The sequence below is a fragment of the Rana temporaria genome, chromosome 2 (genome assembly GCF_905171775.1).
Source record: "Rana temporaria chromosome 2, aRanTem1.1, whole genome shotgun sequence".
NCBI lineage: Eukaryota > Metazoa > Chordata > Amphibia > Anura > Ranidae > Rana > Rana temporaria.
Window position 1 is genome coordinate 414,785,492 of NC_053490.1, and position 118,474 is coordinate 414,903,965.

The window sequence follows — 118,474 nt, forward strand, 5'->3', positions numbered from 1 at the left end:
ACGCCGGGAAAACCGCTACGGAAACGTCGTAACAACACTGCGTCGGGCCCGCGTACGTTCGTGAATTGGCGTATCTCGCTGATTTACATATTTCTCAATGTAAATCAGCGAGAACGCCCCCCGCGGCCATTTTTAAATTGCAGATAAGATCCGACGGTGTAACACAGTTACACCTGTCGGATCTTAGGCATATCTATGCGTAACTGATTCTATGAATCAGGCACATAGATACGACCAGCCTAAGTCAGAGATACGACGGTGTATCAGGAGATACACCGTCGTATATCTCTGTGAATCTGGCCCACTGTCTTTGAACTTGCCCCAGCCCCTGTTCAAATCCAATCCGGGGACAAAACCGAGGACAGACTTGGTACGGGGACAGTGTCCTCAATCCGGGGACTGTCCCCTGAAACTGGGGATGTCTGGTCACCCTACCCTACAGCCCCTTCTTTACTGAATTCTGATGGTCTATGGTCATGTGATGTTATGAAGATCGAAGCAAGGATCATAGCCCTTCACTGGACGTGAGGACACCAAGGGATAGTGCAGTGCTGGGGTTTCTGGCCAGCCATACATTATACAATTTTCTTGTACGACTTTCCTTTAGATTTCCAAAACCATATAATATGAGGTCGAGCCTAAACGCTTTAAATTTGTCTGCAATCATGCAGGCCCTTGCACTACATAGTAAAGGTAAATCTAAAAAGAAATTTAATAAGAAAATTGTACAGTATAATGTATAGCCAGCTTAAAGCGGTTGTATACCCCTTTTTGTGATTTTTACCTAGAGGTAAGCCTATAATAAGACTTACCTGTAAGTAAAATGAATATGAATGGTGCACATTTAGGAGATATTCACCCTGCATGCAGCCTTGATGTCAGCGGTGCATATGCTCTGAATAGGGTGACCACGTGCCCCGGATTGCCCGGGACAGTCCAGCATTTTGCAGGTCTGTCCCGGGCACCTATCTCTTGTGACGGAAATTCATTTTTGGTGAGATACAGGGCCAGATTCTCGTAGACTGGCGTAAAACAGCGGCGGCGTAACGTATCTCATTTACGTTACGCGGCCGCAAGTTTTACGGGCAAGTGCTTGATTCACAAAGCACTTGCCTGTAAAGTTGCGGCGGCGTAGCGTAAAACCTCCGGCGCAAGCCCGCCTAATTCAAATGATCCAGGTAGGGGGCGTGGATCATTTAAATTAGGCGCGTTCCCGCGCCGATCGTACTGCGCATGCGCCGTTCCTAAAATTTTCCGACGTGCATTGCGCTAAATGACGTCGCATGGACGTCATTGGTTTTGACGTTAACGTAAATGGCGTCCAGCGCCATTCACGGACGACTTACGCAAACGACGTACTTTTTTAAATTTCGACGCGGGAACGACGGCCATACTTAACATTGGTTGGCCCTCATATAGCAGGGGCAACTTTACGCGTCACAAAAGCTACGTAAACGTCGTAAATTCTCTGCGTCGACAGCGCGTACGTTCGGGAATCTCACGTAAATAGCTAATTTGCATAAACGATGGGTAAAACGACATCGGCGACACCTAGCGGCTGGAAAAAAAAATGCATCTAAGATCTGACAGCGTAAGAGCCTTACGCCTGTCAGATCTAATGGATATCTATGCGTAACTGATTCTAAGAATCAGTCGCATAGATACGCCGGGCCAGATTAGGACTTACGACGGCGCAAATGGCGTTGCGCCGTCGTAAGCCCTTTGAGAATCTGGCCCACAGTACTTTGAAGTTCTGCGTTGAGATGGGTGTAGTTTCTAAAACACAAAACTGATCGAGTGGTGATAATGAAGACAGATATTTCCACTTAGCAAACAAATGATGGCAACACTTACAAATGTGAAATAAAGTTTGCTAAAACCCTTACAACCTATACAGTTCATTTGAAAGGAATTATTTGTTTCTCCCCCCAAAAAAGATTTTTACTTTATTCAGTGTGTTTGAAAGTTTTTAAGAATCTTTTCATATTGCACATGTATAACAAGCACACATAGGCCCGGATTCACAAAGCACTTACGCCGACGTATCTCGAGATACGCCGCCTAAGTCTAAATATGCGCTGTCGTATCTGTGCACCGTGCCCACAAACTGTGATACGCCTAAAAATAGGCTTCATCCGACCGACGTAACTTGCCTACGCCGGCGTGTATCGTAGGCGCATATTTACGCTGGGCGCATTTGCCGCTCCCATGGATTTTCTATGCGCATATGTAAATGAGGGAGATACGCCAATTCACGAACGTACATGCGCCCGGCGCATAATATATGCGGTTTGCGTAAGTTGTACGTCCGGCGTAAAGTTAAGCCCCATATATGAGGCGCAACTCATGCTAAGGTATGGACCAGGGAACACAGCCGTCATATTTTACGTTGTTTACGTAGTACGTGAATAGTGCTGGGCGTAGGTTACGTTCACGTCGTAGGCAGGGATCTGTCGTATCTAAGGCCCCATACACACGAGAGAATTTATCCGCGAATACGGTCCAGCGGACCGTTTCCGCGGATAAATCCTCTCGAGGATTTCGGTGGATTTTCATGCGATGGAGTGTACACACCATCGCATTGAAATCCGCGCTGAAATCCTCTGGCGATGACGTGTCGCGCCGTCGCCGCGATTATGACGCGGCGACGTGCGCGACGCTGTCATATAAGGAATTCCACGCATGCGTCGAATCATTACGACGCATGCGGGGGATCCCTTTGGACGGATGGATCCGGTGAGTCTATACAGACCAGCGGATCCATCCGTTGGGATGGATTCCAGCAGATGGATATGCTTGGCATGTCAGCAAATATTCGATCTGCTGGAATCCATCCCAGGGGAGAAATATCCGCGGAAACAGATCTGCTGGAGTGTACACACCATAGGATCTATCCGCTGAAACCCATCTGCTGGGATTTTTCAGCGGATGGATTCTATGGTGTGTACGGGGCCTTAGGGAGTACTTCCGACGTGATTCTGAGCATGCGCACAAGGATACGTCCACGGGACGGCGCATGCGCCGTTCGTTTTAAGTACTTGTATGGCACTCGGCCCATCATTTGTAAGGGGTCACGCCTCGTTAGCATGGCTCACGCCCACTTCCACCTACGCCGGAATACGCGAGGAAACCCAGCGTAGATTTGAGAGCGAGTGGGAGCAAGTGCTTGGTGAATACTGTGCTTGCCTTTCTGCACTTCGTCGGCGTAGCGCATATTCGATACGCTACGCCGGCATAAATATGAGCCAATGTATGTGAATCCGGACCAAAGTCTCTATTACTGATCAAAAAGTTCAGACTATTTTTTTTATTTTTTTTACTTAGAATGTCACTTATGTGTGGTGGTTATGAGTTGTGCTGTAATTAATTTATATATATATAATATACAGTACTGTATATCTAATGAAGATATCAGTACAGTTTGTGCTTTATAAGCAAATTACGTGTAGTACACTATAACAGTAACTTTCTTTTTTGCCCTAGGGTGACATCTAGTGGATACTTGTGATATAATAAAGTAACACTAAAAGCAAAATTTCCTTTTTTATTATTATTATTTAGGGTTGTCCGATACCACTTTTTTAAGACCGAGTACAAGTACCGATACTTTTTTTCAAGTACTCGTCGATACCAATTACCGATACCTGTGTCCAGTATTTTTTATTTTTTTACATTTTTTTTGTGGTGTTGGATCATTTTATCAACTGACAACTCATAGATTCTTTTACATCAAGCTCATATATGGACCAATTTGTTGTTTTGCACATTATCACAGTTTGGTGTGTATTTAATGTGTTCTGGGTATATATTTGTTACCTTCAGCGCTACTGTTTACCTTTATACATTTTATATCTGGTAGATTTTTTTAAACGCTGCCAGGCCACCGAACATTTGGAAAACCGGTCAGCAAAGGCAGCCTACATATTTATCTTGTTTTGGCTGGTTCTTGTGCATGAAGACCCACTCAGCAATACAGAACTGTGCACTTGCAATAACTGTTCTATCAATTCCTGCTGCATTTTTTACACTGCCGTAAACTGGAGGAAAAAAACTCCCTAATAAAGAATTCCAATTCTTTCTCGTACAGAACAGTGGAAGGAACCCCAACAAACATGTAGATACAATGCCTTGAAAAAGTATTCACACCCCTTGACAATTACCACATTTTGTCATGTTACAACCAAAAATAAATGTATTTTATGTGATAGATCAACACAAAGTGGCACATAATTGTGAAGTGGAAGGAAAATGATAAATTGTTTTCAAAATATTTTACAAATAAATATGTAAAAAGTGTGGCATCCCTGAGTCAATACTTTGTAGAATCACTTTTTTCTTTGCAAAAGAGCTCAAGCTCTGTCAGATTGAATGGAGAGTGTCTGTGAACAGCAATTTTCAAGTCTTGCCACAGATTCTCAATTGGATTTAGGTCCGGACTTTGACTGGGCCATTCTAACACATGAATATGCTTTGATCTAAAGTAACCATTTCATTGTAGATCTGGCTGTATGTTTAGGGTCATTTTCCTGCTCGAGGGTGAACCTCCGTCCCAGTCTCAAGTCTTTTGCAGAGTCTAAGGCCCCGTACACACGACCAAACATGTATGCTGAAACTGGTCCGCGGACCAGTTTCAGCATACATGTTCGGTCGTGTGTAGGCGCGAGCGGGCCGAATTCCAGCAAACATTTGCCCGCCGGGCCTTTTCCCAGCAGACAAATATTCCTGGACGTGTTTTAAAACCGTCCGCTGGAATCCTGCCCGCTCGGACATGTACGGTCGTCAGTACAGACCTACCGTACATGTCCGAGCGCCCACCGTCCCTCGCATGCGTCGAATGACTTCGACGCATGCGTGGAAGCCTTTAAATGGCAGGCCCGCCCACGTCGCCGCGTCATCGCCGCGTCATCGTCGCGGCGACAAAGCGGACACGCCCCGCGTATTGTTTACGCACGGACTTCTGTACGATGGTTAGTACAGCCATCGTACAGAAGCCCTCTGGCAGACATGTACGGTGAAAACGGTCCGACGGACCGGTTTCATCGTACATGTTTGCTCGTTAGTACCCGGCCTAACATGTTTTCTTCTAAGTTTGTCCTGTATTTGGTTACATCCATCTTTCCCATTAACTCTGACCAGCTTCCCTGTCCCTGCTAAAGAAAAGCATCCCCACATGCTGCCACCACCATGTTTTACGGTGGTGATGGTGTGTTCAGGGTGATGGGTGGTGTTAGTTTTCAGCCACACATAGCATTTTGGTTTTAGGCCAAAAAGTTCAATTTAGGTCTCATCTGAACAGAGCACCTTCTTCCACATGTTTGCTGTGTCCCCCACATGGATTCTCGCAAACTGAAAACTGGACTTTTTATGGCTTTCTTTCAACAATGGCTTTCTTCTTGTCACTCTTCTAGAAAGGCCAGATTTGTGGAGTTGTCCTGTGGACAGATTCTCACACCTGAGCTTCTCCAGAGTTACCACCTGATTGATTAATGGGACGCTGGGGGTCCTACCAATCAGCCACAAATACTGACAGAGTGGGTAGCAGCCCATTTCACAGACATGGGCGCTGTTGCTGAGGATTGCGGCTGTAGCAGAGATAAACAGACATTTGTAAATGGAATCCTTAACTCTATGCTGTTGGCAGTAGAGGTGGAGTCTGGGAACTGTGACAGCAGGGATTTGGTGAAGCTTGCAATCTGGCGCACCCCCTTCAGCCTGAAAAGACTCCCCCCCGGGGCAAGTGTCCCTCCCGCCCCTGCTCTGTACAGGCCCTGCAGCCATGCCAGAAAGCATGACATGATAAAACATTGACATTGTAATAATGTAGAATCAGTGGGAGCCCTGAGCGTGTCACTTGTCACGTCGCCTGTCACCAGATGCCATCAGGTGTCCCCAGCGGAGCCCCTCCTTACATCTAGTGTCCCCAGCGGAGCCCCTCCTTACATAATGTGTCCCCAGCGGAGCCCCTCCTTACATCTAGAGTCCCCAGCAGAGCCCCTCCTTACATCAGGTGTCCCTGGTGGAGTCCCTCTTTACATCAGGTGTCACCAGCAGAGTCCCTCCTTACATCATATGTCCCCAGCGGAGCCCCTCCTTACATCTGGTGTCTCCAGCGAAGCCCCTTCATACATCTGGTGTCCCCAGCGGAGCCCCTCCTTACATCAGGTGTCCCCAGCGGATCCCCTCCTTATATCTGGTGTCCCCAGTGAAGCCACTCCTTACATCAGGTGTCCTCAGCGGAGCCCCTCCTTACATCTGGTGTCCCCAGAAGAGCACCTCCTTACATCTGGTGTCGCCAGCGGAGCCCCTCCATACATCTGGTGTCCCCAGCGGAGCCCCTCCTTACATCAGGTGTCCCCAGCGGTGCCCCTCCATACATCTGGTGTCCCCAGCGGAGCCCCTCCATACATCTGGAGTCCCTAGCAGAGCCCCTCCATACATCTGGTGTCCCCAGCAGATCCCCTCCATACATCAGGTGTCCCCAGCAGAGTCCCTCCTTACATCAGATGTCCCCAGCAGAGCCCCTCCTTACAGGGCCGGCCTTAGGCCTTTAGGCGCCCTGTGCGAGAAAGATTTACAGCGCCCCCTAGTGACCACGCCCCTCAGTAACCACACCCCTCCATAACCACGCCCTTTCAGTGTCCACACCTTTCTCCAATACCGGCTCCATTTAAAGCCTTCCATTCCCAAAAAACTGATTACAAGCTATGATAAAAATACAACTTTTATTCACATAATAACGCCATCTATACTGTATATCACACGCTATAATAACACTGCCTATACTATAAATCACACGCTATAATAACACTGCCTATACTATAAATCACACGCTATAATAACGCCACATATAAAATAAATCACATGGTATAATAACGCCACATATAAAGTAAATCACATGGTATAATACCACTACCTGTAAATTTACTATCAAATATCAAACATAATTACAATAAAGTATTTTTTAACTTTTGTATTTACTGTTCCTTTAAGAAACACCCTATTTAAATAAGAAAATACAACAACAGACAATAAGCAGTACACTGCATTTATAAAAAAAGAATTTACTTACAGAAAAAAGTTTTTACATCCGCCGCCTGCTTCTGTGGATTATTGCGCTCTTGTCTTCTCAGTGCGCATGGCATATGAGCTCCTCATTCCTGCTCCTCATAGCAAGGACAGCCGCCCACGCCGTCTTTCCGGCAGAATACGCCTGTGGCCTGCCAGTACTTTGTCCAGTTTTAAAGATGGCCGCTGCACTGTTGCAGAGCGGTGGCAATCTTAATGAGTAACCCACAGACTGCCAGTGACAGTGATCTCCGACTCCTAACAAGGCAGGGACAGCCGCCACGCTGTCATTCCTGCAGAATCCGCCTGTGGCCTGGCTGTACCTAGAGCATTTGGCACCCGGGACGGATCCTATATCTGCCCCCTCCCCCGGTAAAATTTAAAATCCCACTGTGCCCCCTGCATCCTTCAATATCTCTGTCACTACTGTGTACCCCTCTCCACAACTGCACCTCTGGACCCCTTTACATTATACAACACCCTGCATCACTTTACAATTCACAGCCCCCCACAGCTCTAGACACCTATATGTTACAATGACACCCCCCTAACCGTTCTGGACCCCCTGCATGTCACACAGACCTCCCTACAGTCTCCCCCTACAGTGCAGGCCCATACCCCTACAGTGCAAACCCCCCTTACAATACAGACCCCCCCCCCCACACACAATACAGATCCCCCCACACACACAATACAGATCCCCCCACACACACACAATACAGACCCCCCCCCCACAATACAGACCCCCCCACAATGCAGAACCACACACAATACAGACCCCCCCACAATGCAGAACCCCCCCACACACACACACACACAATACAGACCCCCCCACAATGCAGAACCACACACAATACAGAACCCCCCCCCACACACAATACAGACCCCCCACAGTACAGAACCCCCCCACAATGCAGAACCCCCCCCCCCACACACACACACAATACAGACCCCCCCACAATGCAGAACCCCCCCCACACACACACACACAATACAGACCCCCCCACAATGCAGAACCCCCCCCCCCCACACACACACAATACAGACCCCCCCACAATGCAGAACCACACACAATACAGAACCCCCCCACACACACACAATACAGACCCCCCCACAGTACAGAACCCCCCACAATACAGAACCCCCTTCCCCCTACAATACATAACCCCCCCCCCCACACACAATACAGACCCCCCCACAATGCAGAACCACACACAATACAGACCCCCCCCCCCACAATGCAGAACCCCCCCCCACACACACAATACAGACCCCCCCACAATGCAGAACCACACACAATACAGACCCCCCCACAATGCAGAACCCCCCCGCCCCACACACACACACACACACACAATACAGACCCCCCCCACAATTCAGAACCACACACAATACAGAACCCCCCCCCACACACACAATACAGACCCCCCCACAGTACAGAACCCCCCACAATACAGAACCCCCTTCCCCCTACAATACATAACCCCCCCCCACACACAATACAGACCCCCCCACAATGCAGAACCACACACAATACAGACCCCCCCCCCACAATGCAGAACCCCCCCCCACACACACAATACAGACCCCCCCACAATGCAGAACCACACACAATACAGACCCCCCCACAATGCAGAACCCCCCCACACAATACAGACCCCCCACAATGCAGAACCCCCCCCCCCACACAATACAGACCCCCCCACAATGCAGAACCACACACAATACAGACCCCCCCCACAATGCAGAACCCCCCCAATGCAGAACCACACACAATGCAGAACCCCCCCCCCACACAATACAGACCCCCCCACAATGCAGAACCCCCCCCCCCCCCCACACACACACACAATCAATATAGATCACCTGAGCCACGTGCTGCACACACACAGCACATGAAAAGGGGGAGGCGGCTGCACTCAGTGCACTGTGCTGGGCTGCCTGTGACTGAGACAGACAGTCACAGGCAGCTGAGACTCATCAGACCCGCGGCGCTGCAAAGGGAAGGGGGATTATTGCTGCCGGGTCCCGGGTGTCGACGGCTCGCTCGGGTGCGACTTGCACCCTCCATGCCTGCAGTGTATCTGGGGGGGGGGGGGCGCTGCGCCGCCGAATCTGACTGTGACCATCGGAATCTGTGCAGGTCGTCAGGCGCCCATGTTGCTATGGCGCCCTGAGCGACCGCACAACCCGCACACCGCAAAGGCCGGCCCTGCCTCCTTACATCTGGTGTCCCCAGCGGAACCCCTCCTTACATCTGGTGTCCCTAGCGGAGCCCCTCCATACATCTGGTGTCCCCAGAGGAGCCCCTCCATTCATCTGGTGTCCCCAGCGGAACCCCTCCATTCATCTGGTGTCCCCAGCGGAGCCCCTCCATTCATCTGGTGTCCCCAGCGGAGCCCCTCCATTCATCTGGTGTCCCCAGCGGAGCCCCTCCTTACATCTGGTGTCCCCAGCGGAGCCCCTTGATACATCTGGTGTCCCCAGCGGAGCCCCTCCTTGCATCAGGTGTCCCCAGCGGAGCCCCTCTATACATCTAGTGTCCCCAGAGGAGCCCCTCCTTACATCAGGTGTCCCCAGCGGAGAACTTCCATACATCTGGTGTCCCCAGCGGAGCACCTCCTTACATCAGGTGTCCCCAGCGGAGCCCCTCCATACATTTGGTGTCCCCAGAGGAGCCCCTCCTTACATCTGGTGTCCCCAGCGGAGCCCCTCCTTACATCAGGAGTCCCCAGGTATCCTAGTGGTGTCTATGCCGCCATTACAGAAGAGAAGCCGAGGGGAAACAAAATAGAGGCAGAGCCGGCCACGTGGTTACAATAGAAATTCAGCTGAGGCACCGCCCATTCCCCGCCCCTTTCCATAACAGGTCACAGAGACTGGCAGCGGGCGGAGCGCAGCAGGGGTGGGTGAGTATAGTCTTCTTATACTGACACTACATAAATGGCGCCTCTCCCCCCCAGTCCGTTCCTCACCTTCTTGTCGGTCCGAACTCCAGAGGAGGAGGAGAAGACAGTGGCCCTGCGCAGGTCACACTTTCCAGTGCTCGTCTCCCCTGAGCTCTGGCCGCCATGTTCAGTGTTTCCCGGCGCACTGTGATTGGGCGTATGGGGGTCATGTGCGGAGCCGGGACTTCAGGAGTAACCGCGATCATGGACAGGCCAGCCCCACACCACACATGACCCCCATACGCCCAATCACAGGGCGCCGGACACTGAACATGGTGGCCGGAGCTCGGGAGACACAGGAAATTAAAATTAGGAGGAGGCAGCCAGTAGTGACACTACTGGCATGAAATTTCGCTCCCCTAAATGTCGCGCCCAGGGCCACGGCACCCCCATGCTACGGCACTGCCCCAATGGCAAATTTGCCCTCTATTCCTGTTCTGATGAGAACCCAAAATGTGTGCATTTCTTTCACTTTTGGTGATAACAGTATATAAAACAGGAATGGGCAAACTAAGGCCTGGCGGACCTTTTAATCCGGACAGCAGAGCAGGGCGGAAAACTGACTGAGTTTTTTTTTTTCACCGCCGCCCCTGTGTGTCTGTGTCAGGAGCGGTTCGTCCATAGAGGGCGCCGGAGCGCCGCCCCCTCTGGCTCTCGCACAGCCACTAAAATATATAGATTCATGTATTGTATGAATCTATATATTTTCGCCGCTGCCGCCCACTATTCAGCTGGCTGGATGTTGAGCGCCAGCCAGCTGAATAACGGCAGCTGGTTGGTTGTGTGGAAGTGCCTATCAGAGTTTTGTGCTTTAACCCTCAAAATTTCAACCCACTTGGTGCGGCCCCATTCACGTGCCATGTGTACAGCCCAAACTTAGGGAGCTTGGGGGGTAAAACTTCAGCTTAAATGTCTGCTTTTACAGCCCATGTGAACAATTGGATACTTCATCCCTCTCAAGAATCTACGAAGTCTCTGGGCTTTCATTTTGTGACAAGTGTAGCCCTGTCACAAGGCGTACAAACATACAGCATATTGGTTATTAGGACAAAGGCAGCTATCGCTACCTAGCGTCCTTTTTTGCTAGGATGCAGATGGTTCTTGTACTCCACTACAGAACATTTGACTTGTACGCATGTAAATATTAACACAAATGTTGCATATGTACAGCTTAAAAATACAGTCCGTATGCAGGACCTCAGATACAGATTGTTATGTATACTGGGCTGGGTGACGGTCCAGGCATGTGGGCGGATCCCACATATATGGTCACGATCTTGCCATAGCCTGGACTGGCTCTGTGACGTCAGCTGACAGATGGCTTCAGCCCGCTGTCTGCTGAAAATGGGGGACAGGAGGGCAAAACGATCTGCACTCTTGTAATCCATAGAAGTACGGCCAAACAAGCTTTAGCTGTACTTCTGGATCTAAATGCAGTGAAAGTTCAATAAGCTTTACACAGTTTTTTTCCCCATATTCATAGCCAAAGGTCCAGTTCACACATTTCAGGACCTTTGCATTGCTTCAGGTTTTCTCCTTTTTTTGCAGCTTTTGGCAGCCAATACAACTTTCAAAGTTTGCCAAGTGGAAGCCTTCTCTGCACTTTCAGGGTCTCTCAAGTGATAAAACATGACAATGACAAATGGGCATGCACTGCAGAAATGTGCTGCATAAATATATTTTTTTCTTTACTTTAATTTTAAATGTTAGCAATTACACAGCCTGCTGAGCTATGAGCAGACTCAGACTACAAGAAAATGGCCGACGATGTCACATGACTGTACTGAGCATGCTCATTATTAAGCAAGTCGTCTGGTGGCCATATTAGGGTTTGGCAGTTCTGGCACTCGAGGATTTCGCTGAGATATCTATGCGGGAAGTATACGAGCTACATAATAAGCTCTATTATAGGTCACCATCTTCTGAATGTAGTAACGTAATTATGGCTTTAATACATATCTTGGAAAAGATCGGAGTCTCAATCTGCCATCGTCAGCTGCTCTCAGCCAATCAGAGAACAGGGGTCTGACTTGGTTAGGTCACATGTCATGTTGCTGCTGCTTCCCTGTCCAGGTGTATGAAGAGCTGGAGAGTCAGTAAGTCTTGCATGGAATGTATTCCTATGTAATTAATGAGGGGCTTTACTAAAACGTGAGCACACATAATCTGGTGCAGCTGTGCATGGTAGCCAATCAGCTTCTAACTTCAGCTTGTTCAATTAAGCTTTGACAATAAAACCTGGAAGCTGATTGGTTTCTGTGCAGAGTTGCACCAGATTTTGCACTCTCCAATTTTAGTAAATCCCCCTTAATGTGTTTTGTTGGTGGTACAGTTATGTAATAGATGGCATAACCTCAGAAGTACTAGATAAGTATGTGAGAGGAGTTTATATGACTTTCAGGGATGAGAGCTAGGAAGAAGTAAAGTCCAGCTCTGTATGGACGCGGTTGCCTTTAAAGGATTTGTTTACAATTTCAGTGCATTCAAGGGTCCCCAGTAGTTTACAAATCATGGTCCAAAAAAAAAAAAGTAGCATCCTGGGTGAGAGCTGTCCTGAGTATAATCTAGAATAGATGGTGTGTGAGGAAGAGAGTGGGTCTGCAGTACTGATTATCCACAAATCTGCATATGAACAGCATGCATGCCCTCTTTTTTGAGGGAAGGTGCACTGCGGGTATGTGGATTGGTGGATGAGGGAGAGCGCGCTGCGTGTATGTGGGCGAGGGAGAGCGTACTGCATGTATGTTGATTGTTGGACGAGGGAGAGCGCGCTGCGTGTATGTGGGCGAGGGAGAGCGCAATGCGTGTATGTGGGCGAGGGAGAGCGCACTGCATGTATGTTGATTGTTTGACGAGGGAGAGCGCGCTGCGTGTATGTAGGCGAGGGAGAGCGCGCTGCGTGTATGTAGGCGAGGGAGAGCGCGATGCGTATATGTGGGCGAGGGAGGGCGCACTGCGTGTATGTGGGCGAGGGAGGGCGCGCTGCGTGTATGTAGGCGAGGGAGAGCGCGCTGCGTGTATGTAGGCGAGGGAGAGAGCGCTGCGTGTATGTGGGCGAGGGGAGAGAGCGCTGCGTGTATGTGGGCGAGGGGAGAGCGCTGCGTGTATGTGGGCGAGGGGAGAGAGCGCTGCGTGTATGTGGGCGAGGGGAGAGAGCGCTGCGTGTATGTGGGCGAGGGGAGAGCGCTGCGTGTATGTGGGCGAGGGGAGAGCGCGCTGCGTGTATGTGGGCGAGGGGAGAGCGCACTGCGTGTATGTGGGCGAGGGGAGAGCGCACTGCGTGTATGTGGGCGAGGGGAGAGCGCACTGCGTGTATGTGGGCGAGGGGAGAGCGCACTGCGTGTATGTGGATTGGTGGACGAGGGAGAGCGCGCTGCGTGTATGTTGATTCGGGAGGGCGCTGCGTGTATGTTGATTCGGGAGGGCACTGCGTGTATGTTGATTGGTGGATGCGGGAGGGCACTGCATGTATGTGGGTGAGGGAGAGTGCCGCGTATGTGTATTGGTGGATGCGGGAGGGCACTGCGCGTATGTGTATTGGTGGATGCGGGAGGGCACTGCACGTATGTGTATTGGTGGATGCGGGAGGGCACTGCGCGTATGTGGATTGGTGGATGCGGGAGGGCACTGCACGTATGTGGATTGGTGGATGCGGGAGGGCACTGCACGTATGTGGATTGGTGGATGCGGGAGGGCACTGCGTGTATGGGGGTGAGGGAGAGTGCACTGCACGTATGTGGATTGGTGGATGCGGGAGGGCACTGCGCGTATGTGGATTGGTGGATGCGGGAGGGCACTGCACGTATGTGGATTGGTGGATGCGGGAGGGCACTGCACGTATGTGGATTGGTGGATGCGGGAGGGCACTGCGTGTATGGGGGTGAGGGAGAGTGCACTGCGCGTATGTGGATTGGTGGATGCGGGAGGGCACTGCGCGTATGTGGATTGGTGGATGCGGGAGGGCACTGCGCGTATGTGGATTGGTGGATGCGGGAGGGCACTGCGCGTATGTGGATTGGTGGATGCGGGAGGGCACTGCGCGTATGTGGATTGGTGGACAAAGACAAGCGCACTGCATGTATGTGGATTGGTGGATGCGGGAGGGCACTGCGCGTATGTGGATTGGTGGATGCGGGAGGGCACTGCGCGTATGTGGATTGGTGGATGCGGGAGGGCACTGCGCGTATGTGGATTGGTGGATGCGGGAGGGCACTGTGTGTATGTGGATTGGTGGATGCGGGAGGGCACTGCGTGTATGTGGATTGGTGGATGCGAGAGGGCACTGCGTGTATGTTGATTGGTGGATGCGGGAGGGCACTGCGTGTATGGGGGTGAGGGAGAGTGCACTGCGTGTATGTGGATTGGTGGATGTGGGAGGGCACTGCGCGTATGTGGATTGGTGGATGCGGGAGGGCACTGCGCGTATGTGGATTGGTGGATGCGGGAGGGCACTGCGCGTATGTGGATTGGTGGATGCGGGAGGGCACTGCGCGTATGTGGATTGGTGGGCAAAGGCAAGCGCACTGCATGTATGTGGATTGGTGGATGAGGGAGAACGCACCACGTGTACTATATGTGAATTGGCAGATGGGGGAGCGTGCATGTGTGTGCGCGCAATGGTGGTCAAGGGAGTACGCTGGTGCAGATTGGTGAATGTGGAAGAGCGCACTGCACGTATGTGGATTTTGCAATAGAGCAGAGAAGGGTTAGACCCTCCATCAAGTTTGTATTGCTGTTTGTGTCCCCATTCGGAGAAATTTCACTGTATTTGTAATAGTGACCATTGTAACTAATAATGAAAGTGAGGGAACATTTTCAAACCTTTAGAGCTGTATTCAGAACAAGAGGTAACCGGAAATCTTCCAGTGGTAGCTCTTGTTCTGGGGAATCCCCCTTAATTTGGCCAACTTCCTGTTGTCTTTGGGACAGGAAGTGCAGTTTCCTCAGTTGTACACAGGCAGCAAGCACTAAATAATCTGGCAGGAATTTTAACCCTTCCCTACCCAATACAAAAAAAAAACGTTTTGGCTACACATACACTTCAAACAGGTGTGAAATAATAAAATGTCACAATTACAAAAATGAATCAGACGAAAGCCTATCAAATGTTAATGTCCTATGGTTTTTTAATTTCAAAGAAGCCCATACGCATCACTCTATCATTGCTCAACCAGTAGCTGACCAGCCGCCGTCGTTATACTGCGGCAGATTGGCTCTCCTGGGCCAATCGTTGTAGCTGTATGTTGGCTCGTTAAACAGCTATAGCAAGTGTGTGCCCGCCGGCCACATGCAGCGCGTGCACGCCTGCTATAGCTGTTTAATGGGTTACGTGTGATCGTGGGTACGAGAGCCAGAATGGGTGTGTGTGTGTGTGATATATATATATATTTCACACCAATCCCCATTCTGTTAGAAGAGAAGAGACGAGACATATCGTCTGTTCCTACTAGCTAGGAACAGCGATCTGGCGCCTCCTCTAGTCAGTCACATTCCCCACAGTTAGAGACACTCGCGAGGGAACACATTTAACCCCTTGATTACCCCCTAGTGTTAACCCCTTGCCTACCAGTGACATTTACACAGTAATCGGTGCATTTTTATAGCACTGATTGCTGTATAAATGCCAATGGTCCCAAAAATGTGTCAAAAGTGTCTGATTTGTCCCCCATAATGTCGCAGTCCCGCTAAAAATCGCAGATCGCTGCCATTTCTAGTAAAAAAATAATAATAAAAATGCCATAAATCTATTCCCTTTTTTGTAGACGCTATACATTTTGTGCAAACCAATCAATATACGCTTATTGTGTTTTTTTTGTGTGTGTGTGTGTGTGTGTGTGTATATATATATATATATATATATATATATATATATATATATATATATATATATATATATATATATATATATATATACGTGTATAAATATTATTCAGAATTACTCAACCACTTCAGCCCTGGAAGATTTTACCCCCTTCATGATCTGCCCTTTTTTTTTATATGTGGCACTGCACTACTTTAACTGAAAATTGCGCAGTCATGCAGAGCTGTACCCAAACATTATTTATATAATCTTTTTTTACACAAATAGAGCTTTCTTTTGATGGTATTTTATCACCTTTGTTTTTTTTTTCATGATATAAAGGAAAAAAACGGACAATTAAACATTTTTTTTTTTTTTTTTTTTACTCTCTGCTATAAAACATATCCTATTAAAAACAATTATATCTCATCCCAATAAGTTTTATATTGTTTGTTTGGTTTGGGTGAAAGTTATAACGATATACAGTATACTGGAATTTGTATTAAAGTGGAGTTCCACCAAAAAATGGAACTTCCACTTTTTGGATTCCTCCCCCCCTCTGGTGCCCTTTGCTCCCACTTCCTGGCATGGATCACCGCGGTGACTTGCGTCATGTCCAGTGCCTGCACTGTCCTCCCTCGCTGTCTTCTGGGAAACACACAGGTCCCAGAAGACAGCAGGGATCAGTGAGAACGCGCATGCGCAGTAGGGAACCAGGAAGTGAAGCCGCAACGCTTCCCTTCCTGATTCCCTCACCGAGGATGACGGCGAGGGCAGCCAAGAGCCCAGCAATTGATCGGCTTTGGCTGCCAACATCGCGGGCACCCTGGACAGGTAAGTGTCTATTTATTAAAAGTCAGCAGCTGTAGTATTTGTAGCTGCTGGCTTTTAATTTTATTTTTTATACTAGTAATGGCAGTGATCAGCAACCTATGGTGGGACGGCAGACTAAGGCCCCTTTCAGACTGGGGCGGGAGCTGCGGTGGCGGTATAACGCCGCTAAAAATAGCGGCGCTATACCGCCGGAATTGCCGCGGGTATCAGCCGCTAGCGGTGCGGTATTAACCCCCGCTAGCGGGCGATAAAGAGTTAATACCGCCCGCAATGCGCCTCTATAGAGGCGCATTGCGGGCGGTATTGCCGCGGTTCCCATTGTTTTCAATGGGAAGGAGCGGTGAAGGAGCGGTATACATGCCGCTCCTCTCACCGCTCCAAAGATGCTGCTGACAGGAGATTTTTTTGTCTCCCGCCAGCGCATCGCCTCAGTGTGAAAGCCCTCGGGCTTTCACATTGAGTCTGCAGTGCAGGAGTTTTTCAGGCGGGATAGCAGCGCTATTTTTAGCGCTTTACCGCCTGAAAAACTCCTCAATGTGAAAGGGGCCTAACTGACACCAACTAACACCCTATGGGAACTAACTGCCACTGACATCATGATATTATTATAGTGCCTTGAAAAAGTATTCATACCCCTTGAAATTTTTCACATTCTGTCATGTTGCAACCAAAAAAAATAAATCAATGTTTTTATTGCGATATTATGTGATAGACCAACACAAAGTGGCACATAATTGTGAAGTGAAAAGAAAATGATAAATGGTTTTCAATTTTTTTTTTAAATAGATATCACAGTGCACCCCACTTGGCTTGTGCTGCTGACTGGTAGAAGCTGGGAGTGGAGCTGGAAAGCAGAAAATGCAGAGTCTGGAGGAGGACCAGAAGAGGGCTGGAATCGGCGGCAGGAATCTGCCAAATGCCGAGACCAGGGGAGGCAGAGGAGAGCACCTCCCTCTGCGACTGCACAGGGAGGTGCATAAATCTGTAGGAGGAGTTCTGTTGTCCTCTCTGCTGCTGACTGCTGAGACGGGGTGGGGGGTATCAGAGATGAGCCTCTCCGAAAATTGCACAGAGAAGCAAAAGAGGTCTGTCCTTATCCCTGCAGTGACTGCTAAGGCAGGGTGGAAGCAGCGATAAGGGGGGTGCTGCAGCTGCAGGAGAGGTGCAAGGGCCAGATGAAATGGCCAAAAACCTTTATTCTAATTGCAGACAGAATGAAGGAATGGGTTAAAACCTCTGCCTGTTTTTTAGCTGCCTGTGTGCCTGCTGATGGTTCACTTTCACCTTCTTTCCTGATGGTCATTGTCACCAGAACATGATTAAAGGGGATAATCTCCCATTGCAGACACCCATTCTGATGATGGGCAGCTGTTGAAGGAGTTTTTTCTCGCTTCCTTGTATTCCTTTTGGACAGTATACAGTAAAACGTTGGTTTGCGAGCATAATTCGTCCCAGAAACATGCTTGTAATCCAAAGCACTTGTATATCAAAGCATTTTTTTTACTGGGTATAAAAGAGAAGAGAGGCACCTCTAAGTGTAGCAATAAGTTGCTGAATGTTTTACCTTCATTAACCGGTTAACGCCCTCCACATGTATATGTACGTCCACAGAATGGCACGTACAGGCATATGGGCGCACATGTACGTCCCCACCTTTCTGTGGGTCAGGGGTCCGATCGGGACCCTCCCCCCGGTACATGCGGCAGTCGGAAACCCGCGGGGAGCGATCCGGGACGAGGGCGCGGCTATTCGAATAGCCGCCCCCTCGCGATCGCTCCCCGGGGCTGAAGAACGGGGAGAGCCGTATGTAAACACGGCTTCCCCGTGCTTCACTGTGGCGGCTGCATCGATCGAGTGATCTCTTTTATAGGGAGACTCGATCGATGACGTCAGTCCTACAGCCACACCCCCCTACAGTTGTAAACACACACTAGGTGAACCCTAACTCCTACAGCGCCCCCTGTGGTTAACTCCCAAACTGCAACTGTCATTTTCACAATAAACAATGCAATTTAAATGCATTTTTTGCTGTGAAAATGACAATGGTCCCAAAAATGTGTCAAAATTTTCTGAAGTGTCCACCAAAATGTCGCCGCCACGAAAAAGATCGCTGATCGCCGCCATTAGTAGTAAAAAAATAAAAATAAAACTATCCCCTATTTTGTAAGCGCTATACATTTTGCGCAAACCAACCGATAAACGCTTATTGCGATTTTTTTTTACCAAAAATAGGTGGAAGAATACGTATCGGCCTAAACTGAGGGGAAAAAAAAATGTTTATATATGTTTTTGGGGGATATTTATTATAGCAAAAAGTAAAAAATATTGAATTTTTTTTAAAATTGTCGCTCTATTTTTGTTTATAGCGCAAAAAATAAAAACTGCAGAGGTGATCAAATACCACCAAAAGAAAGCTCTATTTGTGGGGAAAAAAGGACGCCAATTTTGTTTGAAAGCCACGTCGCACGACCGCGCAATTGTCTGTTAAAGCGACGCAGTGCCGAATCGCAAAACCTGGCCTGGGCATTTAGCTGCCTTAAGGTCCGGGGCTTAAGTGGTTAAATGTAACCATATTGCTACACTTAGAGGCTCCTCTCTTCTTTTTTTATACTCCGTTGTGACATGACGCTACTGTTATATCAAGACATCGCTTGTATATCAAGGCAAAATGTATTAAAACATTTTGCTTGTCTTGCAAAACGCTCTCAAACCAAGTTACTCTCAAACCAAGGTTTTCCTGTATTGGAAGAAGTTGGGGGACATCAATATAAACCTTAACCCACCATCCAAAACAGGAAAAAAGTTTTGGCTAAAGTTCCACTTTGATGTTGTAACCAACGGGCAGTGAGTTGGAGTTCAGAGAATTTGGGGTAAGATCCAGTAAATCTGTTTTTGAGTGAATTGGTGTTCATCATTCTGCAGTTTTCTGTTTGACAAGAACCTTGAAATCCGTGTTTCACAGATTATACAGTGGTGTCCACATAATCAATAGTTAATATGTAATGTTTGAATTGTAGCTAGATAATGCTTGACAGGTTAAACATCCATTTTGGCCATAAATCTGAAAAGTGCTGACCAAAGTCTGAACTCGATTAGCAAACTGTAGAACAGTTTCACCCTCAGTCACCGGTTGACCCCCATCGCCAATATATCGAAGAACTTGGCATCCAGTATTTTGCAATGTCGTGTGAAAGCGTTACAGTTCTCATTCTTGTGAAAGAAGGGAAAAAAAATCTCCAGTGATAGTTGAAAATTAAAAGTCAGCAGCTAAAAAAAAACCTAGCTGCTGACTTTTATTAAACAGACACTCCTCTATCTCTGAATCCAGCGCTGTGCGCCCCCAAGCCATTTTGTCCATCCCTCTGCAGTCCCCGGTGGCAACATCTTAAAGGGGTTGTAACGCTTATTAAATTACAAACATGTTATTCTTACCTCCTCTGTGCAAGGGTTTTGCACAGAGGGACCCAATCCTCCTCTTCTAGGGTCCCCCCTGCAGCTCTCTTGGCTCCTCCTCTTCTTGAGTGCCCCCACGGAGAGCTGCTTTACATAGGGGCACTCATGAAGGAGTGTTCCCAAGTCCTGCTGCTGCGTCCAATGACACAGACCTCAGGACTCAGCCCCGCTCCTGTGTCACTGGATTTGATTGACAGCAGCAGGAGCCAATGGTTCCTGTTGCTATCAATCTATCCAATGAGGACCCGAGACAGCGGCTGGAGCTGCTGTGCTCTTCCTCATCACTGAAATGATCGGGTTCAGGTACCGTATAAGCCAAGTTTTTTCAGCACATTTTTTTGTGCTGAAAATGCCCCCCTCGGCTTATACTCGAGTCACCTTTTTGCACCTGATCTCTTGGACTTTGGGGACCCTGTACCGGCCGGCCGGCCATAGGTCCCCTGGACCCCAAACTTGGCACACATATAACCCCACTCTTCTACAAGTGTGCAAAGTTTCTTGTCCAGGGGACCTACGGCCGGACACCCCTTCTATATACTCCCATGTTAAACGTAAGTCTAGTCATGGGCACAGTGAAGCATGGACACAGTGAGGCATGCACATAGACACAGTGAGGAAAAATGAGGCACAGTGAGGCATGCAGATGGACACCCTAGGCTTATACTCAAGTCTGTTTTCACAGTTTTATGTGTTCAAATTAGGTGCCTCGGCTTATATTCGTGTTGGCTTATACGCGAGTATATATGGTAAGTAAAAGAGGGCTCTGGGGGAGCTGCACTAGAAGGTTTTTCACCTTAATGCATTAAGGTGAAAAAACCTTGTGGGTTTACAACCCCTTTAACCTCCTCTCCCCTAGACAAAAATGAGCAGCTGACCCCTGCAGTGTGGGCACATCCCCACTGCATGGGAAAACTTGCTACTTTACTCTAAAGCCAATGTGCTTGCAGTTGATTTTTATCTAATTTTATGTTTTATACTCCTTTTTTTTTTTTTTTTTTTTTTTTTTACCAACTTAGGAGGCTAAAGTACTATTTACAGAAGAGAAATGTTGCTGAATCCAGTCATTTCAAAGCTGGCAGGGAAGAGGGTAGTACTGGCCAGTGCATCCCCACGGAGACAAGATATACTTTCCAACGTGGTATGTAAATTGTGATTGATATTTAACTACACAGTAAAATGCACCATACCAAATCTGACACCTTTTCAGTAATTTTTCTCTGAAATGTGATTTAAATAAATATTACATTGACCTGATATCAGTGTTTTATTTTGGCCTCAAATTTCAATTTAGTTTTAGTCATAGTCTTTTGACTAAAAAGCCATTTTAGTCATCTGAATCGTTTTAGTCATATTTAGTCGACTAAAATGTGCAGTACATTTTTAGACGACTAAAATCGAATGGGTTTAGTTAAAGTTAGTTAAATGCTGCACAGTGCTCTGGGCGGTTAGGAGGCCTGTAATGCATACAATACTCTGGATGGTCGGGAGGCCTGTAAATGCTGCACAGTCCTCTGGACAATTGCCTGAAGAGGCCTGTAAATGCTGCACAGTCGCCTGAAGAGGCCTGTAAATGCTGCACAGTCCTCTGGACAATGGCTTGAAGAGGCCTGTAATGCACACAGTGCTCTGGACAGTGGTCTGAAGAGGCCTGTAAATGCTGCACAGTCCTCTGGACAGTGGTCTGAAGAGGCATGTAATGCACACAGTGCTCTGGATAGTGGTCTGAAGAGGCATGTAATGCACACAGTGCTCTGGACAGTGGTCTGAAGAGGCATGTAATGCACACAGTGCTCTGGACAGTGGTCTAAAGAGGCATGTAATACACACAGTGCTCTGGACAGTGGTCTGAAGAGGCATGTAATGCACACAGTGCTCTGGACAGTGGTCTGAAGAGGCATGTAATGCACACAGTGCTCTGGACAGTGGTCTAAAGAGGCATGTAATGCACACAGTGCTCTGGACAGTGGTCTGAAGAGGCATGTAATGCACACAGTGCTCTGGACAGTGGTCTGAAGAGGCCTGTAATGCACACAGTGCTCTGGACAGTGGTCTGAAGAGGCCTGTAATGCACACAGTGCTCTGGACAGTGGTCTGAAGAGGCCTGTAATGCACATAGTGCTCTGGACAGTGGTCTGAAGAGGCCTGTAATGCACACAGTGCTCTGGATGGTCATCCAAGGAGAATGTAATGCTACACAGTGCTAACCAGGCTGTTTCCTAGCTTGCTTGCTGAGAGGGGAAACATTTACAGGCGGAACTCTGAGGAAACCAGAAGTTCACATGGTTGAACATCCCTCCCTCACATTTTCGTTTTGTTTTCGTATGTTGACCATGCTATTTTAGTATTAGTTGTTTTTTGTTCATCTGAATTGTTTGTTGTATTTAGTCGACTAAAATTTGCAGTACACTTTAGTCAAATAAAATCGAATGGGTTTAGTTAAATTGTAATGCATTATTTAAGCATTTCTTTAGAATTTCCAAACTTGTAAATGCCTGGAGTAAAAAAAAAAAAAAAAAATCGAATATGGTATTATTTATGGTATTAAGGTTTGAACAAACTACACGCTTTTGACAGGTGCCTGTACTGTTGCACAGTACTCAGGACAGTGGTCTGAGGAGGCCTGTAATACACAGTGCTCTGGACAGTGGTCTGAGGAGGCCTGTAATGCATTGAACAGTGCTCTGGACAGTGGTCTGAGGAGGCCTGTAATGCATTGAACAGTGCTCTGGTGGTCTGAGGAGGCCTGTAATGCGTTGAACAGTGCTCTGGTGGTCTGAGGAGGCCTGTAAATGCTGCACAGTACTCAGGACAGTGGTCTGAGGAGGCCTGTAATACACCGTGCTCTGGACAGTGGTCTGAGGAGGCCTGTAATACACCGTGCTCTGGACAGTGGTCTGAGGAGGCCTGTAATACACCGTGCTCTGGACAGTGGTCTGAGGAGGCCTGTAATGCATTGAACAGTGCTCTGGTGGTCTGAGGAGGCCTGTAAATGCTGCACAGTGCTTTGGATGGTCTGATGAGGCCTGTAAGGCACACAGTGCTCTGGACGGTCGGGAGGCCTGTAAATGCTGCACGGTGCTAAGCACGCCACACTACTAATGGTCACTACCTTACTTGCTGGCAAGGGAAACACTCGCAGGCTTTACAGGTGGAGCTCCAATGAAACCGGAAGTTCACGTGGGTAAACATCCCTCCCTCGCATCTTTCTGTTTTTGTTCGTTGGCGAAAATCAGAATTGATTTTTGTAATATTCTTCGACAATTTACAAAGATGTGGGGTAATTTTTGTTTACCCGATGTGGCATGGGAATCCTCATGTACTCCAGATCATGGAAGGGAAACGATCACGAAGCGGACATGGCGTAACACATTTATTAAAAACAATCTTGGAATGTCACATATTATTGTGCCGTGACCTGGCGTTAGGAAAGATCTGCCAGCTGTATAGTGTGTAAGCGCTGCTGCTCCGTGAGTCCTGGAGCCAGCGTGCATTACAATTGGCGGAAGTGACGTGTTTCATTGTCATCAGAAATTTAAAGAGCCCATAGTGTAAAATTGACCTGTATTGCTTTTTTCTCTCTGCTGTAACCCCATTGATGACAACATAACGAGCCTTTGAAGATTAACTGTATTTCATTTACACCTATGGGGTGGCTACACTGTCTTGCAGGTTCTCCCTGGAGACCCAGGCTCTGATAAGACCACTTTATGCTATGCTCAGGGTGCACATGTGCTTTATAGACAATACACAGGAAATCTTGGGACATGTAGTTTGAAGCATCCGATTTAATCCACTTGTGTATGGTGCACTCCCTGATCGGAAGTTCAGGGAAGTACAATGAAGAGGGATACAATTTGGAGATTTTCTAAAAGATACAGCTAGTTATGTGGAGCAAGAGGGAAAACACTGAGAGCTTAACCGCTTGCCGACCACCGCACAAGTTTTTACGTAGACGGAATGGCATGGCTGCAAAAATGGCCGTGATCGTGCCCGCGGGACCCGCGGACTTGATGTCCGCCGGTGTCCTGCGATCGGGTCACAGAGCTGAAGAACGGGGAGATGTTGTGTTCTTCCTAGTGACATGTCACTGATCGTCTGTTTCCTGTTATCGGAAACAGCGATCAGTGACGTGTCACGGCAAGCCATGCCCCTTAACAGTTAGTTAGAATCACTCCCTCGGTCACACTTAACACCTTCAGCGCCCCTACAGGTTAACCCCTTCACTGCGAGTGTCATTTTTACACTAATCATTGCATTTTTATAGCACTGATCGCTGTAAAAATGACAGACAATGGTCCCAAAATGGTGTCTAAAGTGTCCGATGTGTCTGCCATAATGTCGCAGTCACGATAAAAATCGCTGATCACCGCCATTACTAGTAAAAAAAATAAAAATTATTACTAAAAATGCCATAAAAATAGCCCCTATTTTGTAGAAGCTATAACTTTTGTGCAAACCAATTAACTGCTTGCCGACCAGCCGCCGCAGTTTTACGGCGGCAGGTCGGCTCTGCTGGGCGAGATCACATATATCTACGTCATCTCGCTGAGCAGCCAATAGGGGCGCTCGCCCCCTGACACCGACGCGCGCCCACGCTCACTAGTTACAGAGCGAGAACCGGGAGCTGTGTGTGTAAACACACAGCTTCCGGTCCTGTCAGGGGGAGAAATGCCTGATTGTCTGTTCATACAATGTATGAACAGCGATCAGTCATTTCCCCTAATCAGTCCACCCCCCCCCTTCAGTTAGAACACACCCAGGGAACATACTTAACCCTTTTCTCGCCCCCTAGTGTTAACCCCTTCCCTGCAATTGTCATTTTCACAGTAATCAATGCATTTCTATAGCACTGATCGCTATAAAAATGCCAATGGTCCCAAAAACGTGTCAGAAGTGTCCACCATAATGTCGCAGTACCGCTAAAAATCGCTGATCGCTGCAATTACTAGTAAAAAAAAATATTAATAAAAATGCCATAAAACTATCCCCTATTTTGTAAACGCTATAACTTTTGCGCAAACAAATCAATAAACGCTTATTGCGATTTTTTTTTTTTTTTTTTTTTTACGAAAAATATGTAGAAGAATACGTATCGGCCTAAACTGAGGAAAACATTTTTTTTTTATATATTTTTGGGGGAGATTTATTACAGCAAAAAGTAAAAAATATTTTTTTTTTTCAAAATTGTCGCTCTATTTTTGTTTATAGCGCAAAAACTAAAAACCGCAGAGGTGATCAAATACCACCAAAAGAAAGCTCTATTTGTGGGGAAAAAAGGACGCCAATTTTGTTTGGGAGGAACGTCGCTCGACCGACAGTCAGTTAAGGCGACTCATTGCTGAATCGCAAAAAGTGGCCTGGTCTTTGGCCAGCCAAATGGTCTGGGGCTGAAGTTGTTAAGGAAGAATTCCAGGTCACCCTATAGGCACGGTGATGTCATTCTCTCTCTCCAACCCCTTTGCATTCATTAAGACTAGGGTTGTCCAGATACCGATACCAGTATCGGTATCGGGACCGATACCGAGTATTTGCGGGAGTACTCGTACTCGCGCAAATACCCCCGATACCTAAATAGAATACTCCCCCCCCCCCCCCCCCCGCCGCATCGCGCCGCCGCATCGAGGGACATGGCTAGAGGGACATTGCTGCATATGTGAGGGACGTGGCTAGAGGGACATTGCTGCATATGTGAGGGACATGGCTGCATATGTGAGGGACATGGCTAGAGGGACATGGCTGCATATGTGAGGGACATGGCTAGAGGGACGTGGCTGCATATGTGAGGGACATGGCTAGAGGGACATTGCTGCATATGTGAGGGACATGGCTAGAGGGACATTGCTGCATATGTGAGGGACATAGCTAGAGGGACATGGCTGCATATGTGAGGGACATGGCTAGAGGGACATGGCTGCATATGTGAGGGACATGGCTGCATATGTGAGGGACATGGCTAGAGGGACATGGCTGCATATGGGGGGGACATGGCTGCATTTGGGGACACATTTAAAAAATGTATCGGTATTCGGTATCGGCGACTACTTGAAAAAAAGTATCGGTACTTGTACTCGGTCCTAAAAAAGTGGTATCGGGACAACCCTAATTAAGACAATGCAAAGCGTTCTCGGAATGGCACCTGCATCAAGCAGGCAACTTCCTGTATTTACAATGCAGCAGGGCAGCCACTTGACAGGGAACTCCGAAGATATTTTAGGTCACTATAGTATCATGTTATAGTCATTTACAGAGGGAATATACAGATTATAGTATATGCTTAGTTACATTGGTCCTAGGTGGACTATGTAAAAACATTCATACCTGGTATTCTTTTTTAATAATGCTTTAACCATTTCAGCCCCGGAAAGATTTGCCCCCTTAGTGACCAGGCCATTTTTTGCGATACAGCACTGCATCTCTTTAACTGGCAATTGCGTGGCCGTGCGATGCTGTACTCAAACAAAATTGATGTCCTTTTTTTACCCACAAATAGAGCTTTCCTTTGGTGGTATTTGATCACAAAAAACAGCAATTAAAAAAAATAATAATAATAATTTTGTTTGTTTTCTACTATAATATATATCCAAACGAAAAATGTATTCGTCAGTTTAGGCCGATTATTTATTTATTTATTTATTTATTTATTTATTTATATATATATATATATATACACCGTATTTATCGCGGTATAACGCGCTCCCGTGTATACCGCGCACCCCTAAAGTGACCCCAATCCTGTGGAAAAAAAGTTATTTTTGTACTTACAGTTTTGGTGTCTTGCGCGGCGTCCATCGGCGGCCTCGTCGGGTCCGGCGTCCTTCTGCGGCTTCGGGTGTCCTTCTGCGGCGGGTCCGGTGTCCTTCTGCGGCGGGTCCGGTGTCCTCTTCGGCGGGTCCGGTGTCCTCTTCGGCGGGTCCGGCGTCCTTCTGCGGCGTCCTCGCGTCCTCCCCGCTCGTTTCCCGCGCCGAGTTTTGAATACTGCGCCAGCATATACCGAGCGCAGTACACTCGGGCAGGCTCGGCAACTGTCGCGCTCACGTCCTGTACGTCCAGGACGTGACCGCGGAAGAAGCCGAGACTGGCCGACTATACCCGAGTGTACTGCGCTCGGTATATGTCGGCGCGGGTATCGGCGTATATCGCGCACCCACGATTTTGCCCGAAAAGTGCGCGATATACGCCGATAAATACGGTATATAAAATATATATTCAAAATGTTTTGTAAAAAAAAATTGCAATAGGCGTATATTGATTGGTTTGCACAAAAGTTATGGCGTCTACAAACGACAGGATAGATTCAGGGACTTTTATTTTTATTGTTTTTTCTGGCAGTGGTGGCGATTTGCGATTTTTAGCGGGACTGCGACATTGCAGTGGACAAATCTGACCCCAAAATTACACTTTTTGGGGACCAGTGACCATTATTGCATTGATCAGTGCTATAAAAAATGCACTGTTCAATATAAAAATTACACTGGCAGGGAAGGGGTTAAGACTAGCGGGCGATCAAGAGTTTAAATGTGTTCCCTGGGTGTTTTCTAACTGTAGGGGGGGTGGGCTCACTGGAATATGACATAGATAGCTGTTCCCGATCACTGGCAAGTCGATCTGTCATGTCATTTGGCAGAATGGGGAATTGCCTTATTTACATAGGCAGTTCCCGGTTATGCCTCTCCTCACCGTGATCGCAGGTCGCGGGCGGACATTGAGTCTGCGGGACCCACCGCGGGCATGCAAACCCGCTATCCTCCTTGAACGGACTGACGTACAGGTACGTTGGTTCACGCAGGAGAGCCAACCTGCCGTGTATATCTGCGTGAGCTGGTAGGCAAGTGGTTAGTATTTTTCATAGGAATTGTTTACTTTAATGATTTTGTGGTTTAAATAACATGTTTTGTCATGTAACGGAATTATATATGTTGGTTTTAAAATGCACATTGTTTTTCCCTTCCCATTTCTGCTATACACAGGGTCTTCGCTTTGAAGTGGTTCCATCATGGTTCAAAGAAACTCTTGATAAGTCTTTGTTTGCTGCGCCACAAGAATATGCTGTTGAAACCGCCAAGCAAAAGGCATTGGAAGTTGCAAGGAGAATGCACATGGTTAGTTTGGTGCTTTTTATTATTTTGTTCTCAGGTAGAATGTAATAGTTTAAATGAAGCACTACAGCATGGCTGTTACTTGACACAGCCAAGGCTGCATTACCAACTCTTGGAAACGGTTAGCATTAGTCCGCAGTGGGTTCAGAAAGTATGGACATCTTTTTATTTCACAGAGTAGTTAGAATATCCTTGGAATGGGGGTGGGAACAGGTTTAAGTATAGTTAGGATTTGACTGGAATAGTACTTTAAAGCGGAGCTCCATCCAAAAGGGGAAGTTTCTGCTTTAAGCCTACCCCCACCTGTTTTTGAAATTAGACTTTTGGGGAGGGTGTGGGAGTGGGTACCTGATTTTGACAGGTACCTGCTCCAGCCCTGACTGCCTCGGAATCGGCAATTCTCCTCCTCTTTAGGAAATGATACTTTTTTTTTGCAGGGGGGGGGGGGGGTTAGAGCGGGTACCTGGCTTTGACCATTCTCCTCCCTCCCTGCAGTCTTTTGGGACATGTGACAGGTCCCAGAACACTGCAGCACCATTCACAATGCACAGCGGGCAGTCTGCTGTGACGCCGCAAGCTGTCACAGCCGGGTGACCATAGTTAAGATTCCAGGGACAGAAGACAAGAGGTAAATAAAGGGCCTAGGGTGAGCCCTTTGCTGGATCGTGTTGAAATTATTTCTATTTTATATGTTTCCTGTTCTTTGCTATTAACTGGAATAACTTAAAATGCTTTTTCCTCCTTTAACCACTTCCCGCCCGGCCTATAGCAGAATGACGGATGGGCGGTGGTTCTGTTATCCTGACTGGACGTCATATGATGTCTTTCAGGATAACATGCCGGTGGGCGCCTGCAAGGGCGTGCAGCGCGACGATTGGAGGTGCTGTGTGCCTCTGACGGAGGCTCCTTACCACATGATCAGCTGTGGGAGTCTCTCCCCAGAAGTGGATGTAAATACCTGTATGTGACACCGGAGGGGGGGGGGTTCCGAAAAGCGGAAGTTCCATTTTTGGGTGGAACTCCGCTTTAAGATTAGATGGCTCTCACTTATTGTTGGCACTAAGCATACCGTAAATATTCATATTTTACTGTCATTACATTTTATGTTTTTTTTATTTTTAGAAGCATCTAAAAACCCCAGATATTGTCATCGGAGCAGATACTATTGTGGTGAGTTATCCATTAAATTTAAAAATCTACTTTTTATTTTTTAAGTTGTTGTAGTCAATAAGTGGTCTGTTTTGCTGAGCAGAAAGGTTATTGGTATACATTATATTTACTCCAAAAATCTAACTTCAGTGGGGAAATGTGAGTGCCAGACATCTTTATTGTTAAGTTAGAAAAAGTTTTTATTGCAGTCTGTATATTCATTGGGATATTTTTCTTCACTTTTATTCCTGGTGACCACACAGGATGTAAGGTGAATCCAACTAAAGGCTGCCATACACATCCCTAATTTCATCCATTTCCTGCTGATTTAGTTGAAATTTAAGACATACGTGGCCATATTGACACCACCAAACTCAACAAAAGTTTATAGTTCAGTTGATGTTTGGTGTAGAAGCTGGGTGGAAAAGTGTTGGCTAAACAGTTGCTGTATCCAATCAAATGCAGTTGAAGTTTATACATTAAGATAAACCTATTGGCCCGGATTCAAAAACGAGTTACGAATGGGTATCTCCGGATACGCCGTTGTAACTTTAAGTGGCGGGGTCGTATCTATGCGCCTGATTCGTAGAGTCAGTTACGCATAGATTTCCCTAAGATCCGACCGGCGTAAGTGTCTTACACCGTCGTATCTTAGGCTGCATATTTAGGTGGCGCTTTCGTAGATTTACGCGAGTAATATGCAAGTTAGGTAGATACGCCGATTCAGAAACGTACGTCCGCCCGGCACATTTTTCTACGTCGTTTACTTTAGGCTTTTTCCAGCGTAAAGTTACCCCTGCTATATGAGGCGTATCCTATGTTAAGTATGGACATCGGGCCAGCGTTGAATTTTCTGTCGATTACATTGTTTGCGTAAGTCGTTCGCGAATAGGGCTGGGCGTAACTTGCATTCACGTCGAAAGCATTGGCTTTTTGCTGGTTAATTTGGAGAATGCGCACTTGGATACGTTCACGGACGCCACATGCGCCTTTGGCCAAAAACGTCATTTACGTGGGGTCAGCCATCATAACCATACAACACGCCCACGGCATGGAGAATTTGAATTCCGCGGGCTTACGCCGGACCACATACGCTACGCCGCCTTAACTTAGGGCGCAAGTTCTTTCTTGCGCCCTAAGTTACGGCGGCGTAACGTATCTGAGATACGTTACGCCCGCCGATAGATACACAATTGTATCTGAATCTGAACCACTTTAAATGATAGCTGTACCTTTTTTAAATTAAATTGACTCTGCCTAAATGCATCTTTTCACCATCCCTAGCTAAAATGCTCTTAGTACAGAGGGTTAAAGGAGTATAGCTTAGGGAAAGTGGATTTAGGCAAAAATAATACTTTAGGCAGGTCCATTGGAATAAATTGTAAATACACAAAACTGTTGATATGAGTTTAAAAATGCAAAAACTGCATCAGCACCACAGAAAATGTATATTCTGGTTATTTTTTTTTTTTTTTTTTTCAGATTGCGTAGCAAGTTAAAAAAAAAAAAAACATATTTAAAGGGTAACCCCACTTTCGCAGAAAAAAATTAAGAATAAAAAAAAAATAACATAGCGTATACAATTGCAACTCAAATCATATTGTAACTGAATGTTATTAAAACAAATTCAATCTGCAGCTCTGTAACTTTCTGTAAAAAGCAAAATGTCTTACTGGAGGCGTTCTGTACACAGTATGTGTACAGAACGCCCCCCAGAAACATAATTTCCTGCATATGTGATTGGCTCACTGATTTTCCCAGAAGTCTGCACTAAGATACAAATCAGATTTTTGGCATCCCCTGCAACAAAAATTTCAATTTTGGTGAGATGCTCCCAATAGGAAATCACAACTAAAGGAATGCAGACCCTGCGATTCTCCTTAATTAGAGCCCTGCAGGTGCAGCAGCTGATTGATAATTATGGAACAACTCCCATACAGATTCTCTTACCACATGGATACAGACAAATACACAGGGATTTCCTCAGAATAACAAAAGGTAGGACTCCGCAACAAAGTTTGCCAAAATCCTTGTAATGTACATAGATCACCCAGAGCGGAATGTTTTTTTTTTCTCAATAAAAGTGGAGTTACTCTTTAAAATCAACACAAACGCACACAAATACCATAAAACACACTATTGTATGTACATAGATATAAAATGAGAAGAAGAATTTTTTTCCCTAATAATCTTCCAGGGCAGTATCTGCGACAAGGCTCCTCCCACATTAATACAAGAAACACATCATCCACAATATTAAAGTGACACATATCCCTGTACCTCAGTTGTTTGTGTTTCTTCAAAATCAACAGGAGTGTCACCGTTTGTTATTTTTACTTAAAGCGGAGGTCCACCATAAAAAAATAAAAAAAAATGTCAAAAAGGCTCCAAAATATTTTTTTTTATACTTACCAGAAATGGCTGTTGCTAGGCAGATCGTCCTAATCTGCCACTTACTCGTGTGTGGTGATCTTCTTTCTTATTCTCCTCGCGTTGCCTCCTGGGAAATGGGGCGCGCTGTCTTCTGGGAACTGTGTCTCCCAGAGGACAGCCGGCCATTCACAAAGCGCCGCGCGACTCGCGCATGCACAGTAGCCTTGCGGCTTTACTGCTTATTTCCCTTAGTGAGGATGGCGGTGCCGGCACACGATCCGGAGGATGGATCGGCCCACATCGCGGGCACGCTGGACAGGTAAGTGTGCTTATTTAAAGTCAGCAGCTGCAGTGTTTGTAGCTGCTGACTTTTAATTATTTTTTTCCCAGCTGGACCTCTGCTTTAAACCTTGTTGCAGGAACCTTCCTTCCTTGCTGCCTACCCACAGCACCAGAGAATGCTAGGCAGGGTTTTCCTGGGGTTACAAGTGGACAATGCCATGTGCCTTCCCCCAGCGCACCCCACTTCTCTATACCCAGCAGATGGTGGCACAGCATGGAGTTGTGTGCACTAACCTGGAGCGCTCCGGTGCTCGGTACAGGCTGCCCCCTACACCAGGTGCAGCAGAATGGCGCCAGGTGGCCAGCAGAAGCTATAAATGATACCACACGATCCACAGCCCTCATAAACTCATCCAGAAGGGCATTATGGCTCAAATTTTGGCCAGTAGATGTTGCATTCAAAGCCAAGCTATGTGGAATCCTTTTTTCAGGAAACTTACATTTTGGGCCAGAACTAGTCAGTACTAGACAGATTAGTGGACCGAAAAAAAAAAAGTGTTCTCCTTTGCCCAAGAAGAAATAAAACACTCCCTTAGGAGACATTTCATTACTCGTCTCATGACAAAGGTTCAGGTTATAGCCAGACCATTGTTCCTAATCTTTGCGGACCGCATACTGACAGGAATTGTACCAGCTGATTTGGAGAAAAGGCAATGTGGTAACAATATTCAAAAAAGGACAGAGGCAAATCCCTGGAAACTACAGGCCAGTCAGCCTAACCTCAGTAGTAGGTAAATGATTGGAGGGGATGATAAGGAACTATATCCAAAAATTGACTGAAGGAAAAAAAATAGTAGTAGTTATCAGCATGGGTTTACGAAAGGTTGTTCTTGCCAGACCAATCTGTTAACCTTCTATGAGGAAGTCAGCTGCCATCTAGACAGGGGAAGGCCTGTGAGTTTAGTGTACCTGTAGCATTCAATACAGTTCCCCATAAACGCTAATTTACAAGCTGAGGGCTGCAGGCTTGGACCATAAGGTTTGTTCTTTGGTAAAAAACTGGTTACAGTGTCCAAAGGGTGGTGATAAAGTGTACTCAGACTAGTCTAAAGTGGTAAGTAGGGTACCCCAAGGTTCTGTCTTGGGACCAATTCTATTCAATTTATTCATAAACGATATAGAGAATGGGATAATTGGCTCAAGCTCAGTTTTTGCGTACAACAAAAAATTAAGCAGGGCAATAACTTCACATCAGGATATAGAAATTTTACAGAAAAACCTGAACAAAATAATGGAGTGGGCAACTACATGACAAATGAGGTTTAATGTGGAGAAATGTAAAGTAGTGCACTTGGAGAGAAAAAAACACGTAAATGCAAACTACTCACTAGGGGAGAACCGCTGGGGGATGGAGAAAGATCTGGGGGTCCTAATAGATGACAGATTGAGCAATAGCATGCAATGTCAAGCAGCACCTACCAAAGCCGGCAGAATATTACCATGCATAACGTACTCCGGAGATAAGACGATAATCCTACCACTTTATAAAACTCTGGTTAGACCACATCTGGAGTACTCTGTCCAGTTCTGGTCACCAGTTCTCAAAAGGGATGTGCTGGAACTGGAGAGAGCCCAAAAAGGGCAACAAAACAAATAAGGGGACTGAAAGTCCTCAATTAGGAGGAACGACTGCAAACACTAAATTTATTCTCGCTGGAGAACTGACGCTTGAGAGGAGATATGATAGCGAATCACAAATACTTCAATGACGATCCCAGCATAGGGAAAAATACTATTCGTTCTCAAGGAGTGTAAGAGGACACGGGACCACACAATGAAATTGGAGGAGAAGTGGTTTAACGCAACATACAGGGATATGGTAAATAATTATAGACCCTGACACACGTACACCTACACAGGTTGAACTGGGTGGACTATTGTCTTCATTCAACCTTCCCTACTATGTAACATCATTAAAGTGCAGGTCTCTAGACATCAAATTGGCAGACGAGCCACTGGCAAAGAGGTTTCTTTTGTTCCATAGCCAGAACAAGACCTCCCCCCTCAAGGTACTTCCCACCCTGAGACCTATCCAAAGTATTTACAAGGTTAGCTCCATTTGAATCTATCAAAGACTGTTCCAGAAAATGCTCACCCTCAAAACCGTTTTCTAATATCCTTGGTATCAGCACAAAGGGTAAGCAAAAACCAGGTACATTCCATTCTTAGAGCCTTATTTTACAATCTTTTTGGACATGATGGTCCTTGTTCAAAGTGTTTATTAATAAGCAAAAGGCAAATGACGAAAAACACTTCCGAATGGAAACCATATCACATAAGACATGCGTCTACATAAGAGAGTGCGCAAGGATGAACGTGGAAATTGTACACAAAGGAGAGTGACAATTAAGAACAATGACAACCGGTACAAAACAAGAGTGAACCGTCCGGCTCAGGATAATGGCAAAGATAGTCCTACATTTGGACCCAGCTTTCTTATCCTAATGTACCCTCAACATTCCATGGGTCTCAAGATGTAATCATATCTTCATTCTGTCGAAAGTGGCAAAAAAAAAATACTATAATCTGGGATATTATGAGATGTATCATAGTCTACTTGGAGAAAACAAGAGACTGGAAAAAGCCTTCAGTGATGTTTGTCGTCTTTTCCTGACCCAACAAAGGTCTCCAACAGTACTATTGCTAGATGGATCAAAAAAGTCATAACCCATGCTTATCAATCTTAAAACCTGGTACCTCCCAAGGGTGTCACAATTGATTCCTTTTATGGAAAAAAAATAAATCTATTCCACCAGAGCTTGGGCATCTTCATATGCAGAAAATACAGGAGTAACGCCTTACCAGATCTGCAGGGCAGCAACATGGTCAAGTTTTACAAATTTTGTGAGGCATTGCAGGTTAGATCCCATATCCAGCCACGACCAGTTTGTTGGTAGAAAGGTCCTTTAGTTTATGCCCTCTACCCAGCCCCCAATTCTTTCAGATGCTGTCCTTGAGGATTATTTGAGAAAAAAAAAAGTTAAAGTGGAGGTTCACCCAAAAAGTTAATTTTTAACATTAGATTGAGGCTCGTTTTGTCAAGGGGAATCGGGTGTTTTTTTTAAATCGAAGCAGTACTTACCGTTTTAGAGATAGATCTTCTCCGCCGCTTCCGGGTATGGGCTGCGGGACTGGGCGTTCCTATTTGATTGACAGGCTTCCGACGGTCGCATACATCGCGTCACGATTTTCCGAAAGTAGTGAATGCGATGTATGTGACCGTCGGAAGCCTGTCAATCAAATAGGAACGCCCAGTCCCGAAGACCCATACCCGGAAGCAGCGGAGAAGATCTCTCTCTAAAACGGTAAGTACTGCTTTGATTTAAAAAAAAAAAACACCCGATTCCCCTTGACAAAATGAGCCTCAATCTAATGTTAAAATTTTTTTTTCGGGAGAATTCCCGCTTTAAGTACCTGGTAACTTTTTTCGGGGAATCTTTCAGGGCAGCCCTAAGTCATCCATGTGGTTGGTATTTGGTCATTTCTAAGTTATATGCTTTCATGTGACAGATTTTTACCTGCTGTTCCATCTGTACTTTTGTAATACTGAGGCACAAGTATGTGTCACTTTTTTTTTTTTTTTATAATGGTGCTGTCAGATCCTGCCCTGGAAAATTCCCAGAAAATGAGTTATCAGGTACCAAACTATTTTTTGTAATGTTTTTTTTTTATATATATTACAATTTTACACACATATCCTAGAATTTTTTTGATATTATGCACAAAATGCATGACTAGTATATTTCACACACATTTTATGTATTTCCAGTTTATCATAGATTTGTTATGCGAAAATATGTCAAAACTGCTGTTTGCGTGACGACAAAATCATATAGAATAAATATAATGGCACATAGCTCATCCTACATATTATGCGCCATTATATTTAACCATGCATTTAACCGCACCAGACATACAAAAGCGTGAACCAACCCTGACATGTGCATTTTATAAACGTATTTGCAATACATTATAATGACATGCTGCTTTTTCTACAGACACTAGAAGATGTGATCCTTGAAAAGCCTCTTGACAAACAAGACGCGTATAATATGTTATCAAGGTTGGCAACTCTTCTAGTAAATGGCTGAGTTCAAATGTGATTTTTCTGATTTAGAATATATTGTAAATTCTTGTGTGTCAGGTTGATGACATTTATGCAAATATTTAAACTGAAAATGAGTTCCTAAAACTCTTTTGTCTGGTTTGAATGATAATGATAAAAGGAACACTGACAGTTGTTTTTCCAATTTCTTGTAGGTTGAGTGGCAAAGAACACAGCGTCTTCACAGGTGTAGCCATTGTTCACTGCAAAACTGAAGAAAGTAATTATTATTTATTTTTCTTTTTTCTTTTAAACTGTCGGGTAAAGTGAGCTATAGCAAAAAAAATCTTCTCCATCCTAAGCATTCTGTGTCATATTTTCATAAGCGACAAAGAAGAGGCTGCGCCAAGTGCTCACAATGGCTGATTAGGTGATGGGAGTTGGGCCTCTTTCACACATGAGCTGTCTATTTGGTTTTAGCAGGGGATTGTAGAGGGATTCCCAGCTGAGTCAGATTAGAATGGTACATTTGTACCATCCTGATTTTTTTTCCTTTAACCACTTAAGCCCCGGACCTTTAGGCAGCTAAATGCCCAGGCCAGGTTTTGCGATTCGGCACTGCGTCACTTTAACAGACAATTGCGCGTGCGACGTGGCTCCCAAACAAAATTGGTGTCCTTTTTTCCCCACTAATAGAGCTTTCTTTTGGTGGTATTTGATCACCTCTGCGGTTTTTATTTTTTGCGCTATGAAAAAAAATAGAGCGACAATTTTGAAAAAAATTTAATATTTTTTTAATTTTTGCTATAATAAATATCCCCCAGAAACATATATAAAAAAAATTGTTCCCTCAGTTTAGGCAGATAAGTATTCTACCTATTTTTGGTAAAAAAAATCGCAATAAGCGTTTATCGGCTGGTTTGCGCAAAATTTATAGCGCTTACTAAATAGGGTATAGTTTTATTGCATTTTTATTTTTTTTTTATTTTTTTTTACTACTAATGGCGGCGATCAGCGATTTTTTTTTTTCCTGACTGCAACATTATGGCGGACACTTCGGACAATTAAATTGCGTTGTTTATTGTGAACATGACAGTTGCAGTTTGGGAGTTAACCACAGGGGGCACTGAAGGACTTATGTTTTACCTAGTGTGTGTTTACAACTGTAGGGGGGTGTGGCTGTAGGACTGACATCATCGATCGAGTCTCCCTATAAAAGTGAAGCACGGGGAAGCCGTGTTTACATACGGCTCTCCCCGTTCTTCAGCTTCCTTTACCTTAGTGCAGTCCTCCTTCACTTACCTCATCCTTCCATTTTGTTTTTAAATGTCCTTATTTCCTCTGGGAAATCCTCACTTCCTGTTCTTCTGTCTGTAACTACACACAGTAATGCAGGGCTTTCTCCCTGGTGTGGAGTGTCGTGCTCATCCCCTCCCTTGGACTAAAGCAGAGTCAGAACGCCCACTAACACACAGCTCCTTTCTCTATCTGCAACATAGAGAGCGTCCTGACGGTAAAGGAGATATTTGCAGAAAGGACTGCACTGATGTCTACGGCGCAGGCGCACTGAGTGTGCCGGTTTTATCAATGGGATAATGCCGGAACCGCGCGCATTCGCGGGAGTGGCGTCCTCGCCGCTCCGGCCAGTCACAGCGACGGAGCGGCGATACACGGAAGGGACTCGTAGGCAACATGGCGGCGGAGGGGAACGAGGAGCGCTTTGGGGGCTTCAATCTCAGGCAAGTCATTCATAATGAGCTAGTATGCTATGCCTTTCTCTTGCAGGGTTTTTTTCAGAAAAAAAAAGAGGGTTTACTTCCTCCTTAAAGGGGGGATTAGAAATTGGATAAGCCACTGACTGGCCAGCTCTGTCCGAACACCACTCCCCTATACCACTGCAGCTGAGATCAAGTAAACATTAGAATAGAAAGTATGTGGCTTGTGTTAAAGTGATCCTAAACACACTGTTTAATTTAAATTGTCCCTTCTCTTGCTGTATGTGGAACATGGCACTGTAATTATTTTAATAAAAAATATATTTTTCCAATCGATATACCCACACATGACCCAGATCTTCCCCAGTCTAACGGAAAACATGAGGAGGAGGAGGAGCTTCTAGTCCTCTGCTGCTGGTCACATGTACAAAAAAAAACAGCATTTGCAATACAGAGTAAAAACATTATGTAATATCAATAAACTGTTTAAAATTGTTATATATATATATATATATATATATATATATATATATATATATATATATATATATATATATATATATATATAATTTTAAATCAAATCTTTATTATTTTTTGGCAGTAACATGGTGTGGGTCGCACCCCTCCAGCCTGTGTCTTAGAATAAGATGGCCCCCACCCGGCTCTATAACATAAGATTGGCGGAAGCAACGTCACTTTCGCCCAATGGTTTTAATGGGGAATTTTTTATTTATTTAAAAAAAAAATGTATTCATTTTTTTTATTGCATTTAAGTGTAAATGTGAGATTTGAGGTCTTTTTGACCCTAGATCGTACATTTAAAAGGTCCTGTCATGCTTTTTTTTCCTATTACAAGGGATGTTTACATTTCTTGTAATAGCAATAAAAGTGACCTCAATGTATTTCTTTTTTTAAAAGGACAGTGTAAAAATACACTTTTTAAATAAAATCGTAAAGTTAGCCCAATTTTTTTCTATATTGTGAAAGATAATGTAACGCCGAGTACATCGATACCCGAAATTGATGAAAATTCAAAATTGCGCCCGCTCGTGGATTGGCGACAAACTTTGGCACTTAAAAATCTCCATTGGCGATGTTTTAAAAATGTCTACAGGTTACCAGTTTTCAGTTACAGAGAAGGTCTAGTGCTAGAATTATTGCTCTCACTAACCAATGCAGTGATGCCTCACATATGTGTTTTGAACACCGTTTTCATATGCGGGCGCGACTTACGTATGCGTTCGCTTCTGCGCGCCAGTTCAGCGGAACGGGTGCTTTACCTTTTTTTTTTTTTAAAAGTCATTGCACTTGTAAGACCGCTGCACAAATACGGTGTGACGTAAAATATTGCAATGACCGCCATTTTATTCTCTAGGGTGTCTGGGGAAAAAAAATATATAATGTTTGGGTTCTAAATAATTCTCTAGCAAAAAAAATAAAATGATTTTAACTTGTAAACAAGAAGTCTCAAAAAGAGGCTCGGTCCTTAATGCCTTCGACCGTGCAAAAGTCTGTTGTGAGTCCGTTGGAAGTCAGACGGAAAGAAAGAGACCAAGGCCCAGATTCACAAAAGAGATACGACAGGGTCGCCGTTCGAAAAAATGACGTCACTTCGCGCAAAGCATGGCGGGAAATGCAAAAGGGAGCATGCGCAGTAGGTCCGGCGCGGGAGCGCGCCTAATTTAAATGGCACACTCCCCTTTGAATTACGCGGGCTTACGCCGGAGGCCGCCGGCGGAAGTTTTCTCGCAAGTGCTTTGTGAATCAGGCACTTGCGATGAAAACTTGCGGCGGTGTAACGTATCTACGATACGTTACGCCGCTGCAATTCTACGTGAATCTGGCCCCAAGTTCTCTATCTAAGGTCGTCGGACTTCCGACAAAAAAAGTCCAATGGAGGCTACACACGGCTGGACTTTCCGAGGGGGGGGGGGGGGGAGCCTGTCTGACTTTTTTTCTTGGAAAGTCCGGCCGTGTGTACGAGGCATTAGTGGTTAATCTACTCACTTGTTTATTTCAGATAACCAGCTGGACACCGATATTATTGATTTTTATGAAGAAACCAAAGTCAAATTTGCTGACTTGTCAGAAGATCTTCTGTGGGAGTACATTGACAGTGGAGAGCCAATGTAAGTTCTTGCTTATGTCTAGTGCATTTGAATACAGCGGTGAAGAGTTTCTCACGCCCATTTTTGCCCTGGTGACCATTGTCACCGAAACTCAAAGTGAAGAAAATTATAAATGCTTAGTTTGTCAGCTCATATAATCAGAACAATTTGTTAGGAATGGGATGGCACAACCAAAGACAGGCCAGAGCTTTGGGTACAAGATAACCTTGGACACAATCCATTGCCTGCCCACAGAACGGTCCTTGACATAAAATATTTACACATTCTTCCAGTATCAAGAGTACCAGTTTCCTGACACTGAAAGAATAACGACTAGCATTACTTTTTAGGCTTCATTTCCACTGGCGTTTTACAGCCACTTGTGTTAGCCTTTTTTACAGCTTAAAAACGCCTGTCCATGTTTAATTTAAAAAAAAACAACATTTGTGAGCTGGAGCTCAAAAACGCTGCGGTAGCGTTTTTGAGCGTTTTCGCGCGTTTTTTTAACGTCTGGCGTTTTTACAGCTCTACTCTGGAGCTTCAGAACGCCCTGGTCCTGCGTTTTTTTTTACAGCTCAAAAACGCCTATGCCATTTGCAGCTCAAAAACGCCTATGTGGGCATGATGCCATAGAATAACATGGACAGGCGTTTTAAAGCTGTAAAAAACGCTCAGAAAAGTGGCTGTAAAAACGTCAGTGGAAATGAAGCCTTAGGCCTCATGCACAGCAGCTGTTTTTGGCTTCAGACGTTTTTTTCCTACAGTCGATAAACTCCCCATCATGTTATCCTATGTGTCCATGCACAAATAGGCCATTATCAGCAGTCTTTGTCTGGGTCATTTTTTGACTTAAAAAAAAACACTAGTGAGTTCTGAGAAGAGTTTTTTTTTAGCTGTTTTCAGCTGCAAAAATGCTCTAATGTCAAACGCCGATAAACGCGACTCACCAGCGTTTTTGGATATTTTTGATCCATTGAAAAAGACATAAAAAAAAAAAACCTCTAAAAAACACTATTGCAAAAACGTTGAAAAATTCACTGCAAAGCTACTGGCGTTTTTTAACGTCCAGTGTGCATGAGGACTTAGGCCTTACAGAGCCTAAATATGTGCCCTTTATTAAAATCAAGCTGTTATTTATAAGTATGCCCTTCACTTTCGTGCCCACTTTTAAAAAAAAGTGTACCATGGGAATGGTATCTTTTTTAATTTCATTCATTAAGGCATTGATGACCTCAGATCTAAAGATAAACCTAGTTATCATATACATTATTCAGTTGCTTAAAAAGACATGAGTAAATCTACAAAATACATAAACAACACACACAAGTTCAGAGACTTGTCATTGTGTCTTTGCAAATATGTTTTCAGTACTTGTATTGCTGGGATGTGATGTAGAGCTTCCTCACAGCCAGCAGGTGGAACTGTGTGTCCTAATATATATTTATTTGTACCTCCGTATGTATGTGTCATATATATATATATATATATATATATATATATATATATATATATATATATATATATATATATATATATATATATATATATATATATATATATATATATAATATCAGTTTTATTAAGTTTTTACAAATATGCATACATTAACGGTATTTACATACCAGCAAAACATCTTACTACATCATCTGCAGATAAAATATACAAGCTATCATGGCTAAAACTTCAAACAAACAAAAAAACAGCAATAAAAAAAGGGGGGGGGGGGATAACGACAGAAACAAAAAAAAAAGGGGGGGGGGGGAGAAAAGATGGAACGATGGCAGGGGGGAAGAGATATCATGGGGTTACGGCATATGGACATCCCCCACTGAAACTCTATCAAGTCCTATTTTTAAATTCCTTTCTAGTTTCATTTTTCCCTCACACATTGCTTGTCATTGACAACTAAGGCCTCGTACACACGATAGGATAGCCAGAGGACAACGGTCTGAAGGACCGTTGTCTTAGGTTAACCTATGAAGCTGACTGATGGTCCGTCGTGCGTACACACCATCAGTTAAACCGATTGTGTCAGAACGCGGTGACGTAAAACACAACGACGTGCTAAAAAAAAAACGAAGTTCAATGCTTCCAAGCATGCGTCAACCTGATTCTGAGCATGCACGGGTTTTTAATCGATGCTTTTGCATACCAACGATCGATTTGACCAATCGGTTACCAGTCCATAGGTTAAATTTTAAAGCAAGTTCTCATTTTTTTAACCCAAGGTTAAATAACCTATGGGGGCCTACACACGATCGGTTTGGACTGATGAAAACGGTCCTTCAGACCGTTGTCCTCTGGCTATCCTATCGTGTGTACGAGGCCTTAAGTTCAAGAGACAAGCTATAAGCTTGTGTGCCGTTGGTACCGATGCCCAACAACCATGCAACGAATATATTCTGACACATCAGACAAATGTTGGCGTTGTCATTCTGCCAAGGGCTCGTCGATACATATATGGTGGGAATGCCCTCAAATTTGTCCATCAGTGAATGAATGGATAGTGGAAATTGACTTAACAGAAAATTGGAGACCCTTCTGTCACATGAATAAGACACACATGAAAAATGCTGTCAGATATGGGCACCCTAGAGGACAATCAACAGGAAATTAAACTATATATCTATATATATATATATATATATACATGCATACATACATACATACACACGATGCATCAAGATTAATACCCAAGTGCCCATAGTTTTCAACTTTTCATCAAAAAATGTATTCAAGCAGTCAGAAATTGAAGAAATCATTTTAGTAATTGGCTTAGGGTGAAAGTAAGAAACCCCTACTTTTTTTTAAACTGAAGATGGACAATCTTCAAAAAATAAAAATCTCAGTGGCAGAGACAGTGCTATAAACAAAATATATAAAATTAAAAACACTGGTGTGTGTGGCGTGGCAGGGGTAGTGACTTTGGCACACGAACGTAAAGTAAGGAGTGTACACAAAGCGTAATCCAGTAAAGATTTAATGATTTAAAAAATCCCCCTTACAAATGTGTACTTACAAATCATATAAAAATATCAAGCATATAGCAATCAATCTCGTCTCACTCGTATGTCTATCTCTCACCACTCTGAATGAATGAATGAATGAAAAACTTATATAGCGCGGCACATGCGAACTGAATCGCCTCTGGGCGCTGGTTGTTTGTGTCTCATGCCATCAGAAAAGCAGGGTTTTGATCTGCTTTCTGAAGGACAGGTGGTTTTGCTCCAACCGAATGCTGGTTGGTAAAGCATTCCAAAGCCTGGGGCCCTGGAACGCAAACCTTCTTTCTCCTTTGGACTTGTATTTGGTTTTTGGAACCTTGACCAAATTTTGGTTGGTGGATCGCAGAATGCGGTTGCAATTGTGAGGTTTGATCTTGTCGCATAGATATCTTGGAGCCTTCCCATGGATGCACTTATGTGTCAGGCAGAGTGCTTTGAATGCAATTCTGTCTTTCACTGGCAACCAGTGAAGGGATCTCAGTGAAGGTGAGATTGATTCCCAAGATTTTTTCCCAGTCACCAGTCTGGCGGCCGTATTCTGTACGACTTGTAGACGAGCGATTTGGTACTTGGGGAGCCCGAGGTAAAGGGCATTTGCATAGTCCAGTCTGGAATTCACGATTGTTCCCACCACGACTGCTACGTCTTCTTTGGGGATAAATGGAATAAGTCTGCGTAGTAGGCGCATCAAATGGTGCGACCCGCTGACTACTGACCCTATTTGTGCGTCCATTGTCATGAAGGTGTCAAACGTGACTCCTAGACTTTTGACTTTGGAGCTAGGGGAGATGATTTGTCCCAGAATGGGCGATGGTGTCCAGTTTGTCGCCAGTTGACTCTTCCGACTGGCATCAAACATAAAGAGTTCTGTTTTAGCGCTATTGAGTTTAAGATAACTCTTAGTCATCCAGTTTTCTATTGCAGAGAGACATTTCTCTAATCTGAGATGATGATCCTTTTTGTGGCAGATGCGAAAATACAGTTGCGTGTCGTCTGCATAAGAGTGATAGAGTAGTTCTTGGCTACTGATAATATCAAAGAGAGGACGAAGATAGATATTAAACAGCACCGGTGATAGGGGGGATCCTTGGGGGACCCCACATGGCACCGTGCGTTTTTCTGACGTGAAAGATCCCAGTTTCACTGTTTGTGATCGGTTTCCGAGAAAAGAGGAGAACCATGGTAAAGCATCTTCTGTGACTCCGGCGACTTCTGCTAGTCGTCTCAGTAACAATTTATGGTCTACTGTGTCGAAGGCTGCGCTTAGGTCCAGCAGAACCAGGAGACAAGATTCTCCTTCGTCTGCGGCCTCGAGCGCATCGTCCCATATTTTCAGTAAGGCCGTTTCTGTCCCGTGTCCGGGACGGAAACCGGATTGAAATGGATCAAGTAGGTTGTGGGTATCCAGATGCTGTTGCAGCTGTTTTACCACCACTTTCTCCATTATCTTGGACAGAGCATTTAGACCTGTTATGGGACGGCGGTGAGTTGGGTCCATAGGATCCAAATTAGTTTTTTTCAAGATCGGCAGGATTGTGCCCTCTTTCAGCAGGGAAGGCACTATGCCTTCTTTAAATGACTGATTTATAAGCTGTGTGATTGGAGGCGCCAGGATGTCGGCACATTCCTTCAGTAGCTTGGTGGGAATGATGTCATTGGGTGCTGTGCTGTTCCGCAACGCACCAATGATATTTTTGGTGGTATTGACGGAGATTGGTTCCAGAATGAACTTAGTTGATTGTAGAGGATTTCTGTCGGTGTTTTGTAGTTGATTGAAGAGGGGGCTGAGTGGAGTATTGTTTTGCAGAATACTTACCCGAATTTTTTCAATTTTGTTGATGAAGAAATCCGATAGTTCATTACAGAACTCTTGGGTGTCTGAAGTGGGGACTTCAAGACATCCCGGATTCATGGTCTGGGTGACCATCCTGAAGAGTTCTCGTGGGCGATTCATTGCGCTGTTAATCACCATGGAAAAGTGATGTTTTTTGGCTTTGAAAATTTCTTTGTGATATCGTGTTGTTACTGCTTTGTAGAAGTTGAGGCGGTCTTCTGAAGGACTTCTTTTCCAGGCGGCTTCCGCCCTTCTGCGCTCTTGCTTCAGTAGCGACAGCTGGTTATTGAACCAGCTGGACTTTTTTTCCCGGCTGCGGACTTTGCGCTTTGGTGCTGCTAAGTCGGCTGACTGTAGCAGAGCTGCATTTATGGCATCCAGTGTATCTGAGGCTGCTAGCCGAGGAGGAATAGCCCCAATTCGGTTTCCCAGGGTAGATTTGAAGAGTTCCGAGTGGAGCTTCTTCTGAGATCTAGCCCAGTGTATTGTCACCGGCTTGGGTGCTTTTATAACTAGTGGAAATCTGGGAATTATGAAGCTCATTGCATGGTGGTCTGTCCATGGCAAAGGTTCATTACCCAAAATGTTTATTTTCAGATTTTGTCTGAAAATTAGGTCGAGTGTGTGACCTGAAGTATGCGTGGGTCCGCATATAAGTTGCTGTAGTCCTAACCCTTCCAGGTGGTCGATGCAGGCCTCCGCGATGGGATCCTGTGTGGAGTTGGCCCACAGATTGAAATCCCCGAGCAGCAAAAGATGATTGCTGTTGAGGGAGTAAGTGGATATGAACTCCGTTAATGCTGGTAGCAACTGCGATTTGGGCCCAGGTGGCCTATAGCAGAGGAGAATGTGAACGGTCTCCTGGGAGTGAGATTGAAGTTGAAGGGTAAGGGTTTCCATAAAGGGTAGAGGATTTTGAAGGACCGGTTTAGTGATTGCAATATGAGACTTATGAATCACCGCCAGGCCTCCTCCTCTTTGCCCTATTCTATTTTCCGTTAAGATGCGATAATTTGCTGGTACCAGTTCTCCGAGAATGGTGTTGCAGTCGTCTGAAAGCCAACTTTCTGTAATAAAGAGGCAGTCTAGATCGTTTTGTAGTAAGAAATCATGGATTTCTGATCGGTGTTTTACTGCCGATCTAGTGTTAAGCAACGCACATGATATGTGCTTGAGCTGTGTTGAATGGTTGAAATTTTTGATGATCGATCGACGATCGAATCTCAAAAGTTGATCTGTTTTTAAGGCTTTTGTGGTGACGGCAGGTAATATTGTTGCGAATTGTCTCAGACCCCAAATGGTTTCTGCAGAGTATCGCAATTTAACCATTGTTGCCAGTCACCGTGGGCGGGGGTGCGGGTGTTGGGTGAGAGAGGATTCGCAGAATTCTCGCTCTCGGCAATTTTTGGTCCAGAGGAAGGCAAAAAAACCCTGGGCAAGCTTGCCAATGTGCTGCGGCAGGGAAAAAAATTCCTTCCTGATCCCTAAAGGCGATCGGAACAAACCCTGGATCAAAGACTGTTGGCTTATGGAGGGGAGAAGGGGGGGATGCTGGGTGTCACTGCTGCTGGGGTGTACCAAGATGGCCGCCAGGCAAAACACAGGACCCAGGCTGGGGGGGCAGTCAGCTTGGTAAAAAAAATAATTTTACCGATCTGGTTGCTGAACAGGGGGTGGAGGGGACCTCTAGGGGTGCGGGGGCGATAATCCAGAAAGATCTGCACTATTGGTAGCAAGTGCAGGAAGAACGGTCGGCGCGCCGGTAGGCCGCGGCTGAAGCCGCGGACTTTCCTGAGGCGCGGCGGCCGCGAAAAGGAGCCGGCAGGCGCGGGCGTGTAGAAACGCCGAAAAGCGACGAAAATACACCCAGGGGGGGTGTCTGGGGGCCACCACAATCGTGGGTGGCCGTGCGGGCGGCGATGCCGGGCGAAAGACGGGGCAGAGAGCCGCAGTGTGGGGTCTGTGTAACGGCTGCCCTGAGAAGGACGGCCGTCAGTGGTTCCCCAGGATGGCAGGCCCTGAGAGACAGGGTCTTACCTGCGGAGAAAAGATGGAGTCCACGAGGAGAGAAAGGAGCTGGTTCCTGGTTCCTAGGAGCTGTTCCTTGTGCAGCACAGGTAGGAAAGTCTGCCTAGCTTCTGACTGCCAGGTCTGGGTGGGAGCAGGCTCGTAAGCGGAAGGTCCGAAGCACCCTACTCCACCGCTGACACTGACTGACTGACTGACTGACTGACTCTGCTGTTCTTTCAAGGAGCAGTGTTCTTGGGTTGAGATGACAGGTGAATGGACAGAGTAGGTAGCTGCGTGGTCACACACTGACGCGTTTCGTCATCACTTCGTCAGAGGGCGTGGCCACACAGAGCAGCTCCTGTCTTTATATACACTACGAGCACCGGGAATGGTGAACACAAGTGCCTCGGCTGTCCATGACTCTCCTTCTGTTTGGCTGAGACGCAGCAATGGCGCCATTGGCTCCCACTGCTGTCAATCAAAGTCAATTAGCTATTCAGGAGAGGAGGGGGTCGGGCCGAACCGGGGCTCTGTGTCTGAATGGACACAGGGAGCTGTGACTCGGCTCTGGTGCCTCCATAGCAAGCTGCATGCTGTTGGGGCACTCAACAGGTGGGAGGGGACAGGAGCAGCGAAGAGGGACCCGAGAAGAGGAGGCTTAGGGCTGCTCTGTGCAAATCCACTGCATAGGGCAGGTAAGTATAACATGTTTGTAAAGTCATCTTTTTTTTTTTCTCTAAAAATAACAATCACTTTAATCGTTGCTTATCAATTTACAGAACTCTTGTAATAATTTCTGCTACAAATCGTACTATTCCATGTTACTTTATAAAATTGTTTAGCAAATTTTTTTTTTTTTTTTTTTTCAGGGATAAAGCAGGTGGCTATGGAATTCAGTCTCTTGGGGGAATGTTAGTAGAAAGTGTACATGGAGACTTTTTGAATGTGGTTGGTTTTCCCCTGAACCACTTCTGCAAAAAGCTTGCAGAGATTTACTATCAACCCTCCAAACAATCCATACATAGAGTAAAGCATGACTCCATTCCATATGTAGAGAGCTTTGAGAACCTCAGTGACGTGGAGAAAGACTGCTCTTCTACCAGTAAGAACACTGACATAAAGAATGCAAGGAAGGATTGCAGCAGTAACACTTGTAGTTCTGGGCCCTCTTTACAACGTACATCAGCTATTCTAAATGGAGTTGAAGAAAAGCCCAAAACTGCTGTTCAGCTCCCCTCAAAAATTATTGAACTTCTGGATGGCTTTAAAGCATCAAAGGTACGTGATTTCTCAATTTTTATATAGATATATATATATATATATATATATATATATATATATATATATATATATATATATATATATATATTGTCTGCATACAAAAAAACGTCAGCGTTTACAACCACTTTAAGGGTGAAGGGACTCCCCCTTGTGCCCAATGTGCAAAGTACATCAGGGGGACTTTATACACCTAATTTGGAGATGCCCAAAGCTCCATCGGTACTGGGAGGAGGTTCCTCAGTGCATCACTAGATTAGCCCAGGTACCTGTTCCCTTGGACCACCTGGTGTACTTGCTTGGGGCCATTGATGCCGAAAGGTTTTTGAAAGGAATGTACTATGATAACTAGATTGATGTACTTATCTAGAAAGCTTATCACACGATATTTGATGGCATCTGCTGTCCGCATGGGGAAGCAATGAATTACCTATGTTAACTCCTTACTTTTTAGTCTCGGCTGCCCTGCCGCCATCCTTGGTGAGGGAATCGGGAAGTGAAGCCTTGCGGCTTCACTGCCTGATTCCCTACTGCACGAGCCGGGCGGCATGGCGTGAATGGAGGATGTCTTCTGGGACACACAAGGTCCCAGAAGACACCACTCAACAGGAGGCAGTCGAAGAACAGAAGGAAGAATGCGGATCAGGAAGTGGCAGATTAGGACGATCTGCCTAGCAACAGGCACTTCAGGTATGTATAAAAAAAAAAAAAAGCATTTAAAAAAAAAATAAGATTTTTTTTTTTGGTGGAGCTCTGCTTTAATGCTGCCCTGGGCTTCTTGCAGCGCTATTAACCTGCCCAAAAGTCTTAACTTTTATTCACATAATATCTGCTGAAGAGGAGGATCAGCAATTTCTCCCTGGGTTCACTAAACCTGAAGCAGAGTTTTCTCTACAAAACTCCTTTTTTAACAATTACATAAATACCAGTAACATTACTTTTTGTTAACATTTGAGTTAAGTCTACTTTGAAGGACTCACTTCACAATAAGAACTACCAAGCACTCCAAATGAACTTCTTTTCAAAACAGGTGCCTACTTATAATCTCATTCAGATGGCGACGGCCTCCTGCAGCGTTTAAACTTTAAAGTAGACTTCTGACAAAGTTGAAAGCAAAGCCTTGAAATACATACGCGGAAGGGAGCCTACTAGCCCAGTGCGTTAGCTTTTCATCCACCAGGCGATTGATCTTGGAGTGCACTAGCTTGTGTTGCTGAAACACACACTGCAAGCTTCTTGCTGTGTCTCTCATACAGCATGATAAAAAATGCTAATATGAAGGGCTTATAGGCACCATTCTGATTTCATCCTGCTTTGAAAGATTGGATGTGACTGGTAATGCAGTAAGTAGAAAGAGAAGTTACAGTACAGACTTCAGTAAGTATATTTTTACCACCCTTCTACCATCACTGTATAGAGGTGTGTGTTTCTGAAGGGCGTTACACATAATGATTGTTAAATTGATTGACTTAAAGTGTAAGTAAACCCACCTATCATTTTCAGGCAAGGAAGCTGCCATCTTGGCCTATGTTTAATCTTCAACTGCCATGATGCTGCACATGTGATCAGTTATGGCACCAGCCATTGGATGGTTTGACAGTTTGGTTGAGAGCACAACCAATGTGACAGTTAGCAATCCCGGCATGCCGGAAATGTAACTGCTTTTTGAAACCGTTACATCGATGGGTTTACTTCTGCTTTAAGTACGGTTTCTGTGTTTACTGCGTAGCACTAGTAAAATAAAACTTTGGTAGCCAGTAGGGGTGCAACAGATCGTGCCCGATCCGCGATCCGAACGGGTCGACCTGTTCGGATCGGCACAGTATGCGATCCGCGGAACGCACCGCCGCCTTAGGAAAGACCGCGGCTTCGGCCTAGCTCCGGAGTGGTTGGCCATCTTGGTACACTCGCCGGCGGTGCGCGCTGACGTCATCACCCCTCCCTCTGCTCGTGGATTGTTTCTATTCTGCAAGAGCGCGCTGACTCTGCATGCAACCTGAGTACAGTGAGACGGACCATCAGTACAGTGAGTTGGCTAATGACTAATACAGGGGAAAAATGGCTATACACACAGTGTTACTGTTTACTAGTGTGGGGACAATGTTGGTTATGACTATTATTACAGTGACTATTATTACAGTGGCAAAAATGGCAATTGCAGTGTTACTGTTTTACTAGTGTGGGGGCAATGTTGGCTATGGCTATTAATAATAGCCATAGCCAACATTGCCCCCACACTAGTAAAACAGTAACACTGTAATTGCCATTTTTCCCACTGTAATGGTCCCAAAAATGTGTCAAAATTGTCCGATGTGTCCGCCATAATGTCGCGGTCACAAAAAAAATCGCTGATCGCCGCCATTGGTAGTAAAAAAATAAAAATATTAATGAAAATGTCAAAAGACAAAACTTTTGTTTGTCTTGTGTTTTTTTTTTTTTTTACTGATCCGAAAATGATCCGATCCGTGACTCCTGATCCGAGGATCGATCCGATCCGTGAGTTTTTTGATCCGTTGCACCCCTAGTAGCCAGGCATAAAAAGTTATAAGCCAGCTATTTTGCATCATACTATACACTCCCCCTTTCCCCCAAGAACATCTAATCCCTCATACATGAACCAAAGGCCCCATACACACGATAGAATCCATCCGCAGATAAATCCCAGCAAATGGGTTTCTGCGGATAGATCCTATGGTGTGTACACGCCAGCGGATCTGTTTCCGCGGAGAAATCTCCTCTGGGATGGATTTCAGCAGATCGAATATATGCTGTGCTGCACAACATATCCATCTGCTGAAATCCATTCCAACGGATGGATCCGCTCGTCTGTACAGACTTACCGGATCCATCCGTCCAAAGGGATTCCCCGCACGCGTCGTAATGATTTGACGCATGCGTGGAATTCCTTTTATGACAGCGTCGCGCCCGTCGCCGCGTCATAATAGCGGCGACGGCGCGACACGTCATCGCCAGAGGATTTCAGCGCGGATTTCAATGCGATGGTGTGTACACGCCATCGCAGAGAAATCCTCTGAAATCCTCGAGAGGATTTATCCGCGGATACGGTCCGCTGGACCGTATCTGCGGATAAATCCTCTCGTGTGTATGGGGCCTTAGTCTATCCCATCTTCAGTCTGTCATGAATGCCATTGCTAGACTCATCCAACCATTAAGTGTCCACCACCCCTCTCTGCCAATTCCTCTTCTGGCTTCCCATTGCCCATCGAAAAAAAATTCAAAACGCTAACGATAACATACAAAGCCATTCACAATTCTGCACCAAGCTACATCACCAATCTTATCTCCAAATATCACCCGTCCTCTCCGCTCCTCCCAAGACCTTCTGCTCTCTAGCTCCCTTGTCTCCTCCTCCCATGTCTCCAGGACTTCTCCAAAGCCTCTTCCATCCTCTAGAACTCACTACCCCAATCTGTCCGGTTATCTCTTACTCTGTTCTTTTTAGGCGATCCCTGAAAACTCATCTCTTCAGGGAGGCCTATCCTGTCTTCAGCTAAAAACCGAATCTTCTACTTCCCTCATCAGTTCCTCACTCGGTCACTACCTTTTTGTTTCACCAGCCCCTTCCTCTAAGATTGTAGGCTCACAGGAGCAGGGCACTTCTAACCCTCTTGTATTGAATTGTACTGTTGGTGTTTTGTCTCCCTTTATGTTTTAAAGCACTGCGCAAACTGTTTGGCGCTATATAAATCCTGTATAATATTACTAATAATAGCCATGCAATAGCAGGTTCCAAAACTGGCAACAGCATAATTAAAGCGGAACTTACCTAGTTTTGATAGGACCGCTTAGGCGAACTGGGAGGAACCTCTCCCCGCAGCTTCTTGGGACACGTTGCAGGTCCCAGAAGGCTGGGGGATCATTCCTAAAGCGCAGTGGGGATCGCACATATGCAGTGGGAGGCCGACTGCAAGGGGTCACAGCTGGCTTCACAAACTAAAAATGCCGACACCGGGGACCTGTGGGGGGCTGCTGTCAGTGCCGCTATGCCGGCCGCCCGGAGGGGGGGTGCGCTTGTTTGTTGCCCCCCCCCCAAAAAAATCACCAGCCGCTGCTGTATATTGGCTTGAATTATATATTGGCTTATAGTTTCTACAGCATCTGGGATTATTTACACCCTGTGGTGGAAGCCACCTTCTAATGGCCATGCCTGCGCAGTCCAGCCTATACAGACTTCTATGGTAATCGTCCCCATAGGTTTAGCCTGGAGACAGAGGAAAGATGGGTTAACACAGATTCATACTTGCCCTAGACCTTAGTTTTATAGTCTTCCTCTTCATTGGTTTTGGTTGTGAAGAATGCAACCCTTTGAGCCTCTGGCTCACATTCCCTTGGTCCTCTTGACCAGGAAGGTGGTGTTCGTGGTAGCCATATCCTCTGCTAGGAGGGTATCGCAGTTGGCGGCCCTTTCATTTAAGGAGCCATACCTAATTCTTCACAAGGACAGAGTGGTCCTGCGGCCTCATCCAGCCTTCCTTCCCAAGGTTGTTTCAAACTTTCATCTGAACCAGGATCTGGTTCTCCCTTCTTTTTTTCCAGAATCTAGTTCTGCAACAGAAAGGTCATTGCATACTCTGAATGTACTGAGAGCAGTTAAAATCTATCTTAAAGCTAGTGGTCCGATTTGGAAATCCGACATTTTATTCGTTCTGCCGGAAGGTCCCAGAAGCGGACAGGCAGCATCGAAGTCCACTATTTCTAACTTTATTTCCAAAGCCTAACCACTTCGATACAGGGCACTTTCACCTCCTTCCTGCCCAGGCCAATTCTCAGCTTTCAGCACTGTCACATTTTGAATGACAATTGTACGGTCATGCAACGCTGTACCCAAACAAAATTTTTATATTTAGTCATTAGAACGGGAGAGCCACCATCCCGGCCGTCATTTTGCTATAGGCCAGGCGGGATGTGGTTAATTGAACAGGCTGAGGTGAGAAGCTGATTGTCTACCATGCACAAGATTCTGTGTGCACCAGTTTTAGTAGATCTACCCCACAGGGGGTTCGATCAGGTCTGCCTGCCAGTTTTTCAGGTGGACCTGATCAGACTTTCCATTCACCCCTATGGACCGCCGGTGTAAATGGACTTGTGTCCATTTACACCCACCTACCTCCAATCCGATCCGCTAAAAAGAAACTGAAGGGGAATCCGTCCCTCTTCTCATCTAGGCACTTTGGATCGGAGGACAGTTGTACGTAAACGTCCATTTACACCCGGCCGACATAGAGCAGAGCGGGCTTGGTCCGCGTCCGCTCTACATAAACTGCTCTGATCAGCAAGGGAATACATCCCCTGATCTAAACAAAGCTCATCCAATGTGAAGGGGGCCTTAAAGAAGTAGTAAAGCCTCCTGGAAAAAAAAGCCTAGCATACTAGCTCATTATGAGGTACTTACCTGAGATCAGAGCCGCTGCAGCGGCCCTCGTTCGTCTCCTCCATCGCCACCGTTACTCCCAGAATGACTTCTGGGTATCGCGGCTCCAGCTGTGATTGGCCGGAGTCGCTATGAGGGCACTCTCGGGAATGCGCGCGGGAGCCATCAGTGACGATCACCTTCACTAACGGCACGCTCAGTGAGCCTGCGCTGTTGTCTATGGCGCGCATGCGCCGTAGACATCAGTGCAGTCTTTTCTGCAAATATCTCCTAAACTGTGTAGGTTTAGGATATATTTCTTGTACCTACAGGTAAGCCCTTAATCTTAGGCTTACCTGTAGGTAAAAGTGGTCTGTAAGGGTTTTCAACCACTTTAAGGTTTTTCCACCACCACAGAAGCTGTCACTTTTGAAATTGACACATCTGTTCAGGACTCTGAATGGCTGTGTCATTCATTCACAGAGATCTGTGAACGAATTTCAGTCCTGTCTGCCACCGTGGCAATGGATCTGAAACAGCAGCCTGTCGAAAAGGTCCTAAAGGGCCCCCAAAATGTTGCACTGTGGTGTGATGTTTGTCATAGAAATCTGGACTTTATCATAAAGATCAGTGGTGTATAAATATTTCCACTATTCAAGGTGACATCTAGGCAGGGTTACTGGAAGGATTAACAGATCTATTTTATATTCATAGCACATACAAATCATTGAGAATACTCTGTGTGAGTATTTTATTACATATGTCATTTTTTTTATTGTTGACTATACATACATTTTTTTTGTTTACTGACGTGTCATAAGATTTTTTTTTTTTTAGTAACAATTTGTGTTGCATAATTCACAAATATGTGTATTTCTTTCGAAATGAAATTGCCTCGATTTCTAACCAGCTTTTAGAGTAAGGTGCACATAGAGGGACTTTACACAGAAGAAAGCAAACACAATTTTCTAACAAAAAGTATTTCTTCAATGTATAATCTGTATAGCCCAGACTAGTCCTTGTCCATGTGCACAATGTAGATAAATGTCCAGCACTGCGATTTCCTCTGTTTGTCTTTCTGTTTACAGACATTGTTTGCAGCATCTAAACTGAAGGTCTTTGATAAGTTGAAAGATAAAGGTGCGCTGAAGGCCATGGATATTGCGGATAAGATTAATGCTTCTGTACATGGAACTGAAAGGCTTCTTGATGCTTGTGTCGCCCTTGGCCTGCTAGAGAAAACTCATCAAGGTGAATCTTAGTGGTAATTTATTTCTGTGTAATGTTTTAGTCTTGAAAACTTTAAAATGAGAGCAAAAAAAATCTCTGGGGATGTGGTAGCTTTTCTTTGTACAGATGATTTCCACAAGTGAAATAGCCATTGCTAAGTTTCAGGGAATAAAAAAAAATATTAGATGGCAGCCTGCCACTTTGAAGATTACGGACACCAGGAAAATCAAGTACTTACTGATTAAAGCGACCACGTAACTAGTATAAAAAAAATCTTTAATAGCTACCCCCTGTAAAAGAATAGGTTGTATACTTATGCTGGCCATATGCACTGATTAAAATTCCGCCGGACTAGCAGGGATCGGACACATTTAGGTGTGTGTGTGTGTGTGTGTGTGTGTGTGTGTGTATGCTTCCCCTCTAGACAGAAGTTGATTGTATAACTGACTTCTGTCGAAGGAATATTTTCAATTGAAAGGTGGCTGCCAGGGTGGGGGTGGGTGTATTCCATCCATTCATCCATCCTCCTCTCTTGTGCCAGCATGCAGAAAAAAAACGAACTGCCAACCTTAAGCTGGGTGCACACTAACAGATTTTAGCCAGGTTGCACCAAAAAAAAAACCTGACTGCTCCGGTCGGAACCACTGTACTAACCATGCAATGTTAGTTCAGCTATCTCCCCCCGCTGAGCTGTTGTGTTCTGACAGGGGGACGGCTCTCTGCCATTGGCTGTGAGTGCTGATCTGGAGTCGGCTGACTGCTGGTTTTCCACCCTGCTGTCCAACAGAAGCGTCGGACAGACCAGTGTTCGCAGGAACCCCAACCACGTCACTTTGGTTTATTTAATACCATAATAATCTGAGATTTCTACGAATTGGTGGTTGGACACAACACCGATGACCGGATAGAGTCCAGTACAGGAAGACTGAGCTGTTTTGACAACACAGCGGCTAACGAGGACAAAGTTGTCGCCGCCTCGGAGGCGTCCATTTTGTTGGCTAGTATCGGAGCGGAGTAAGAATCTCCACTCATTATATCCTGCACCGGACTCTATTCGGTTGCCAGTGTTGTGTCCAACCACCAATTTGTCAAAAACTCCAATTACTGCTGGATTTAAATAAACCAAAAGTTAAGCGGTTGGAGTTTCTGACGGGTTGGAGAATTTGACAGGACACTGGCATACACAAGGGCCGTATTTTTTTTTGAACCAGTCGTTGTGTCCCGACATTCAGTCCGTTTGTACGGGGCTTTAGGCTCCATTCACAGTTGGTGTTTTTTTGGTTTTGGGCAGGATCGCTGCAATGCTGCCCACGAGCTCAAATCCCACTGCAATCGCAAAACGCACGTAAGGTGTTTATTTAGTGGTTTGCACAAAGGAATCCTTCACAAATGTCTTGCATATTTGGGTGCTATTCCTTTTAAGTGGCACCTAAAACATAGTGTGGTTTGCCGCAATAAATTGCACCAAACCGTTGTGATTTGCTGCGATTGTTGTGATTTGAGATTTATAGCCTAGGCCATCTTTATGTAGAACAATTCTTTTTTTCAGATCCTCAGAGAGTTCTTTGCCATGAGGTGCCATGTTGAAGTTCCAGTGACCAGTATGAGAGAGAGATAACAACACCAAATTTAACACACCTGCTCCCCATTCACACCTGAGACTTTGTAACACCAACAGGTCACATGACACCGGGGAGGGAAAATGGCTTATTGGGCCAAATTTGGACATTTTGACTTATGGGATGTACTCGATTTTGTTGCCAGCGGTTTAGACATTAATGGCTGTGTGTTGTTATTTTGAGGGGACAGTAAATTTACACTATGTGACAGGAAGTCAGGTAAATCTGTGGGTGTTGTCACAGTCGGGACATACATTTCTGCCTTGTTAGACAATACACCAATCATTATTAGGCGTCGGCTGCCAGAAATAGCCAGGAAGGCTAAGGGCCGTTGGAAGACTCCAGCTGTTCAGAGTGAGGCAATTAAAGGCCTCTATAAAGTAGCCCAGAGGATAACCACTAATTGGCTGCGTCACTCCTAAGGCTGTGTGAACAGGAGAGCAGTGCCAGAAATTCTCCTGATGAGGTGAGGAGACCATTGACTTTGTCCTGTGTTATAAATGTCAAAAGACTATTGTTTTGTGCTGTATGACCAGCACTGTCTACCCTGCAGTAGGCTGAGTTAGACTTCATAGGTTCCTGTGTGGAAGGTAGAAGCCCAGAGTGGCTAGGATTTATTTTATGTTTTGATTTTGTTTATGCTGTTTGGATGCTTGAAATTGTTTTCCAGCAAGATGGAAAAATAAACCAGAAACTTTGTTTTCAACTGTCTTCGACTGCCAGTCTGTATAAATTCAGTGTGTGGTGAACCCAACCAAGGGGTCACACACCCCGCTACCGAGCTAACTCCTCACAACTGTTATACAAGCTATACACTCACTATTTTACATTGTAGCAAAGTGTAATTTCTTCAGTCTTGTCACATGAAAAGATGGAATAAAATATTTACAAAAATGTAAGGGGTGTACTCACTTTTGTGGGACACTGTAAAATCCTACTTTTTATATTTGTATATTATATGACATGTCCTTTCTGCTGCTGTCAAACAACAAAAAGTTTTTCTAAAACCAGGACTTTGATGGTGCTGTACAGGTATAACCTTATTCATTTTTTTTTCTTCTTCTTCTTCTTCTTCTTCTTTTTGATATTAGCATATAGTAATACAGAGTTGGCCAATACCTTCCTGGTATCTGATGCGGAATTTTCAGTTCATAGTTATATCATTTACTCTAATGATAATTTGTGGCCCCATTATAACCACCTGGAGTCTGCAGTAGTAAAGGGAATAAACTATCACCATAAAGACCATGGACACACAGCTGAACATGTGCATGTAAGTATATAGCTGTAGTTGCCTATTTTATAATCTTTCGCAGTGTGTGGGCTTTTTCATAATCCTCTTTTGTATTCCATATCTATTTTTCACTGTCAGTGACACCAAAAAAGACCTAGCTTACTGGGGTTCCGTTATGTAGTCCTTGTGAATGATTCAGGTTTTGCACACACAACAAAGAAAAACAATTATTTTACAACTATTGCCCTAACATTTTGAAATAGGTCTTTCATTCTGTATGTTTTTCTTTCGCCTACGCATTGTGATAAATGAGAGGATTAGTGTATTGCAGTATGTCTTGTAACACTAGAGTGCAGCAGAGGATGATCTTGAGAATCATATTGGTTACGTTTAGGTTCACAAGAATTAAAAGAAAAGTTGGGTGTTTCACCCGGTATAATGATTATACTTTTCGTAGCTTAACTTTAGGAATTATAAATTACGTGGCTTCATGTAAGTATGCATATCTGTTATCTGGAGGGCCCCTGGGCATGCTGTAAATCACTGTAGTTATCCATGCTACAAACAAAGAGAACCGCAATGTTCCCAGGCCTGTGCGAGCAGCTTTTGCTCTGCCCATTGACCACAGGGGGTTGCTCAATTAGCGTCTTTGCCATGCATAGAGTGCCTTGTATTTTTCAATAGATGGCGTTCTATGAATGGTGGACATGCCAAGCGAGCATCCCCCTGTGGTCAGTAGGCAGAGGGGCAGTGGCTCACACAGAGCCCAGAAGATTGCAGCACTACTTTTTAAAAAGTGGTTAACTGGAGCCATGGCATTAAGGCCCCTTGCACACTGGGGCGTTTTTCATGCGGTACAGCGCTAAAAATAGCGCTGCTATACCGCATGAAAAATCATGCCCTGTAGTGTTCAATGTGAAAGCCCGAAGGCTTTCACATTGAAGCGGTGCACTAGCAGGAGCGCTCCAAAAGTCCTGCTAGCCGCATCTTTACCACGGTATAGGAGCGGTGTGTTCACCGCTCCTATACCGCGCCTTCCCATTGAAATCAATGGGAAAGCGCGGTAATACTGCCCGCAATGCGGGGCGGTATTAACCCTTTTTCAGCCGCTAGCGGGGGTTAAAACCTCACCGCTAGCGCCCGAATATCGCATTAAATACGACGGTATAGCCGCGCTACAAATAGCGTGGCTATACCGTCACCGCGGCTGCACGCCTCAGTGTGAAAGCAGCCTTAAAGTTGGTAGCAACTTGTTACCGAGCAAGAAAGAGATCTAACTGCTCCCAGAACCCATAGTATGTTTTTACAGATAGAACATCACCTGCCACAAAGAACACAAAAGAATTTCTCCAATGTAAAAAAGCTGGGATGTGATCGATTTTGTCATATTGTTAGGTAATAGCAAACCTTTATAGTGTGCAAAGTTGAAACAAATTAGTTTTTTTTTGATCGGCTAGTACAGGACACAAGCATAGTTGAAGACAACTGGGTTGCATGCTTCTGCCTCCAGGTAATTGTACATTGGCGAACAAAAAGGCCATGAACCCCCATCCTTTCACCACAATCTATGTTTTTTTTTTCTAGTGTGTGTAGGTGTTGGTTGTCTTTCTATATTGAGGGGGATTACTGGTTCTTCTGGAAGTTTCTCCTTTCTAGATTCCTGCACAAACTCAGCCTTTCTGGCTAATTTCAAAATCCAGATCGGTACTCTAGCCCAGTGTTTCTCAACTCCCAGTCCTCAAGGCACCCCAACAGGTCATGTTTTCAGGATTTCCCTCAGATAAAACAGCTGTGGTAATTACTAAGGCAGCGAAACTGATAAAATCACCTGTGCAAAATAATGGAAAGCCTGAAAACATGACCTGTTGGGGCGCCTTGAGGACTGGAGTTGAGAAACACTGGGCTAGCCACACAATTGTGATTATACTTGGACAAAAAGATGGAAGATGAATCCATGGAAATGTGTGAGATCCTTGCGGTCTGGTCAAAAAATATGGCCCGTGACCCTAGAGTTATTCTCATGGACCTTTCTGTCCTCCAGAGTTTGGAATGTTTTCTGACTGCCTTGAGGTAGTGTGTTGAGGGTCTTGGGGGTTCTCTCCAGCAGATGTCCAAGTTAGGCCTTCTGTCTAATGAGATGTTTCAAAATCTCTGATGTAAATAATGGTCTGCTGAACTGGCATGGTGTAAAATCACCTGGAATGTATGTTGTTTGCCAGTTGACCTCTCTTTGGCAAACACCTGTACTAAATTATTAAGGAAGTCACCTATGATAAAGGCATGCTTTAACCTAGCAAAAAGATGAATACTGTTCTTGCAAGTACAGTAAATACTGATCTTCTGGGTTTAGAAGGAGTTTCTTTTGTCCCTCCCAGGCCTTTTCCTTCAAATCTAAGCCCGGGACTCTAATTGGTTGCAAGCTCTGGACTCCCCAGCCAGCTAGGTCTAGCCCGAAGTTCCCTAGCGGTAATGTGGTGCCCCACTTCAAGTTAAGGGACATCTGAAGGCAGCCTTGGCCATTTAGGTTTGCAACATTCTTGACCTCTGGGTGTGGAATGTCCTTTCTAGGGGGTTCAGGCTGGAGTTTTGCTCTTGGCCTTCTTCACAAAGGTTGGAGAATCTGCATGCTGCTCACCTTGTGAGTGTGTTCTTACAGGGGACATGTTTTTATTAGTGTTTATTCCAACCTGTTTATGATCCCAAGGGTGGCATTTATCTTATCCTGATTTGTGTCTAAATATATTCCTTGAAATTCAAAACTTTTGAATGTAATCAGCCAGGGGGATTATCTGGCTTTGGAACATGTTCAGCATGCCTACCTACACATTATCATTTTCCCTCCCCACCAGCACATTTTTCATGTTGTTGTGGGTGACTGTCACTTAAATTTTTTTGGGCTCAGCCATTTGTCCTATCCACTATTCCTTGGGTCTTCATAAAATTGCAAAATATTGGCCCTTTTTCTGGCTGTTCTTAGTTCTCAAGTGGGTCCATATTGTGGGCTTCCTTGGACAATTTGCTGTTGAAAGATCGCTCCATCTAGGCTTTAAATGCCATCATACTGTGCAGATGCTGAACTTTGGGAGGATCAATCCTTATAAGTGGCCATTTGACCCTACTCACCATCTGGAATACTCGGAGTGGGGCCTGGACACAAACCAGGCAGTCCATCTTTCCTCTGAACAGATCAGGTCTCTTCGCTCCCAAGCATGGATCCTGCTATCCAGACATCGTTCCTTGGTGCACTTTTGCATGAGAGTACGGATGCTTATAGTAGCCTCATTTGAGCCAGTACCTTATGCCCAGTTCCACCTCAGACTGCTGTAACTCAGCATGTAATCTGCACAGGACAAGCAGACTTTGTCCCTGCACTTTCCCTTGCTTATATTTCCCACAGTCAGCCTCCGGCTTAATGAGTGTATTTTCAATAGAACTTTGGAATGTTTTTCCATTACCGTTTGAAATTCTTACACTGGATGCCAGTCTGTTGGACTGGGGGGCGTCCATGGGAAAATTAAATGTTCAGATAATCTAGTCAAAGGAGGAATCCAAACGTTCCATAAATATTCTGGAACTCAGGGCTATTCGACTCTTCCTTTAGAACTGGGCATCTCCACTTCAGGGGCTCTTAAAGAAGGTTCACTCAGACTTCCACAGCCACAAAGCCATGGCTTACACCAACCATTGTGTAGGCACAAGAAGTTGCGCAGCCCAGAAGGAGGCAGAATTGATTCTGCTTTGGGTGGAGTGTTGCATTCTGGTCGTGACTGCTGTATACCGTTCGGGCATTGAGAATTGGCAGGTCTACATTCTCCCCCCATCAGCATGTGAATTAAGGATAGTGGTGATTCTTATGGCACCAAACTGGCCCGATTGAGCTTGGCAAATAACATAGACCCTTCTCTCAAAGCCCAATCTTCCAGCCTGCTTCTCTGTATCTGGATTTGACGACTTGGCTGTTGAATTAACTCTGCACTCAGATGTTGGTGACTCCCTTACTAGAAGCAAGGAAAGTCAACTAGGCTTGTAGGTAAATATAAGAGGATTAATTGGGATTTTTAAGGTGCAGAATGAGGCAAAATAATATCAACTATGATGCATAAGAACTTTTTTTTATTTAAAGAGCAACTAAAAAATTATTAAAAGGTAATAATTGACGAGTACACATCAATAACGTTTTATGGATACAGCACTGTGGAATGGAGTTCCCAACATGTTTCGCCCATATGTTGGGCTTCTTCAGGGGATGCTGTCCAATCTATTTAGGATCACATACCATATACATAATTCTTTATTTATTCCAAAATAAATATATTTGAGTACGTAGCAGTTGTATATATACGTTTGCAAGTTTAGTCAGGCGGCAATGCTACTTACCCAGGTCTTTTTTAATCAAATCACTAGGAAAGGTCACAGGTGTCTATCTGCATCAAGAGAACTGTGTGCTATGGGTGACCATAGGGGGCATTCAAGGACCAGATAGGGTAATGATAGAATATAACAAATTTAGCTTGAATACCAAAGAATGGGATTAAATCTCCAAAGGTAAAAATATATGCATATAGTAAGAAAGTCAACTGCAAAACTTTGTTTTTGTAAGTCTTATAGATCATAGTTGATATTATTTCATCCCATTCTTCACCTTAAAAATCCAAATGTATCCCCTTGTATTTATCTAACCAAGGGATATGAAATTAATAATAAGTTGGTTTGGCCGTGGTTATAAAATCTTTTTCCTAGACTTGTAGGTCTTTTTTGGGGGACCTATCCCACTGTCCCTGATGTTCTCTGGTGACTCTCACAGGACAGACTCCTTCCTCCTGGAAGCTGGATATTCATGTAATATGCACTGCTACTACAGTGATCTTCACTAGCTTCCAGTTCCTATGCCCTGCTGCTTACCGAACACTGAGGTCAACCGGTTGGCATGAGCACCGGATAACTCTTTGCATTTTCTAAATTAAAGCAAAGCAATCTGTGATGTCACCACCTCGTCTAGTCAGATAATGATTTGGCATTCATTGAGAGAATGCAAAGTGCTCTCTGAATGGTGCCCTTACTGAGCAGGTGACCTCCTGTATTCAGTAAGCAGCAGGGCAGCTGCTTGGCATGCAATCTGGAAGCTAGTGGAGATTACTGTAATAACTGTGCCTACCACAGTGATTTCCAGCTTTCAAGGAGATCAGCCAGGAATCGTTTGTGCATAGATACACTGGTCCAAGCTGCACCAGTGTAACTATGTGAAAATTGGCCTGGGCAGAAAGGTGAAAGTGCCCTGTAGGCAAGTGGTTAATCTATAGTCCTATTTTTTAACTTTTAAAAGTAATGTAATTGTTGGCCAACCCTAAAACTGTACTCTACTAAACATTTTTCCTTTTAGTTTGAATGGTGTACATGTCCTGTATACACAGTAGGGGTGTGCATCTTCACTGGGCTCACGATTCAATTACTATTATCTGGTCAACGATTCTATTCCACGATGCATCACGATTGCTGATGCGCTTCCACTTGGGCCGCCTAGGCGGCCCTTCCTCCAACCAATCTTCCCTTTAAAAAGTGCACTAATCCGGTGCACTACAGGGTACAGGAATTCACACACACGGCTGCTGGGAGGTCAGGAGGGATTAGAATCTACAACTGACCAACAGCCCTGTGAGTTTCACTGTACTGTCAGTGTGCTGACATTTCTCTGGGCTTTGCACATTCCAGCACACTAGGAGTTAACACAGTGGAATGTGCAAAGAGCCAGAGAAATGCCGGCACAGAGTGCGAGTCACATACTGCTGATAAAATACCTGTGTGGTAATAAATGCCGTTATAATCCATCAATCCAAGTGGCCACTGCTGTATGTGCTTTTTAACCACTTGCCGTCGCTGCACCGCCGAAATACGTCCACAAGGTGGCTCTCCTAGGCGAGACCACGTAAATGGACGTCCTGCCTATTAGCCGCCACTAGGGGCGCACGCGCGCGCGCCCCCCGCTCGCCCCCGACTCCCGTGCGTGTGCCCGGCGGGCGCGATCGCCGCCGGGCACACGCGATCGCTCGGTACAGAGCGGGGACCGGGAGCTGTGTGTGTAAACACACAGCTCCCGGTCCTGTCAGCAGGGGAAATGCTGATCTTCGGTTCATACAATGTATGAACAGAAAATCAGTGTTTCCCCTAGTGAGGCCACCCCCCCCCCCCCCAGTAAGAACACACCCAGGCATACTTAACCCCTTCCCCGCCCCCTAGTGTTAACCCCTTCACTGCCAGTGGCATTTTTATAGTAATCTAATGCATTTTTATAGCACTGATCGCTATAAAAATGCCAATGGTCCCAAAAATGTGTCAAAAATGTCCGAAGTGTCCGCCATAATGTCGCAATACCGAAAAAAAAATCGCTGATCGCCGCCATTACTAGTAAAAAAAATATTAATAAAAATGCCATAAAAATACCCCCTATTTTGTAAACGCTATAACTTTTGCGCAAACCAATCAATAAACGCTTATTGCGATTTTTTTTTACGAAAAATATGTAGAAGAATACGTATCGGCCTAAACTGAGGAAAAAAAATGTTTTTCTATATATTTTTGGGGGATATTTATTACAGCAAAAAGTAAAAAATATTCATTTTTTTCAAAATTGTCGTTCTATTTTTGTTTATAGCGCAAAAAATAAAAAACGCAGAGGTGATCAAATACCACCAAAAGAAAGCTCTATTTGTGGGAAAAAAAGGACGCCAATTTTGTTTGGGAGCCACGTCGCACGACCGCGCAATTGTCTGTTAAAGCGACGCAGTCCCGAATCGCAAAAAGTACTCTGGTCTTTGGGCAGCAATATGGTCCGGGGGGTAAGTGGTTAAAATATATGCAGATTCATATCTCATGTCTCCGTGTGTATATAACTGTATATGCCTGCCCATGTGACTACGTGGTCCGGTGTATTGTCACATTCTGCTCCCCATCACAGATTGCTCCGGAAGTGACGTTCTGTCGCCACCATCTTGCTACACCCCACACCATTGCACAGTAATGATGAAATCTAAAACTCTGGTGGGTGTAACAAGATGTCCACTTGCCCTCTCAACACTCTATCATTACTGTGCATGAGTGTGGGGTGTAGCAAGATGGCGGCGACAAAACGTCACTTCCGGAGCATTCTGTGATAGGGAGCAGAATGTGACACTACACCGGCCTGCCTCTCTCCTCTCAAGTCTCACATCTCTCCTGACGTCCGTTCTCAACCCCGCCCCATCGTCTGTAGCTAAAGTATCAGATCACAAGAGAGGCGGGCGGGGCTGACGTCAGGAGAGACTTGAGACGAGGGATGCGAGAGGAGAGAGGTGGGCCGGACTAGGCAGTCACATGATCAGTCAGCATATACAGTTATATACACACGGAGACATGAGGTATGAATCTACATATATTTTAAAAAGCACATACAACGCTGACCACTTAATGGATTCTAACGCGGCGTTTATTACAAAGCGGCTATTTTAAAAGACACGCTCGGAGCGATCTCCCGGGAGGGGCGGGGCATGTCGGATGACGTCACGGAAATCGATTATTGGGGTCGCATGCATCGATGCCGCATCGGGGATCCCCGAATCGCGATGCAGCGATTAAATTCAGCACCCCTAATACACAGGTTTGCAATGTTGTCAGTGTCCATATAAATTAGATTTCCCTGACATTTTGGGGTTGACTGATGACTGGAGAGTGCAAAATATGGTGCAGCTTTGCACGGTGGCCAATCGGCTTCTAACTTCAGCTTGTTCAATTAAGCGTTGACAAAAAAAACCTGGAAGCTGATTGGTTTCTATGCAGAGCTGCAGCAGAGTGTGCACGCTAGAGGTTTAGTAAATCCAAACCTTTAGCTCCTGGATTTCCCCTCACTTTCTTTTTGGTAGCAGTGGCTTCCAGGACAAAAACGTGAAAGTGGTCATCTCCAGCACAGTTAAAACCTAGTAGAGCCTCTAAACTTTCTCTGCTCCATTTAAGAGGTTTTGGGAATTCTGCATCAATTCCAATCTGCTAAATACTTGTGTGTTGACTTCTAATGAACTTGTGCAAGGGTTAACATTATATAGTGATCAAATGTTATGATAAAAATTCCAGCCGTCTGTTGGCATGCTTATATAATGCCATATATTTATTTTTTGGTTTACTACCAGGGACCTGAATTCCAGGAACATTTTATGAGGGCCATGCACTGCATGCTTAAAATAACAGCAAGAGATATAGCAACAGCTTTTGACCTTTCCAAGTACAGTACTGCATGTGATTTAGGAGGTATGTTTTATGTTCTGTCTGTACCATTTGGGTTTTTCATGTAGCAGGCTGTATATATATTATACATGCTTTTATTAAACCTGTTGATGCTAAAAAATATAAAGGTTATCTGGAAAGAATGCAAAGTATTGGATCACTTTTTCTTATCTGCTTGAGAATTGGCTGTTTTATTTCTTTCTTTGTTTTTTAGTTATAAATTTAGGAGATTAACTTGCTTTTTGCGATTCGGCACTGCGTTGATTTAACTGACAATTGCGCGGTCGTGCAGCATGGCTCCCAAACAAAATTGACGCCCTTTTTTCCCCACAAATAGAGCTTTCATTTGGTGGTATTTGAAAACCTCTGTGGTTTTTATTTTTTGCGTTTATAAACAAAAATAGAGCGACAATTTTGGAAAAAAAAAGCAATATTATTTACTTTGCTATAATAAATATCCCCAAACAATAATATATATATACAGTACAGACCAAAAGTTTGGACACACCTTCTCAAAGAGTTTTCTTTATTTTCATGATTATGAAAATTGTAGATTCACACTGAAGGCATCAAAACTATGAAGTAACACATGTGGAATTATACATAACAAAAAAGTGTGAAACAACTGAAAATATATTTCATATTCTAGGTTCTTCAAAGTAGCCACCTTTTGCAGCAGACACATCTCTAGAACTGTTAGGAGGAGACTGTGTGAATCAGGCCTTCATGGTAGAATATCTGCTAGGAAACCACTGCTAAAGAAAGGCAACAAGCAGAAGAGACTTGTTTGGGCTAAAGAACACAAGGAATGGACATTAGACCAGTGGAAATCTGTGCTTTGGTCTGATGAGTCCAAACTTGAGATCTTTGGTTCCAACCCCCGTGTCTTTGTGCGACGCAGAAAAGGTGAACGGATGGATTCTACATGCCTGGTTCCCACCGTGAAGCATGGAGGAGGAGGTGTGATGGTGTGGGGTTCTTTGCTGGTTACACTGTTGGGGATTTAATCAAAATTGAAGGCATACTGAACCAGCATGGCTACCACAGCATCTTGCAGCGGCATGCTATTCCATCCGGTTTGCGTTTAGTTGGACCATGATTTATTTTTCAACAAGACAATGACCCCAAACACACCTCCAGGATGTGTAAGGGCTATTTGACCAAGAAGGAGAGTGATGGGGTGCTGCGCCAGGTGACTACCTCTTGAAGCTCATCAAGAGAATGCCAAGAGTGTGCCAAGCAGTAATCAAAGCAAAAGGTGGCTACTTTGAAGAACCTAGAATATGAAATATATTTATTTTTATATTTAGTTTTGATGCCTTCAGTGTGAATCTACAATTTTCATAGTCATGAAAATAAAGAAAACTCTTTGAATGAGAAGGTGTGTCCAAACTTTTGGTCTGTGCTGTGCTGTGTGTGTATGTATGTGTGTATATATATATATATATATATATATATATATATATATATATATATATATATATATATATATATATATATATATATATATATATATATATATATAAATATATATATATAAAAAATGCTTCCTCAGTTTAGGCCGATACGTATTCTTCTACATATTTTTGTAAAAAAAAAAATCGCAATAAGCGTTTATTGATTGGTTTGCATAGAAGTTATAGCGTCTACAAAATAGGGGATAGTTTTATGGCATTTTTATTAATATTTATGGTGGACACATCGGACACTTTTGATGCACTGATTACTGTATAAATGTGACTGGCAGGGTAGGGGTTAACCACTAGGGGGCTATGAAGTGGTTAAAGCGGGGTTCACCCAAAAAAAAAAAAAATTAACATGACATTCAGCCGGGTTGTCAGAATGACAATCGGCTGTTTTTTTATTTTATTTTTTCAGTGCAGCACATACCGTATTTTCACTGTCGCTTTCGGGTATGTAATCTGCAGGACTGGGCGTTCCTAAGTCATTCGGCTAAATGTCATGTTAAAACATATTTTTTTGGGGGTGAACCCCCGCTTTAAGTGTGTCCTAGGGAGTTATTGGTTGTCATTATCCCCTTCATGCGTTCGGCCAGAATCTTGGCATACAATTTTGTATCTGCATTTAATAATGAAATGGGCCGAAAGCCTGAGCAGAGTGTATTATCTTTTCCCTCTTTTTTTATTACAGTAATTGTTGCTTCCAGTGCCTCCCGACTCATCTCGTAATCGGCCCCAGCCCGTTAAAATAGCGGCAGAGTCTAGGTATGAGAGTAGAACTAAACTTTTGCAAATATACGGTCGTAAAGCCGTCCGGCCCTGGGCTTTTCCCCTTAACTGAGTTTTTTGGGGCGTAACCTTTTACCTCCTCCGTTATAGGCTCCTCCATTTTTACGGTTACTTGATCATCTATCTTAGGCAAGTTTGCTTTCTGTAACACTGCCCTTATTTTGGCCTCTTTCTCACCGGGGTTCTAATTCTTTTGTTGTACGGCGTATAGGCCTTCGTAATCGTTTCTAAAGACTTCGGCTATATCACTAGTTGAATTGGCTAGTTCCCCATTCTTGTTTTTGATCTTTTCAATGAAGTTTCTAGTTTTCTTTTTTTGTACCATTCTAGCTAAGTTCTTACTAGATTTTTTCCCCCAAATGTATCTTTCTCTGACCCTTCTATTTAGTAGTCTCCTTGTTTCTTGCTCTGAAAGTGCTCTATAATCATCTCTTTTTAGAGTCAATTTGTGGAGTGTTTCTCTCTTTTGGCCCTGTGTTTTGTGGTCTTGTTATTTATTCTATTAAAGTTTTTAATTTCCTGGTGCTTTCTTTCTTTTTCCTTGCTCCCTCAGCAATAAAGATCCCTCTTATATACGCTTTGTGAGCATCCCATAGGGATGCCCCCGAGATCCCCTCCGTGTCGTTCTCCCGGAAATAGAATTCCAGTTCCTTTTGGACTCTCCCTACCACCTCTTCGTCTTCAAGTAAACTTTCGTCCAGTCTCCACGCCGGTGGATTTGTTTTCTGTAGTGATGAACTAATTTTTATAGTTATAGGGGCATGGTCTGAGATTGTCGTAATCTCAATTCCCGTATCCATTACCCTCTCTAGTAATCTATGGTCTATGAGGATATAATCTATCCTTGAGTACGTCCCGTGCACAGGGGAGTAGTAAGTGCAATCACAGGTTTTGGGATGAAGGGTTCGCCATACATCTATCATTTGGTTATGTAACATTCGTTGTTTCAATTCTTTTAACTGCTCACTACTAGTCCCCTGTGCCCGGGACGGACTGTCAAGAGCGGGATTCATACAAAAATTGAAGTCCCCCATTAACACCACGTGTCCTACCTCGAAATCTTTTAATTTTCTTAGGATTTTGCTTACGTATTTGACCGGATTCACATTGGGGGCATAAACGTTTGCCAGGGTGTAATCCACCCCTCCTAATTGTCCTTTCAGAAATAAGAATCTACCTTCGGGGTCAGTCAGTCTATCCCCCAATGTGAACCGGACACCTCTAGCAAAACCTATAGCGACCCCGCGGGACCTCTTTGATATTGTGTCTCCATAGAACCATGTAGGGTAATTAGGGGAATACATCTTAATGTTGGACTCTGATGTTAAGTGGGTCTCTTGTAAGAAGACAACCTCTGCCTTATAGTGCTTCAGTTCACTAAGAACTTTGAGTCTCTTAACATGAGAGTTCAAACCTCTCACATTATATGAGAGAAAACTAATTTCTGTCATCTATAGGTAGTTTGAGTGTAGTTATAACTATCTTGTGGAGTCTCCGAGATGGTCCCCCCCAATGCCCTCCCTACAACCCCCCCACCCCAACCCTTCCCTTGGCCCATTCTTGGCCTAGGTGCCGCTATTGGTAACCTCCACTCCTTCCCCATCGGCTCCTCAACTGGTGGTGATGCTCGAAGATGCTCCTCAGCTGCCCCCCCCTCCCCCAAGTCCCCATCCCCCGACCGACCCAACTCAGCCAATTTAATCTACCCAGTCCGGCAATTCCGGTATTATCAGATCCATTTTATGGCAGAAATCCGTCGGCTCTTCTGGATGTCTTAGTCTTGCAGTTCCCCCCCCCCCCCCTTTAAACCGATAAGACATGCAGGGAAGCCCCATTGATATTTTACGTTTTCCGTGCGCATCAACTCTAATAGGGGTTTTAAGTGTCTTCTCCTTGCTAATGTTTCTTTCGATAGGTCAGAGAAAATTTGTAGCTCAGTCTCTCTGTATCTAATGGGAGATTTCCCCCTCAACCTTCCCCAAATTTCCGCTTTGTCCTCATAGTTCCTAAACCGAACTATGACATCTCTTGGACCATTTCTTTCTGTCTGTTTGGGGTTTCCCCTCTCTGTACCCTTTCAATTTTCAAGGGTTTTGCTCCTGCAGTCTTATCTAACAGGGGGTTAAATAGTGTATTCATGATTGCTCTTAGATCTTCTCCTTTTTCTTCCACTATCTCACAAATTCTTAGATTTTGTCGCCTGTTGCGATTCTCCTGGTCTTCTAAACGGTATGCTAACATTCTTTGGTTGGCGGTCATGGCCCTGACCTGTGTTTTTAATTTATTTAGCTTGTGATCTTGTTCTTCTATTATTTTTTCTGTCTCTTCCACTCTGTCCAAAAGCCCTCCTAGGTCCGTTCTTTAGCCTGTTGATTTCTGTTTTTATCACATTTTCCATCCTCAGTAACATAGCGTTCATCTCTGCTTTAGTTTGCGGTTGTGATTCCTGACCCAGCTCTTCTAATCTACTATGCTCGGGGTCACTTTCAATTGTCGTTTCTCCTTTCGAGCGGTCTGAGCTGCCTTCCCCCATTTTAGTCTCTTCTTTTTTTCAATTTTTTTTTACGAGACCTGGACTTTTGGGGTTTCCCTCTTGGGTCAAATACTGCTGTATCGAACTGGTCCCCACGTTACTTTTGGGCGCCTTTTGAGGCGACGCCTCTCGTGGATCTATTCATCTTGTTTTTATTGGTGGCTCTAATTCTCTTCCCCAGTTTGAGGGTAGTAAGATTATTTGTCACGACCCCACTCTGCAAGCTACTCAGAAGCCCAACGGACCGTGTGTGTTTTTTCTCTCTGGACGTCAGACCGTGGGAGCTATCTTAGACTCGGTACTGAGGGGTGCTCCGGGTATGCCGGATATACCAATCTACGCCACTTACTCTGTGGGCCAAGCCCAAACAGTCCCGGACAATTTGCAACAGTTCTACTCTCTAATATCAAAAGGGCCTGACTCCCCCAGTAAGCCGTATCACAGAAAGAAAGAGTATAAGATCCTATGGATCGCTTTACAAATCCTTGTATCACAGGCCCCGCTAGTTTCATGTTTTTGTTTTTTTTCATACGTCACAGATCATGAATCAGAAAGGAACCTGATAGAAAGACAGAAATACACACTTCCTATTCTTCAATATAGCACACCAAAGTAGATTTTTACCGCTAGACCTTGTGATGTATTTACATGGGAGTTCCTCTTAGGACTTAAATCACAGTAGACAGAAAACAACTTTCATACATGAGAAGTGTAAGTGTGGAGTAGTCCTGGACAATCCTGGTCAATTTAAACCAGTTCTATCTCATGCGGCCAGAGGTCCTGTCTTCCCCAATAAAGATTCAAAACAAAGTGAGAGCATGAGGTCCAATAGTCTACTATAGTCTACTATTGCTATTACTTTTAGCACTAGTCCCGGTTGTTTCACAAGTTGTTTTTAAACGTCCCAATCCTAAATCGTAGAAAAGCAATCGGGAAAATAAAGATCCCCCCTTCCTCCTCTTTCACACATCAAATCAGGGTAACTCAGCAGCCAAACCCCACTGTGTACTATACATCAAGTCAGCCCAGAGTTGGAAGAAATAATTAGTATCAGAGCTCATTCACAAATAAGTGTTGGGAGGGGGGGGGGGCAGGGAGCCCGATTCGGCTCAACTGAGCGCCTCACCAACCCCTTAGCTCATCTCGCCGGCCGTCGCTGGGCTGTGTATCTCCATGGAGGGAGCCATGATGTAGCCCCCGCTGACACTGTCGCTGTACGCATCCACTAAGCCCCGCTCGGTCGTCAGCTGAGATGCAGGTAGTCCACCTGGGGATCGTAGGGAGCTCTGAAGGCGATCTGTTCGCTTGCCGCGTACTGCCTGGGGACCCGCTCGTATACTGCGTCCCCTTACAGGCGTCAGATCTTTGGGCAGGGATGAGTCTCCCGCGCGGTCCTCCGGTCAGTCAGCCTCTCGCGCTGCTACTGTCCATCGGTCCGCCGATGGAATCGTCGGAGTCTCAGCGCTGCAGACGCCACTGGCAGCCATGGAGCTCTCGGCACCTCCCACCCTCACCCGTGTCACGTCCTCATCACGTCCCACGGGCCCTTATACATATTTTTCTACCTATTTTTGGTAAAAAAAATCGCTTATCGATTGGTTTGTGCAAAATTTATAGCGTTTACAAAATAAGGGATAGTTTTATGGTATTTTTATAAAAAAAAAATTTTACTACTAATGGCGGCGATCAGTGATTTTTTTTTTTTCGTGACTGCAACATTTTTGGCGGACACATCGAACACTTTTGACAGCGAAAAGTGCTATAAAAATACTGATACTGTGAAAATTACAATGTTAGTGAAGGGGTTAACCACTAGGGGGTGCTGTAGGGGTTAAGTGGGACCTCATGTGTGTTTCTACCTGTAGGGGGGAGGGGCTGGACTTGTGACGTCAGTGATCTTCGTTTCCTATATCAGGGAACAGACGATCACTGACATTGCCACACAGAAGAACAGGGAAGATGTGTTTACACACACCTCTCCCCGTTCTTCAGCTCCTGTGACCCGATCGCGGGACACCCGCGGCGATTAGGTCCCACGGGCGCGGTCACGGAGCTTCGGACCGGGTCGGCGTGCTCGCGACCCACGACTGGGCTCTTAAAGGGGACGTATATATACGCCCCTGTGCCCAGCCGTGCCATTCTGCCGACGTATATCGTCGTGCGGCGGTCCTTAAGTGGTTAAACAAGCACCCCCCTTTCTGCAGCTTCATGACATGATCGTGGGACATCGGCGGTCATCGAGTCCGCAGGCACGGTCACGGAGCTTGCACCAGGGGTGGACTGACCATTTAGGCACTCGGGCACTGCCCGAGGGCCCCATGCCACTAGGGGGCCCCATCAGGGTTGCCAGACTCAGTAGAACCAGGGACAGTATGTAAAAATCGGTGCTTTTTTAAAAATCCCAAGATCATAGCTGCCCCGCCTCTCCAGTACCTTTTCAGTGTGTGTATGTGTATGTATACTGTGTGTGTATATTGTGTGTGTATATATTGTGTGTGTGTTGTGGCAGAGCGAGGCTCTGTCCCAATGAAAATTTATATTGAAGTGGACACAGAGAATGCATATCGGCTGAGTGCAGAGCTTATATTTTAAAACGGGGAACTGCTCTGGCAGTTTACTCAGATTTATTTATCTCTACAAGGGGCTCTGTGGCTTGGAGATTCCTCAGAGATATGGGTGGGATGGGATCTCCAACCCTGTGTCCGGGTTTTAGAGACAGCCTGCAAGCTGTGTGCCCAGGTGCCCTCTAGTGGTTAACTCCCAAACTGCAATTGTCATTTTCACAGTCCCAAAAATGTGTCAAAATTGTCCGATGTGTCCGCCATAATGTCGCAGTTACGAAAAAAAAAAAAAAAACGCTGATCGCCGCCATAAGTAGTAAAAAAAAATTATAAAAATGCAATAAAACTATTCCCTATTTTGTAAAAGCTATAAATTTTGCGCAAAACCAATCGATAAACGCTTATTGCGATTTTTTTTTTTTTTTTTTTTACCAAAAATAGGTAGAAGAATACGTATCAGCCTAAACTGAGGGAAAACATTTTTTTTTTTATATTTTTGGGGGATATTTATTATAGCAAAAAGAAAAAAATATTGAATTTTCTTTTCAAAATTGTCGCTCTATTTTTGTTCACAGCGCAAAAAATAAAAACCGCAGAGGTGATCAAATACCACCAAAAGAAAGCTCTATTTGTGGGGAAAAATGGACGCCAATTTTGTTTGGGAGCCACGTCGCATGACCGCGCAATTGTTAGTTAAAGCGACGCAGTGCCGAATCGCAAAAACTGGCCAGGTCCTTTACCTGCCTAAAGGTCTGGGTCTTAAGTGGTTAAACCCCTGCGTGGGATTCCTGAATGGACTTTTGTTTTGTTTTCCTCCTTTAATAAACGTGGGCTACCATGCCCTTAACGTTATATGCCTGTTTGGTGTTGACTGCAGGAAAATGCATCTACCACAAGAGCTAACAACCCCCAATACCACAGTGTATATTGTGTGTGTGTCTGTGTATACTGTGTAATGTATACTGTATTTGTGTGTGTATACTGTGTGGCCCCATAATCTATTACCTGGGAGCCCCATATTCTCCTATTGCCTGGGGGCCCAATAATCTCCTATTTCCCGGGGGCCCCATGAGTTGTCAGTCCGCCCATGGCTCGCACCCACACATCGGCAAATTTAAATGGACATACCTGTACGCCCATTTGCCTGTCCGTGCCATTCTGCTGACGTAAATGTTTGTGCGGCGGTTGGCAAGCCGTTAAAGAGATTAACTGCTTTATAAATATGTCCTAATAGGTTGAACAGCTAAAAATTGTAAAATATAAAGATTCCTCTAGTGGCTAATCTATATATCTCTAATAAATGTCATTACAAAAAATGTGGAAGACCAGACATGTAGAAATGCAAAATTAACATTAAAAATGCCTTTGAATTGTTGTTTCACATTTTGCAAATGAAATTTTAGAAAACCACACTATGTTGTATGTTTCCATTCACACAGCATACCTAAAAATAAAAAACACATAACAATTTTTTTTTTCACTTTTCTGGATTTTTGTGCAGGCCTCGGGCAGACTGCAGGCTACTCTGCACAACTTAAAATTAGAGGAGATGCAATCTGTCCTCATGGACAAAAGCAGCCCATAGATTATTTGATTATTTTTTTTTCTCCCATCATGTGTGGAAGGAAAGAAAAGTTGCTTTATTCCCCCATCAACACAGCCAGTGTTGATGAATGCCTCACACAGCACTATTTTGTTTTGCCGTGTGGGGAGCTTTCCCAGCCAACAGAACACAATGATTACTACTAGCGACTATAGACACCGGCACTAATCGCATGTAAATAATTCAACAGGCTGGTCCTACCCATGTTGATCAATGGATCAACTTATATACAATCAGCCTGCCCATAAATGGATTGAATGTTGGCCAGTCCCTTGCCAACTTTCGTTGTAGGGCCGAATAAAGAGTGACACATTGAGTTTCCCCTAATTAACACGCAATGAAGAAACCCAGATACAGGCTAGGTTCACACTGCTGCGAATTCAAAATCGCGGTAAAATCGCGATTTCGCGGCTGCGGTTTTGCCGCGATTTAAGAGACATCTGTGCAGGGTTCAATGTAAATCGCGGCCCGAAATCGCAAAAAGTAGTACAACTACTTTTTGAAATCGGTGCAGCGCCGCAGATGCGGCGTCGCACCAATTAGGACGGTGCCATTGCCAGCAAATGCCGCCGATTTGAGATGCGATTTGACATGTGAAATCGCATCTCAAATCTTATCCAGTGTGAACCTGGGCTCAAAGTCCTTTATCCACTTGTTAGAACAGGTGGTTTTTAAATCTAGTTTGCAAATGATAATTAGATCTGCCCACTTCAGTTTTAGAGTTTTCTGAAAAAGTGGAAGTAAGCCTGTATTTTAATCAAATGACTGACTGGCAGGGTATGGACCCTACTGGTCCCTTCTGCCATCGCTGCATCCTTCTGCCTGTCAGCTGTCATGTTCACTGAGCTGCGCATGCAGCTGGGAGGGAGTCCCGATCGGTCGCCGATCCGTGCCTCGGTGATGTGACTCCCGTGGGCACATGTGCCCATCGTCATGGTGGGAGCGACGTCATTGCAGCCTGGCCTATCAAGTGGCTGAAGGCATGGTACCCAGAAGGAAGATCGGGCGAAGATGGAATCGCCACTGGCCCATCGAATCGGTCCCAGTGCTGCGCTGGAGGACACCATATGCCAGGTAAGTCTGCCATAATGTACTAATATGCTGTGCATACTAGTAAATTATGGCATAACCCACCTGGGGACTTAAAAAAAAAAATAACACAAATAATAGCAGACTTTACATCTGAAGAATAATGAGACAAAAATAATTTGACAACATTTGGCTGCTTGGGGCCAATGAACGTCAGTATTTAGGTCAAGGGAAGGGGGGAGGGATTTTGGAAGGGACTTTTCGCGGCACTGATAAAGACAATCTGATAAAAGATATCAATATTTATTTAACAAAAAAGAAAACAGGTATAATACAAAGGACAATTTAATTGTCCTTTGTATTATACCTGTTTTCTTTTTTGTTAAATAAATATTGATATCTTGATATCTTTTATCAGATTGTCTTTATCAGTGCCGCGAAAAGTCCCTTCCAAAATCCCTCCCCCCTTCCCTTGACCTAAATACTGACGTTCATTGGCCCCAAGCAGCCAAATGTTGTCAAATTATTTTTGTCTCATTATTCTTCATATTAAATGGGATGTAGGCACCTTTTTACTTCTTGTACCCTTATTCTAAAAGAGGCGACACTCTCCCTTTCTCTTCAATAGACTTTACATCTGCTTTAAAATCTAAGCAGCATATTTTGTTTTTTAAAGCATATTGATGGCCAAAATGTAAAATCATCTATTTATTTCCACATTGCTTTTCAATTATGTCTAGCCTACTCCCATAAATCTGAACAATCTTTATGTTTGTAAAGATCCCCACACATTTACTTCCTTGAACTCTGTAGTCACTATGCCTTGTGACACTATGCTGTGTCACACATTTTTCACAGAGTCTGCCTTCTGCCTCCTCTCAGCACCTACTGAGGTGCTGAGAGGAGTTTCAGGAGGCAAAGTCAGTACAGGAATTTTTTGCTTGCAGCCAGCAAGGTACCATGGCATATGTAGTCTTTAGAAATGGAAAAGTGTAGAAAATGTAAAGAGCAGAGGTAAAGCTGCAAAGCATGGAAAGAATCCTGAAAGTTGGGGGAAAAGTGTTGGCCAACAGACAGACCGCACTCACAACATGATAGATTTTTCAAGTAAGCTTATATTGGATTGTCAACCGTAACCATTTTTTGTATTTTTAATGTTTTAAAATGAAAGTGTATGCTGTGACTATAGAACTGCTTTAAAATTGAACTAAACCCCCCTATTTTAAGCCAGGGAATCTGCCATCTTGGCCTCTGTTTAATGAGCAACTGCACATGTGATCAGTTATGACCCCAGCCATTTGATGGTTTGACAGTTTGGTTGAGAGCGCAACCAATGTGACAGTTAGCATTCCTGGCATGTCAAAAGTGTAGTTGTTTTTTAAAACTGTTCGATCTATGGGATTAGTTCCGCTTTAAGTTATGGTATGTAAATGGGATAATATCAACTTGTTACATATTCTCAGTTTTCTTGCAAAATTGTATAAGGTAAACCCTGCAGTAGTACATAGTTTTTTTTTTATTATTGAAATGTTGAAATGTTTTAGACTGTGGCCACTGTATGAGCTAAGCAGGTCAGTCGAAATGTTAAAACCTTAGTTAAAATAAATAAATTGTCAGCACAAGGGACTGTACTTGCCGTCAGTGTGATGTGTCCCTTGTGCTGTTGTCTCCTGGTTTGGGTGAAGTCTTCCTCTTGTCAACACCTACCAAAAGATTATGGCAATTCTGTCACTTTAATAAATGTAATAATGCTGCTTACAGGTATAACGTGCACCCTGAGTTGTACACACCTACAGCATTTCTTACTGATTTTTGCATGCTAAATGTTGGGGTATTCTGAGCAGGTAGTGTCAGAGCTTTTTCCATTATATTTCTTTTGGTGCATTGCTATAATTAGCTGGCTCACTGGCCAACGGGAATGTGTGGGAGGGGCAGGCATGCTCCATAAAACAAATTGTGTGCTGGAGGTTTCATGGTTCAGAATGGCCAAGACTTCTGAGAGTGACACGCTTTATACTTATTTATTTTTGTGGCTCTTTAAGCACTGCTATTTTTGTGTGTGACATTTGTAATAAGGCTTGCTTTTGTTGTTGCCACTTACTATGATCTACTGAAGCGCTGAATAAACGTTGATTTGTGCATGCCTAAGAGCATCTGGGGGGGGGAAGTGGAGTGGGAGTCCTTCCTGGAAGTGGGTGCAAATACCTGTATTATACAGGTACCTGCACCCCCCTCCCCGCGAAAGGTGCCAAATGTGGCGGAGGGGGGGGGGGGTTCCGAAAAGCGGAAGTTCCATTTTTGGGTGGAACTCCGCTTTAACTGGTTTTCTTTATTTTGCCTTTATTTTATTTTGGGTTCTTCAATAGACTTTCTTCACTGCTTTCTTTAACAACAATAGAAGCAGTGTATCTGGATTGGTGTAACCTCTGTAATACCTTCGGGAACTTCGTTGCTTCGGGAACTGGATCCTATTTGGGTGCTCACCTTGCACCGGGGCAACAGTTGTAGTTAGCTGCAGGATGCTATACAGGTCCAGGGCTGCGTTTTCCAGATATGCAGCATTGGGATGTGAATCCTATTCAACTTTCTTGTGTATGTTATGGAAATAATTGGACTTTGCAACCCAAGTTTTGTTGTTAATTACGATTTATGGTTTATTAGGAAAATGATAGTGTGGCAATAATACTGTATGTGCTTAATTGCGGTTGTGTATTGTTCTTTTATAAAGGTTGCACTGGTGCCCTTGCTCATGAACTGACTTGGACGTACCCAGAGATGAAAGTCAAAGTTTTCGACCTTCCTGATGTTATTAAAAATGTTACTCAATTCCAGCCTGAAAAATCGGACTCCAGTTGTATAACATTTATCTCAGGTAATTTTTTTGAAGATATCACTACAGGTAGTAAATATGTCCAACTTTTATTTTTTTGTCTTCATCCACAGTGATTGTGTTGAGGACTGAAAGCAAGGGCTTTTGATATTGCTGGCTTACAGTGTTTCATCAGCATACTGTTCATGGTGACACAGCCAAAACCGAAAAATAACATATTTAGCGGAATAGGGATGGATCAGATCTTATGGCAGTGTTTTATATTGATGCCTCTGTCATCTTGTTCCAGTGAAAAACAATCCTCTGTTTTATCAGGGTGTCGGTACAGGAATTGAGGTTAACTTTTTAAAGTAGGCTCAAAGGCTGAAATCAAAACTTGCCAAAATGTTAAAACTTTCGAAATAAAAAATAAAATAAAAATAGTTTGACATTAGGTTTTTATGATTAGCGGCCTGGCTTATTTTCGGGGCAACACGGTATTAACATATGTGGCCAGAGGTCTGTGGGCACTGGAGAACTCGGACACTCCCAGCTGGGTGGGGTGGGCGTAACATGCATCGGAGAGCCCGAAAGTGTCATTAAGCCCCCCCCGCACTTCTAGCCGCATTCAGTTCTGCATATACCAGGAGTGGAACCAGTTATCTTAGTTTCTATTATTTCTTATGGGAAAACTCGCTTTGATATATAAGTGCTTTAGATTACAAGCTTGCTTCTGGAACGAATTATGCTCGTAATCCAAGGTATTACTATAAATACCGACCAAGTGATTTTGGATGGCCATTCTTCTAATCAGAAAGGTAAATCTTCTACTTCCTGTTTTGAAGCTGCTTTCTGGGTCAGTTCCTTGTACCCTGGACACAGGTGATCATTTCCTGTGCTGGCAGGAAGCAGAGATGTGAGCTAGTAAACTGTGTTTCACCTGTCTGGATGTTCAATGTTAAAATTGTGTGTAACAAGACTGGCTGACCAGAATCTCAAATCCTTTGGTGGGTAAAACTGTACATCAATTTCAACTGTATATTTGGCTGCTAGCCTAGAGTTTTGTTTTAAATATTTTATAACTGAAAACTAGGGTTGTCCCGATACCACTTTTTTAGGACTGAGTACAAGTACCGATACTTTTTTTCAAGTAGTCGCCGATACCGAATACCGATACTTTTTTTTAATGTGTCCCCAAATGCAGCCATGTCCCCCCACAGATGCAGCCATGTCCCCCCCATATCCAGCCATGTCCCCCCCCATATATGCAGCCATGTCCCCCCATATCCAGCCATGTCCCCCCCCATATGCAGCCATGTCCCCCCATTATCCAGCCATCTGTCTCCCCCCCATCCAGCCATCTGTCTCCCCCCCATCCAGCCATCTGTCTCCCCCCCATCCAGCCATGTGTCTCCCCCCCCATCCAGCATGTGTCTCCCCCCCATCCAGCCTTGTGTCTCCCCCCCCATCCAGCCTTGTGTCCCCCCCCCCATCCAGCCTTGTGTCTCCCCCCCATCCAGCCTTGTGTCTCCCCCCCATCCAGCCATCTGTCTCCCCCCCATCCAGCCATCTGTCTCCCCCCCATCCAGCCATGTGTCTCCCCCCATCCAGACATGTGTCTCCCCCCATCCAGCCATGTGTCTCCCCCCCATCCAGCCTTGTGTCTCCCCCCCCATCCAGCCTTGTGTCTCCCCCCCATCCAGCCTTGTGTCTCCCCCCCATCCAGCCTTGTGTCTCCCCCCCCATTCCAGCCTTGTGTCTCCCCCCCATCCAGCCTTGTGTCTCCCCCCCATCCAGCCTTGTGTCTCCCCCCCCCCATCCAGCCTTGTGTCTCCCCCCCATCCAGCCATCTGTCTCCCCCCCCATCCAGCCATCTGTCTCCCCCCCATCCAGCCATCTGTCTCCCCCCCATCCAGCCATCTGTCTCCCCCCCATCCAGCCATGTGTCTCCCCCCCCATCCAGCCACGTGTCTCCCCCCCCATCCAGCCACGTGTCTCCCCCCCATCCAGCCTTGTGTCTCCCCCCCCCCCATCCAGCCTTGTGTCTCCCCCCCATCCAGCCATGTGTCTCCCCCCCCCATCCAGCCATGTGTCTCCCCCCCATCCAGCCATTGTGTCTCCCCCCCATCCAGCCATCTGTCTCCCCCCCCCTCCAGCCATCTGTCTCCCCCCCCATCCAGCCATCTGTCTCCCCCCCTCCAGCCTTGTGTCTCCCCCCCTCCAGCCTTGTGTCTCCCCCCCCTCCAGCCTTGTGTCTCCCCCCCCATCCAGCCATGTGTCTCCCCCCCATCCAGCCATGTGTCTCCCCCCCATCCAGCCTTGTGTCTCCCCCCCCATCCAGCCATGTGTCCCCCCCCCCATCCAGCCATGTGTCTCCCCCCCCATCCAGCCATGTGTCTCCCCCCCCCCCCCCCATCCAGCCTTGTGTCTCCCCCCCCCCCCCATCCAGCCATGTGTCCCCCCCCCCCCCCCATCCAGCCATGTGTCCCCCCCCCCCCCCATCCAGCCATGTGTCTCCCCCCCCCATCCAGCCATGTGTCTCCCCCCATCCAGCCTTGTGTCTCCCCCCCCCATCCAGCCATGTGTCTCCCCCCCCCATCCAGCCATCTGTCTCCCCCCCCCATCCAGCCTTGTGTCTCCCCCCATCCAGCCTTGTGTCTCCCCCCCATCCAGCCTTGTGTCTCCCCCCCCATCCAGCCATGTGTCTCCCCCCCCATCCAGCCATGTGTCTCCCCCCCATCCAGCCATGTGTCTCCCCCCCATCCAGCCATCTGTCTCCCCCCCATCCAGCCATGTGTCTCCCCCCCATCCAGCCTTGTGTCTCCCCCCCCATCCAGCCATGTTTCCCCCCCATATGCAGCCATGGCCGCTTACCTGCTACCGCCGACTGTGTACAGTACTACGGCCAGGAACATTACAGCTTTGAATAGCTTTAATGATTGGAGCCGCGCTGCGTGTATAGACACTCCCCCTCGCTCGGGATTGGACAGTTCACCCGAGCAAGGGGGAGTGTCTATGCACGGCGCCAATCATTACAGCTATTCAAAGCTGTAATGTTCCCGCCCGTATTACACAGTCGGCGGTAGCGGGGATGCGGCGGTGGTTTGCGGCTCCGGTGGCGGCGGCGACGACGGCGGCGGGGGGGTTAAGTATTCTATTTGTGTATCGGGGCAGGGTATCGGCGTCTGAGTACCGCCGAAAAAACTCGGAATCGGTCCCGATACCGATACTAGTATCGGTATTGGGACAACCCTACTGAAAACACAAGGGCATTTCCTACTTTTCCTACCTATTTTTGTAGCAATCGTTGTGTTCAGCATTGCTGATGTACTTTAAGGACTTACAAAATATGTCAAGGAGTTTAAAAGATTGGCCAAACACCATATTGCACGTGTGTTGTGTATTCCAAATAATAATGAGAGGAACTGTCTGTTACTTTAGAAAAGGGAAGTTGAGTAACTTCTATACTTTGCAAACATTCTGATAAAAAAAGACATTCTTAAGACTTGTGATGTCTTTCTAAGCGAATGACTATATATAACGTAATATCTGCTGATCAGTCACTTTATATTTTGTATCTCTGCTGTATGAAGTGTTTTCTACCAGAGCTGGTTAATCCGTGTCTTCAGAATGACTTCTGTTTCTGGGATCTACTTTAAATATACCCTATGTCTGTTCAAGTATAGTGTACTAATTATAACCATCCTTTAATCTGCATTGTATTTTTCACAGAAGTACTGTGTGTAAGAGTTGGAGAGTGGAGTTATTGAATATAAATTTTATTGAAATTGCTTAAAGGAAAGTTGTCGAGTGGTACTCAAGGTGCAAGAAGACTCAAATGGAAGTTTCCATTCTGTGACTTCCTGTGCATATGCTATGAAAGTGAACTGATGCAGCTTTACTGCAAGTCGTATCACTTGTCAGTGAAAGTTTGTGAAATACAGCTTCCATCTAAGGCTTCTCTGGCCTTTTCTTTCTGACAAATTCATTTTAAGTCCGATATTATAGGGAACTAAAATTAATATAGTCTAAAGCTAAAATGTAAGTAAAAACAGCTTCCCAGTACTTGGCAAAATTAGGTACAAAAATAAATTTTGGCTGGAGGTATACTTTTTAATCCTGCATTGTAGCTTAGAACCCAGCACTACAGGTGTTTCATGCTGCATGAGTTGGGATCAGAGTAACTCCAAAATGTACATGCAATTCTGCTTTGTGTGCGGACATTAAAGTGAACCTATGTCTGACTGTGCAGACTAAAGTTTTTACAGATTCAACCAGTAAAAGCACTTTTTTTCACCTCTGTAGCTATATGCGTTGTGGAGAAATTTATTTTCAAAAGGTCACAATAGAGGCAAATGAATGTAAGTCCCCATTCATGCTATGTAGTGGGTTGTCATGCCCACTACCTGGGCTGCCCTACACATCACAAATGTGTTAAAGACGTTAAAGTATCTTTTTGAGCTTTGCATGTTTGCTTGCTATGTTTGGGTTCCAATAAAGGAGAAGTTTAGGTAATGCTTTTTTGGATCACAGGAGTGCAGTTTGTTCTGCACTCCTGTAACCCATTTTCAGCTGACAGCAGGCTGTTGGCTGATGTCACAGAGCCAGCACAGGCTCTGAAAAATCCCTATGGTCTGGATCCACCCAGAACCCTGGACCAGCACCTGGCTCAACCACTCAGCAATCCACCAAGAGCCTGAGCCAGCCCCTCTCGCTCCACCATAGCCCAGCGCTCCAGAGAGAGCAGATTTTTGTCTTCAGAGTTACCAAAACCATGTAGTGCAAGGGACTGCCTGATTGCATACAAATTGAAACTCTTAGGCCCCATACACACGGGAGGATTTATCCGCGGATACGGTCCATCGGACCGTTTCCGCGGATAAATCCTCTCGAGGATTTCAGCAGATTTTAATGCGATGGAGTGTACTCACCATCGCATTGAAATCCGCGCCGAAATCCTCTGGCGATGACGTGTCGCGCCGTCGCCGCGATTATGACGCGGCGACGTGCGCGGCGCTGTCATATAAGGAATTCCACGCATGCGTCGAATCATTACGACGCATGCGGGGGATCCCTTCGGACGGATGGATCCGGTGAGTCTATACAGACCAGCGGATCCATCCGTTGGGATGGATTCCAGCAGATGGATTTGTTTGGCATGTCAGCAAATATTCGATCTGCTGGAATCCATCCCAGGGGAGAAATATCCGCGGAAACAGATCCGCTGGAGTGTACACACCATAGGATCTATCCGCTGAAACCCATTTGCTGGGATTTTTCAGCGGATGGATTCTATCGTGTGTACGGGGCCTTAACGTTTGACCTCATATTATATGGTTTTGGTAAATCTGAAGACAAAAATCTGCAGAAAATCTAATGGTGTGTATAGGGCTTTAGGGCCCTTTTGCTGACAGAAAGGGTCTGCCTGTCGGCTTTTCAGGTGGGTCATATGCACCACTTTTGTCTCTATGCAGCGGCGGGTCGGTTGACACCCGTTGACATTTAATCCAATCCTGTCTGCTAAAAACAGACAGCTGGGGATCCATTCACCATCCGTTTGGTGGATTGGATTTTTTATCGCAGTCGTGTGTAAACAGCCTGCCTTCTGTTTACATCTAACCACCCATAGAGGACAAAAAGCGCAGTCTGTGTCCGCTGCGCATAAGCGGAGAAAGCATGGATCAGCCGTCCACCTGCTCAGTGAACAGTGAACAGATTTCCTGCTGAGCAGGCGGACTCCAATGGAGCCTGCCCTATGTGGAATTGGTCTAAGAGCGGATTTTGTCAGGCTGCCAACCCTCTAATGTAAACAACCAGCAGGTGTGTTCTAAGCTGTAAAAAACTGACTAAAACCCACCTTCAGAGTCTTTGCTGTGATATTTGAGGATTTAAAGCGGAGGTTCACCGGTAAAATCCTGTTTTTACCCTTAGTCTGATGCTCATTTAGTCTAGGGGAATCGGCTAGTTGTTTTAAAATCCGAGCAGTACTTACCGTTGTAGAGGGCGATCTTCTCCGCCACTTCCGGGTATGGGTCTTCGGGACTGGGCGTTCCTTCTTGATTGACAGGCTTCCGACGGTCGCATCCATCGCGTCACGGTTTTCCGAAAGTAGCCGAACGTCGGTGCGCAGGCGCAGTATAGAGCCGCACCGACGTTCGGCTTCTTTCGGCTACTCGTGACGCGATGGATGCGACTGTCGGAAGCCTTTCGGAAGACTGTCAATCAAGAAGGAACGCCCACTCCCGAAGACCCATACCCGGAGAAGATCGCCCTCTACAACGGTAAGTAATGCTCGGATTTTAAAACAACTAGCCGATTCCCCTAGACTAAATGAGCATCAGACTAAGGGTAAAAGAGTAAAAAACAGCATTTATCGGTGAACTCCCGCTTTAACAATTTTCACCATTTCACAAATAAAGAAATTAGCTGGCTCACACCCTCCTACCCCTCCAGTAGTCAGTGCACGCACCTTATGTGATCCCCATCTTCTGACACCCTTTCCAGCTGGTATAATGATGCAGCACTTTAAAACATGACTACACCATGCCAGACTCTTAACCAATGATGAGTGCTCATTGATCAGCATTGTTCACATGACTACAATGACCAGTGAGAATCCCTTTGAGTCTTCTTTCTCCCAGGATGACGTCCCAGAACAAAGAAGACATTCTTGTTGATCAACCCGATCCTGTGGTCAGTGTTGACTACTGAGCAATCGGGATCCTGAGCAATATGCTGTTGTACAGCCTCCAAAACTTTTTTATTGCAGTTTTAAAGTTCCACACCATTTTACTGGCTGGAGAGGATATCCAAAAATGGGGTTCACTTAAGGTACCGGTATCATGGGGAGGGTGTTGTCAATTAGTTCAACTTTTCATTTTTTTCAAGAAAGGTCAGTTCTCCTTTTAAGAAATAATTATTTCACATTATAAGCAGTTAGAGCAAGGTGTGTAAAGCCTTGTTTTAAAGCTATTTTACTGCTTTCCAAAAATGTGTAGCTAGTTAAATTTTCATACTCTGGGTGCAGGTACACCACTGGGTGACCCTCCCCAACTCTCCATAACACCTGGCTAAATTTTCTTGTTGGCTTTAAGTATTCGTGTTTAAGTTATGTCTATGTCTTTTGCTCATAGGTAACTTTCTAGATGATGCTCTTCCAAAGGCCGATCTGTACATCTTTTCAAGGATTTTACATCATCTACCTGAAGACAAATTACACCATCTTTTAAGGAAGGTGTCAGAAGCTTGTAGCCCAGGTAAAATATATAAATTCCTAGGAATTTTTTATTTTTATTTTTTTAAACCATTTTGTTGTATATTCATTTTTTCTCTTTTTATTTTTTTTTATCTTTAGGAAACAGTGCTCTGCTTATTGCTGAAATTGTTCTGGATGAAGAAAAGAGGGAGCCCAGAGCTCTATTGCAGTCTTTGAATATGAGTGAAGGAGAGCAGAGAAGTGGCACAGAATACAAGAAACTTCTAGAAAGTCATGGATTTAATAGTGTACAAGTTAAGAACACTGGGAACTTCTTAGATGCAATTCTGGCTGTAAAAAGATAGGTTTTAAGAAGGTTATACTAAAGATGACTAAACTTATGTTACTTGAGCCCAGCTGCCTCCCATTTTCTCAGTAGAGGATGGAAGCTATGGTCGACCCTTGGATGAGGTCATCTGCTGATCTGATGCTGGCTTTGGGGGGCAGTTGGGCTCAAAGTTTACATAATGATCCTTTTAAAGAGACCCTGTTACCTTTCTGTTTAGGGCAGAGTGCCAGTACCTCCTTATAGCCCAATCCCTCCCACAGCAAGGTAAGCTTACCAATCCACATTCCCTTGCCACATCTCCGGTGCAGGAGTTCACCATCTATAAGCTCTTGTGTCAGTGCTTTCCCAGATGGATGACATAACTGCCCGACTCACGTGACAGTATTTGTGCCTGGCCAAAGCACAGCCAAACAGGAGATCACATGCTTCCCCTATACCGGAAAGCACCACTAAACCAACAGAGCTGGTAGGCAGCAAAGGAGTGTAGGGAAGGGAAGTGGTGGGTCACTGGGATGTTACTTTGCTCTGAACTGGTGAACTATCAGTGTCTCTTTAATTAACAAAACTTTTTTTTTTTATATAAATAAAAAAAAAAATGTTGGATGCAAATATCTTCAGAAAGCATACAGTATAATAGTTTTATTATAATTTTTTTGTCAACTCATGTTAAGAGTTAAGGTAATTATTAAAAGTGTTGGTAGAAAGTATACCCGTCTGTTTACTCTTCTGTTGATTTACGAACTGTAAAACGTCTAGATAAGTGGTACCAGAATCCCACTAGCAATCTGAGGGGTTCTGCAGAAAGGTGTCTAAATGTTGCAGTTCTACCTTATCCCTTTCAGGTGGAATTACACTAGGATTTACAATTTACACCATTCTAGCTTGAAAAAGTGCTTTAGGAACTACTTTACCCTAAATAAATGAAATATCCAGAGAGAAAGATGGATGTCTTGAACTCGCCGATTCTTTATTGAATCTACTAAATACTCCAGATATACAAAATACACTTCACAATTGGTCAGTTTCACACACTTGTCATACATTTTTAAAGCAGTGGAATGCCTGTCCATTGGGAAAATATGACTTTGAAAACTATTTATGCCCAAGAACAAAAATGTTATATTTTAGTTTTCCAGTCTTTATGGGGGGTTTCTTTATGGGGGGTTCTCAGCACAGAAAAGTGTTTACATAGGGCCGCATATAGATGACCTCTCAGCGTTACAGCCCACCCACTGAGAGGCCTCATATATGCGTACCATCGGTGAGGGGATCAGGCAACATTGCAAAGTTTCACTGTGAGAGGCTAATAGCTTCAGAGTAGTGTTAATAGTCCAATTTTTTTTTTATTCCCAAAAAACTACTTTGCTGGACCTAGACTGACTTCATAGAAGTTATTTGGCCATTTTATTTGTAATTGCACACATTGGTGTTGACTTTCTAAAGGCAAATGCACTTTGCACTGCAAGTGCACTTGAAAGTGCGGTCACTGTAGGTCTGAGGGGAAGATCTGAAATCGGGAAGCTCTGTTGATTTCTGTCATCCAATAATGTACAAGCAAAAATGCTGTTTTTTTCCTTGCATGTCCTCCTTAGATCTACAGCGACTGCACTTCCAAGTGCACTTTCAGCACACTTGGAAGTGCACAGTGGATTTGACTTTAGTAAATAACCACCACTGTATTGTAACCCTTATACAGTGTTTGCATCTAGTGTATGTAACAGTTAAAGCGGGGGTTCACCCCCAAATTTTTTTTTAACATTACATTTAGCCGAGTTGTCAGAATGACATTGGGCTGTTTTTTTTTTAATTTCATTGCTGCACATACCGTATTTTCACCGCCGCTTCCGGGTATGTAATCTGCGGGACTGGGCGTTCCTAATTGATTGACATCCTTCCGACCGGTGCATACAGCGCGTAACGAGTTGCCAAAAGAAGCCGGACTGCGAGTCGGCTCTATACGGCGCCTGCGCACCGACGTTCGGCTTCTTTCGGCAACTCGTGACGCGCTGTATGCGCCGGTCGGAAGGATGTCAATCAATTAGGAACCCCCAGTCCCGCAGATTACATACCCGGAAGCGGCGGTGAAAATACGGTATGTACGGCAATGAAATAAAAAAAAACAGCCCAATGTCATTCTGACAACTCGGCTGAATGTAATGTTAATTTTTTTTTTTTTGTGTGAACCCCCGCTTTAAGTGTTTGAGACTTTAGATTCAATTTTTACTTGTTCTGACATTATGGTATGTTTATACAAGCCTCACATGTTGGTTGTTTCTTCGATAAACATACTAAAATAGATTTGAATGAATGAAAACTTATATAGCGCAGCACATGCGAACTTAATCGCCTCTGGGCGCTTGTTGTTCCTGTCTCATTTGGTATCAAAAGAGATGAGTCTTGATCTTTCTCCTGAACGTCAAGTGGTTCTCCTCCAACCGAATGCTGGTTGGTAAAGCGTTCCATAGTCTAGGCCCTTGGACCGCGAATCTCCTTTCTCCTTTGGACTTGTATCTGGCTTTGGGTATCTGGAGGAAATTTTGATTGGTGGATCGCAGAACGCGATTGGGATTATGAGCTTTTATTTTTTCGCATACATAATGGGGAGCATTCCCATAGATACATCTATGCGTTAGACAGAGTGCTTTAAAAGTGATTCTGTCTTTTACTGGTAACCAGTGAAGGGTTCTCAGTGAAGGTGAGATTGATTCCCAAGGTTTTTTCCCAGTCACAAGTCTAGCGGCCGTATTTTGAACGACTTGTAGACGAGCGATTTGGTACTTGGGGAGTCCGAGGTAAAGGGCATTTGCATAGTCCAATCTTGAGTTTACAATAGCTCCCACCACGACCGCTATGTCTTCCTTGGGAATAAAAGGAGTAAGTCTGCGTAGTAGATTTCTGGGCATTTAGTACCAATTGCTGCTTTCTTTAGTCCTTGGCAGATGGCAAATATGTTTTTTAATCTATTTCAAAAACTCTGTAATATAAAGCTCAACTCAAAGCAAAAGCCTCCATTCACAGATGTAATACATATGAGGTCTGCCAAAGGATTTGTATTTCTGTCCATTCCTAAAATTTGCACAGCACAGTTCACGTTTGACGGGGCAGGGAACATGCAGTTCATTAACGGTTAAAGGTCTTCTCCCACCTTCCACCCTGTCACTGGAAAGTGAAAGGAGAAGCCGCAGACAGATGAGCTTCTCAATATTTTTTACTTTCTGCTAGAAAACACATCCAGTAAAAAATCAAATGTTTTCATAAAGTTAGACCAATATGTATTCTGCTACATGTTTTTGGTAAAAGAAAAATCTCAATACCAGGTATATTGTTTGGTTTATGCAAACATTATAACATCTACAAACTATGGGATATATTTATGGATTTTTATATATATATATATATATATATATATATATATATATATATATATATATAGACACTGACTGGGAAGGGTTAAACATCTAGGGCGATCAAAGGGTTAACTGTGTGCCTAGCCAGTGTTTTTGTGTACACAGTGTGCTGCTTTTACTAAGGAAAGAGATCTATTCTAGTCCCTGCTTTTCAGCAACACAGGAACAATCCCCCCTCCTGTCAACTGAGATATGCCTTGTTTACATAGGCATACAGTTGTGCTCATATGTTTACATACCCTTGCAGAATATATGATTTCTTGGCTGTTTTTCAGAGAATATGAATAACGCAAAACATCTCTTCCACTCATGGTTAGTGTTTGGCTGAAGCCATTTATTATCAATCAACTGTGTTTTACTCTTTTTAAATCATAATGACAACAGAAACTACCCAAATGACCCTGTAATTAGTGTGTGTGTACAAAGGGTCAATGAGTTTCTGGACTCCTGACAGACCCTTGCATCTTTCAACCAGTGCTGCACTGATGTTTCTGGATTTTGAGTCATGGGGAAAGCAAAATAATTCTCAAAGGATCTGCAGGAAAAGGTAGTTGAACTGTATAAAACAGGAAAGAGATATAAAAAAGATATCGAAGCAATTGAGAATGGCAGTATTCAAACTCTAATCAAGAAGTGGAAAATGAGGGGTTCTGTTGAAACCAAACCACAGTCAGGTAGACCAACTAAAATTTCAATTAAAACTGTCAGAAAAATTGTTCAGGATGCAAAGAAAAACCCACAAATAACTTCAGATAAAATACAGGACTCTCTGAAAACGTGGTGTGGCTGTTTCAAGATGCACAATGACAAGGCACTTGAAGAAAGATGGGCTGCATGGTCGAGTCTCCAGAAGAAAGCCATTACTACGCAAGTGCCACAAAGTATTTTGCTTACAATATGCCAAACAGCACAAAGACGAGCCTCAAACCTTCTGGCACAAAGTCATTTGGAGTGATGAGACCAAAATTTAGCTTTTTGGCCACAACCATAAACGCTACATTTGGAGAGGAGTCAACAAGGCCTATGATGAAAGGTACATCATTCCTACTGTGAACCACAGAGGTAGATCGCTGATGTTTTGGGGATGTGCGAGCTACAAAGGCACAGAAAATTTGGTCATAATTGATGAAAAGATGAATGCATTTTGTTAGCAAAAAATACTGGAGGAGCATTTGCATTCATCAGCTAGGAAGCTGTGTATTGGACGTATTTGGACATTCCAACATGACAATGATCCAAAATACAGGGCCAAGTCGACCTGTCTTTGGCTACAGCAGAATAAAGTGAAGGTTCTGGAGTTGCCATCTCAGTCTCCTGACCTCAATATCATTGAGCCACTCTGGGGAGATGTCGAACATGCAGTTCATGCAAGACAACCCAAGAATTTAAAGGAACTGGAGGCTTTTTGTCCAAAGGAATGGGCAGCTTTACCATCTGAGAAGATAAAAAACCTCATCCACAAATACTACAAATGAATTAAAGCTGTCATTGATGCTGTCATTGGTGTTAAAGGGGGCAATACAGGGGGGCAGATTCAGATAGATCAGCGGATTCTTAGATCCGCGTAATCTATCTTATTTACGATCCACCAGCGCAAGTTTTTGAGGCAAGTGCTGTATTCAGAAAGCACTTGCCTCGAAAGTTGCGCCGGCGTATCATAAATCACCCGGCGGAATTCAAATTCCGCGGCTAGGGGGAGTTTACTATTTAAATCAGGCGCGTCCCCGCGCCGATCGTACTGCACATGCGCCGCCGGCTAAATTTCCCAGCGTGCATTGCTCCAAATGACGTCGCTTGGTTTCGTCGGGAACATAAATTACGTCCATCCGTATTCGCGACCGACTTACGCAAACGACGTAAAAAATTCAAAACTCGGCGCGGGAATGACGGCCATACTTAACATAGGATATGCCGCATATAGCAGGGGTAACTATCCGCCGGAAAAAGCCGAACGCAAACGACGTAAAAAAAAAGCGACGGGCGGGCGTTCGTATCTGAATCGGCGGATCTCCTCATTTGCATATTTGTCGCATATACAAACGGTCACTTACACCTGTCGGATCTTAGGGAGATCTATGCGGAACCTGAATCAGGCGCATGGATCCGACCGTCAGATCTCAGAGATGCGACGGCGTATCAGGAGATACGCCGTCGTATCTCTATCTGAATCTGCCCCAGGGTATGTAAACTTTTGATCAAGGTCATGTTGGCTAGCTTCTGTTGTCATTATGATTTAAAAAGAGTAAATACAGTTGATTGATAATAAATGGCTTCAGCCAAACACTAACCATGAGTGAAAGAAATGTTTTGTGTTATCATTCATATTCTCTGAAAAATGTCAGAGAAATCATAAATTCTGTCGGGGTATGTAAACTTATGAGCACAACTGTATTTCACTTCTCTGTGTATTGCCAACGATCAGCGGGTGCCAGAGGTCATGGCATGCCCGACACCCGCAGATTGGCTTCTGCCGTGCATTATCACAGCAGAAGCTACCCACCAGGGGTGCTCACCCGCACCCTGCAGGCAAAAGTCCAGAATTGTGTGTGCGTGTGTGTGTATATGTATGTGTGTGTGTGTGTGTATGTATGTGTGTGTGTGTATGTGTATGTGTGGATGTATAAATAATATATATATTATGTGAGCTGGCGCACAGCTGTCGCCCTGTAGCAGTTAAAGTGCTATAGGGAGGTCAGCAAGCAGTTAAATAAAACCTGAGCCTACTCGCCACACATATTCCACGATTCTTTAACCCACAAAATATGCTTCAACTGCTTCACTTCCAAATACGAATATATACAATCTCGGATTGAAGCGATGATACCAGGATCATGGCTGCATCTATGGCCATTGTCCTTTATATCAGAATTTGAAGCTGACGATGGTCTTTCCTCTAAAAATTATCTGAGTGCCTCTACAGCCGCCCAAGCACTATAACAGAGCGCAGAAGAGGCCCCCCTGCCACCATTCATAGGTTTTCTAGTACCGCTGCTAAATCAAGATAGGAAGGTGCACACCCAACATATTGCTGAAACATGGCTTTCATTAGCACAGCCGGTAAGATTGCAGCAAGAAAAGCTTATATGTTTCGTCAAACAGCCCTAGTCATAGCATGGTTTAAAACAAAGTGATCCAACCTTATTATGTTCTGAAAACCCACATCAGGTGTATCTAACGAGTAAAAATAAAAACAGACAGGGAGGCCAGAAACATCGGTGGACATGGTATAACCCACTATAGTGCAGCGTTTTATAAGAAAAGGACGCACAATATTTATATATTAATAGAAACCCGCACCTTATTGCTAACGGTTCATCCACACAACAAAATATATTTTGAACTCTCATAAATGCATGTTCATTCCTATGCATTCATATGCAGTATTGTGTAATATAAAATTGCCAAGAGCTAATTATATTAATGCCACATTTATATGTGTTACTTAGTGCTCACATGCTTTAGCATGCATTGCATTACATAGATTTCACAAATATATGTGTGTGCGCTTACATGCATTAAAGTGGGAGTTCACCCATTTATTAAAAAAAAAAAATTTTCCCCTTAGATTCCTGCTCGTTTGGTCTAGGGGAATCGGCTATTTGTTTTAAAATATGAGCAGTACTTACCGTTTTCGAGATGCATCTTCTTCCGTCGCTTCCGGGTATGGGTCTTCGGGAGCGGGCGTTCCTTCTTGATTGACAGTCTTCCGAGAGGCTTCCGACGGTCGCATCCATCGCGTCACTCGTAGCCGAAAGAAGCCGAACGTCGCTGCGGCTCTATACTGTGCCTGCGCACCGACGTTAGGCTTCTTTCGGAAAATCGTGACGCGATGGATGCGACCGTCGGAAGCCTCTCGGAAGACTGTCAATCAAGAAGGAACGCCCATTCCAGCAGCCCATACCCGGAAGCGACGGAGAGGATGCATCTCGTAAACGGGTAAGTACTGCTCATATTTTAAAACAAATAGCCGATTCCCCTAGACAAAACGAGCAGGAATCTAAGGCTAAAAAGTGCTCTCTAAGGGTGAACCACCGCTTTAATAGGCACGCATTACGTTACGTGGATTGCACAATATATGTGTGCTAACATGCATTAATGGACACAACGTCCACGTATTTAGTGTGAATAGACCCAAAATGTTAAAAAATATATATTTAACAAAAAAAACACCATTACAGAATTACAGAATGACAACATAGAACTCAAATAGTTGAATTAGTCAAGTATAGCCTCACATAGGTCCTAATTGCAATGTCCACTGACATATTTTTTTCCTACTCATCTTTTCTAACAGTTTTTCACTAGTTTTGCATTTGGTTACTGTCAGTATCACTACTGGTAGCATAAGGCGATACCTGGACCCTATAGAGCAGTGATGGCGAACCTTGGCACCCCAGATGTTTTGGAACTATGTTTGCCATGATGCTCAGCTATACTGCAGTGTGCGTGAGAATCATGGGATATGTAGTTCCAAAACATCAGGGGTGCCAAGGTTCGCCATCACTGCTATAGAGGTTCCACAAGCAGTCCAACTCCTCCAGGATGACGCATCAATACCTGCTATTGCCAGAAGGTTTGCTGTGTTTCCCAGCACAGTTTTAAGAGCATAGAGAAGATTCCAGCAGACAAGCAGTTACATTTAAGAGAGCTGGACAGAGCCATAGAAGGTCCTTAACCCATCAGCAGGACTGGTATCTGCTCATTTGTGCAGGGATGAACAGGATGAGCCCTTCAGCAGGCCACTGGTGTGAATGTCTCTGACCAAGCAGTCAGAAACCGACTTCATGAGGGTGGCCTGAGAGCCTGACATCCTAGTGGGTCCTGTGCTCACTGCCCGACACTGTGGAGCTGGATTGGCAATTGCCATTGAACACCAGAATTGGCAGCTACATCACTGGCGCCCTGTGCTTTTCACAGATGAGAGCAGGTTCTGGGGAAGCCATGGAAAACGTTTATGCTGCTTTTGGCATCGTTCAGCATGACTGATTTGGTGGTGGGTCATATCCATGGAGGGATGCACAGACCTCTACAGGCTAGACAAAGGCACCCTGACTTCCATTAGGTATCGGGATAAAATTATTGGATCCATTGTCAGACCCTACGCTGGTGCAGTGGGTCCTGGGTTCCTCCTGGTGCATGACAATGCCCGGCCTCATGTGGCGAGAGTATTCAGCCAGTTCCTGGAGGATTAAGGCATTTATACCATTATGGCCCCCACGCTCATGTCCTAAATCCAATAGAGAGAAGATAGTCACCGCTCCAATAGGGTATGTGGATGAATCCGTTTCCTCTCAGAGAAACCCAGCTATGAGTAAGCACTGATTGTAGTGCGAAACGTCAGCTGTATGCCCCTGTCTTTGCTGTGATGTGTGGTGTTTGAAAACTTTTATCAATAAAAGTCATCCAAGAAGGTTTTTCCAGAGTGCGGCTGTCCAAACATTTCTTTCTACTATTCATAAATCCAATAGAACACCTCCAGGACATTATGTTTGGGTCCATCAGATGCCGCCAGGTTGCACCTCAGTCTGTTCAGGAGCTCAGTAATGCCCTGGTCCAGATCTGGGAGAAAACGACTTGGTACACCATCCATCGTCTCATTAGGAGCATGCCCCAACATTGTCAGGCATGTATACAAGCACGTGGGGGGCATACTGAGTACCATTTTGAGTTGCTTCAATGAAATTTCAGCAAATTTGAATAGCCTGCTGCATAATTTTTTCACTTTGATTTTTGAGGTGTCTTTGAATTCAGCCCTCAGGTTGATCGTTTTCATTTCCATCAAACGATGTGGCATCTTTTCGTGATGGTGTCTGCGGATGAACATCCGCTGACACCCAGATCGGGTGTCAGCGGATGTTCATCCGCTGACACCCGCAATCTCATAGGGACCAATGTATGTCCCTTTTTCATCCGTAAATGGATGGATGAAAAAGCGGACATACGTTCTGCATGTGTGAAAGGGGCCTAAGACCTAATTCACACAGTCATAAAAAAGTTACTAATGTTATTATACATGTGTTTTTGAAGAGAAAAGTTCCTGCATAGTAATCAGTTTAATACTTGCGTATAGATATGTTTTTTGATAATGTATTTTTTCCCTTTGTTTAGACTTCATGTACGCACTTACAAATGCATATGCATGTGTTTATATGTACAGTGGGGATCGAAAGTTTGGGCACCCCAGGTAAAAATTTGTATTAATGTGCACAACGAAGCCAAGGAAAGATGGAAAAATCTCCAAAAGGCATCAAACTACAGATTAGACATTCTTATAATATGTCAAAAAAAGTTAGATTTTATTTCCATCATTTACACTTTCAAAATTACAGAAAACAAAAAATGGTGTCTGCAAAAGTTTGGGCACCCTGCAGAGTTAATATCTTGTACTGCCCCCTTTGGCAAGTATCACAGCTTGTAAACGCTTTTTGTAGCCAGCCAAGAGTCTTTCAATTTTTGTTTGAGGTATCTTTGCCCATTCTTCCTTCCAAAAGTCTTCCAGTTCTTTGAGATTTCTGGGCTGTCTGTCACACACTGCTCTTTTAAGGTCTATCCATAGATTTTCAATTATGTTGAGGTCAGGAGATTGTGAAGGCCATGGCAAAACCTTCAGTTTACGCCTCTTGATGTAATCCCCCGTGGATTTTGAGGTGTGTTTAGGATCATTATCCATTTGTAGAAGCCATCCTCTCTTTAACTTCAGCTTTTTCACAGATGGCATTAAGTTACCATCCAAAATTTGCTGAAATTTTATTGAATCCATTTTTCCTTCTACTCGTGAAATGTTCCCTGTGCCACTGGCTGCAATACAACCCCAAAGCATGATTGATTCACCCCCATGCTTAACAGTTGGACAGAGGTTCTTTTCATTAAATTCTGTGCCCTTTCTTCTCCAAACGTACCTTTGCTCATTCCGGCCAAAAAGTTCTATTTTAACCTCATCGGTCCACAGAACTTGTTTCCAAAATGCATCAGGCTTGTCTATATGTTCATTTGCAAAGTTCAAATGCTGATTTTTGTGGTGAGGACGTAGAAGAGGTTTTCTTCTGATGACTCTTCCATGAAGACCATATTTGTACAAGTATCTCTTTATAGTGGAATAGTGTACCACAACTCCAGTGTCTGCCAGATCTTTCTGGAGGGATCGTGCAGTCAAACGTGGGTTTTGAATTGCTTTTCTCACAATCCTGCAGGCTGTTCTGTCTGATATTTTTCTTGGTCTTCCAGATCTCGCTTTAACTTCCACTGTTCCTGATGACTGCCATTTCTTAATTACATTCTGAACAGAGGATATTGACACCTGAAAACACGTTGCTATCTTCTTGTAGCCTTCTCCAGCTTTGTGAGCGTCAACTATTTTCAGTTTCAGTTTTCTAGACAACTGCTTAGAAGAACCCATGGTGCTGATTGTTGGGGCAAGGTCAGATGAGTCTGGGCATTTAAAACCTTTGAGATTGACATCACCTGATCTTCCCAGATGATGATTGAGAACAATCCATGACACTGGCAAGTCTCCGCTTTGCAAAGGGGGCAGTGCATGCTATAATTTTTGCAGGGTGCCCAATCTTTTGCAGACGCCATTTTTTTGTTTTCTGTAAGTGTAAATGATGGAAATAAAATCTAACTTTTTTTTACATATTATAAGAATGTCTAATCTGATGCCTTTTTGAGATTTTTCCATCTTTCCTTGGCTTCGTTATGCACATTAATACAAATTTTTACCTGGGGTGCCCAAACTTTCGATCCCCACTCTATACGCGTGTAAGGCCCCTTTCAGACATGCGGACCGTATGTCTGCTTTTTCATCCATCCGTGTATGGTTGAAAAAGGGGACATACATGTATCCCTATGGGATAGTGGGTGTCAGCGGATGAACATCCACTGACACCCGATATCATCCGTCCCCGCTATGGTCCGGTTTTGCAGAACGAGGAAAATACTTTTTTTCCATCCGTATGCAGAGCGGATCGAGTGAACACGGACAGACGGTCCGTGTACATCTGATCCCCCCATAGGGGAGAGCGGCGATCTGTCATCTGTTGGCTTAGCGGGGATCAAGGGAGCGATCCCCGCTTAGCAAGCAGATTTTCACAGGGCGGATCATCTGTCGGCTCAGCGGGGATCAACGGAGCGATCCCCGCTGAGCAAGCGGATTTTCACAGGGCGGATTATCATGGGATCCGCCCATGTGAAAGGACCCTAAAGCTCATCTTCTTAGATGCAAATTGTGGGATTCTGTGATACAGATCTGAAAGCAGCTCATGTTTACGCACTTTTGTGAATGGCTACATTGAAAACAATGCAGCTGTATTTGAATCTGTAACTAAAAACACTTGTATTTGCATTTTTTTATAGCCATGCAAATGCAGCCTAAGGAGTTCAGAAATGCCAGCCTCTGTATTTATTCCCACACAAGTGTCTTTTAGGCTGCTTTCAGTCATGTGGTGGGGTTTGACAGGACTGTGGGAACGGTGCAGTGTACCCACTGGTTTTAGTGCAGGGTAGCTGTGCTTTGCCATAGAGTTCTATTAGGTCCTTCAGGTTTGGCACACTTTCTGAAAGCGCACCAAAGATGCAACATGCAGGAGTTTTGGTGCACTTTCAGAAAGTGCACCAAAACCACAGGACCTAATAGAAATCTATGGGAATGCGCAGCTAATGCATTAAACTAGCGGGTACACTGCGCTGCAAACCACACCGCATCTATCTGAAACCAGCCTTTAAATATGACTCTCTTCGTTATCATGACTTGAAGATCAGATTATGTTTAATAAGCTATTCAGGCAGAAATTAGATTCGATAATAAATATTCACAAATGTTTTCTCATCTGTCTTTATTCTTTTTAGCTTTCAGTTGTTCAGGTATTAATATGAATAAGAATGGATCATTATTATTCATTTATAGCAGGTAGAAAGTATTTCAAGGACACCTACTATTAAAAATATTGACATAGGTTAGTTTTAAAATGGTTGGTGCCTGCATAGTTCTTCCACAACAACATTGAATGGTATAATCTAAAGTACAGCACGCTTTACTCATTTCTAAGAATTCCAATACTAGTACTGTACACTGTCTAGGTGTCCTTCTACATCTCTGTACCTATTTTCTAGAAGAATAGTAAAAGGTATAATAAGGAAAGCTAGAGACATCACTACAATGTAAGACAAGTTTAATCTTTAGCAAAATCATTCAGAGAAATGTAATTGTACAAAGAGACTTCAAATTTGTTGTAGTGAGTAGACACAAATGTGATCTGAATGGTGTTATAAATACATTTGCCCAGTTTGTCAAGTCTCTGCGGAAACCACTACACACATACGCAGACCTTACACCAGTGGAAAGCACACTTGCCTACACGCAACCTCTGCAGAAAATCAACTCTACTTTACAAAGCCTTAATATCACTGAAGCCTGAATCCTGGGCTAACTTTTTAACAAGCTGGAAAAAGGATCTTCCTTTAATGGATAATCAACGCTCCAATGTTCTAGCTCACACTTCTTCCATTTCCTCTAAAGTTGCAAAGACCAGTTATAAACTTCTGACCAGGTAGCTCTATACACCATCCTATCTTCATAAAGCCTTTCCAGATAACTCAGATCTATGTTGATCTATGGGTGCGGAGAGGTAGCTACACATGCTCATATTTGGTGCCAGTGTCTGCTTATTCGCCCCTATTGGTCATCTGTTTTATATTGTATTAAAGGGATACAAGGCTCATCTGTGGCCAATGATCCATGGGTTGTGTTATTCAATAGGCGATATAAAGAGTCTATTAACCCACATCTCCTAAATGCGGCAAAATCACTTATACCTAGATATTGGAAACAGTCCACCATCCCTACATTGGCTACAAGTTGTGTGTCATATTTATCATATGGAAGATCTTACTTATGAATTTAGACATAAGGCTTCTGTCTCACAAGATTTGGGCCTGCTGGTTCACCTTCACATTTGCCTCTGCATATGCTGATATTATGTCCCAATCTCAGTAACCATATTTATTTGTAACACAGTATATCTATTTTTGGTTATTTCTGTTTGAGTCAGGTTCCCCTTCCCCCCTCCTATACCCTCTGTCTTTTTCATCTTCTCTTTCTCCCCATTCCTCTTATTTGCTACCTAAAATGTTTCCTTTTTGAAATAGGCCTAGGCCTTCTTTTAAATGCATTCTTTTTTGTCTAATGATTGGTCTGAGGATATATACCAGAATTTACTTGGTTTGGTTATGAATACGTACTTGATACACCTAAAGCTTCTGAACTTTGTATTCTACACAGTGTAGTTTGTATTTTATTTATTTAAAAACGTATTGAATAAAAAATACATTTGCCCAAAGATTCAACCTGACAATATTCAGATGAGTCTTAGGCCCCGTACACACGACCAGTTTCCTCGGCAGAATTCAGCTTCCGACCGAGTTTCTGGCTGAATTCTGCCGAGAAACCCGGCCGTGTGTACACTTTCGGCCGAGGAAGCCGACGAGGAGCTCGGCGAGGAAATAGAGAACATGTTCTCTATTTCCTCGTTGTTCTATGGGAGCTCTCGCCCCGCCGAGCTCCTCGGCGGCTTCAGTGCTGAACTGGCCGAGGAACTCGATGTGTTTGGCACGTCGAGTTCCTCAGCCGTGTGTACGAGGCCTAAAGGCTGATGTATTGCTTACCAGACACCACCGATATGTACAAAAAGTACAGAAGTATCATTGGAATAAAGGGTTTATGTGATCACTGTAATCCTGTGTGGTCTGAGTAGGTTAAATTGAAGGTTTGTGGTCAACATTAAAAAGAATCACTGCAAATCAATACCCTTTTCTTAAACCTACATATAATGAATATGTCCCAAAAGAGAGATAATGGCAAGTGTGAAAATTATTGCATATATAGGTAAAACAGAACATATATGTATTGATCTAATGCACACTGCTATTACAAAGTTATAGTCCGACATTGGGTGAGATCTTTTTTATCTTTTGGCTCCCCTGGCCTTGAATGAGGTTGCACTTATCTGCTTTATCATTTATAATACATCTTTAAACAAAGCAAGTAAGTTCCTTTAATTATTATACTATACTTAAGTTGAATTCTTGCACTACATCCACACATCTGAAGGGTTATGCATAGGAACCAGTTAACAAAGAATAATTAATAAAGATTAATCCTACATCAGTCGAAGAATCTGCACCAGAGGGAAGGCATATATTAACCTGACTTGAGTCCTTGGGATTGCCAGAACAATGGATGCCTGTACTAGAGGATATATGATCCTGGTCACAAATAGGGACAACTTGTTGAACATAAAGACCAGGGTGTCCACATTAGGAATCCCTTATGTCTGACAGGAGATTGAAGATGTGTGGATGGAGTGACCATTCCCCTTGGTCCATGCAATGGTGTTTGAGAAAATCTGCCTTCTAATTATCAACTTCCAGGATGTAAACAGCCGGGGTCTGCTGGACAGTGATTTTCTGTCCAAGAGATGATCTGACTTAATTTCGTAAAAGCTGTCTGCTTCCTGGATATAGGCCACTGTTGTGGCATTGTCTGATTCCACCCTAGTTGGGAGTCCCTGGAGTAGCTCCAGGATGTTTATGCAGGGCTTTTTTTTCCTTGGTATACAGGTTTCCTGAACTGTGAGAGCTTGAAACGCTCTTAACATGCAAGGCTAGCATCTATTGTTATCACCTTCAATGAAAGTGGGATAAAAGACTTTCCTATTTCCAATGCTGGATTGGTAATCCACCAACCTGGGGAAACAGAGAAGGTTTGTTCCAGGCCAACAATGTTGTGTTGGAGGGGCCTTGAGTGAAACTAAGGCTGCTTTCACACTAAGGCGTTGGCGGTCAAGTGACACTGTTTTTAGCAGCGCTTTATCTTTTTTTTTTTTTGAGGCACTATCTAGCCGCTAGCGGGCCACTTTTAACCAAAATAGGGTTAAAACCACCCACAAAGCGCTGCTACAGCGGTGCTTTGCCGGCGGTGAAAGCCCTCGGCTTTCACACTGGAGTGAAAAGAGATGCTCTTTCAGGGCGATTTGCAGGTGCTATTTTTTGCGCTATAGCGCCTGCAAAGCGCCTCAGTGTGAAAGTAGCCTTAATGAAGGGAACATCTTCAAATGAGGCAACCATGAGACCCAGGACATAGAGAATCTCACAGCGGAATGCCTTTGACCTTGAGGTCCGGGTTTGAGAGAGAAGCTTGTTTAGAGGAAGGAAAGTCTTTGCTTGGACCAAGTCAAGATATTCCAGATGCAGGGAGGGCTGGAGATTTTTGGAAGTTGATTGCCCAGAAAGTGCTGATAAGCTGGGTAAACAGGAATATGGAGGTAGGCATCTTTAATGTATAGGATAGAGACAGAGATTGCCGCTCCAGGCAGGTCTTGTTGGGTGCAATCTTCTCAGGAACTGAGGGTGCTAGCAATGCACATGGCAAATAAGAACAAAAGATGATCAGGACAGCCGCACTCCAATCCAACGTAACTTTTAATGTAAAAAACTGGAAACAGGCACTACAAGTGCTGTGACTTGTAGTGCCTTTGCCTGTAGTGCCTGCAGAGGTCCGTAGTAAGTAGGTCAGTACCCAGAGGTCAGTAGTAGGAAGGGCAGTGTGCAGAGGTCAGTAGTAGGTATGGCAGCGTACATAGGTCAGTAGTAGGTATGTAGGGCAGTTCCCAGAGGTCAGTATGAGGTAGGGCAGTGTGCAGAGGTCAGTAGTATGTAGATAAGCATACAGAGGTCAGTAGTCTGTAGGGCAGTGTCCAGAGGTCAGTAATAGGTAGGGCAGTGTCTAGAGGCCAGCAGTATGTAGATCAGTGTACAGAGGTCAGTAGTAGGTAGGGAAGTGTACAGGGGTCCGTAGTAGGTAGGGCAGTGTACAAAGGTCAGCAGTAGGTAGGGCAGTGTGCAGAGGTCAGCAGTATGTAGAGCAGTGTACAGAGGTCAGTAGGATTTAGGGCACTGTGCAAAGGTCAGTAGTCTGTAGGGCAGTGTCCAGAGGTCAGTAGGATGAAGAAAAGTATACAGAGATCAGCAGTATGAAAAGCAGCGTATAGGGATCAACAGGGCAGAGGACAGGGGATTTGGAGGACATGGTACTAGGGAGGACAGTAGGTCATGAGGCAGGGTGGTGGGGGGGTCAGAAGAGTACTGGGGGTTTTGGAGGTCAGAGTACAGGGGAGTCAGGTATTGGGCCGGGGGGGGGGGGTTCAGAAGGGCATAGCACAGGGAAGGGTCAGGAGAGTATGGCATTGGGGGGGCTATGAGGGCACGCTACTGGTAGGGGTCAGGAGATCACTGTACTGGGAGGTCAGGAGGGCATGGAATTGGGAGGGGGTCAGAAGAGTATGGTATTGGGGACCAGGGGGGAATATTACTGTGGGGACAGGAGGGTGCAGAAGTTGTTACCAGATGCAGTATAGCTCAGGGAAGCAGCATGTTCTGGCACTGATCCCCATCAGCCCTCCACTCTAATCCATTCCACAAGCACCTGTGATGGATCGGAGAGGATGCGGTGTGTTGGGGATTAGCTTGCTATACGCAGGGCTCAGACAAATAACTCAGGCGTGTTTGTACAAGGGCCCGAACCCGTCAGAGCTATTTCTGACCTTCCAGAGGCTTTTCTCGCCCCCCCAGCCAATCGCATGCAGGGGGCGTGGGCTGCCCCACAGACTAGGATTGGCTGAGCATGCGCCTGCATTGCTCTTTAGAAAGCGCTGGAGTGGTGAGCCAAAGAATGTCTTTGCGAGCTACCGGTCACCTGCCAGTGGTCGACAGGTAGCTTGCGATCAACAGGTTGCTGACCCAGCTCTAAAATGTTGGTCATGTGGAAATATGATAAACACAACTCAACCTTAAAGTAATTTGTTTAGCAGTGCTGCTTAGATAAATTTTTTGCCTGTAAAGTCTATGTTTATATTATCCCCAGACTTGTAGATACAACACTTTCACTCAGTTTTTATTTGAAGTCAATGTTTTTACAGACTAATAGGTACAACCCATTTATTTATTACCACAGTGGGAACAATACATGTCCCAGATTCCTTACTGTGGTGAATGGACTTGAAATATGTTACGCAACAGATCATGTCAGACATATCTGGGAAACCACCATGAAACCGTTGAAACCAACTGTGGTATTTGTAAAATGATTTGGGGAATATTCCATCTGTTGTTGATGACTGAACAGTTTCATTTCTGCAATGGGAAAAGACAGACGTGCAAATTCTCTATTTTGTTATTGAGGTTGGATTTACCTTTTTGGTACATTATTCTTAAAATATATATATTTTTTTATTGTAAAAGTCTTATGCCTCGTACACACGACCGCGATTCCCGAAGAGAAAAGTGCGTTGTGAACTTTTTGTTGCAAATTCCGATCGTGTGTATGCTTCATGGCACTTTTTCTGTGAGAATTCCTGTCAAGAAAAGATTGAGAGCAGGATCTCAATTTTCGTGACAGGAAAAATTCCTATCGGGAATCGCGATCGTCTGTATGCAATTACGACACGAAAAAACCTGTGCATGTTTAGAATCAAGCAGAAGAGCCGAACTGCCTCTTGAACTTCATTGATCTCGGCTCGTCGTACGTGTTGTACGTCACCACGTTCTTGACGGTCGGAATTTCATCCAAGATTAGTGCGATCGTCTGTATGCAAGACAAATTTCAGCAGTTTTCCTGCTGAAAAAAACGTGCTTTTCGTGTCAGAAATCGCGATCGTGTGTACAAGGCATTAGCCTTTATCTTGTGTGTTTTTTGTTGTTTTTTTAAATCAGAAGAAAGCTTTATTTGAGCAAATTCAAGCATACATGTTCCAAAAACACTCACAAAAGAAAGCAAAGTTGTAATGTACAATAACAAAAAAACAGAAAGGCAATTACAGCTTCCAACTGCATAGAGCTAGTAAAGTAGTACCCACATGGTCTAGCCATTCCTTGAGAGTGCTTTTCCATTGGAGGAGAATAATTTTACATGCCTAAAACAAGGCTCTGGAAATAGCTTTTTTTAGTAAAGGCATTTAGAATAATATCATCAAAAACTCCCAGCAGATAGTGCCTGGGGTCAGAAGGGATAGTGGTTTGGAGTAATCTATTGACCATTGCAAGAATAGATGTCCAGTATCTATGTAACTTGGAATATCTCCACAGCATGTGGATGAGATCCCCATGATCTCTGCTACATTTTGGACAAACTGGTTCTGACAAAAGCCCCAATTTAAAACAATTCCGATAAATGCTGAGAAGTATTAAGAGAAAGAGCTTGCACTGCTTCCAGCACTTTTTCCCACTGTTCACCAGACAAGTCACCCACATCAGACTCCCACAGATCCATGGCCTTACAGGGGTAAGCCTTCAAATAGATATTTAGTAGGAATGCATAACAATTAGAAATAAGGCCCTTCTGTATTTCAGTACTATGGGAGCATTATGGAGAAAGTATAGAGATTAAAATCATCTTTACCAAGTTAGCCCTTCCTACCATAGATAGCCAGAGTTTTTTCCAAAGTTTAACTTTGTCCGGGAAATTGGTAAGTAGCGGCAGTATACTGAGACCAGAGCAGTTAGTCACACTGGGGTGTTTTTTAAACGCTTTTGGGCTAAAAATAGCACACGTAATGCACCTGAAAAACACCTTCCCTGCCATCCCAGTGTGAAAGCCACACCTAAATACTTAAATTACTCAAGTACCAGGACAGGGCAGAATGTGTGCAGACAGGGATCAACTATGCCCCCGAAGGGTAACAATGCAGACTTGGACCAATTGATGATTAAGCCAAAATAGGTATCAAAGCCGGTGATCACTGCCATAGCAGTTCTCAATGAGGCATCTGTGTCCCCAGCAGCATGAGCATGTCATCTGTGTATAGCATAAGTTTCTTATGCGGTGTGCCATACCGGAAGCCCACTATGTCCCCTTAGGCATGAATCCAAACCACCAGTGGTTCAATAGCTAGGGCAAGGGGTGAAAGAAGGCACCCCTGTTGCGTGTCCTGCCCAGACAAAAGAAGGGGGATACTTCACTGTCTAACCGGATAGCATCCTGCAGGGTGTGATAGAGAAGCCCCAGTCAGGAGATTAGTCTTTTTCCAAATCCAAAGCGCTCCAGTACTACCCACAAATAATGCCATTCAATGCTATTGAACGATTTATTCACGTTGAGTGACAGTAGGGCCCAAGCTCAATTATTCTCAGATGGGGTCTGCATATTAAGAAAGACCCGGTGAAGGTTAATGGACTTTGTCTTGCCAGGCATGAAGCTCATCTGGTCAGGGTGTATGATGCTGAGCATGGCCTTATTCAGGCATAAAGCCAAAACTTTTGAAAGGATCTTTATATCTGTTTGGAGTAGGGAAATGGGTCTGTATGAACCAGAATCCGTGGGAGACTTGCCCAGCTTAAGTAGGAGAACAATATTTGCCTTAGACATTGAAACAGGAAGGCAGTTAGTTTTCAATGCAACATTAATTGTTTGCAGGAGATGAGGCAGGATAATTGTTGATTTGCTGAGCAGCGCTTGCGTGGCCCTATCTGGCTATTCAAATGGAGGAGGGGTCGAGATCCCCCACTGACAGCCAGAAGAAGAGAAGGGAAGAACAGCTGGAGATCATATAGCGGCACTAAAAGAAGGTACCTGATTAAAGCAGACCAGAGCAAACACACTTTCCACACTATAGAACACGCATTAGTGAGGATTTTAGCAGTTTACAACCACTTTAAACTAGGGCTTATTTTCAGGGTAGGGCTTATATTGCAGCCCTCCCTGAAAATCCTGATAGGTCTTATTATCGGGGTAGGTCTTATTTTCGGGGGAAACACGGTATAAACCTTAATGGGGATACCATCTTGCCCTGGTGCTTTACAAGCTGGGAATGAACCCACCACCTCTTGTATCTCCTTCCAATCGTGCCCGCTGAGTCACAGTAAAACTAGGTAGATCAAGAGTTGGGAGGTACATAATCATCTCGTTGTCAGTGTAGTGTATATGAAACCGGTACAAATCAGAGTAAAATTGCACTAGGTCGTGTTGCGAAACCTGTCCAATTGTGACTTTAGAGCTGCTATTGGTGGAGCTGCAGATCGGGCATTAGCTAGTTTGGCTAACAGCCGGCTGGTGTGCTTCCCCTCTTCATAAAATGCCTGCTTTCTAAAGAAACATCTCTTCTCCATAGAAGAAGATGCCAAATATACAAGTGCATCCTGTGCAGAGAACCATAATTTAGAGTTGTCTGTGGGTTGAAATATATTCCGTTTCAGCCTTTGCATGTGCTGAGGCCATTGGCATTCACACTGTTTGCTAGTGTTTTTTACAGCTGTTATCTCTGAGATAAGTATGCCATTCAAAAATCATTTAAAAGTCTCCCATCTAAGAAGGACATCTGACTCAGAACTATCCAAAAACAAACTTGAAATTTGGGACTCTATACGGTCCGTGGAAGTGAAAAGGTTAAGTCGGAAGGCATTCATTTTCCAAGGAGCCTGCTTTTAGGGTAGTCAAGTGGTCAGATATACTGTGGGGTGCATAGCGGATATCACTGACAGTCACATGTGCAGCAATGTTACCCAAACACAAATCTATCCTGGACAAAAATTAGTGAGTTTTAGAAAAACATGAAAAAGCCAGTGTCAAGGCATTTCGAATCCTCCACAAATCCTGCCATCCCAACTCTCCAATAAAATGAGCCAGCAGGGATCCTCTAGATGTCTGCAAACTAACAAGAGGAGGATGCCTATCCATCTGTGGCTGTAAGCAACTGTTAAAGTCCCCTGAATAAAGAGCAGAATGTCAGGTTTGTCAGACAAAAAGGTCACCAAAGGGTGGCTTGTTTCCTGCCCCAACCCCCCCCCCCCTCTCGGCTGGAGAATTAGCCGCCACTGCTTCTCCATTATAGATTTAGCATGGTGAGTGAACATTGTCACTGTAGGATAGGAAGAGTATTACTGCCATGATTGTCAGGTTAAAACAAAGGGGGGGGGGGGGGAAATAAAACGAAAAAGATACAACTAAGGCAACTACCATCTAAGATCGGGTAAGCTGCAATAAATCGAACTGGGGTCCCAGGTTTCCATATCCATACAATGTCCCCACGCTCTCTGTTGCATTTTTACAGTAGTTATATTAACGTGAATCTCAAGCACATTTTGTAAAGTTGTGGATAAAGAAGAAATAGGAATACCTGTCAAGATTTTGTCTTAGTCCCTTTCTGGGTGACCGCCCAGAAACTGAGGAAGCAATACCAATCTAACAATGCTTGTATTTGTTCCCTACTCTAGCCAAGAACTATAAAAAAGATTTGCCTGAACTATAAGGTAAGCTGTTACGGTCTAGAGTCATGTTTGGAGGCCAGTAGCTATACCAATGGAGCAGCACCCACGACAAGTGGGACAGGTATACAAGCAGGTCACCCTGGCTGAAAATACATGTTCATCTGAGATGCAGGGTCTACGTGCTAATCGGCATTCATCAGAGCTCCTGATGGTGGAGATGGGTTTTTCTGTGTGTTAGTACCAGGTCATGGTCCTCAGGATCATTCCACCAGGAGGTGAGCAAGCCGGGATCCAGTAGCAGATGTAACAGGTATGGATCAAGCAGAAGCGTGATCTGTAAACAAGCCAAAGGTCATCTTGTATTGATCCTTTAGAATTCCCTATGTTTTTTAAAAAAACTTGATACCTTCCAAATTTGCTTCATCAGCTATGTAGCGCCCCCTTACTTTCAGTATGGGCACTACGCTAAAGTTAGTGGGGAATGGGAGAGTTACTTTGCTCCCATTCACAATTTGATAAAATTGGGACTTCTGTAACTTCAGAAACGTCCACTGGGTCAGTCTGTGCTGCAGGGATGCAATACCATCCCTGGCCAGCAGTTGGCACCAGAGGGGTTCTGGCAGAGCAACTTTCCCCAGCAGCCAATTAGAGGAGCTTCTCCTTCACGGGGCATGCTGGGGGAGGGTATATCTGTGACAGGTGTCATGTGCTAGGCAAGTTTTCGCGGGGTCCCGGTTCCAGGTGCGACATCCACCTTCAGGGTGCGCGCATCCATGGACCCCCCCACCAGGCCAGAATTGCAGTCTACCCAAACCCTCATCCGGAGGTAAAAAGGGACTCCAGTGACTTACTGGGTCCCCAGTTCTATTGAAAGGATCCCAGGCTGGGTGTCGTTCGATTGGGGGTTCTGGTTTGAGGGGAACCAGGAGGTAGGTTGTCCAACAGGGCTTAAACAAACCAATCAGGGATCTGGTGACCGGAATGTTGACAAGTACGTTTGCTGTTATCTGGTGACCTATGCTAAAACCTACTGGGAGGATTCGCTCCATTTATCCATCTAGCTCACCTAAAGTAATTGGCCTGTGGCAGGGGCCCTAGAGCCAGGTCTGTGAGAGAGATCTGTTCCTCCCAACAAATCCTAAGTGACACTTTGGCTGCCAGGCTTGTGAGAGGGGTCTGTCCGGGGGCACTTTACCCACTCCAACTAGAGTGGCGACGAGTAATAATTTGGCACTCCATTGAGCAAAGACTGCTCAATTAATATCCGGGCCTGACACTGCAAGGTTCTCCCTTTTCTTCATCAACCTGCTCTTCCTATTTGATGTTGATGTTGGCCGTGTTTGGCCTGGAAATAAAGCATTGGAAAACCCTTTATTCACTGTCTGGACCTTCGCTCACTGCTTTGTTCTCCAACTGCACCCATACGCAGAGGCGGCTCTCTAATTAGGCCAATTAGGCGGTTGCCTAAGGCCCCGCGCTTCCAGGGGCCTCGCAATCTGCCTAACCTGTGTGTGGAAATGTCCCCCCGATTAGTGTCCCCAGGGCCATCTCTAACGCGGGACAAAAGCCTGTGCTACGGTGCCCGCAACTAGTAGCATGGGCGGAACTGACTGGCCACTTGAGCACTGTCCGAAGGTCTCATGGTCAGTGGATGGCTGCACGTACTCCCCTCCCTCGGCTCCCCCCCTTTTGCCGCACTCTGCAAGTCTCCTGCCATGTGCAGAATGCAGATAATGGCCGCAGCGGTTGTGCCTTCTCTGCTCTCTCCTCCGATGGACGGTCGCAGAGCTGGCGCCTGACAGTCATCAAGGAGCCAGTCTGCCACAGTCTGCCACAGCCTACAGGTACTGTCTAATGGTCCTGCCCGACACTGACAGCATCCTGTAGTGTAGTAATGTCACCTCCCGAGCAACCTTACACACACACAGCCCTGGTATTATGCCATCCTCCGGCATATGATGCCACTTACCCTGCCATAATCCTTCTCCTCATCATCCCTTGTTCCTGGCATACCACCACCCTACTTCCTGTCATCATACTTTCCACTGTCAGCTTCCTACCAACTTTCCCCCTGTCATCATCTCTATCCTCATAATAAACCCCTGTGCCTAGTATCCTACTACCCCACGCCCTGTCATCTTCATCCCCCCTGCACTGCCAGCTCCTTCCACCTACCCCCTGTCATCTTCATCCCCCCTGCACTGCCAGCTCCTTCCACCTACCCCCTGTCATCTTCATCCCCCCTGCACTGCCAGCTCCTTACACCCACCCCTGTCATCTTCACCCCTGCAACGCCAGCTCCTTACACCCACCCACCCCCTGTCATCTTCACCCCCCGCACCTCTCTGCCAGCCTCCTACCACCCCACCCCCTGCCATCTTCATCCCCCCTGCACCGCCAGCTCCTTCCACCCGCCCCCTATCATCTTCATCCCCCCTGCACTGCCAGCTCCTTCCACCCACCCCCTGCACCGCCAGCTCCTTCCACCCACCCCCTGTCATCTTCAACCCCCCCCGCACCTCTCTGCCAGTCTCCTACCATACAACCCCCTGCCATCTTCATCCTCCTTGCACCGCCAGCTCTTTCCACCCACCCCCTGTCATCTTCATCCCCCTTTGCACCGCTCTGCCAGCCTCCTGTCATCTTCATCCTCCTGCACCACTCTGCCAGCCTCCTACCACCCACCCCGTCATCTTCATCCCCCTGCACTGCTCTGCCAGCCTTCTACCACCCACCCTCTGTTATCTTCATCCCCCTACACCTCTCTGCCAGCTCCTTCCACCCACCCCCTGCCATCTTCATCTGCCTGCACCGCTTTGCCAGCCTCCTACCACCCACCCCCTGTCATCTTCATCCCCCTGCAATGCCAGCTCCTGAAAACCCACCCACCCCCTGTCATCTTCAACCCCCCCGCACCTCTCTGCCAGCCTCCTACCACCCCACCCCCTGCCATCTTCATCCCCCCTGCACCACCAGCTCTTTCCACCCACCCCCTGTCATCTTCATCCCCCTTGCACCGCTCTGCCAGCCTCCTGTCATCTTCATCCCCCTGCACCACTCTGCCAGCCTCCTACCACCCACCCCCTGTCATCTTCATCCCCCTGCACTGCTCTGCCAGCCTCCTACCACCCACCCCCTGTCATCTTCATCCCCCCTGCACCGCTCTGCCAGCCTCCTACTACCGTGTTTCCCCGGAAATAAGCCCGGGTCTTATATTAATTATGCCAACAAAAGACACAGTAGGGCTTATTTTCAGGGTAGGTCTTACCATGTAATGTGCTGTCTTCTCTCCCCCTCCCCCTCCCTGCCTGTCAGGAATCCCCAGTGTGAACTGAGTTAAAATGCTTGTAAAATCCTATAATCCCCTCTATATTACAGTAGTATATAATGTACAATGTGTGCGTTTCTGTAATATAATTGTGCCAAATACATTTGTTATAGCGCCGCTCTGCACTTTCGTTACATGCCGCAGCTCTCTTCCCCGCAATTATATTACAGAAACACACACATTGTACATTATAAACTACTGTAATATAGTGGATTATAGGATTTTACAAGCATTTTTAACTAGGGCTTATTTTCGGGGTAGGGCTTATATTGCAGCCTTCCTGGAAAATAGCACTAGGTCTTATTTTCAGGGTAGGTCTTATTTTTGGGGAAACAGGGTACCCCACCCCTTCATCTTCATCCCCCTGCACCGCCCTGCTAGCCTGCTACCACCCCACCCCTGTCATATTCATCCCCCACTACCACCTTTCTACCGCTCCACCCCCACCATCATCATCCCATCTGTACCCCATTGCCAGTTTCTTACCATCCCACCCCCTGTAATCTTCATCCCCATGTACTCCTCTGCCAGCTTTCTACCACCTTACCCACTATCATCATCATCCCTATACCCCCCACCTCTGACATCCTACCACCCTGCCTCCTGTCAAAAACATCCCCCTGTAGCCCACCTCTAGCATCCAACCACCCTACCCCCATCATCATCATCATTATCATCTCCCTGTACCCCACTGACAGCTTCCTACCACCCCACCCACTGCCATCATCATCCCCCTCATTCTTCCCTACCCCACCTCTGGCCTCCTACCACTCCACCCCCTGTCATCATCATCCCCCTGTACCCCTTATCTGGCATCCTACCACCCTGCCTCCTGTCATTATCATCCTCATCCCTCCTGTACCCCACCTCTAGCATCCTATCACCCTACTCCCTATCATTATAGGGGAGATATGATCTCAGCCTCTCACCCCAATGCTGCCACATCACCCCAAACTGCATCCTGTCATCCATCCAACTTTAACCCAACATTTGCATCACATACCACAATACTGCCCTGTCACCCAGTGAGTGGTAATGATGTGCTGTAACCTCTAGCAAACAATCAGTGAGCAATAATGATAAGCAGCAACCCATAGCAACCAACCAGTGAGCAGTATAAATTTGTAGTAACCTCTAGCAACAAATCAGTGAGTGACAATGATAAGCAGTAACCCATAGCAACCAATCAGTGAGCAGTATACATTTGCAGTAACCTCTAGCAACAAATCAGTGAGTAATAATGATAAGCAGTAACCTATAGCAACCAATCAGTGAGCTGTAATAATGCGCAGTAACCTCTTGCAACCAATCAGTGAGCGGTAATGACGTATAGTAACCTCTGTCAACCAATGGGTAAACTGTAATGATGTGCAGTAAACTCTAGCAACCAACGGGTGAGGGGTAATCATGTGCAGTAACCTCTAGCAACCAAATATTGAGTGGTAATATTGTGCAGTAACCTGTGGCAAACAATCAGTGAGTGGTAATTATGTGCACTAACCTCTAACAACCAATCAGTGAGCCTGGAGCAATAAGTGAGTGTGGACCAGTTTTTTCCTATTTTTATTTTTAGATAAGTCTATGTGCGTGTTTGATTTTTGGGATGTTGGCGTAGAGAGGGAAGATTTTGCCCAGGGTCCAATCAATATTAAAGATGCCCCTGGGTGTCCCCAGGCTGGCTGAGTGAACAGACCAGCACACACTTGGGTAAAGCCATGGAGGTTTCAGCCAGCTGTAACACCTCCCTCAAACGGACAACATCTCATCAGCTACAGCCAACAGCAGGCTCTACTGCCGTCTTAGCCTTCTCCCAAAGCCTGCACCATATTGCATGGCAGGAGTTGTAATTCACCACACCATACACTAGACTTGCCCCGCCAGTGCCTGTGCTCTGCAGAGACTACACCTCCCAGAATACACTGCAGGGTACTCAAAGCGAATATTTAGACTTCTCCTGCTTGTAGGGGATGGAGGAGTGTATAGAAGGATCACCTGTCTGCACTCTGTCTGTGTCTCTAATGTTTGGTGGCTGCTGCAGCAATGTGGTGTTACCCTGTTAGCCATGTGACATTTTGATTGTCATTACCGTAAGACCGTTTCTTGTATCATGTTGCACAGTCTTTTCCCATTGTGGAAGTAAGTGGGGCCTCATGACTAAGATTTGCCTAAGGCCTCACAAAGCCTAGAGCCGCCTCTGCCCATACGCCACACTAAGGTAACTCAATATGCCGATCCCAATAACAAATCAGCGGCTCCTGCGGGGGAAGTGCTACAGCTGTTTCAAATGCACCCCTTTTCTCAAAACATGCAGATTTATCAATGCTATGATATGCAAATGTAAGAATTTTCTTCAAATGTCAATGGCTAAATTCTCCACCTCTAACCACTCCAATTTCATGTTGATGAGGGCTCATACTAGCTGTGACACATCTGTAAAAAAGGAAGAGCATAGTAGTCATTATGTATGGGCTTTAATAAATGACTGGTTGCATCCTCTTTATGCTGGGTAAGAGGCAAGATGGCAGAACATAAAGAGGGAATCACTGGGTCTTTGTCAGCAGACTACATGACAGTGGCAGCTCTGAATTTAAGAGCAGTGCATCATTATTGCCACACCATCACAGGAAACTACAGCAGGTGGAATTCATTGTCAGGAATAACAGATTGTTGTGGAACTTTGCAGAGGAACTAAGAGATTTAGAGTCGGTTCACACTGGGGCGACTTGGGATCCGACTTGAGGTCGCCTCAAGTCGTCCCAAGTCGCGCTGTAGAGAAAAACAATGTAAGTGAATGGGAGCGGTGTTAATACACACTACTCAAGTCGCTCCGACTTCAGAAGAAGTTCCTGTACTACTTCAATCCGACTTGTAGGCGATTTGTACCCATTGATTTCAATGGAAGTCGCCTCCAAGTCTGATCACTGTCTTAACTGAAGCGACTTTCCAGGAAGATAACATATATTTCTCAGGCAAACCTCTCCCTTCCCCTCCCTCCCCTAGAGCTGATTGTTGTTTGATTGGCCACTGGAAAGTCTCCTGTCCTGGAGACGACTTCAAGTTGTGTTGTAAATCGCCCCAGATCGCCCTGTGGTTCATGCTCAAGTCGTGTCGGAGTCGCCTCTGAAAGTCGCGCTGGAAGTCGTGTCGCCCTAGTGTGAACCGACTCTTACAGTTATCTTTAATATAAACATATATAGGTAAGTCAGTAAATAAAAACAACACCACATCCCAGTGAATTATACAGTAACAACAAGGCCAAAAAAAGGGACTTTGAAGGTGTTAAAAATATATATATACATTTTTATTATGTACCAAACAGTATAAATGTTAAAACCACTCATATAAAAACAAATATTTCAGCATTCTCGTACAGTACTGTTAACACCCCCTAGTAGCCAGGCCATAATCATTGATATTTTAATACCGTTTACATATCGTAATTCAAACCCAAAAAGACTAGGGCTCAATGAGGATTTACAATAATTAAAATGTATTGATTATGGATATGGCCAAAAATTGTTTCTACGCGTTTCTCTTTTTGCTTTTCAGGAGTGGGGTGAGGGTAATATTACTATAAAGAAATACTGTTTATTAACATATCAGCACCTATAGATTCCCCATATGATGGGGAGCAGGGTGATGCAGAAAAAAATCCACACAGCCACTCTTTGTATCTCCTTATATGATTTTACTCATGTTGGTGGTACACTTAGTGACATTGTGGCTGGTACATTACTGTACACTACCATTGTATGCTATATATATGGCAAAGGCAATACTTGCTCTTGGTGCGCATTGACAATCCATGCATCTTCCCCTGGGGCGTATGCAGGGCCGATCTGCCCTATACGCTGACTACGCAGGCTGTGTAGGGCCCCCAAGAATACTCAGGGCCCCGCCGCTGCTGCCGCTAGAGGTCCGTGGCTGGCGGAGATAATGTCTCCGCTGGCCACCATGTTCCCGAAGACCAGACCAGAAGAGAGAAGGGAGCCCTGCCATAATAGAAAGAGAGCTGCGGCACCGCCCACCCCCGCCCCCGGCTCCTCTGCCGCCGCTAGAGGTCCGCGGTCGGCAGGGATAATGTCTCCGCCGGCCGCCATTTTCCCCAAGACCAGACCAGAAGAGAGAAGGGAGCTCTGCCGTAATAGAAAGAGAGCTGCGGCGCCACCCACCCCCGCCCCCGGCATGTCTGTCATCTGTAACCTGTGTGGAAAGGGGTGGCGGGTGGGCGGTGCTGCAGCTTAATTTCTATAGTGTAGCTGGCCGGCTCCGCCTCTAATTTGTTCCCCCTCGCCTCTTGCCTCTGCCTTCAGTTATGGTGGTGGAGACACCGCTGCTAAACTATGGAAGGGCTCCAAAGGGGGGGGGGGCACCTGAAATGTAAGGAGGCACTCCGCTGGGGACACCTGAAATGTAAGGAGGCACTCCGCTGGGGACACCTGAGATGTAAGGAGGCACTCCGCTGGGAACACCTGAGATGTAAGGAGGCACTCCGCTGGGAACACCTGAGATGTACGGAGGCACTCCGCTGGGAACACCTGAGATGTAAGGAGGCACTCCGCTGGGGACACCTGAGATGTAAGGAAGCACTCCGCTGGGGAGACCTGAGATGTAAGGAGGCACTCCGCTGGCTGGGGACACCTGAGATGTAAGGAAGCACTCCGCTGGGGACACCTGAGATGTAAGGAAGCACTCCACTGGGGACACCTGAGATGTACGGAGGCACTCCGCTGGAAACACCTGAGATGTAAGGAGGCACTCCGCTGGGAACACCTGAGATGTAAGGAAGCACTCCGCTGGGGACACCTGAGATGTAAGGAGGCACTCCGCTGGCTGGGGACACCTGAGATGTAAGGAAGCACTCCGCTGGGGACACCTGAGATGTAAGGAAGCACTCCGCTGGCTGGGGACACCTGAGATGTAAGGAAGCACTCCGCTGGCTGGGGACACCTGAGATGTAAGGAAGCACTCCGCCGGGGACACCTGAGATGTGAGGAAGCGCTCCGCTGAGGACACCTGAGATGTAAGGAAGCACTCCGCTTGGGACACCTGAGATGTAAGGAAGTACTCCGCTGGGGACACCTGAGATGTAAGGAAGCACTCCGCTGGATGGGGACACCTGAGATGTAAGGAAGTACTCCACTGGGGACACCTAAGATGTAAGGAAGCACTCCGCTGGGGACACCTGAGATGTAAGGAAGCACTCCGCTGGGGACACCTGAGATGTAAGGAAGCACTCCGCTGGCTGGGGACACCTGAGATGTAAGGAAGCACTCCACTGGGGACACCTGAGATGTACGGAGGCACTCCGCTGGAAACACCTGAGATGTAAGGAGGCACTCCGCTGGGAACACCTGAGATGTAAGGAAGCACTCCGCTGGGGACACCTGAGATGTAAGGAGGCACTCCGCTGGCTGGGGACACCTGAGATGTAAGGAAGCACTCCGCTGGGGACACCTGCGATGTAAGGAAGCACTCCGCTGGCTGGGACACCTGAGATGTAAGGAAGCACTCCGCTGGCTGGGGACACCTGAGATGTAAGGAAGCACTCCGCCGGGGACACCTGAGATGTGAGGAAGCGCTCCGCTGAGGACACCTGAGATGTAAGGAAGCACTCCGCTTGGGACACCTGAGATGTAAGGAAGTACTCCGCTGGGGACACCTGAGATGTAAGGAAGCACTCCGCTGGATGGGGACACCTGAGATGTAAGGAAGTACTCCACTGGGGACACCTAAGATGTAAGGAAGCACTCCGCTGGGGACACCTGAGATGTAAGGAAGCACTCCGCTGGGGACACCTGAGATGTAAGGAAGCACTCCGCTGGCTGGGGACACCTGAGATGTAAGGAAGCACTCCACTGGGGACACCTGAGATGTACGGAGGCACTCCGCTGGAAACACCTGAGATGTAAGGAGGCACTCCGCTGGGAACACCTGAGATGTAAGGAAGCACTCCGCTGGGGACACCTGAGATGTAAGGAGGCACTCCGCTGGCTGGGGACACCTGAGATGTAAGGAAGCACTCCGCTGGGGACACCTGAGATGTAAGGAAGCACTCCGCTGGCTGGGGACACCTGAGATGTAAGGAAGCACTCCGCTGGCTGGGGACACCTGAGATGTAAGGAAGCACTCCGCCGGGGACACCTGAGATGTGAGGAAGCGCTCCGCTGAGGACACCTGAGATGTAAGGAAGCACTCCGCTTGGGACACCTGAGATGTAAGGAAGTACTCCGCTGGGGACACCTGAGATGTAAGGAAGCACTCCGCTGGATGGGGACACCTGAGATGTAAGGAAGTACTCCACTGGGGACACCTAAGATGTAAGGAAGCACTCCGCTGGGGACACCTGAGATGTAAGGAAGCACTCCGCTGGGGACACCTGAGATGTAAGGAAGCACTCCGCTGGCTGGGGACACCTGAGATGTAAGGAAGCACTCCGCTGGCTGGGGACACCTGGGATATAAGGAAGCACTCCGCTGGGGACACCTGAGATGTGAGGAAACACTCCGCTGGCAGGGGACACCTGAGATGTAAGGAAGCACTCCGCTGGCTGGGGACACCTGAGATGTAAGGAAGCACTCCGCTGGCTGGGGACACCTGAGATATAAGGAAGCACTCCGCTGGCTGGGGACACCTGAGATATAAGGAAGCACTCCGCTGGGGACACCTGAGTTGTAAGGAAGCACTCCGCTGGCTGGGGACACCTGAGATATAAGGAAGCACTCCGCTGGCTGGGGACACCTGAGATGTAAGGAAGCACTCCGCTGGCTGGGGACAGTGATATCGGGGCTCCCACTGATTCTGCATTATGGTGAGTTGAATGATTTCATTTTATATTACAATGTTATAATATAAATAATGCGCTTCAGTCATCCTGACACCATAACAACCATGGTGCCGGGATGATTGAGGCGCTAACACCAGGTGTTTGGAGTATCTTTATCTGCTGAATGTTAAACTTTCTGGGCCTGCTGTCCCTCCATTCCTCCTCTCTCTCTCTTTCTTTCTTCCTTTGTTTCTCCCTCCATCCCTCGTTCATCTCGGACTCTAACCACACCCCTTTGAGTCACGCCCCTTTAAGCCACGTCCGATATTATGCTTAAACCACGCCCATTATTCACAGGTCAGGTAGAGGGCCCCTTAGCAGAACTTTGCTTAGGGCCCCAGAGAGGTCAGGATCGGCACTGGGCGTATGTAAACAGAACTGTGTTAAACATTTATTCACATTTACAGTGTAAGGCCCCGTACACACGACCGGATCGATCCGCTGAAACTGGTCCGCCGGACCAGTTCCAGCGGACAGATCCGGTCGTGTGTAGGCCCGAGCGGACAATTGTCCGGCGGATCGGACAGTTTCCAGCGGATAAACATTTCTTAGCATGCTAAGAAATCTGTCCGCT

General features: G+C 45.2%; 1 protein-coding gene across 1 annotated transcript; it reads left to right on the forward strand.

Moving 5' to 3' along the window:
* The first annotated feature begins 12,008 nt into the window (after nt 1-12,008).
* Nucleotides 12,009-86,794, forward strand: ASMTL (acetylserotonin O-methyltransferase like). The gene is made up of 14 exons (XM_040338193.1): nt 12,009-12,109; nt 21,117-21,238; nt 28,068-28,199; nt 29,319-29,366; nt 36,059-36,123; nt 36,321-36,385; nt 39,841-39,949; nt 47,647-48,055; nt 54,515-54,677; nt 57,367-57,548; nt 65,666-65,783; nt 78,463-78,606; nt 85,677-85,799; nt 85,898-86,794. The coding sequence occupies exons 2-14, from the start codon at nt 21,146-21,148 to the stop codon at nt 86,101-86,103; spliced, it is 1,857 nt and encodes a 618-aa protein (XP_040194127.1). The 5' UTR covers nt 12,009-12,109; nt 21,117-21,145; the 3' UTR covers nt 86,104-86,794.
* The last annotated feature ends 31,680 nt before the right edge of the window (nt 86,795-118,474 follow it).

What these genes read in the sequence shown, in the direction of transcription:
- ASMTL (XM_040338193.1), top strand. Translation starts at nt 21,146, where the DNA reads ATGTTGCTGAATCCAGTCATTTCAAAGCTGGCAGGGAAGAGGGTAGTA. An exon ending in TACTGCATGTGATTTAGGAG is followed by an intron (nt 65,784 to 78,462) that starts GTATGTTTTATG and finishes TCTTTTATAAAG; the next exon opens with GTTGCACTGGTGCCCTTGCT. An exon ending in TTGTATAACATTTATCTCAG is followed by an intron (nt 78,607 to 85,676) that starts GTAATTTTTTTG and finishes TTTTGCTCATAG; the next exon opens with GTAACTTTCTAGATGATGCT.